The 112,720-nt window shown below is 46.5% G+C and overlaps 2 protein-coding genes across 2 annotated transcripts; one reads left to right on the top strand and one right to left on the bottom strand.

The window, feature by feature from the left end:
- Window positions 1-49,711: 49,711 nt before the first annotated feature.
- RIMS4 (regulating synaptic membrane exocytosis 4) lies at window positions 49,712-106,498 on the top strand. The gene is made up of 6 exons (XM_036902186.2): window positions 49,712-50,026; window positions 84,877-85,015; window positions 98,014-98,126; window positions 98,409-98,510; window positions 99,094-99,233; window positions 101,747-106,498. Exons 1-6 carry the CDS (start codon window positions 49,930-49,932, stop codon window positions 101,963-101,965), a joined length of 810 nt encoding a protein of 269 aa, XP_036758081.1. The 5' UTR covers window positions 49,712-49,929; the 3' UTR covers window positions 101,966-106,498.
- Window positions 106,499-106,500: 2 nt separating this feature from the next.
- KCNK15 (potassium two pore domain channel subfamily K member 15) lies at window positions 106,501-112,164 on the bottom strand. The gene is made up of 2 exons (XM_036902187.2): window positions 111,773-112,164; window positions 106,501-107,854 (listed from the first exon to the last, which is right to left on the bottom strand). Exons 1-2 carry the CDS (start codon window positions 112,053-112,055, stop codon window positions 107,163-107,165), a joined length of 975 nt encoding a protein of 324 aa, XP_036758082.2. The 5' UTR covers window positions 112,056-112,164; the 3' UTR covers window positions 106,501-107,162.
- Window positions 112,165-112,720: the final 556 nt, after the last annotated feature.

Raw genomic sequence — 112,720 nt, 5'->3', positions numbered from 1 at the left:
TCAACATTTTTAAGGACAGAGATTTCTGTGTGAACAGAAATCTGCATCTCTGCCTTGTCTGGCAACACTCTGTGCAATTCTGTGCAGCAACAATTGGCTTACGCCAAGGAGCAGCTGCCCACTCCAGATCAGGCATGGACTTCTCAAAGTGCCAGGGTCCCCTCCTGTTCTGAATCTGCTTTCCTCATTTATGTTATCTGTCATATCGGCGTTTGGGGGGGTGACCCCTGTACCACCTTTTAACTTGAGCAACATTGAAAAAGAGTGTTGTATAATGTAAACAGCATGGACTTACATTAAAATCACAGGATTTGAATGTTGGAAAAGTTTCGCAGTGCAAAAACTTCCCCATGGGGATCCATCTTTGGCAAACCAAAATTCAGTAACCTAGAGACTTCTCAGGTTGAAAATAAACCTTAATGTGATATGACTGTGCCTTATGCCCCCATCCAGAAAATACCCTAGTGGGTCATAGGGCTCATGATAATTACAACACAAATTACATCATTTGCATTTAGGGGACAGAAGTGTTCTTTGCCAGCCATCCCTGGGAGCCTGCCTAAGTGTTGCATGGATTAGCTGCTTTCACCATCTCTGCATTTTAGGCCAGGGGTCATCAAATGACAGCTATTAACTGACAGAGACTTTAAATGTTTACCACTGAACTGACAAGAGACATTAAAATACAAAGTGGCAGATACAGCCATAGGAACATACATGCCCAGGATTTTATGGGAGCCTAGGAGAAGGGCCTTATACCATCTTGGGGGTGTGTTGGGAGAGCAGAAAAGACTTCTTAAAAGAGGTGATCCTTGAACCTTAGATTCCATATGATTTTTTTTTTAATTAATAGACTTGATCTTTTAGAGCAGCTTTAGGTTTACAGAAAAATTAACCAAATAGTACAGAGAGTTCCCGTACACCCAATCTCCCCACCCACGTTTCCCCTATTACTAATATCTTACATTAGTGTGGTACATTAGTACAATTAATGAACCAATATTGATGACATTATTATTAGCTAAAATCCAAAATTTACTTTAAGGTTCATTCATCCATAATTGACATTAGGGTTCAAAATTCATTGTACAGTTTGATATAGAGTTTGACAAATGCATAATATAAGATATCTCCCATTACAGTATCAACAGCAGCTCCACTGTCCTGAAAATCTGTATTTCAACTATTCAACCCACATCCCTTCTCTCCCCAACACTTGACAATCACTTCTCTTTTACACTCTCTTTAGTATTGCCTTTTCCAGATATCATACAGTTGGAGTCATAGAGCACACAGCCTTTACTGACTGGATATTTTCATTAAGCTATACAACTTAAGGTTCCTCCATGTCTTTTTATGGCTTGACAGTGCATTTCTCTTTATCACTGAATAATATTCCATTGCATTAAAGTGCCACAGTTTGTCCATTCACCTACGGATTGACTCAAATCCTCCAAAAAGAATGAATGTGACCTTATTTGGAAAAGAATCTGCAGATGTAAACAAGTTAAGATGAGGCCATTAGTGTAGGCCCTAATGTAATAAGATGGATAGCCTTATAAAAAGAGGAGCAGACCATGTGAAGGCAAAGGCAAGGACTGGAGTGATGCAGCTACAAACCAAGGAATGCCAAGGATCTGTAACCACCGCCAGACACTAGGAAGAGGCAAGAAAGGATTCTACCCAGACTCCAAGGAACATGGCCCTGCTGACACCTTCTGGCCTCCAGAACTGAGATAATAAATTTGGTTGTTTTAAGCCATCCAGTTTGTGTTTACTTTGTTAGAGCAGCACTAGGAAACTGATAAGTGCACTGAAGGACATCTTGATTCAGCTTTTGACAATTATGAATAAAGCTGCTGGAAACATCCATGTACAGATTCTTGTGTAGACATAAGTTTTCAGCTCATTTTGGGTAAATACCTTAGGAGCATGATTGCTGGACTGTATTTTAAGACTGTTTAGCTTTATAAAAAAATGCCAAACTGTCTTTCAAAGTGGCTTACGATTTTGCATTTCTATGAGCAACCGAAGAGAGTTCCTGGTGCTCCTCCATATTTGTGCCAGCATTTGATATTGTCAGGTTTTCTTTTGTTTTTTATTTCAACCATTCTTACATAGATATGTAATGTAGGACCCTGGTCTGTCTCTTCAAAGGTTTCTTTTTGCTCCTAATAGTCTGAAATTTCATGATTAATGGCCTTGGGTTACCTAGTGGGATTCCTTCCTCCCTTCTCTTCCTTTCTCCCTCCCTCCTTTCTTCCTCTCTTTTACTTTTTATTATGGCAGTTTTCAAACAAACCTAAAAGTAGAAAGAATAGTGCAGCAAACTCCTCAAACCCATCACCCAGCTCTGTTTTCCTATTCTACCTATCCTTCACATGTTTTTTAGCAGCAGTATTTTATAGCAAATCCCAGACATTATATCACTGTAGTTGTGAACACCTTAGTATGTAGCTCTAACAGATAGGAATTAAAAAAAAATAACATAACCACACTTTCTTGATCACACTTAAGGGAATTAACACTTCCCAAAGGTGACTTGTTTAACATTGGTTTATTTAAATCAGAATCCAGGCAAGGTCTACACATTGCATTTAGTTACTAAGTCTCTTAAATCTCCTTTAATCTGTAGCAATTACTCCTACTCCTTTTTTTAACTTGTTGAAGAAACTGCGTAAATTATCCTATAGAGTTTCACATAGTCTGAATTTGGCTGATTGGATCCTTATGATGTTTCTTAAATGTGACACCATCCCTTGACTATCCTGAACACTGATAGTTACACCTAGAAGCTTGATTAGATTCCAGTTCAATTTTTGGCAAGAATATTTTATAGGTGGGACTGTGTATTTCCTATCGCATCCTATCAGGAGGCACATAATATCCAATTGTTTCTCAATGATCTCTTTCAACCTGAAAACCCATTTCTTTCAGTTCTGGGATATTTTTGTGAATTATTTCTTTGAAGACTTCCTTCTTCTCTCTCCCTATTTCTATGTGTTCACTTTCTGTAACTCCAATTATTCAGATATGTGAGCTTCTGGAATGATTTTCTGATTTTATTGTTTTTTTTTTCCCCCTCTCTTATCTGTCATAGTGTTGTGTTTGGGTCTACTTTCTGAATATTATCTTCTAAACTGGATTTAGCCAGAGTTAGAGGATAGAAGCAGAATCCACTCTAGGTATTTTAAGGAGAAAGGGATTTAATAGAGGACCTTATACATATTACATAATATAGGTGATTGCAACCTCATTGGAAGAGCTGGGGTTACCAAAGACAGAGACAACTTTTGCTTCAAAGTCACGACAGCTGTGATTGAGAGGTGAGGGTCACTACTGCTACTCTGACTGCTGCCACCGTAACTTCCTGATCACATGAATCCGGGACTGGGCACTGGATCAAGGTGCCTGGCCACTGACATTTGGCTCAAAAGTAAAGTTCAAAGACAAGATGACTGCTTGGCTTGAACAAGAAATTGAAATTACAGGGTAGTCTATGACATGTCAACTCATAGGAAGTCTTCGATATCCATCCAACCACTTTTAGGTTTTCATTTTAATGTAACAAAGGCTGAAATCCTGACTCAGATCTACAGGTGTAATCAGAAACAGAGTTTCCGTAACTCTAACTTTGCCAGATAAGAGTAGGCTGTGTCAAGGAGACCAAAATTCTCCAAACCTGATGAACTGAATTTTGGTCGTATAATCACCTTTGTGCTCATATAAATGAGGTAACTGGAAAGGTAGGCATCATTAATGCTGAAAAAAAAGATTATGAGTCTATATTTCAATTATATGATACCAGAAATAAGTTTCACAGTGTATTTATGTAAGGTTTGCAGATTTCTACCTGCAGAGAGAGAAGCATGATGTTGTGCTCCAGGACTTCCTCTAGCCTTAGAAAGTTCACAGAGCTGTCCGCCTCCAGTCTCTTTCTTCAGAATGCCAGCTGGGCATAAAGAACCATTAATTTATTGGGTGTTTGTGTATCTTAAGAATGATATTTTTTAGCATTTAATTTTAAGTAAGAACACCTGCTGTATTCATTATACATTCAATAATGTATTTTTATTACACGGTGATGCATGAACATATTTTCATTGTAAGAAAATCAAATGTCAAAGATTAAAACTAAAGTTGCCTGTGATCACCATTCCCCAATGCCATTTCTTCTCCCCAGAAAGTAACCCAGAATCAGTTACGTAGCAGTGTGCATTAGCTGTCGTGGGTGAGGTGATGCTGCAGTAACAGCCATCCTCAAAATCTTGGTGCCTTACAACAGCAAAGGTTTATTTTTTGATCCTTATATGTTTATTGTGGGTGTGAATCAGCTGCATTTCTGAACACAGGTCGAAGAAGCAGCTGCGGTATACTAATCTCATGGCAGAAGGAAAAGAAAGAATGGTAGAATCTCTTAAAGCTTCTGCTTGAAAGTCTCATCCCTTGCACTCACATTTCCCTCATCAAAGCAAATCTTGTGGCCGAGCCTGACTTCAGCGGTGTAGGGAGATACAATGCTTCCCTAGGGAGGGACAGTGAACATTTCCCCATGCTTTATTTATAGAGTACATAAAACTGTAGAAATAGTACCGTTTTTATATAATTTGTTTGTGTCACTTTTACATTATTTATTGTGTAATATCTAATACACTGAACCTTACTTTCTTCATGAAAAAAATGACTTAGAAGTCTTTCTGTGTTATACATGCAGATCATCTTTTGTAAGCAGCTGTATCGTATGCGGTAACGTGGATGTGCTATAGTTCGTTTAGCTATTTCCTTATTTGAAGACATTTAAATTGTTTCTAATTTTTTATTATTGCAAACAAGGGTGTAGCAAACATCCTTGTACTTGCCCCTTGGGCATAAGTACAAGTGTTTCTATGGGGTGGGTACACAGAAGGGGAATTGCTAATGAATAGCTCTCCAAAGGGACTGTGCCAATTTTCTCTCTGTGTTCTCATGTGACACACTCATTAGGAGAATTTCAAAGGGAGTTTAATAAAAGTACTGTTGACAACAGTGCCATACCCCAGAGCTGGTAGCAGTGGGACTATTCCTACCCCTAGGCCTGAAGGAGCAAGGGGCGAGAGCAGGTGGTAGAACAGGGAAGATGAGAGTCATGTGGAAAGTGGTGGTGAAGCCAGCCCCATCTGGCCTCATAGGGAAGGAGCCCGGGGAATAAATGCCTCAAGTCACTCTTTTCTCTCTGGTCTCCTCCTGAGCTGACCTCAACCAGGTACCGAGGGCCAGGGAGTCTGTTGGTGTAGTCCAGGCAGGCCCGCCTCCTGGGACACAGAGGAAGTGGAGAGGATAAAGATCCAAGCTGGAGGAGCAAATAGAAGATATCCACCCTACTCTCCCACCCACAGTATGGGAGATGACTCAACTGTTTACCAATATCATAAGTGAAAATGGTACTTAAAAGTAAATTTTTTATTTGCATTGCCCTAATTATTAGCAAGGACTTCTACTGATAAAGCAGGGACACAGATTGTCTGCTCTTCCCCTGGGCTTGGTGATGGGAAGATGTAAAGCCATATACTGCTTCAGCCCATGTGCAATCATATCGAGGACCAGTGGAGAGGAAGAGCCAAAAAATCAATTTGGTGGCATCTTTTGAGATGCCTGGATCAAGCCTTACCTGAGGCTACCCATGATTATTTGGTAACATGAGCCAATGAATTCCCTTTTATTGTCAGCGGGATGTGTGTGTGTGTGTGTGTGTGTGTGTGTGTGTGTGTGTGTGTATGTGTGTATTGGTCATTCGTAACTGATAGACCTCCAACTGGTCTGGGATTTGAACCTCATTCTTTATATTCTACTATGATTTGTATGTTTTGCACCTAAAAATTTAGGGCTGTAAGAGACCTTAGATATCATTCTATTCCAACTCTTATTTTTATTTATTCAAAAGTTTGAATGAATGAAAACATACAAAAACATAAGAGAGTAATATAAAAAAATCTCTTGTCATCTTCTAATTTTAAATAGTAAAGAAATAGAACATTGTAAGTAAAGTTGAAATCACTTTCATATCCCTCCCCAGTTCATTCCCCCATGGAGAAGCACCATCATGAATTGGTTATATATCTTTCCCTACAATATTTTAGTATTTTTACCACACACATATATATCCATGAGCAATACATAGAATTGCTTTCTGGGTTTAAAATTTTTTATATGAATGCCATGTTGTATGTATCATTGTGTGCTTCAATATTTTCTTTCAGCATTGAGTTTTCAAGACCAAAACATTTTCATACCCACAGATAGACATTAATGTCAACCTTTTTGTGAATCACAGATTTCTAGCACTGTTTCCTGATGCTTTGGAGACCCTGGGTTTCTTGTTGCTCTGTAGAAGAAACAGAGACATTTATTAGGGGACATTTATTGGCCTTTGCCTCATATGCTGAGAAAAATGCCTGGCCCAATTTTTTCCATGTTTAAGCAAAGGAGTTACTTCCTATATGGAGATTAAAATCTAAAGATGGTTCTTAAGGAAAAATCATATAAAGTCAAAATTATTCTTGACACATCCATGTTTTTTATCTTCTCCAACTCTGTAAATGTGCATCAGTCAGCTATTGCTGCATAATAAGCCATCCCAAAACTCAGTGGTATAAAACAACAATCATTTATTTTCATGTATATTTCTGCAGATTGGCTGATCTAGGCTGAGCTAAGCAGGGCTTGGCTGGGCTTGGCTCCACTCTGTAGGCAGGGTTAAGAGCTGTTCTATGTGTCTCTCATCTTCCTTACATTAATAAGCTAGCAGTTTCTGGGATAGCAGAAGCACAAAGAGGGCAAGGTGAACCATGCAAGCATATGGCAAGCTTTTGCTTCTGTCAAAACTTCTAACATCCCATTGGGAAAAGCAAGTCTCATGGCCAAGCCTAATGTCTGTGGGTGAGAGAGTATATATTGCTCTCCCTGAGGGTAAAGAAGTCTCACAACCAAGCTCAACATCCCAGAACATTAAAAATTCCCTCCTTCTATGGAGGTGGTGAGGGGGATAGAATGAAATGTTTTTAAACAATTTAATTTACCACAAAATGATTTTTAAAACCAGTTGCTCAGTAATAGTTTATTTGTGGCCCTCAATTCTTCCTTTTCTTATCTGAGGATATCAAGGAATCCATCACCAACCACTTGGTGACACTGTGTGTACTGTTTTTTCCCACTGTTAGTTGTGAGCATTTTTCAAATATGTATTTTGATATGCTAACTGCCCTTAAAGAGAACCATGCGACAGTTTAGTTATCTTAAGAAGTTCCAGCCCTGCTCCCCTTAATCTCCCTGGTGAGGGGCACAAATGGCCCAGGGGGCCAGTCTTGGCTAGGGTGCGGAAGAGGATGGTAACAGTCCCACCCTGGAATAAATAGGGGACAGAGAGGCTGTGAGTTCTTGGGGGCCAAGCCCTGGAGCATCCCTCCTCCACACTTGGGGAGGGAATTTCTTATTTCCTTCAAGAACAACAAGAACATTGGTGCTAAGGCAGAGGAGGAGGCCAGGAGCTCTGAGGTATCTTTACCCAAGTCTCTTGACTATCCAGCTAGTTGGACATTGCATCTTATTTCTTTCTTAATGGCTTGGAACCTATTAAATAATCTATATATTTCTCTATGAACTGGTCAAAATTCATTGGTTATTGCAACTAGGTTTCCTGAGTCACAGGTTCATTGAGTGGATGGTGGGCAGAACCAATCTCATTCTTCAAATTCTGCCTCCCAGTATTACACTGGCATTGCTTATGTACTGGCCATGACCTTTATTTGAGCAGCAATGCAGATGGCATAGGTCACAAGCTCTGTAGTGGATACTGTGGCATGCCACCCAGGTGCTCTACACCCGGATCAAAGCACTTATTCGCCCATCGTCTGGCATCATTGGCTGCTGACAGCTGCCAACTGAGTTCCACTTAAGGACTTGCCCTTGGCTGAAGAGAGCAAGTTAGCCAAGTTCTGCACCCAGTCACTGAATGAAGTAGGAGGCCTAAGGTCCAGCCTACTCACATGCCACCTCCATACTTCGCCCTGGCCTCATCTGAGGCTTCCGTTGAGGCGGAATTGCAGTTTGACGTTTCCCTCCCAGCGGTGATCCTGAGAGCACTCTGCACTAACCTTCCTGCATGCACAAATCCATGTTGGAGTCTGATCCATGGGCAACCCAACCCTCAACAGACACTGAAGTCATATGGAGCTGGGTTGAGTCTCATCCCAAACACCCACTAGCTATGTGCCCTTAGACATTATAAATCTAGTGTAAACCTACACAAGCCTCAGATTTTTAATCTCTAAAGATACAATAATAGTATCTTCCTCTTTTAGTTTCAGTGAAGATGAAGATAAATAATGAGTGTATAACACTTAGCACCATATCTGGCACATGTTAGATTTTGCTGGAATGTATTGTCCCCTTTTCATTCAGCTACTTGTCATTATTTCCAGAAACCAGTGTCCTCATGCCCCACTAAAGCAAAAACCAGACCTGTGTGCTACCTTATTTCCAGCAGATGGCGCCTGTGGATAAGGCTGCACCTCTGTCCTGCTCAGTCACAATTTTCGCTATTGACAGATAACCTTCAGTTTAACATGCATCATCTCATTTGATGTTCCATCAACCATTTTCCAAGTGCTGGCTATTCTATCACGTATTCTTTCACTCCATCCTCAACAAATGCTTACTGAGCATTTACTCCAGCTAAAGAGCAGTTTTAAATCTGTTCTACGTGATGGTGACTAAGAAACAAAACCAAAGAAAATAAATAGAATTCCAAGCCCCTTCCTGAAAGCTGGATTTTGAGATGAAAAGACAAGTTTTAGCCACTGGTCCTGGGCTGGTGCCATGTTCCTGAAGGAGGCCACTTTAGTAAAGCAGAAGAAGTTTAATTTGACTAAACGGAGTCAGGGAGGAAACAATTCCTCTGCAAGAGCAGCTTCCCCAGGGACTGGCTGCAGTCCTTCCCAAGGGCTGTTGATTTAGGGGCAAGGCAATTGGTCCCTGGACTGGTTAAAATTTCCAATTAGGAAAAACAAGAAACAAATCCATAAGGGAAGTGCTGAAGGGTTTGGAGGGAGGGATGTTAGTTGGCCTGGATTCAGGAGCTCCAGACAGAAGTCACTTTGCAGGTCCTCAGCTTTGCAGACAGGCTGGCAGGCATTCATGGAAGCCACTAACCCAGGGCCCCCTATTTCTACGCTGGGGACAGAGGGTGCCCACCTCAATCTTCTCACAGCTACTCCAGAACTATGTGGGAATGAGCTTGTCTGAAGGTTTTGGGGTACCAAGAAGGGCTCCCTTCATGGGTGAAATTCCTCTCAACAATCAGTCTCTGGTGCCCCAAATGTTGCCATTAGTGTGGCATTGTTCCTTAAATTGAATATTGGTGGGAGCTAAGAGCAGGATTTCTACAGAGGTGTGTGTGTGTGTGTGTGTGTGTGTGTGTGTGTGTGTGTGTGTGTGTGTGATGTATTGACTTGGAGAAAAGTCTGCACATATACACATCAGTTGTTGACCTGGGTTGTCTTGAGCCAGAGGTAAGGGGTGAATTAGAGCACTTAAGGGAAGATGGGAAAGGAGAGAGAAAAGAGGGTAAGAAAAAAAATCATATTAAAAAAGGATGTCCATGTTTAAAAGGATGATAATGATGATGATGATAATGATGATGATTTTACATCACAACCAATATGACTTTATTCCAGGAATTTAAAGTTGGTTTAACATTAGAAAATGAGTTCACATAATTTACCCCTGCAACAGATGAAGGAGAAATTTCCTACAAAGCATTTGATAATATTCAACAGAAGTTTGTGATTCTTAAAAAATCTTAAGAAATTAGGACTAGACAGAGCTCTATTTTCACTGGAGGAATTTGTGTAAGTTTGAGATTATTTGGGCCTTCGATGTTTGGTGACACCCCTGTAAAACTAACTGGGCTTGGTGGAATTTTTGTTGGTAGGTTTTAATTACTGATTCATTTGCCACCATGATTACAGGATTATTCTTTTTCTTTTCTCTTTAATTTTATAAATTTTTCTGGAAACCTTTTATTTTTAAAGAAACTAGGAGTAGAGGGGAACTTCCTTAATATGATAAATATTTTCTACAAAGAATATGAGCCAGCCATCGTATTTAATGGGAAAATATTGAAAGCATTTTCATTGAGATCAAGAAAGAAACAAAAATTCCTGATATGTCCATTTCTATTTGTCATTGTATTTGAGAACTTAACCAGTGAAAAAAATAAAAGGTTTGAAAGGAAGAAATTGGCCAATCTCCTTATATATGAGGAAAATAACAAAAAATCTACAAATAAACTATGAAAATTAAAAGTAAATTTATCAATGTCATCATATACAAGGTCAGTACACAAAAACAAGTGGTCCTTCTATTCTCCATAAAAAATTAACAAATTTTGTTTAACAATAACAAAATAGTACCATTTACTTGGTAAATCAAAACCTAAATATCTAGGAATAAAGCTAGAGACATATGCATAAAATCTGTAAACTGGAAAACTTAAAACATCACTGCGAGAAATGAAAGAAGATCTAAGTAGATATTCCACATTCTTGGGTCAGAAGACTTCATGTTCTAAAGATGCTGATTCTCTCCAAACTGGCGCATAGATTCAGTGCAATCTTTTTCTTTCTTTGAAAAGGTAAAGGATATTTATGATTTGTTTTCATTTATATAAAAGGTACCTTCTGGCGCCCATGCACATAAAGACAGATGCAAGAAAGATGCCTACTAAAACGTTATCGTTGTCATCATACGGTGGTGAGAGTTCAGGAATTTTACTTTCTTCCTTATAACTTTATATATTAAAACTTTTTAATAGAGAGCACTTAAATCAGGAAAATGGGAAAAAGACAAAACCAAGAAAACGATTGCAAGCCAAGTGGGAAAAGCAATGATAAGCCTGGGCCACTAGTGTCAGGATTCCAATTCCAGTTCCTCCATTCTCTAGCTGTGTGACCCAGAGCAAATCACTTAACTTCTTCGAGCCTCAGTTTCTTTCTCTTGGAAAGCAGGGATGTAGTGGGCAGCTCATTTTGGCCTGCTTGGCATCCTTTCCCCAGATTTCATTTTGGGGAATCACCCCACCCAACGGCCACCTCAATCAAATTTGAGTGAAGCCAACTCTGGGGACGGGGTTGGACCTATAACCTAGACCTAGCCAGTCAGTTTGTTTCACTGCCCTCTATAACCACAGTAATTGAGTAAATGCCCATAACTCCAGAGGGACCAATAAGAGTCAGGTCTGAAGACTTGTTGGAAACATTGGGGAGAGAGAAGCTCTTTCTTCTGCTAGGGTTCTGCAATGGTGGGAAGGTTAGCCTGAAGTTGCTGATGGCCATCTTTCCTCTATTAAGAGAGAGCATTACTAAAAAAATGGAGTCAACACACAGGAGAGAAGAATTGGGAGAAAAAGATGGAGGAACCCATGATTTCACTTAAGGCCCTAGATCTAACTGTACCTGAAGTTGAAAGATACTTCTAGAAGTAACATAGCATACTGGTTCAAAGTGTAAACTCTAGTTGGGAGACTGCTTGGTTCAAATTGGGCTTTGCCACTATAATCAGTAAAGAGAAGATAACTGACTGAGTTGGGCATAAAGGAATTTGTTGAAAGCCTGCACTGCAGATCATAGAACATTGACAGGGCTGGGGAACCAAGCTCAGAGGCTGAGCAGCCAAGAATGGCATCCACATTCACCTCAACACAGCAGGGTTGGCCTGGGGCGGACCCTGCTGACCCTGTGACTCTGGACACAGGCGCTGCTCCAAACCACACTGCCTCGTGGTCCCAGGAACTTAACCTCACTGCCACCAGCACATCCGCCAGAGAACATTCTTCATGATAGTTCATAAATCACAGCCCATGGCAAATGCTCCTGATTGGCAGAGACTATGCCACATGTCCGTGTCCTAGGTTCAAAGAAAACTGGGAAGCCAGTATTTGGCATTTCTGTCTCCTTGGTGGGAACTGAACTCCAGGTTCCATGAAGTCTAATAAGGTAGGCAATTCCCTTTAAGCACAGGAATGGGGTTCAGATGCTGGGAGAGGAGAAAAGAATGACTTATTAGCTGGATAACTGTAGTACAATTGTTGAAATTTCACTACCCAAGGTTCCCCATTGTAAAATGAAAATCATTTTGGTGCCTTTCTCAAGGTCTTGTTTAGAAAACTGAAGGAATCAATACATGTAAAATTCTTGGAACTGTGTTGGTCACATAATGTTTAATGAATGCTAGTTCTGATCATTCAGTTTGTGAATCTTTGGTTGAAGCTATTTTGAGAGTTGGTTGTTTAGTTTTTGTTTTTCCACTTGCAGCCGACGGTCCTGACTAATATGAGAACTAATGACATCTCACAGTGTTGTTGAAAAGCTTGGATGAGGAAATATATGCAAAATTTTCCATGGGAAGCTCTCAATAAATAATTAACTACTTATTACTACTAATAATATGGCCACTACTGATCAGTGGTTCTTTATGACCTTCTCTAATGTAATTGCTAAGAACAAGATCTTATAAGAGGTAACCTGCAATGGTAATCTAGAGAGAGGTTTTTGATTATTTGGGGGTTACAAGAGTATCCAGGACTCCACAGATAAAAGGAACACCAATTCAGGGACACGGGCAACCAGATGAACTCAGTAAAATATTTGTAAATGGATGACTAAAGGGATGAAAGAATGCAGAAAGAGCTTCTCTTCTAATAGCAAGAGCTACATTCATGATTCGAATCCATATTTACAGGGGAACTACTCTGAGCCAGGCACTGTGCTTGCTGTAAGAGCCACAGAGATGAACAAATCATGTCTGTTTTCAAGGAGCGCCCAGCCTAGTGCAAGGTTGGAAAGCCCAGGTACCTACAGGGTCTAGTCTGGTGATATAAATGAAGGAAGGGGCCAGGGGTGAGGAAGGAACATGGATAAAATAAGTCTTTTATGTATAATGACTTTCTTCTTCAATCCACTGTAAGAAAAAAGATTGTAAGAGTTATGACAAATGACTCTGATAGGAGACTTTCATGCCAACATGACAGGGACTTTGGAGAAATAGAGAAATCGTGCTCTATCCTAAAGCAGACTGCTGCCTTGAGGGTGGAGAAGTACACTCATGTTGATGGATATCTAGTTTGTCAAGAGAAACCAGAAATCTGGATTTTTATGTGAAACCTCTTGATTTTTAATTTTTGGCAGTGAATGTCAAAAAATTTTAAAACACCACATGGGCCCAAACACTGCAGGCCAAATGAAGCGTCGTTCTTTCTGGATGGCAGATCTGAGCCTGAGGGTCCAGTGTATGATCTCCAGTCCAGTGGGAGAGAGAGACAGGCATATGGACAATTTCGACACTACTTGTTAAGTGCAAAGATAGAAAGACATGATTTGCTGCGTGCACAGAATAACAGGGGCAGGATCTTTGAGGAGGAGATGGCACCTGATCTGAGTCCTAGAGGAATACTCAGCGGGCCAAGAAACTGGGGTCAGGCAGTCCCATCAGAGGGAATGGTACAGGGAATTCCGCGGTCAGGACCCCAGCAGATGGGCAAAGCTCAGGTGTCAGATGGGGGTGTGGGGCACAGGGGGACAAGGCTAGGGATGTGGGCAAGGCCAGATGGAGAGAGGCCTTGCAAGCATCACCTGTCTGCTCAACAATTTGTTAAGTTTCCCTCATTGTAATTTCTGTTGTTTTTGATGGCGAAAACCAGAGATTGCTTCTGTACCCAAAAAGCAACCATGTCTGCAACATTTATTACTTCTGGGCTGGGGCATTTCTTGTTATAGAAAGAAGCCCTTTCAGCAATTAAAGTTGGCAATGCTCCTTGTCTCCTTTCCCTGTTCTGGCTCACTCTCACTCTCACCCCTAGAGTATTAAAGAAAATAAATATTTTTGACCCTTGTCAGAACACCCTGGACTTGCCGGCACACAAAGAAACAATTTGCCTGTGAGGGTATGTTTCAATTCCTCCATGTCTGGAGCCAAATGCAGTTATGATTCAGAAACCCCAGGGTGGCCAGCAGGGGCCTGGGCTGGAAGCCAGGAGCCCATTGTAGGCCTGGGCCTGTGGGATGACTGCCATGTGGCTGCGATTAAGACCAAGCTGTAGCATAAGAAGGAAGGCTGATGGTCTCTCAAAACCTTCTCCATCAGGACTCAGAGCCCAGTCTGGACCTGACGTCAGTGATGGTGCCACCATCTAGCCAGCACGTGCTATGTGCCAGGCACTCTGCCACCCTCTTGCCATACTTGAGTTCATGTGAGCACCATAAAAGCTTTGCCCCATTGTATAGAAAAGGAAGCTGAAGTCCAGGCAAGTTAAGTGACGGCAGCTCACCCAATGTGGCAAAGCTTGTATGTCTGACCTCAAAGGCTGTTATTTGGGATGAAATGTAGTTCCTTGTGGTGGTGAGTTCTATGTGTCAATTTGGCTGGGCTAAGGGATGCCCAGAGAGCAGGTTAAACTTAATTTCTGGGAGTGCCTGTAAGGGTGTCTCTGGAAGAGATTAGCATTTGAATCAGTAGAGAAGTAAAGAAGGTACCTTCACCAACGTGGGTGGGCATCATACCATCCATTGAGGGCTTGCATAGAACACAAAGGTGGAGGAGGATGAATCTGCTCCCTGACTGAACTAGGACATCCATCTTCTCCTGCCCTGGGGCAACAGAGATCCGGGTTCTCAGGTCTTTAGATTCATACCAAGACTTACACCCCATTGACTCCTTGGTTTCTCATGCATTCAGATTGGGACTGAATTACACCACAGGCTTTCCTGGTTCTCCAGTTTATAGATAGTAGATTGTATGTGAACAAATTCCTATAATCAATCAATCAATCTCCCTCTGTAAAAACAGACACACACATACATCTGTATATCCACATCCACACCTACATCCACATCCACATCTGAATCCACATCCACATCCACATCCACATCCACATCCATATCCACATCCGCATCCACATCCACATCCACACCTACATCCACATCCACACCTACACCCACATCCACATCCACATCCACATCCACACCTACATCCACATCCACATCCACATCCATATCCACATCTGCATCCACACCTACATCCACATCCACACCTACATCCACATCCACATCTGCATCCACATCTATATCTGTCCACATTTATCTCCCCTTGGTTTTGTTTATCTGGAGAGTCTAACACATTCCTTTAAGTGATAACATATTAAACAGCTCAGGAGAGTGTACCATGAAAAACAAACTCCCACCCCCATTTCCCAACTCCCTTGAGGCAACATCTTTAAACCATTTTGAGTTTCTGGTGATTATCTCCCTAAATATAAATAATAGCTAGATGATATTTATTGTCTGTAAAGTTTACTATACTCCCTGCTTTTCTCCCATCTCCAGTGGTTTGATAATTACATACTTTTCTGTAGCTCTCATTTATCCCCATAAATTAAATAAACATAACCTCTATTTTCTGTTTCCATCACAGGGACAATATCTTTTGACACCTCACTTTCTAAGATGAAGCTACAAGCAGTAATTTTTTTTCTCTTCCCCTTTCCTCCCTGCTTTTAACAGCCTCACCTTTATTTTTAAATTGTTGCTTTATTTAATAAGGTAGAGATTTCAAAAATCCCCCTCTGTCCAGTGCTCCTCTCCTTTTGGACACAAGGAGGATTAGGTTTCCTCACCCCTGTTAGTTGCCTGTAACCATGAGACTCATTCTGACCAATGGGCTATGGGAGGGGGTGACCTTTATTACTTCTGGGCTGGGGCATTTAATGGCTGGTGAGAGCTCCTCTGCCCATACACACACTTACATGTTCTCCAACATTCCATAGGGAAGAGCCTCTGGCAGCATGGATCCTGGGAGAGCAAAGCCATTATATAGCCAACATGTGGTGTGAGGGAGACACAAGTTGTTGTCTTAGGTCTCTGAGAGTGTGGGGGTCATTTGTTACTACAGCATAACCAAGCATATCCTAACTAACACAGTTAACATTTCGTGTTCTGCAACTACAACCAAAACTTTAATGTTTTGTCCATACTTTAAATGAATAGATTATAAACAAGACAAACTTTCTGTGTCCTAACAAGCCTGAAAATATCTATATTTGCCCTCATACCTGATTATGCTTGGCTGGGAATAGAATTCTAGGTGAAAAATCTCTTCCAGAACTTTCAAGATACTGTTGGCATCCGGCTTTTGACTTCTGATGAGAAATCTGATACTGGTTTGAGTCTATTTTCCTCATAGATGAATATTTTTTAAGTTCATGGAACACCTTTAGAACCTTTACAATGTATCATGTCTGACACGGTCTTTTAATTTTTTTCCCTCATTTTTTTCTCCCTCTGTCTTTTCCATGTCTGTCTTTTTGTTCAGTGTTGAGAGGACTTTGTTCAACTTTAATTTTCAGCATTTATTAAGGTCTTCACTTTAGCAATAATATATGTTTGAGAAATTTTAATGCATATTTATGTAAGTATAACAAACATAAAAAAGACTTGAATCGTAAGTGTACAGTTTGGTGAGTTATCACAAAGTAAATACACCCAGATAATGACATCAAGTCAAGGAATAGATCATGACCAGCAAGTATTTGGCCCCCGTGTTCCCTCCCAGTCACTACCCATCCCTTCTCCCCAAAGGTTGCCCATTCTTCTGTTCTAACACTATTCATCAGTTCATCCTGATTTTGAGACTACATAAATGGAATCATCAAAGCAAGTCATTTATCCTCTTGAGACCCCAATTTCCTCAGCTATAAATTGGGAGTAAAAATATAACAGAAGGAACGTGGTAGATTATAGGAACTTAGTACCTGTTTGTTAAGTCTGTATAGCTCATTGTACCTCAAATCACTCTCACCTGTTTATGTAACCTCTGGTGGGCTTATGGCATAAAAACAGGTAATGTGATCAAGCAACCAGAGAACCTATAGTCATAGGGTCTAATGTGGGGCAGACTGGAAGTTGGAAAGCCTCTAAGTAGGAGAGGAACATCTTCGGACATCGTATTTGACAATGAATGAGAATTCTTGTTGTTCCACATCCTCAACAGCATTAGATGATTCCAGTGTTCCAGAGTTCTGCTGTTCTAATAATTGTGCAGTGGTATCTAATTGCATTTAATTTGCAATTCTCTGGAGTCTTATAATGTGGAACATATTTTCAGATGCTTATTTGCCATCCATTTATCTTCTTTTGTGAGGTGTCTGTTATAAATCTTTGACACATTGTTCAATTTGATTGTTTTCTTTAATCAAATGGTTTGTTTTCTTCTTGTTGAGTTTTAAGAGTTCTTTGTATATTTTGGGTAATAGTCCTTATCAGATAATAGTCCTTTATTTTATACTTTCCTCCCAGTCTGTAGTGTGTCTTCTCATTCTCTTAGTACTGTCTTTTGCCGAGCAGGAGTTTTTGATTTTAATGAAGTCCAGTTTATCAATTATTTCATTCACTGGTGTTATATCTAAAAAGTCATCACCATACCCAAGGTTTTCTTCTGTTATCTTCTAGGAGTTTGGGGCATGCATAGTGTTAGTCTAACCTGTGGCTTTTGCCTCATCCAGTCGGTTCACAACAATGCCCTTGGCATATTTTCCTCTTACAGTCAAGGCAATGTTAACATTCTATAACCTTCTCTTTCTTATATTGCTGTGAAGGCAATTTCAGCCCAGCATTTAAAACCTCCAAGTACTTATGTCCACCAGATTACTTCCTCTCTCTTTACAAGTCTTCTTATCAAATTCAATTGAGACTTACACTTCTGTGACCAAGATTTGTTTGAGTCTACACAGGCTTAGAAGCTGATGTCTTCTCTCAGAGGTGCAGTTAAATTTACCAAGCTCACGGGGCTGATGTGGAAAATCGGAATATCAGTGTATTCACTGATAACAAGAAGTAAAATGTTAAGCAGACTGGAATATTCTCATCAGCATGAACAGCACATTCTTTCCTGAAGGCAGATATAAGTGAAAAGCCAAATTACACAAAGAAAGTGGCTTGGTGAGCATTTGATCCTTCACAATGGACTAAGAGCCTATTACATGTCAAGCATGGCGCTGGACTCTAGGTGGAGTGAATAAAAGAGATGGGGCTCTGTGCTCACAGATCCTAAGGTACAGAGAAAAGCCAGGCCTTGTACAGATAATGAGACTTTTAGGTAACAATGTAGTGCACAGCTTAGCCTCTGCTTCCTCTCTGAAGCTAGTAAAATAATGGTACAGGGATTTTTTTTAAAAAAGGCGATGCAGTAAGACAGAGGTTAGCAAGCTATGGTCCATGGGCCAAATCTAGCCTGCTGTCTGTTTACATACAGACTATAAGCTAAGGATAGTTTAACATTCTCAATGATTGGACAAATATCAAAAGAAGAATAATCTTTTATGACACATGAAAATGATACAAAATTCAGATTTCAGTGTTCATAGAGTTTTGTTGGAACAATGACCTGTGTTCCAATGCTTGCTCCATGTATTGTATACGGCTGCTTTTATGCTACAGTGTCATAGTGAGTAGATGCAAGGGAGACCATATGGTACGTAAAGCCAAAGCGGTTTACTACCTGGCCTTTTCCAGGAAGAGATTTGCCGATCCCTGCTTTAGAGCAGCACTGTTCAATGGAGCTTTCTGCAACGACAGAAATGTCATGCACTGTCCAATACAGTAGCTGGCCAGTAGCTCCACGTGGCTATAGAGCACTTGAAATATGGCTACTGCAACTAAGAACCTGACAGTTTATTTTATTTTATTTTAAATTTAAATTGCCATGTGTGGTAGAGGCTGCTGTAGAGTGTAAGAGGAGGGTATCTAGATTGGGAAATACCATGCATGGTGCAAGATGGGGCATCATTCTGAAAGCAGAGGGATTAAGTGAAAGTTTACATATGGAAGGTAGAGATGCCCCACCTAACCTCCTCCTCTCGGGCTTCTCTTCCAACCTAGATTCCAGGACGCTCTCCTAAAAGGAAGCACAAAGAGCCTTCTCTGGAGAATTCCACCAGCTCAAGAGGAAAGGCCCAAAGGTACACTGGGGGCACCGTAATGGACAGCCACACCAAAGCTCATGGTTAATCAGGCCTCCTCGCATGCATGCAGCTCGCACAGACTTTAGTCTAGGCTCCACCCTTCCATACAAGCACACAGCCAAGGATCATCACACATCCAAGGACAGATGAAAATGAGAATGAGAATGAGACCAAACAAACAGAGAAACAGACTTAAGCAACGATCTATGGGAATACATATTGTATTAAATTTGGAGATCAATGAAGTTGGATGAGAAAAATGCTCTTTATTTTCACTAAGTTCAACTTATAAGCAGCCTTCCCTTCACTCATGAACGTAAGTGACAAATTATGGTATATGGTAGTATTAGCAGCCCCTGTGACTTCATCATCAGTAGAAACCAGATATTTTCCTATCACAATGGTGTTGTTGAAGTTATCTCAGAAAATCATGTATGCTCATCATGACTTTGAAATTATGGTAGTTATTAGGCATGCTGCTAAATCTCCTAATATAGGAACACATATGTTACTATATGACAGATTTGTTTTTTAAATATTTTGATAACTGCATTTCGACTAAATGATTTCCTTTGTGATCCAATGTATGGGAGTTTCTTCATTTAAAATATTTTGCTGAGACGAGTCCATATGCTTCACCACACTGTAAAGGGTCCATGGCACGAGAAGGGTTAAGAATGCCTGTGGTAATGTTCTCTGTAGAAAACATTGTAAGTGGATACAGAATGGCGATAATACTCATCAAGCACTGTGTGCCAGATTTTAAACCTCATAATTCTGAGAGAAGGTATTATTATTATTTTGATGGCTTTTATCAGCATTTTGAAATGCTATTTTGTCATTTCAATGGGATATTGGGAAGGAGGAGAGATGAATTAGATGGGCTTCATCAGGCTTCTTGACCCAAAAGTTCAGCTTTCTTTTGTAAAAGTAGTACATGCACATCATAAATAAGTAAGAGAAGTATAATGCAGATAGCAAAAATCACTCCCAATCTTACTGCTTGTTTGATAAACATTGTTCTAGACAGCACTGTGTGCCTATATACATAAATATACATATACATCCACACACACTTGTGTAAAGATATATACAAAATTTTTAACAAAAACAGGATCAAACCACATGTTTATGTTTAAAATTCTTTTATGACATAATACATTATGTTTATCTTCATAGCAATAATAAAAATTGAGGCAGATAGTTATTTTCACCATACAGGTAAGGAAACTGGGACTTGGATAATTAAAGTCTTGCCTGTGATCACACGTGGTGAGAGAGGAAGAAATCTCTTGGTCATCCCAGAACTACTAACTCTTCAAGGGCCTCCTCATTGGGAGGGGGCAGAGCCTGGAGTTCAGCTGGACGGAGAAGCCTTCAACCTCTCAGCTGCATTTGCCTGACAGCTTGTAACTTTATGTAACTGGAAATCATAGCAACCCATGTGCCAAGTCCCAACAGAGCTCTGCCGCTGAAAAATGCCAATTGAACGGTCACACTTAGAGGCAGGAATTTGGCACATCCTGGGCTCCTTTCTTTATTTCCATTCTAATTCCTTCGGGAAGCAAATGGGAGCACTGTGCCAGTTCCTCTCATTAACTCCAAATGCAGTTCACCACTAGGTGCCTCCACGGGCTCCACGTGCTACAGCAGGCAGATGGAGAGCCGTTCTCGCAGAGGTTGACTCTCTTCATCCTGTCTGGCTCCCAGGGCCTGGAGGAAGATGAGAGAAGGTGGAATTCCCGAGTTCAGTCCCAGGATTTATTTAATCTGCAGGATCCCAAAACTCATCAGAATGACCCGAGGGGCGTGTTGAAAGCAGGGATGCCAAGGTTTCGCACACAGAGTAGTGGATGTTGACTTTGGTTACACATTAGGATCACCACGGAAGCCTCTGAAAAACAAAATGGCAGGATAGGCGTATTATGGACTGAATGTTCATGTCCTTCCAAATTCTTGTGTTGAAACCTTACCTGCCCCCCATGTGATGATGTTAGGAGGCGGGACTTTGGGAGGGAATTAGAATTAGATGAGGTCATGAGAGCGGAGTCAGTGCCCTTGTAAGAGTCAGAAGGGCTCGCTTCCTCTCCCAGCTCTCTGCCCAGTGAGGGTACAATGAGAGGGTGGTGGTCTGCAACCCGGAAGAGGACTCTCATCAGAACCTGACCATGAAGTCCACCCTGATCTCGGACTTCAGTCACCAGAACTGTGGGAAAAAAATTACTGTGGTTTATAAGCCCCCCTGCCTATGGTGTTTCTGTTACAGCAGCCTACGCTGCCACCAAGACTAGGTGCGCCATGCTCCCGCCAGCAGAAACGTTGACAAAATAAGCAGAAACTATCAGAACCAGCTTTGTCAGAATTCCATAAACCATCAAGGTTTCAGCAACCAGTGAGTGCTACATCAATAAAAAAGCAACTGTAAAAGCGGTGCAAGCAGGGAGTACAGTCTAAGGTAGAGTTGTGAACAGCCTGGTGAAGCACTGAAGGACAGAGAGCCACAGCCCAGAGCCAATCTGCAAATACTAAGTGTGCTTTGTTTTTAGTTCCTGGTACTCAGGGGCACTTCTCTCTAAGCACTAGTTGAACATGTACTAAAGGAATAGAGACTTCAGTGACTATGTATGATGAAGAGTACAGTCTTTGTAAGATTGGGAAATCACAAAACAAATGTTGACTGCAGCATTCCACAGTCAAGATCAGCGAACCCCAGGGAAGGGGGAGAATCCAATTTCTAGCTACTACCTTATTGTATTCAAATGTTCAAGTCTCAGGGGGAAAAAAATCACAAGGCATACAAAGAAACAGGAAAGTATGTCAAAATAAATTGACAGCAACTATCCCTGAGGAAGACTCAGTATTGGACTAACAAGCCAAAGACTTTAAATCAACTTTATTAAGTATGCTCCATGAACTGAAGGAAACCATAGATAAAGAATTGAAAGAAATTGGAAAAACAATGTATGAACAAAATTGTAATATCAATAGTCCATCAAAAAAGAGTAAAATGATAAAAGGAAACAAAATAGAAATTCTGGGGGCTAAAAACTATAACTAGAATGATAAATTGGTTGTCCATGCCTCACCCCAGTCTAATTATCTCAAAATCTCTGGGGCTTAGGGTTCAGTATTTTCCAAAGTTGTCAAGTTTGAGAACTCCTGTCCTGGAGATTCTGTTTTGGAGGTCCAGGGCTGTGGATCTCAACCATGGAGGTACATTAGCATCACTCAAAGAGCTTTAAAAATACTAATGGCTAGACTTCCCCCAAGATCAACTGATGGGAATCTCTGAGGGGAAGCTCTGGGTTTTTGACATTTTGAGCAAGCTTCCCTTACAGTTTTGATGACCAGGTAAATCTAGACACCATGGAGAACCCCATGTTCAACCTTCATGTCTGTGAAAGCCTTTTGTTCAACTGAAACACATCAAGGGCCCTAATATCTAAAACATAAGTTAATAACATTTACTTATTTTAGAGTCCACTGATGAGGCTATTGGGATTGGAATCATTCATTCATTCATTCATGCATTTACAGTAATAAAAATATTAATTGAGGGCCCTGCTATGAGTCAGGGAATAGAGCAAAGCACAAAACAGACCCAGCCCCTGTTCTCATGAAGCACTCATTCTAGCACAGAAGCCATATATAAATAAAACACCATATAAGTATGTCAAGCAATAAGATAATGAAACTGAGACAGGAGGATGGAGTGGGGATGAAAGATACTATTTCAGATAGATTGGTCAGGATGTCCCTGAATAGTTGACATTGGAGAAGTGGCCAGAAAGAAAGGAGGGAATGAACTTGGTGACATCTAGGGAAGAGCCGTTGTTTGAACAAACATATCTGAAATCTTGGTTTAAGGGTGATAGTCACTACCTCTCGTCAGCCACTTTCTTTCATCTGGGTGCATCTCTCAGCTGAGTCTGACTAGCCTGGCTCCTCCACTGCCCACTAGCTGTGAGAATGCTGGGCAAGACACATCATATGTAAGAGCTCTAATGTCTTCATCTGTAAACTACACACGGTAATCCTAATAATACCTGCCTCACTGTAGGGTTGCTGAGAAAGGAAAACGGGATGATAGGTAAGCACAGTGCGACGGTTCCACCGTGGGAGAGCCTGGCTCTGCCATTTTCTAGCCATATAACCTTGGGCAAATTTCTTAGCCTCTCTGGGCCTCTGGCCTGTATGGGAAGCACAATAATGGTCCCCCAAAAATGTCCACATCTTAATCCTGAACCTGTGACTATGCGAAATTACATGGCAAAAGGGTATTAATTAAGGTTGCTCAGCCGACTTTAAGATAAGAAGAGTATTCTGCATTTTCCAGATGAGCCCGATATAATCACAAGGGCCCTTAAAGGTGGAAGAGGAGAGGCAGAGGGATGTGACCCCAGAAGAATGATCGGAGGGATATGATGTGAGGAGGACGTGGCTCATTGTTGCTGGCATCGTAGATGAAGGGGGCCATAACCCAAGGAATTTCTAGAAGCTGGAAAAATCAAGGAAATAGGTTTTCCCCTAGAATTCTGGAAAGGAATGTAGCCCTGTTGACACCTTGATTTGAATTCGATGAGGCCTGTGTAGGACTTCTGATAAATTTTTATTTTTATTTTTATTGTATAGTAAATGAATATTGTTTAAGTGTTTGGTAATTGGTTATAGCAGCAATAGGAAACTAATGTAGCTTATCGTCTGAAAATGGACAAAATAATAGTAGCTACCTCATAGTTTTATAGAGAATTCTATGCATTCTCAGTAATGCCAGGTACATAATAAATTTTTGTGGTAGATAGAATAATAGGCCACCAATGGTATCCACATTCTGATCCCCAGAACTTGTGAATGTTATCTTTTTTTTTTTTGTTTCAAACATATTTATTATTATTTTTTTACAGATTGGTAGGTTCACTAAATTGTGAATGTTATCTTACTTGGCAAAGGGGATGTTGCAGATGTGAGCAAATTAAGGATCTTGAGATGGGGAGATTGTCCTGGATTATCTAGGTGGGTTCAACATAGTCACAGGGTCTTTGTAAGTGAAAGAGGGTGGTAGGAGAGTTAGAGTCGGAAAAGGAGGTATTGATTATGAAAACAGAGATGGGGGGAGGGATAGCAGGAGAGATGGGGGACAAGGGAAAATACGGAGGAAGGGAGAAGGGGAAAACAGGAGTGGGGCAGAAGGAACCCAAGGTCACGGAGTTGGTATGTGACCGATCCGGATTGAAAACCAGGACTGTTTGGCTCTTTCTGATAAGCCCCTCTACCTTTCACATGTTTCAGAGGTCAATGCCATCTTTAAAGGGTGTATTTACACCATTCCTGGTTTTCTCTGTAGATCACAGTGAGGAGGATGCAGGGGCTGTGAGCAGCCCTAAGGCCACCCTCCAGCCCTCTCTAACTTTCCACATTAGGGCTTTGGAAACTAGTCCATCTCTTGTGTTTCTGAGAACCCGTGACTCAGCAGCTTCCCTTACAATGATCCATGCCCCACCTCACCTTTTATGATGGACACTACTAGTTGCTTAACCAGTATCCATTCCCCACTTTTTACTCAGTAACAGAATCCCAATTTTGTTTGGATAAAATGTGACCAGTTAAAAATATTTCCCTGCACTCTCTTGCAGCTAGGGGTGGTCCAGTTCTGACCAATGAGATGTAAGTGGAGATTTGGATGGAGTTTCCTGGGAATCTATGATCATCTTCATACAAAGGGATGGGGAAACTCAGCAGGCACATGACTTTTCCTCATTGCCTTTGCTTTCATTCCTACCTGGAGTGCAGGTGAGATTTCTGGAAGTGGAGCAGCCATCTTGTCACTATGAGGGTGAGAGCCGCCTACTCAGGATAGCAGAGCATGAAGAAAGAAGGATGCCCAATCCTTAATGCTTTCTCTGTAATCAGTCTTCTGTACCAGCCTGGACTGCCTACCTTCAGACTTCTTGTTACATGAAAAAATAAAACTTTATTTGGTCATATTTCTGTGACATGCAACTCTACATAATCCTAACTGACAAATTATCCAAGAAAAGTTTTCCCTTTTCCTGTGGCCCTGACACGTGGCCTTAATAAGCACCTGTGGTGACTCAGAAATAGAGCTGGGGGAAGAGAGATTGGTCATGGCTGTGATTCTGAACTTGCTGAGCCATCACCTGTTCCGTCCATGCTCTGGAGAAGAGCACTGATAATTACACTCCCCTTGGTCAGCCAGAGCTAGGAGGCTGTGTCTGTGTGTTGTCAGGGGAGCTCAAATATAGCTCACAAGTCCTCCACAGCTTTTGCTGAGTATGTAGCATCTGTACGTCTGCAGCTCCAGTGAAGAATAGGGAAGCTGCTCTGGGGAGATTAGGGTCTGAAGAAGGTTCTAGAAACTGGGGATGTGGCGAGGCTTGGCTCCAGGAAACAAAACCTTCCCTCTTACTGCCTGCAAAGTGGGTATTATACCTCCTAGTTAGCAGGTGACAAAACTTGCTTGGGATCCAACATGGGGCTCACAGGGTGGTGTGACGATGTGCTGGTCCAGTTATTTGGTTGCATGCAACAGAAGTGGACTCCACTTAACTAACAAAATAATGATAATAATTTGGGGGGCAAATATGAGATGGTTCATAAGATTTCAAGCAAGGCTGAAAAACTAACAAACACAAAGGAAACTATAGTTTCAGGAGGTCTGGGAAATAGAAATCAGCACTGGGGTGACATAGCATGGGTCATGAGCCCACTCCACAGTTAGAGGAGGGCCGGATGCCTGGACTAACAGTTCTTCTGGGTGGTATTAAAAAGATTGGTTCTCCTGAATCAACCCGAGGGTTCAAGTGCCAGAAGAATGGCAAGAGGATGTTAGGTGGTAAAAATAAAAAAAATAAAAAACAATTCCCCTGTAGATAGTATAAAATTGGTCAAGGGCATGGTTTTGGAAGCTGGCTGACCTCAGTTAACATCTTAGTTCTGCCCTTTACTATCTGTCTTTGGCCAAGTCGATTAACCTCTTTAAACCTCAATTTCCTCATCTGTGTGTGATGAGAATGAGATATGTGTAAACCCACTAGAATATAAGCTCTCAAGGGCAGAGATTTTTGTCCCCTCCCCCCTTCATTATATCCCCAGCACCTGGACTAGTGCATGGCTCATGGCTGATACTCATGCATATTTATTGAAGGAGTGAATCAACTTTACATTTGTCCCAGAATACCTCTTTGATGAGGAGCTGTTTTGTTGAAAATATAATGTGACAGGCACTTGGAGTGTGAGCACCCCTCCTGCCTCACTGCTTTCCTCTGGGGAGGCAGAAGGAAGGGGAGATTCAGGCAGACACGGAGTTACATAACAGGAGGTACACGGGTGCACCCTACACACTCTTCCCTGACACACTCCCCACAGCACTCTGACTTGCCCCCTCACATCATGTCACTCTGTCCTTATCCTCACAAGCAAGGCTCTGTAGCTGAGAACAACAACCCCATGCTGAGTGCAGGACGGATCCATTCTAGCAAATCTCCGGGACTTCCTGGCATAACGTTGGCGTGTTAAACTCTGCTCATAGGTTTGACGTGTTAAGAAGTGTGAAATCACCACGCCCCTACATTTCACAGAGAACCATGACATATAGAGGCAAATGGAATAAATTACAACCCTGGGGAATGTATGCATTGTTCAAAAAAAAGAAAACAACACACGCGGCAGGATACCACTGGTGAAATAAATGTATTTCGACTCTCTCAGTCATGTTTCCATCCATCAGTCTAGATAAGGTGAAATTCTAAGTTGTTTTGTTCCCCAAGGCCATTGTAGAAAGACAAAGCATAAACAGAAGAGGCAAACTTTGAAGAAGCAGGTCCCTCCAATAACCAGCACTTGCGCTGCATTCACCATCACCCTCAGGAGCACCACCATCACCAAGGCCCCCATCACCAGCGCCACAGCTCACCACTATTGGTAATTTCACTTCCCTCCACCGCTGTACCGCCACTATTACGGCCATCACCACACCACCCATTATCCTCACCACCACCACCACCACCAGCCCCACCCAGTCTAACAACCAACTACCTCCTGTACTGCTGCTTGCATCTCCATCTCCATCATCTTCACCATAAAGATTATCAGGAGCTGTGTTCTCACTACATCATAAGTGACACTGGGACCCCCACCTGGATGGCCTTGGCCAGGCTGGTGCCCTCATCTCCCCACTGCTGTGAGAGGTGTTTGCTCACAGGTCAGAGCTACTCCCCTCTGAGAATTCTGCTCAGCCAACGGAACTTCCTTGCCAGGAACTGCCTGGGAAGTTGTTCCCCTGAAGGCAACCTGCACCCAGTGCCTGACTAACTGGGATGTTCAAATCCCCTGTCCCGTTGGATGACTCCGTGGTAGTGTCCATGCCCCAGAGCCCTCTGTGGGATCAGGCTGAGGCTAGACTTCAGCTGAACCCATGTTTGTTGCCTCACTTTCTCCCCTGTCCTATGCTGCTACCGTCATCCCCTACCAGGTGTCACCTGAGAAGCCGCTCCATAAATCACCCATACAAGAATCCCATTCCAGACTTTGCTTCAAGAGAGTCCAACCCATGACAACCCCCCCCTTAACTGCAGTCTCAGTAGACATGGTTTGGAATGCTTTCTGTGCCCACAGCCCCTTCTTGGGGAGGTTCTACTGGCACGGGCAGTGGTGGGCCAGAGCTGGCCAGCCCTGTTCTGTGAGAGCCAACTACACCCATTCTCCCAACTCTGTGTTCAATGACAGCATGCTGATAGCTTAAAATCAGCCATGGTGGGAGTATTTACACCATGGAAATTGGAAAAACATTTTAGTTGTTGTTTGTTTTGGAGAGCTGATTGTTAATATATTGACTGGCATATACCCTGGGCACAGGCCAACCACATAATTCCATACCTCTGTCGGAATTCCAACCCTAGGTTATAATTTAAGGAGCTAAGATAGACTCCTAGCCCTGGGAAACCTTATGCACAGGCTACCAGTGGCATATGAATTATATCGCCTGGTGAGAAAAAATGTTTTAGTCCAGCAGATGGGAAATCAATAAGTTGTGGTCCGTTGGCCAGGAGTGTTGAATAATAGTAATCATCATAGCTACCATTTATTGAACACTAAGCTAAATTTGTGTTATACTAAGCACTTTTCATGCCTTATCTTGTGTAATTCTTACAATAATCCTCACAGGATTATTATCACCCCCTTTTATCAGATTGAACAAGGTCAAGGAGGTCAAATCCTTGCCAAGGCCACAAAACTTACTGGTGGAGGAACTGGGATTCGATTCCTGGTCTTTCTGACTCCAGAGGCTGTGTTCATAACCACACATGAAGCAGATCTGTGGGTCCAGAGAGGCAAAACCCACAGACATGGTGATGTTATAAGGGAGTAGAGACTACAGAAGTAGAATATATTCATTGGGATACTTTGGTTTCAAGTTGCAAAAACTAACCTTGAACTAGCTTCCATAAAATAGGCCTGTTTACTAGCTTTAGTCTATCCTTAGGCAGGGCAAAACTGGTGCTGGCCTTAGGCTGACTGGAAGGAGAGTCCGGGCTCCAAAACCAAGCAATTCATTCTTTCTCTTCCTTTTTCCCTCTTCCCCTCTTCATCTCTTTGTTTCTCTTTCCATCTGGCTGGATTCATCCTAGGAGAAGGCTGTCCTAGCTACCCCCAGGCCTTTTCTTATTGAAGAGCATCTTATTTGTCCAAGACATCTAGAGGGCAGCGGGATCCTGAACCTGGGATTCATACCAGGTGACTCTCTGATTAATGAGGAGATAGGGGGACTAGGAGGAAGGTGAAAAATCTTATGGACGGGGATAGTCGCTGAAGATCATTACTTTTGTCTATGATTGGAATTCCTGTATTCACTCACAGCTCTTCCTGGGCAGCAGGTGATATGAAGTGGAGGAGACACAGTGGTTTGATGTCACAGAGACCTAGATTCAAACAGTGGCTTTCCTGTGCCTACCCAATACCTTGCCTGAGGGATATTTGATGGCTAACTAGAAGTGTGACTTTGGGCAAGTTGCTTCGCTTCTCTGAGTGAATTTCCCCATCTACATCACAGAGATGGTCATCTTGCTTCCCTAGCAAAGTTGTGAGGATTGAATGAAGGGGGCGAAGCATCTTGGACATGGAGAGTGCTCAGTCAGTATTAGTCCCCATGCCCACTTGCTTTTCCAGCAGAATCAGCTCTCCTCTGTCATGCCATTTCCAACTAGGCTAGGGGTGGCCTATACTTTTACCCAAGGCCATACGGTAAAGGGACAGATATTATATTATAAATAGCTGGATGAGGCCCTTATTCTTGGCCCTACCAGCAGTTACATAAATCCCAAAGTCATCTCCATCTTTCCCTGCCATCCTGGCTGGCCTCCAGACCAATTAAACATTGATGTTATAGTTATACTTATCTCCTCTTTTCTCTTCCAGCCAAAACTTGTACATCAATTTGCTCTTTCAAATAAAATATTTAACCCCCACTTTGGTGGAGTTCTTTGGTATATGAAGCACTTCCAGATTCAGTATTTTCACCTACTCATTATAGGAATTAAAGCAATATGGAAAAGTACAAAGGAGAAAGTAAAAAAGTCAAGTGATCAAGGTCAACATCACTGATGATAAATCATGTTGATATCACGTGGCCCTGATATGATGTGATGAGAAGAGCATATCACATTTGTGGTCTTCTTCCCCCAAACCTATAACCTCTATCTAATCACAAGAAAACATGAGACAAGCCTAAAGTGAGGATATTCTGCAAAATACCTGTCCACTACTCTTTGAAAGAGTCAAGGCTATGAAAGACTAGGGAGGACTGAGAAACTGTCATAGACCAGAGGAGACTGAGGAGATGTGACATCTAAATGCAATGTGGTATCCTGGTTTGGAAGCTGGAACAGGAAAGGGACATCAGTGGTGAAATTGGAAAATCCAAATGAAGTCTGTGGTCTAGTTAATAGCATCATCCTAATTATTGAGTTAATTTCTTAATTTTGATGATGTACCATGCTTATGTAAATTCATATTATGTGAATTTGGTAGATGTACTATGCTTAACAGAAGTTGGGGAAGGATAAATAGGCAGGTATTGGCTGTACTATCTTTGTAACCCTCCTATAAATCCACAATCATTTTAAAATGATATGTTTAAAAACAAAAACAAACAAGCCTGAATTTCTCATAATTCAAATATTTCAATGCATGTATACAGACAATGAATAATCCTCCTCTTAAATTTTGAACAATATTTCACTTGCTTTACTTGCATTTAACAGATTAAAAAAAAAATGAGAACAGAGATGAAAGAATTTTTGAACTTTAGGTAGCTCTTTTCCACCAAAAGATCCCTCTGGAAAGCATCAAGAGGTTGCAGCTGTCATTGTTTTTAACTATGTATTTCAGTTTTAGATGGCGACTACCTGCAATGAAACGTTGGCACTGTTACACTTTTTCTCATCTCTTCTCCTCCAACTTCCTGTTTTGTATTAGTTATATTATTTTTATATTGTTGGTTGAGTCAGTTAAAGATTGTTTTTAGTCATGAGTTATATAAAACCTAAGCAGATAGTAGCTTAAGTAAACAGTGAAGAGTTAGGCAGCTGCTGTCTCTGGGTTAATGCCTCAGGATGTCAGGATTGGGGGTCTTTGCAATTCTCCTGGGATTTTCCTCATGATTGAAAAACAGCTGCTACAGCTCTAGCTATCATGTTCTTGCTCCACTAAGAAAAAAATTAGAAAATTGACTCTATCACAAATTCAGTCTATATCTCATTGGCTATAACTGTGTTATATGCCACTGCTAGCTGCCACAGATGCTAGGAAATGGATTATTTTTACTAGGCACATTTGATGGCTCCAATAAAATTGGTATTTCTTAGGAAGTGAGGAAAAACTGCTAATTCTCACAGTTATTTTTTCCTGTTTTATATTTAAGCATATTTAATATTTACAAGAATTCTCATCTCCCAAACTTCTTTATACCTACATTCTTTATTTTGATCCACCTCTCGGTTGGCAAGATTTCACTGTTAGAGGTGAACTGATGCCAGGATCTCAGGAAGCACCCACACAAACCTGCCTTGCACCCCCCTCTACCTTCTCCACTGCCCTGGGATCAGACTCTGAATGGGAAGAAAGAGTCAAGTTCACCCAAACCTGGCTCCCTGATTCAGGTAGAAGCTGTCCTTTTAAAAACAGAGGAGTTAGAGATGGCTCACTGCGGCCCTCTCCAGGAAAGGCGGCTGATTGACAGGCTTGTGCTCCCTGGAGGCCTGATGTCATCACCAGTGAGCAAGAAGGCACCTGACTGGCAGCAGAGTTGCTGCTGTGACTGGGATAGTTCCACGCAGCAAGATTTTAATGTTGGAGGAATTTGAGCTAAGGGCACTGTGTTGGTCCATCCCAGGCTCTTCAGGGCCTCTTGCTCAGCTTTACCTATCAAGCGGGGCTGGGCATTGGGCTTCTCTCCCCTATTCTCTCTATCCTTGGAACTATGGCATCCTGCTTGCAAGACCAAGTTTTTTGGGAGAGCACAGGACTGGAAACCCTTGAACAGCTCTGTCTACCCCCAGAGTTCCAGGTCTGGACTACAGCCAACTCACCTCCCCTACTCCCCTCTTATAATGAACTTGGCATTATTTTTTTCTAATAATAAAGGTAATTCAGCTTGTTGTGAAAATGAAAGAAAATGCAGAATAGTATAAAAAAATAAAATGAAAATTATACTTAGCAACAGTCACTGCTAACATTTTTCTGTTCTTTTCCTCCCGGATTTTCCAATGCATTTACCCATTTTTTTACTTCTTAGTGAGGTATGACTTATATAAACTTGTATAAAGCACACAAATTTTAACCATACAATTGGATCTATTTTTATGTATTAATACAGCAATATGACCACATGATTAAGATCTAGAACATTCCCAGCACCTTACCACTCTTCCCAATTGACAACCCCCTCCACTAATCTTGATCATCATAGTCTAGTCTTTTCCTATTTTTGAATTTCATAAAAATGGCATATATGAATTTTTAAAATTAAAAGGGATATAACTGTTTTGTGTCATATTTTTCCATTTAGTATATCATGAATATTTCCCCATGTCATAATTTTTTCAAAACTTACTTTTAATGACTATGTAGTTTAGAATATGATTTTACATGATTTAATTATCCTTTAATTCTTCCACAATCATTTATGAATTTTTGCTATTTAAAAAATTTTTGCTGTTTATACACAGTTTTTTACACAGCTTTCCAGAGGATAGTATAGCAAAGTGATTCAGAGCATGGTCTGGAGTTAAAGAGATCGGGGTTTGAGCCCCAGCCTGTGACTTACCAGTCGCTTGAACTTGTGCAACTTACAACACCTCTTTGAGCCTCACTTTTCCCACCTGAAAATGCACACGATAGTAACTCAGCTCATCGTACGTGGCTGCAGGGCTAAATGAGTTAAGTGCAAAGTGCTTAGCATATTGCCTGGCACAGAGAGAGCACTCTGTAAATGGTAGGCTGCTATTATTCATCTTTGTGTTCACTTCTAATTTTTTCCTCAGGAAAAAATTCCTAGAAGTAGAATTGCTGGATCAAAATGAGTGTGTGTCTTAGGAGTTTTTCATACAGTCTGCCAAACTGCCCTCCAGATAGGCTGTGCCAATTCACAGGACTGCCAGCTGCCCGGGAGAGTGCCCTTCCCCACGCTTTCTCAGCAGTGAGTATCATCATAAGAGAAAGAAAGAACAAGGAGAAGGAAAAAGAACAAAGAAACTTTGCCAATCAGATGGGGGAAAAAAAATCCCTTATGGTTTTGCTTTCTTATGAGGTTGAACTTTTTTTTTTCCCATTTGTTTTTCTTATTTGGAAATTACCTGGTCAGGTCTTTTGCCATTTTTTCTGTTGGGGCATGTGCGGGTGTTTCAGTAACCAGACCACTACCCAATTCAAGAAGTCCTGTTCTGCTCTGCAGGGGCTACATTTCCTATAAGAGGGCTTTGGCCTTGGTTCCGGTTCCCAAACTCCCACCTTGGTGGCCCACCTGATTTCCTGGTTCTTCTAGGTTTGGGCTTCTGCTTCTTTCTCCCCAGAATCCCTTGCTGTCTGACTGTCCCTTTTCCCCATGCTTTGCCAGCCTGAGGTGTGAAGGTACCCAGGGCAACTAATAATTTTTTAGTGTGTGGAAGGTAAGGCATGGCATTGTGATGGTGTCAATTCACACATTCGAGCTCACATTTGACAGAGAGGAATTGGATAAACTGATTATCAGATTTGCATAGAACAATTAATTTCCATGAGCAGTTAAAACAAGTAGTCTCAAAAATAAAAGCAAAGGTGGCAATCCCACCCTACCGATATTGACATATTATAAAGCCTAATTTCTCAAAGTAAGCTATTAATACAAGAACTAGAGGCCAATGGAGCAAAAGAGAAGAATCTAGACACGGATATTTGGTATGTGACAGAGGCAAACATGAGTCAGCAGGGACAGGATGGGTTATTTTAATGGTGGTGGGGAAAGTGGCTTCACTGTATGAACAAAATTAATTTATATCCCATCTCACACCATATAAAGACACAATTCAGATAGATAGCTTAAGAAGCTACAAAAAAAAAATGGAGGGCAAATCTTTATAATGCTGAATTAGGAAAGTATTTCTTAAATAATATATTTATTCAAAAAGTCCAAATCATAAAAAAAAAAGTGGCTGATGTTCAGTGAATGACATCGCAGAGTTCACAAACAATTAACAGATTGGGAACAGGTATTTACAGCACATTTGCAGCAATCAGTAAAGAGTAAAATCTTAATCATGTAAGAAACTCAGTAGTAAATCAGCATGAAAACAATATTGCAACCCATACAGAAATAGAAATAGATAAGAAACTCACTCGCTGAGGACCTCAAGTAGTAAGTAAACAGATGAAGAGAAATTCAATTAATTAGTATCAAAGAAACAAACATTAAAACAACAATGACATATTGCTCTGCATTCATCAGACTGGCAAAAAAAAAAAGATACTGTTAAGTACTGGCTAGAATGTAGGGGAATGAGACCCCAGTGCTTTGTAAATTAGTGTAGCCACTCTGGAGAGTAATTTCAAAGTATTTAGTGAAAATGAATATATTTTAATGCATTATTTTTCAAGTTGTGGTCATGGCCCCTTAATAGGTTATTAAATCAGTCTAGTAAGTTGTGATCAACATTAAAAAAGGAAGCTGAATTAAACTGAGGAAAACACTTCAGAATTCCTTTCTTATAATAAGTATTACTTCATGTAACTTTTGTTTTACTTGTGTGCATGGAGGGGGCCTTACCAGATTATGATGTGAAATGTATTTCTTATCATGGATCACAGCCAAAACAGTTTGAAAGACATTGCTTATACCCTACCACCCAGCAACCTCATTTCTGCATAGAAACTCTAGCAGAGATAAAGAGGTAGGTACGAAGATATTCATCACAGCATTGTTTATGATAGGAAAATGATGGCAACCGGTTACAGCAGTCTGAAAATGAATTTTTAAAATGAAGACAAAAGTTAAATAGTAGTTAAAACAAATAAATAAGAGTTACATAGATGAACACAGATCTCAAAAACAGTATTGATTGAACAAAAAAGGGCAATAATAAAATATACAGCACAATAGCGTTTGTAGGAGGTTTTAAAATGCTCTCCCAAAGCAGAATTACATATTGCTTGTGGATACACATTGATATAAATAAAGACTTTGAGGGTGGATTGTCTAAGTTTATGCATTTGACACATCAGAGTCAGTGTCTGGGGGTGGTGGGGAGTAGGAGCGGAAAAATCACGGCATCCTGATGGCAAACAACGGAAAGTATCACAAAGAGAACAGCCAGTTTCAGAGAATGGAGAGTAATGTCATATGCACCTAGAGAGTGATGAGTGGTCCAATATTGTTAGGGGAAATTTGTCATTACTTATTAAAAGCCTTGGAAACATGCATACTTTGACTCCAAGGTTCCACTTCTAGTGATGTCATCATAGATGATGGATGTGCTCACTGATTTAACTGCAAGAATATTTCTTTAAACTTTAACATGGGAGCAAAAAGCAGTAGGGATTGGTTAAATTATATGGAATGTTTTTCAGTAATTAGAAAGGAACACTGAGGTATATTTATTGCTGTGGGAAAATGTTTATGATGCTAAATGGAAAAAAGCAAAGCACAGGCCGTGAAACTACTTATAGTCTGAGACCATTAAACATGCACGTCTATGATATACGGTCAAAGAAAAAAATAAAGGAAGTAAACATAGCAGGTTCAAAAGTGGCTATCTCTGGGCAGTATAATTAAGATGATTTTCAATTTTTCCTTTATGCTTATTTTTTCCCTAAATTTCCTAAAATGTGAAAAACTTATTTTTGTAAAAAAATTCCTTTATTTTGACTTGGAAATTAAGCAAGCTATCCAGATGACTTGTTAAGTGGAAGGAACTAGGCCAAGAAGAGAGAACCAGGCATAAAACTATCAGGATGGGACATAGGAGACAGGCAAGAAGGTCAAAAGCAGGGAGGGTGAGAAGAAAGGTCAAGGATGAGATGGGACAGGGTCCCTTTAGAGTCAGATATGAGAGCCTCAAGTCTAAAGGGTGTATAAAGGAGCCGTCCAAATGGTCAGGGCCTGGATAAGCAGAAAAAATATCTTAGTTATGCATTGTTGAGTATCATATCACCACAAACTTGGTGGCTTACACACACACATACGATTATTATCTCACAGTTTCTGTGCATTTAGAGTCTAGGCATGGCTCAGCTGGGTCCTCTGGCTCAGAGATTCTCATGAAGCTCAGTCAAGATGTCAGGCTAGACTGGGGTCTCATCTGAAGGCTTGACGAGGGAAGAATTGCTGCCAAGCTCATGTTTGTTGGCAACGTTCAGTTCTTCTGGGCTTTTGGACTGAAGTCTTAGTTCTTAGCTGGCTGTTGGCCACAGGTTGCCCTTTGGCCTCCCCATTGTAGCCACCTGATCCATAAAGAATGCAAGCGGAGAAAGCAAGAGAGACAGTGCGTGTCAGCAACATGGAAGTCATCATCTGTTATCTAACCACGGAAGTGACGTCCCATCAGTTTGGCCATATTTTACTGGTTAGAAGCAGGTCGTGGGTCACAGTCACACTCACAAGTATTGGTGGGTGCCCTGTGGTTAGACATGGATCCCGGAAGCAAGGGTAATCTTAGAGTCAGCCCACCGCCAAGGGCGACACCAATACTCTGGACACCCCCAGTCCTCAGGGCTTTTGCACTTACTGTTCCTTCTGCCCGGAACACTCTTTTTCCAGTTGTCTGAATGAGTCACCCCTTCGGGTCTTTCCTCCAATGTCACCTTCTCATGATGCCTTCCTTGGCCATCTGCACATTATAAATCCCACCTCAGACACTACCAATTCTCCTTCTCTACTTCACATGTGTTTTACAACAGCACTTACTGCCATGTACACATTACAGATTTTTTTTTTAACTTATTTGTCTGCTTTACTGTTTCTTCCCACTAGAATATCAGCCTCATAAGAACAGACATTTTTGTCTGTTTGAGCATTGTTTTCTGCACATGCCAGGACCTACAACAGTGCTGGTACAAAGGAAGTGCTCAGTAAATATTTACTATCCAAGGTTCTCAGTGATGTGTGAGTCAGCCTGGTTAGGAGGTGCAGGGCTGGGGAGATGGCTACCATTACCTTACTCCTCTCCTTCGGTGCAGGCCCTGCACCCTCATTCCTCTCCTCTATGTACCCCTTTCTTCCGTGAATCAGAAACACCTGTCCTTAAAAATCTGCATTTAGAGTTGGCTTGTAGAAGCTCTGAATAAGTGTGGGGTTTCTTGGTATTAAGGAACAAAACAAAGAAGGGGTTTTATTGAAAGTATGACGGGGAATGTCAAAGCATCATTGGCAGGAAATATAGTCAGGTGAGTGTATCTATTGGAATATTTCTTGTGATAAAAAACAAAAACAAAAAGCCCAAAGCAAAATGTATTAAACAATAACGCAGCGTATATGCTCAATTACATTAAGCCACTAAGTAGGGCAACTCCGAGATTGTTTAATTCAATTCAGTGGTTCTATGATGTCGTAATTAAGGATCTGGGTTCTTTCTTTTACCGGCTCTGCCATCCGGTGTTTCAGCCATGTCCTAATTTACCTTCTTTCCTACTTGCTATGAGTATATGTCCAGCAATGGAAAAGGAATGTTCATTTTTCAGTATGTTTATTTCTAGATGTTCATTTTTCAAGAGCAAGAGCTGTTTGTCCAAGTAGCTGTTTGCCCCCCAAATTTCACTTGTGTCCCATTGGTCAGAATTGAGTCATATGCATAAACCCAACACTGGCCAGAGGAATGTGAGGCTTTGTAGTGGAGGGTGAATTGCCCAAATAAAAGCAGAAGAAGGGGCAGGAAGATGGGTTTGGGTAGATATCTCCCCACGTGTGTTTCAGATGCCGTCCAGAAGAAATGGGACTGGGAACCGAAATAACCGGCACCAGCGGGGCCCCTGCCATCCCCAGAGCATGATGTCTCTTGCTCTCTACAGAGTTCTTTTTCACTCTCTGGCTTTTCTGGGCAGTCTGGCATTTTCTACCCCTCATGGCCCATGGCCCAGTCAAGGCTCCTTTAGCACCAACTTAATTTCTCCTCCCAGTTCAAGTACAAGTACTTGATGTATTAACATATTAGCAAGTACTAATGTATTAACCAGGGCAGGTTAATTGCTGTGACAAGAAATTCTGAAATATCAGTGACTTCAGACAATAAAATTTTATTTTTTGCTTATACCACAGTCTTATTTGTGTGTGTGTGTGTGTGTGTGTGTGTACATGTGTGCTTGGCTCCATGTAGTCTTTCAGTCACCCAGTGTACTTTTTTGTTGGCTTGTCCCTCCTCTGAGCTGGGAACCCTCTCCATTTAGCTGGGAGGTGGGGAAGGCTTCAGGATTTTATGGGACAGGTTTGGAAGTAGCAGGTGTCATTTCCTTCTACATCCCATTGCTCAGCTCTCCGTCATATGGGCCCTTTGTAATTGCAAGAGAGGCTGAGAAGTACTATAAGACCCTGTGAACTCTGAGAAGACTGCCTCAATTCATTCTGCTTTATAAAGATAGCAACTAAAGGAAAGAGAGAAAAAAGAACTAGTCTTGGGGAGGTCAAGGTCTGGGCAATGATAGGCTTTTTAATTGTGCTGTGACATCTTATGCACTTGTGGAGGATATAATATTTCAGAAGGGCAATTTTAGTAAGTATCAGTATATAACATGCACATACCTCTTGATTTTACTTTGCCACGTCTGGAAGAAATTCTAAGGAGTTAATAGGCCAACTGTGCAATAAGATACATACATGGATGTTCTTCACAGAGTTGTTGATAGTATTCTAAATTAGATACAACCTAACTGCCCTCAACAACGGGATGATTAAACATATAGGGATGTAGAGACAGCCCCAAGTTGGACACTATGTATATTTATTGATACTTGAATATGCCCATGTGATAGTGAATAATGGATAAAAGGTGACAAAACCTGATCCTGTTTATTTAAAAGTGAATGAATTTTTGTGCATGATGAGAGATTTGGAAAAAAGTTCATCAAAATGTTAGTCATCTAATTCCATAAACACATTCACATAGTCCCCTGACTGACAGCAAAGATGCCACAATGGGGACAAGATAGTTTTTTCAATAAATGGTATAAGATCATTAGATATTTATGTGGAAAAAAGTAGACCTTGACTCTTTACCTTGCATCATACAATGAAACAATTTATGATGCAACGTAGATATAAATGCGAAAACCAAAACCCACAGAGAGATATCAGTACGCATCCACCAGAGTGACTGAAATTTAAAGAAAGACTAACAATACAAAATGTTGCGAAGGATGTGGAGCAACTAAACCTCTAAAATATTGCTGATGAGAGTGCAAATTAGTATGACTACTTTGGAAATGGTTTAGAAGTACCCATTAGATATAAACATACAAGCACATCATAAACTCAGTAATTTGACTTGTAGGTATATATTCCAAAAGAGGTAAGTGCGTAATTATTTACCAGAAAATTTCATAGTAGTCATTCATATAGTAGTCACATATAATAGTCATTAACTGGCAATGACCCAAATATCCACCAAATCATAGAATGGATAAATAAAATTGTGGGTATAGTCACATACTGGAGCACTATAAAGCAATAAGAGAATGAATTAGAATTATGTGCAACAATATGGATAAATCTACATAAATAATGATGAGAAAAAGAAATTAGGAACAAAATGAAATGATATATGATTCCATTAACATGAGCGTCAAGAACATGGGAAACATGTCTTGAACAGAGGAGGAGGGAACATGTTCCAACTCATGGCATGAAGCCAATTATTACTCTGATCCCAAGTGAATGGACTCTCACTCCTGCTCTGCTTGGGGTACTCATTTAATCAGGAATGACTCCTGCAAGAATGAAGGGAAATCATGGATAGGAAGGCAGTTTGGAAACTGCCCCTTCTGTAAAGATGGGGCAACTGAGACCCAAAGGAACATGAATGCCATGGTTAAAGCGAGGTACATGGCACAGTGAGGAGACAGTCTATTCTCCTAGTGTCAGGTTGGGATGGATATGTGCGGGTGGCAGTGGAGAGGTGGAGGACTATCTAGTTACATCTCAGTGAGGAAAATTGTACATGGAGATAAAATCAGCGCTTACCCATGTAGCATAATTTATTTGGCACCAAAAGTTTTATTTATGCAGCCCTTCCCTGAATCTTAAGGGCTTGTCATAGTATCTTGAGGGAAGAGATCATTCTTGGAAAATATAGTGCAAATGAGGCCCAGATGAATTCCAATAGGCTCCTGTCCAAAATCTTTTCTGTCCATCAGCCTTTCCTGACTGTCTCATGGGTGATTTGGACAGAGGCCACACATCAACCCATAATTTCACACGAATTAGGTAGTATTAGGTTTTATGCGGACTGATCCCTATCTGGTGCAGGAGAGCTGGGGGGTGCACAGCGGAAGGCAGGGGAGAAATCCTTAAGTCAGGCTACTTCTGAGGGGGACAGGTCAAAGTGAAACTGGTGGTGGAGAAGAAGCAGCAGCAAAAGAAGAAAGCTTATGATTGCTATCATTTATTGGGCCACGACTATTTGCCAACTGCTCTATGAGGTATATTGTCATTTTCCCTGTTTTACAGATGAGCAAACTAAAGTTCAGAGAGGTAAAGTGACTTGCCCAATATTACACAGCTACTGACTTTTAGAGCTGTTTCAAACTCATGACTATCCAAGCCAAGGAAGTAGGTTACAGAAGTGGGATAGCATCCCAGACCAAATTAGACTTGATAAGATGTAGAGCTGTGAGGTCTTTAGAGATCATCCTATCTCACTCTCCTTTTTATGTATGAAGCCAGAGCAAGACAATGGGTTTCCCAGGGTCAAACCACAAACTTGTGGTGAAGTAAATCTTAATCCTGTGCTAGACTTCTAGACCCTAGTCCTCTCCTTCTTTTGATTTGGGTGCCATTAAAGGGCAGGTTCAGTCAGAGTTGCCTGGGGGTGGAGGAGGGAAGTGAGAAAAGGTTCTGGGTCCCAGAAAGAAGAGTCCACCTTCTACACCCAGCCAGGGCCTTCCTTTGCTCAGGAGAGGAGGCGATGACTTGGGAAATGGCAGGTGGTTATTTGGGCAGCTCGGCCTAGTTCCCATTCCCAGGAGACTGGGCAGTGAAGCCGGCTCCCACCTAATCCATGAGAGTCACAGGTAACAGGACTTAGTGTGTAACCCTGGCCCAGGTAATGCACTTATACTTTGGTTATTCACTAATTGTTGATAACTGACCCCTTTTTAGGTGAAAACTTTACTTACATTATTTTATTCAAAATAATACATGCTCTTGGTGAAATGAATTCACATCATAGAGAAGGACATAAGACATCAACTCTCACCTGATAGTGTTTTCTTACTTTGCAGAGAACATCAATGTTAATAGCTTCCTGTATGTCACCTCTGAGTTTCTATGTCAATTCAGATATATATTTGAATATGTGTATTATGTGTGTATGCACAGATGGGATAATACTATACCTACTGTTCAGACTTTGCTTTTTTATTTAATTATATATGTAAAATATTAGTGCATATGGAAATTTATACGGTTCTTTAAAATGACTGTAGAATTCTCCTGTATGGATTTACCCATAGCTTAATCAGTGTTTTTTGTTTTGATGTTATTTGCTATTTTGTCTGATACTGTTTTCAATTTCTTGCTATTAAAACAATGCTACAATAAACATTCTTATAAATATTATATATATGCATATGTTCAAGTATATCTGTAGAACAAATTCATAGAAGTGAAATTGCTGAGTTAATAGGTGAATTGCTAAATTAATTTGCTTGTGGATTTGAAAATTCAATAGATACTAACAAATTAATCTCCAAAGAGTTTCCATCAATCTATGTATCCTCCCAGCAACAATGTGTGACTGTGTCCAATTCCCTGCTCCCTCTCCCACACAGTGGGAGACACCATCAAGCAGTTTCTTCTCTGTCAAACTGATGGGTGGAAAATGATGGCTCACTTTTGTTTTAATTGACATTCCTTAATTCAGAGAAATGTTAAACAACATTTTCCTATTTGTATGTCATTTGTATTTCTTTTTCAGTTAACTGTCTGTTCATGTCCTTTCTCCATTTCCTATGGGAGCAATGGCCTTTTCATATTGTTTTGTAAGAGCTTTTTATATATTAAGAAAATTCATCTTTTTTATTAGCCTTTAAAAAACTTACTGTAGTTTATAATGTTTTATTATCTGACAGGGATCATTATCTCTTATTATTTGCCCCTATTTCTCCCACTGCACATTTTCCTGACAATTTTTTTTGTCCTTATGAACTGCAAAAATCAGCTTGTCTAGTTCCAAACATTTTTTTTCCAATTTTTTTCCCATTATTTCTAAAACTCTTGTACATCACTTATCCCATTTAGCCTTGAAGCCACTGAATGGAGTCTGTGGGCTTTTTTTTCCAAATGAGGAAACTGAGACCTGAGGATGTGGCTTAGCATTGTCATAAGTAGGTTTCTTACGGTCAGAATCTGCCCCTACCTTGAGGCTTCTGCCTTCTCCTCGTCATTGTCATTGTTCATCTCCAGTGAGTGTGTGTGTGTACGTGTGATTATGTGTATTGGTCAAGGATGACCCAAGAGGAGTGGCGATCCTTGATGCAGGGGCTGCCACAGCTGAAGCCTTGCTTTGGTGCAGCACAAACCAGGTCTGCAATAAAGCCTGATTCCATTCCCTCTGTCTTCCTGTCTCCAACTATCTCTCCTCCTCTCTGCCTCTTTTATTCTTTGTCTCTTTGTTATTGTGTCCCAGTCTCTTTTCTAGTCTCTGTCTACCCGTTTCCTTCTTTGTCTCTTGTCCAGCATGGTGATTTTTTGGGGACAGAAATCAGTTCTTTTTTTTACAACTGTGAGGCCCATTAGCACATAGTAAGTGTAGATGCTCTTCGTGGAGAAGTGAAGTGGTCTGTTCCTGACCCCTTTGCTTCCGGTTCCCTCACTCACTTGCTCCCCACCATGAGAGCACATCAGGGGCTTCCCTAGAGGGAGACCAGGGACTGGAAGTGGTAGTAAAGAAGCGGCAGGAAACAGTGGACTGAGCCCTGAAGTGACAACAGGTCCTGGTTTTACCCCAGATCTGCTTACCCTCCAGATAACCCAGGACTGCCTTTCCAAGGCTTTGGGATGTCCCCTGCTCTGTTACATAACTGTGCAGAGCTCTTTACAGTTTTTAAAGTGCAGGTGTATGCAGAATATCATAAGGGAAGTGGGGCAAGGGTGTTTGTTCTGTCCATTCTGTGGGTTCAGAGAGGGCGTGGGCTTTATCCAAGGTCATATGAGAAGATGGCAGCAGAGGTACTTAATGCTTCTGCAACACGTAGGGCTTCACCAGCTTCTAGCTCAGGGGTGGCCCTTAGTAAAGTACTGATGAGAATTTGCTGAAATATACAGGTCAGCACAATGATGATGACAATAGTTAATATAGTAAGTATTTACTATGTGATATGCATTGTGTTAAATGTGTTACATGCAATATTTCACTTTATTTCTCCATTCCCCACTCCCAGTCATATCAGGGAGATACCTGTATCACCCCCATTTTATAGATGAGAAAAATGAGACACAGAGAAATTTAATAATTTGCCTAGGAGACATAACTACATAGCTAGTAAATGTCAGTGCATTTGAGATGAATGGGTGTGTGGATGGATGGATGGATAGATAAACAGAAGAATAAATTAATGGTTAGGATTGTTAGGTAGTTGTTTAGGGGGTTTTAAGTTAATAAAATATCTTCATATCTCTATCCCATCAACTCAGTCATGTATTAGTCATTTAAAGGCAAAGATTAATCCAGGAAAATACAAGTCCCCTTTCAAGCTTCCAGTCTACATGGACAAGTTCATACACAGTGGTCTTCCTGTCTCCAACTATCTCTTCTCCTGTATTCACACAACAGTCGAGGATAAATTCACATTGACCAGGATGCACACACACAAGGACTAGAACAGAAATCTTACACTGGTACACAAATATAAGCAACACAGTTACACACACACACACACACACACACACACACACATGCACACACAAAGATGCTCATGACTCAGAGGTAAGGCAGATACAGAGAAGGACATAGAGGACACCAACACAAACCCACTCAAGCAAAGGCAGACCCACAGAAAGATTGGGACACAGGAGTCAGGTGAACAGATAATGGGTCAGTGCTCTTTTCGGTCTATTTCTGTCTGTCTCTCTCACACACACCCCAGTATATACAAAGACTGTGATGCATGCTGCATTTAAAACCAGACTGGACTCACTTAACATAAGAACACACACCTTGCAAGAACAAGTTTAGAGCCAAGGTCATTCACAGACAAGGGCACAGAGGCACAGAAATACCCACCTAGTTCGGAGACATACACACACAAAAGAGATGTTTTACACACACACGCACACACACACTTCATGTCGATCTCAGCAGGCAGAATACGACAGGCTCAGTCTTTCTCTCTCTGACAAAGCAGCAAGCAGGGCTCTGTTGGTTTTAGCTACGTTCCAGCCATTTCTCAGTCTGTAGAAAGGCACTCACTAGCCTCTTGCTGAATATGCAAACTTCAGGGGCCACTTTCCCAGTGTTTCATCTTAGAGGAGAGATGCTGAAGAAGATGGGTCCATCCACATGTGTTTGCTCTTGATGCTCTGACGCTTGGCTGTTCTCTGTCCCTGCTTTTCCTTCCTGCCTTCACCGATCCAGTCTCTTTTCATCCTGCTCAAGTTCTTCCTGAAGCCGCTCAGGCTCAGCCGGTCCTGCCCTCTCCTCAGCCTTCCCCCCAAGGCCCACAGCGTTCCATCAGGCCTTGGACACAGGTGCCCCAACCTCCTCCCCTCATTTTTTCACGGGGCTTTCCTTCCCAGCCTCCTTTGCCTCTCCCATTTGAAAACCAATCAGTGCCTTTGGGTTTCAAATCAGGACTTAACCTGAAGAGAAGGAAGGCAAACCTCTGAATTCACTCCATCCTCCTAGAGCAGCCCCAGGGATTACTTATAATGCTAATGTGAGGGCAGTGACTTTATTTACTGCAATAAACATCTTCAGAGTCAAGAACAGAGCCAAGCACCCAGTAGGTGCCACTTTCAGTTTAAATGTCACTTCCCTTCCTTGATTCCCTCAGGCTGGATCCCCTTCCCGCACACATGCAGAAGCACACACAGTCACACACATGCACTATGAACTACATAGATATATATCTTTTATGATGCTTAACACAATTGTACTTTAAATTATTATAATGAAGTGATTATATAATGTTGTTATTAAATAATTATTGGTGTAATTATTTCTTTAACATTACCACACTATAAACTCCATAGACCAGGTCTGTTTTACTTATCTCTGTGTTCTTAGAGCTGGGTACAATGGGTGGCACATTGAGAACACTCAACACTTTTATTCACTTAATGTACCTATTAAGTACCTACTATATGCCAGACACTGTACATACATCTAATCTTCACCATGACTTTGCAAAGTAAGTGTTAATTATACTCAGTTTTTGATGAGAATCCTGAGAGGACTTGAGCAAGGTCACACTGCTAAAATAAGGACATTTAAACTGAAGGCAGGCAATACTTCTTGAACTCCAATACACCCCGTGGTCTTGCCCTTGGCATTCTCCATGACCCTGGGCTTTAAAGCCCAAACTGAGAAGTCTGCCTGATGGCCCACCCTTCCCCCTTCTGTACTCACCACTTCCCCAGTCCACCATCTCAAGCATCTCCTAACATCAAACCAGTTCTTAGAACACATTATTCATACTCAGGTGCAAGTAGTGGACAATCTAGATTTCCCATGGGGAAATGACATACTTACAAGAGATCAAAAGTTTGAGCTTACAGCCCCAAACCTTAGTAGTGGAATTTTAGGCATGAGCTAATCACGAAAGGACAAATCAGGAGTCTGCTGCCTATATTGCTGGCCAGAGGCCAAGTCTGCTTCTGCTGGTTGCCTCTCCTTCTCTGCACCGCCAGCTTCCAGGCTTTAACCCAGGGACCCCCTGCCACTCTTGCCAGGGTATCAGACAACCTGGAGTGCGGTAGGAAGAGCACTGGCCCAGGTCAGGAGGCTTCTGTCCTGGCGACAGCTCTGCCCCGGTGTGAGGTACAGCTTTAGGCCATCCCTTGTACTTTCTGGGCCTTGGTTTCCCTTTCTCCCAGGTAAGAGGGTTGGATAATCTTTCAGATTTCTTCCAGTTCTGGCATTGCCTCTGACAGATGGGGCCATCCCGCCCTTAGTAGTAGGAGCTCACACTTGCCAAGCACTTACTGCGTTAGGGCACTGTTGTAAGAGCTCCACATTTGTTATTCGCTGTGAAGCATTGTCCCCATTTTCCAATTGAAGAAACAGGCCTACAAGAGGTTAATTCACTTGCTCAAGGTCATATTCCAGTGTGGCATAAAATATTTTCTCCAAACTTAGTGGTGTCAAACAACAACCACTTATTCTGTGTGTCAGACATTTGGGAAGGGCTGAGCCGAGCAGCTCTTGCTTGAGTGTCTCTCATGCATTTGCCATCGGATGTCAGCTGGGACCACATCAAAGTTGGACACCCAAGATCACTCATTCGCAAGCCTAGGAGTTGATGCTGGCTGTGGCTGATTGCTCAGCTGGGCTTCCTGGTGTCTCCTACACAGCTGTTTCGGTGTGGTCAGGGTTCTTATGCAGAGCTGGCTTCCCCTAGAGTGTGGGACCTCAGTGAGCCAGGAAGAAGCTCCAGGAAACTTTCTAATCTAGCTTCAGAAGTTATGCACATCACTTGTTCTGCATTCTGCTGGTTACAAGCCAGTTAGCAAGGTTGACCCAAATTTAAGGAGCGAGGACATAGGTCCTATTTCTCAAGGGGAAGACAAAGAATGTGTACATATGTTTTAAAATCAGCGCAGTGACTCCAGACCATAAGTGGTGTGGGTAAAATTGCAATATTTCCAGAATCCTCACCTGGACTTAGTCCATCTCCATATCCCTGACTTCCCCATTGTCCTGGCCCCTCCTCTAAGGCCTCTGAGGTGCTGCTCTCCCTCTGGCTTGTCTTCCCTCTGCCCTGGTCTTAGAAGGCCAGGCAGAGTAGTGGACAGGGCACTCACTTTGGAGCTAGGCTGCTCAGGTTCCAATCCTATTCCCCACTCACTGTGACCTTGAGAAAGTCACTTCCTCTCTGTAAGTCTCAGTTCTTCATTGATAAAGAGAGGGAGGAGGTATTCTTTCAATCAACAAGTATTTACTGAGTACCTGAGAGACAATAAGCAAATAAGCAAGAAAAAATACATATAACATTTATATATGATATGGACAATATATCAGAAAGTAATAAAGACTATTGAGAAAAATAAAGCAGGAAGATGTGGCATCAGGGGGCAGGGGTGGAGAGGGAAGATCTTACTGAGAAGACGATGTTTGAACAGGGACCTGTGAGAGTGAGCCACACAGCTCTCTGGAGGGAAAAGTGTTTCAGCCCAAGGGAACAGAAAGTTCAGGGCAGTGGGTCTGGGGCTGAGAGGTTTGGTAAGAGGCAGGACAGAGAGGTAGCAGAGCCAAAGGAGTCAGAACCTTGCAGGACTTGGACTGTCACCTCTGAGGGAGATGGGAGCCAGAGGAGAGTTTGGGGCAGAGGAGTGGCAGCCTCTGGCATAAGTTTTCACAAGATCTCTGGGTGAAGTTGAGTTGTAGGGGCCAAGGGCAGGGGCATGGAAACTAGAGAGGAAATTGCTGCGAGACTCCTGGTAACAGATGACAGGGAGCTTGGCATGGTGGGATCGGTGGAGGTGGGAGACTTTGGATACATTTTTGGGACATAGGATTGATAGGACTTGCTGATGAATTAAATGTGGTGGGAGAAAGAAAGAGAGGAGTCTAAGATGACTCCAAGATTTATGGCCTAAACAGTGGAAAAAATGGAGCTGCCAATTACCACGATGTGACCAAGAGCAGGGGCTTTTCACCACCACACCAGGTTGTTTTCAAGGTCTAGGCCTGGTACCTGGGAAGGGAGAGGGATCAGGAGCACCTACCTGTGCCAGTCACTGTGCTAGCTGTTTTACATATTGTGGTAGGCAGAATGGCAAGAATGACCCCAAAGGTCCTCCCCCTGGTAAAAGCCCCTCCTGTTTGAGTGTGGGTGGAAGCTGTGGCAATGAGGAGACCCCCCTACTACGATTATATCCTTTATACCACAAAGGGAGATTATCCGGGTGGACTTAATCCAATTGCAGAGCACTTTAAAAGCAGAGTTTCCTCAGGCTAGTACGCAGAAGGGGAATTAGATGCAGAGGACAAGAAGCGTTTGGCATCCACATGCCGCCCTTGAGGACAGAGGAGACCATGAGCAAAGAAGGACCAGACAGCTGTCTCCGGGAGCTGAGAGCAAATCCTGGCTGATGGCCATCAAGGAAACAGGGGCCACAGTCCTCGAGCCACAGGAAACCAAATACCGCCAACAACCTGAAGGAGTCTGGAAGCAGAATCTTCTACAGAGCCTCCAGGTAAGAGTCCAGTCTGGCTGATATCTTGTAAAGTCCTAAGCAAAGAACCCTCTAGCCAGCTCAGACTTCTAACCTACAGAATTTTAAACCAATAAATGGGTGTTGTGTTTAAGCCTCTTAGTTAATTATGCAGCAACAGCAAACTAACGCACATTATCTGACTTGATTCTCACAACCATCCAAAACATAGGGTCCCATCTTCATGGTAGAGATGAGGGAACAGGTATGTGAGGTAAAGGGCTTTGCCTTACGCCACCACAGAAGGACAGTGCCCCAGTTGGGACTCAAACTCTGGGATCTTGCCATCTCACCAGGCTACTTCGTAAGGAGGGTGTGGGAGCAGCTGGCCGAGGTTAGATGTCTAAGGATTGACTGGATGGGGACTTCAGGTGTCCTGTGTTAGGGAATGGAGTTCAGGTTTCTGATTGTGATTGGGTTCATGGGTGGGGTGGGGGTGCGTCGAGTGTCTGAGTCTGTGTGTGTGTAGTCTGAGGACTGTGGGCCCCTGGAGGTGTATATGTGAGAGTGTGAGACTGGCAGAGTGTGTCTTATTGGGCCTGTGTGTGAGTCTGAGGGGTCTGTGCATAGGGTACCCGTCACTGGGAGTGCCTGAGTTTGTATGCCTGTGTCTTGGTGTGAGTATCTGTGCCCACTGAAGTGTGTTTGAGTGTATCTCTGGGTCTGTGTGTGAGTCTGACAGTGTTTGCCCATCTTTGTGAGTATGTGTTGATCAGTGCTGTGGGCGGGGGTCAATGACAGAGGGGCCCTAAGTGTCTCTGTGTGCAGGTCTGAGAGTGTGTCATCTGCGTGTGTGTTGAGTGTGTGTGTCTGTGACTAGCGTGGGTGCATGAGTGTGCATGCTGGTCTGAACTTCTCCATGGGTTTGTGTGGGTCTTCCTGTGTGGCCAGTGGTGTCTGTGCTTGTCAGTCGAGTGTGTCTGCTGGCCTCAGGATGAGTCTGTGTGTGGTTGTGGGTATGTCTACCTGCGGGGCCCATGGCTGTCTGGGGTCTGTCTGAGGGTGTCTGTGGGTGAACCTCTCCGGGTGCGTTGTGACCCTGGAGGTGTCTGCGGTCTATCTTGCCTTTATGCGGGTGCCTGTTGGAGCCTCTCTGTGGGTCCCTGCGGGAATCCGAGGGTCTCTGTGTGGCAGGCTGAGTGCTGAGGGGCGTGCGCTCTCACCGTGCCCCTTCTGAGCGGGTCTGGGTTCCTGGCGGAGGCCTGTCTCGGTCTGTGACTGGGCGCCCGCCCCCGAGTCTGAGGCTGAGGACGGAGGCTGGGGCGGAGAGGGGGCAAGGCCCTGGGCCAGGGCGCGGAGAGTCGGTCGCCGGCTCCTCCCCGGGGCGCGCACGCCTGCCGGGCGCGGGGCGCCGAGGAGGGACCCCGCGCCCCGCCCGCGTCCTCCCGGCTCCCAGGCCCCGGCGCGCGGCGCCTCCTCCCCCGGGCGGCGCCGATTGGCTGCGGCGGCGGCTCCGAGCCCGCCCTGCGCGGCCGGCGGGGGGCGCCGCCGGCCAGAGCGCGCCGCGCCGCCGCCACTGCCGCCGCCAGCACCTCCGCCGCCGGGAGCATCGCGCGTCGCCAGCTCCCGGCCCGCCCGCCCGCCTTCCGCACGCCGGCCCCGCCGCGCCCGCCAGCCCCGCCGCGGAGCCCCGGCCTGGCTCCGGGCCGCCGCCACCACGCCGCGCGCCGTACTCCGCGTCAAGAATGGGGCGGCCAAGCTGCCCAAGCCGCCCGCCGCCGCCGCCGCGGCCGAGGCGCCCGGCGCCGGCGCGGGCATGGAGCGCTCGCAGAGCCGCCTCAGCCTGTCCGCTTCCTTCGAGGCGCTCGCCATCTACTTCCCGTGCATGAACTCCTTCGACGACGAGGACGCAGGTAAGCGCGCGGCCCGCACCCGGTCCCGGGGGCTGTCCCGAGAGCCAGAGCCCGAGGACCCCTCCCCGGGCCGGCGCGCTCCTAGAGGTGGCCGCTCTCCTTCCCATCACCAGGCCGCTCGGGGATATGCCCCGGGGTCTCCAGGACGTGGTGTCTTCTGGCCTTCCGCCACCCGCCACCCGCCAGGGACCCATAGGTCATCTGCATTCACCCCTTTCCCGCAGGTGGGCCCTTTGGGTCGCCAGGACCTAGCTCTCCTTACTCACCTGCGCCTACCGCAAATCCTCGGTTTGGTCCCCAGATCCGACCTCCTACCCTCTCTGAGTCTCCTGTACTTGCCCCCTCTCAAACCCGGGGCTTTGGCTGCCTCACCCTGGGGGCGCCGACCCGCCCCCCGCCATTGGAGGTGGCGCGCAGGCCCTACCGCTCCATCTTTGTCTTGGCTGCATCAAGAGGCTTCCTGCCCAAGACCCCCGCCCAGCGCCCAGGCTTTGGGCTTCCCCATAGGTCTCTCGACCCAGTCCTTCGGAGGTGAGGGCATCAGTCTCCTGATTCTTATCAGATTGGGGCGGACTGCCAGGGGACCAGCCTGTGATGGCCTTTCCTCCCTGCTTATCTCAGAGGGAGGTGTAGGGCGGTGCCAACTCCACACCTGCATGCCCTCAGGAGCGTGCCCGGATCTCGGTGCTCCTGTCCCTGGAGTAACCCTCCTAGGTGGGCTGAACGTGGCCACCATTCAGCAACCCAAAATTCCCGCTCCCAGGCCGGCTGGCAACTTCAGCTGGAGTCCAAGGGGCAGAGAAATGTAGGGAACCTGCTCTTTGGGGCTCTGGGACCAGGCAGAGGGAACATGAGGGCTCCAGATCTCGTTCTGTGGTGGGGAAGAGAATAATATATCAAAAGGTGGGGTGGCTGGAGGGCATGGGTGAGAGTTCCCCAAAAGGGCACCAGACTAGAAGTCAGAATCCAGTTCCAGTCTCGTTCCTGCACTTACTAGCTGTGACCTTGGGCTAGTTGTGCGACCCTTAGCCTCTATATCTTCATCTGTAAAATGGGATGACAGTGCCTCAGGCACAAAGCTGGAGTGAAAAGTGTTTTGTAAGCTGAAAATCTGACAGTGTTTGAATTCAGTGAGGGGACAAAAGGGAGAAGGGTGGATGTGATGGGGAGGAGCAGAATGGTTGCATGGACACTTTTGAGAACCTGATGAGAATGTGCACTCTCTCCCAAAGATACATGTATGCACCATCCACAAAATATTCTCAGTTTTAGGAAGTTCGTGGGTCCTATTTATGACTCCCAGCCTTGTGGGGACCCTTGTCTGGTCAACCAGTTGTCCGATAAGCGATGGGATGGAGTGGTGGGTGAAAGGTACTCATGTCTTCTTGCTGGTGCAGGAGGCACGTGGGGAAATGTGGAGAAGGTTCTCCGGAAGAATTTGTTGGCCAAGAGAATGAATGGGGATATGTAAGGCAGACCCCCTGATAGACCTGTCTTTGCTGCTGGAGATGAGGGTGGGGTAAAGATGGTTACTACAGAGCCATTTTACAGAATCACTGTTTTACAGAAAAAATAACTGAGGCACAGAGGCTTAAATTCCACTTGATGTTGCTGAGGGAGGTTGTATTATTCTGGACAGGACAAGGAGGAGGAATGGAGGGGCTCTAACACAGTGACCTCCATTGGAGCAAAATCAGAGAGAGGAAATTAGGCTAGCAAGGGGGCTGGGGGGAGGAGCCCACCAGCCTAGGTGAGCTGGCTCCCCTAGCCCTCCCTTGATGCTCGGAGACTCTCCTGAAGTTCAACAGCACTTGGGTCTCAAGAACCAGGCTGGGTAGGAGCACGGGTTTGTAGCAGCATCAGTGGCAGGGAGAGTTATATTGTTCTCCAGATTCACCCTCCATGTCATGGGTCAGATTCCTTGGTCATTAGTGCTGGTTTCTGGCGACTTGCTCTGAGAGATAACTTCATTATAGATTTTTTAAAGGCCTACCTGATGTTTTTTCCAGGAGGTGTCTTCAAATTATTAAGCTTTTCCCTTGGAAGAGATCTAGAAATCATCTTGTCCAACCCCTTTTTGCCCCCAGGTGGATGTGTGTGTGTGTGTGTGTGTGTGTGTGTGTGTGTGTGTGGTGTGGTGTGGTGTGTGTGTGTGTATGTGTGTGTGTGTGTGTGTGGTGTGTGGTGTAACCCAAGGTCACCCAGCAAGGCAGGCACAGAGCCAAAACTAAAATCAGGTTTCTGGTTCCCTTTCCAATAAACCACTAGCCCTCTCTCTGAAAGTGAATTTTTTAAAAAGCCAAATCTCACTGGGTAGAAAATGGTTCCCAGGTGAGGAAGCCCCAGGGAGAAGCTGACAGCCAGGAGTCTGATTTGGGCATCTTGTAGCTGACTGTCTGCTCATCTTAAGGGATGCTTTGAGTTTGGGAAGGGGAGGGAGAAAGTCAAGTTTCATTTCCGGAAGACTAATGAGTGTCTGATGAAAATCGGAAGTAGGGAATGTTGTCTCGGTGCTCTTGTTCTTCTTAAAGCCATTCATTTTCTCCTAAGAAAAACAAGCCTTTTGGATTTATTCTTATTGAACAGCATTGTGTTGAACTAATTTCTAAAAGCAGTTTGAATAATCTCTCGGATACTGGACGAAGACTGCTTCGGTCGGAAGGCTGTCAGAACTGGCTTTGCTCCACCTTCCTCTCCTCTGCTCCCTACCTTGGCCCATTAAATGCACGGCTGGCCCTGGTGGCTCAGAATTGTGTCCCTGACGGGCTTCTGGCTTATCTAGGTGCTTCCTCTTTGGAGCTGCTTCTGACTTCTGTCAAATGCATCTTTTCTGTCAACCAGATTGAGCCAGAGCCATCTTCAGGGCTTACACGCCACCCTTCAGCTGGTTTCCTAAGAAACCGTGTGAGGAGACTATTTCATTAGCCTTAACTGGGCCAGAGCACTTTCCTGCCTCGGGCTTGGGAGCCTTGGGCATTTTGTGTGCAATGGCAGCCACTGCTACCTCCCACCCCTTTCCAGCCACCCTGGGGCTCAGGATGCTCGTCATCCTAGATTCCTAGAATTCCAGAAGGAGCATCTTCCCTCATGTACTCTGAACTCATTTCTTAAGTTGCTTTTGCTGCCTTTTCATAAAGATGCTGAGGCTTTAGAGAGGGCATGGACTTGAGGGCATTTTTGTGACTGTGTTCTCATGGCTCAACCTTGATAGCACTGGGTGTGTAACTGGGGAGGAGTTAGACACAGGTGGAAGAAAATGACAGCATGGACTGCTAGGGTCATAGGGTCAACATTTTTAAATGATTGCCATTTTGCAAGGCATCCTCCTAGGCATTTAAAATACATTATGTTAATTCTGTCCTCATAGCAACCCTGTAAAATTAACATTTAATGTCCCCATTTTCTGAAGAGAAAACTGAGGCACAGAGACATGACTCATTCTAGGTCACTCAGCCAGGAAGTGAGGGAATCAGGATTTGAAATTTAAGCAGTCTGACCCAAGCACCTGTACTTTTGGTTATTACACTGTTTGCACTTCACAAAGGGCTTAGAACACTAAGTACCTGGCACCAGGTATGCTCTGTTATCCCTGTTAGCTATTTATCTTGTTACCAAGTGAGACTTGTTTTTGAGTATGACTGTAGAAAAAATTATCTGTGGGTTTGGGAGGGGGAAGCCCGAGTCTCAAAATGTTAGCTTTTATAATTTTTATAAGTGAATTTTATTGTATTGTTATAACTGTTAACACAGAGTTGGACTCTCCTTCTTAGATATGGTTTAAAGATGGGGATTTGGGGGACTTGACATGCATGTGGAACAAGAGGGTGGGGAGCAGTCCAGCTCCCTGTTTTCCCTATTCTTTCTTAAGAGTTAATATTCCTTAACATCCACAGTCCCAGCCCTGCCACTCTGCCTGGGGCACTGCTGGGAAGCAGGGGTGTCCCCAGTTTCTAGCAAATGCCAAAGGGGGTTGCTACATCAGGGTCTGGAATTAAGGATGGTGTCCCTGAGTGCCTGGCTTCAGCATCTAGTTCTCCCCCTCCCGGGAGAAGGGCGGAGAAGCTGGAACAGCCAGCTCCCATTTGCCCATAGGATGCTTCGATCCAGCGCAGGGAGGAAGTTGCCATGGCAACAGGGGCCGGCTACCGGTCCTCCTAGCGGTTTGGACCACATCTCTGGGCTGGAAAGCCCTTCATGGCACCACCCTGTTCCACCCAGGCCATATCAGTGGGCAAGGTGACATGGTGGATGGGTCCCACAAACCAGGACCAAAGCCCTCTCCCCTTGTTTTTGGACAGAGTGGGAATGGAGGAGCTTTTCTGAGTTACTTCTCCTGGGTTGTGAAGTGCAGATGCTTATATCCTGCCAGACAGTTCGCAGCAGGGGGAATCAGAGTTCCAGTGCCCACACCTACCCCAGGTACCTGGAATGACCGCACTGGAATTCGTCCTCCTTCCCCCCAGTTTACTCCATATGGAAGAGTTTTCTTTCTAGACCAAATGCTAACTTTTGTCCTTGAAATTTGACCTAAGCTTTTTCTGGGAAATGAAATGTCCTGTTGTCCCATGCCTTTCCCCTGAGATGGTGGGAAAGGAATAAGTACCTCAGCCCTAGAGTGGGGCTGGGGCTAGGTGGACCAGGGGAATGGTTAGGTGAAGGCCTTAAAATATTCTTTGGTATCAGGGCCACTTGGGCACATGAGGTTAAGGTTTTTGAAGCCTCCATTCGCACCCTCATTGCTAGGGCGGGTCCCTTCCTGCCTCCCCTGTCCCCTCCTCCAGTTTACCACGAAGTGCTGTAATCTCCATTATGTGTTGGAAGTTGGGCAGAACTCTTCTAGATTTGGATAACCGAGGCATGCTAAAGAATTGAACCAATTATTCCCATAATTCAAGATGCAGGATGAGATGAGAGTGTCAACCCAGACTACTTTATCTTAATCAAATGATCCTGAAAGAAGTATCTCAGAAAAACAGCTATGTGGGAATCTTCCCCTTCCCCTCATTGCACAGATCACTGGCCTAGGGATCTGCTCGGATGCTTTCCTTAAATTCTGTCAGGCACCCTCTCTGCCCTGTCCCTAAGCTGTCAGACTCATGGCTCTGACTTCCACGCATTTGCAGCTTCCAGAGGCCCACCTGGTTCTGTTTAGCAGGAAGAGGGAAGGAGGGTCCATCTGCTTGTTTCCGGTTAAGGATGAGGCTCTGCCTGCCTCCCCACCCACCTTGTCCCTGCGGGGGAGCCTGCTCCCACTGACGGCTGAGTGAGGGCAGGGGGAGGTGTGGGGGAAAGCCAACATAGGAGGGCTCCTCCATGTCTGTGGACCTTCCCTCCTGTCCCAGGGCTTTCCCTTCACTTTGCCTCTAAGGTCTTTTCATTATGGCCTTAACAACCCTCTCTTTAGTGTTTCTTTCAAGAATCGTTGGAAAGGTGCCAGTTTTGGAGAATGTTTAAAAGTGTGCATACACCACCCCCACTGTAATCTGTACCCGGCATGACCCCTTCCAGGGCTGCTGGCCAATCCTACTGTCTTACTGTTGGAACTCCAGGTATACCTCCCCAACCCCCATCACCTGGAGTGACCAAACTGGAATTCTCTCCCTCCCCCTCTCAGTTTACTCCACCCGGCTTGGATTTGACTCCACTGGCTCTGGGGCCTCAGGCAAGTCCTTTAATTTTCCCAGGTTTCAGTTTCCTCACCTGGGCATCTGAGCATTTCAGAGTTGTAAAAATAAAATGATTGAACGGTTTGCTCAGCTATGCTCAGAGCTTTCTGTGATCTCACTGAATCCTATAGCAACCAGAAAGGCAGCTCTTGTTGTAGATGTACCCATTTTGCAGATGAGGAAAAGCCCAGCAGCTTGGAGAGTTTAATGACTTTCTTGGTTGCACAGTGGTAAGGCAAATCCAGGTGTGTTTGACTCCAGAGGTCACCCTCTGCCTCTTTGGCAGGAAATGAGATTCCAGGTGGGAAAGGGCTGTGTGTACCCTCCCCCCAACCACCACACCAGGGCTATGCTTGTGCTGTCAGAACAGCAAATGACAAAGGCCAGAGTGTGGGGGTCTGTACAGATTCAGGTGGATCCCTCCAGGGCCTGCCTGCCGGAATGCCTTCCTGCCCATCAGTTCCTAGGTGATCTCCATCACCCAGCTGCCTGGCCTCCTTGAAGAATCCAGTTGTCTGCCCTGGCCCTTGGGGCTGAGCCATCACCTGCCTCTTCAGACCAATGTAGGCCAATGCTGGATTATATTTAACGCTGTGCTATTTCCACTTGACAGCTCCAGAGCGTCCCCCCTCCCCTTTTCTCCTTCCTCCCCCCAACCCTTCTGATTCACTCGGAAACTGACGAGGCTGATGTCAGCGCCTTATTCTTAGCCCCCGTAATTGTAACTGCTTTTAGCAGTGCACTTCATTAACAGTTTCTGCAATGGGGGAGTGAGATGACTGTGTGGCTGGGCAGGGACACAGGTGGGGGTGGGGAGGGGCCAGCTGCCTCTTCTGGATGGACCAGCCGGGTGGGTTCCAGGCCTGGCTTTCGAAGAGTTGCAGACTTCCAAGCAGTCTTAGAAGGATCCTTGGAGACTATATAGTCCATTTTCTTCATGGGCAAGGAGGGAAACTGAGGCTTACAGAGGCAGAATGGCTTGCCAAGATCATATGATAAGGATCCAGGGCTCTGACCTCTGAGCCCAGGTTTTCTTATGTGGTATTTATTCATTCAGCTAATATTTAATTAGCAGCTCAGTGTCAAACAGCATTCTGGGTTCTGGAGATTTATCATAAAACAGGGTACCCACTGTGACCCCCTTCCAGGGCTACTGGCCAATCCCAGTTTCTGTTCTCATGGAATTATGTTCTGGTGTGGGGGAGACAGACAATAAACAGTTAAGCAATTAAAAAATAAGTGATTTCAGTTTGTGTTAAGTGGAATGAAAATTAAACAGGTTGATGGAATAGCAGATAACATTAAGTAATATAGTCAGGAAAGGTTCACTGAGAAGGTGACATCCGAGTTGAGGCCCAGATGACTAAGAGCCAGCAATGGGAGTATGAGCACGTAGAGTGAGCCAGGCAGAGGGAACAGCTGGTTCAAAGGCCCTGAGGTCTGTGTGAGTTTGGGTGTTTGGTGAACAGAAAGCAGACCAGCATGGTTAGAGAGAGTGGGTGAGGGGATGGGGTCAGAGAAGGAAGCCAGAGGCAGGTCACTCAGTCTTGTATTAGGTGGGGAAACGGAGGTCCAGAGTGGGAAGAGAAAAGGCCTCCAGCTGGGAAAATTCAGAGAAAGGCCGAGAACTCACTCCTGCATTCCTGTCTCTTTCGTTCCTCAGACACACATGGCTGTGCCTTTAAACGCATCCGTGGCCCTTTCACATTGTAGCTGGAAGGTACTGTGGGATCTGCACAGGGCTCTTTCTGCCCATGCTCCCCTCCTTGAGCCTCACCTGACTGAGCTTTGTAGCTTTTCAGGATGACATAGCTGTGAAAGACACTGGGGAGCTTCCATGGTGGGACAAAAAGAATGTTGCTTGGGACTCCGACAAACCTGAATTTTCATCCTGCCTCTGCCACCTCTAAGTTGTGTGACATTGGGCAAGTGGCTTCACTTCCTCAGGGCTCCATTTCCTCATCCATACAATGAGAGCATAATAATAGTAAGTTCATTCAAGGGCTGTTGTGAGGGACAAATGACATGATGCACAGAACGCACCTCGCTCAGAGCTGGGGCCTGTGTAGTTAAGGGTTCCTTGGTTATGAGGACCAATGGGATTGCATGTTTAATGCTGGGCACATAGTAGATGCTCAGTTAGTGGTGGCTGCTACGTTGTTGTGGGTATTCCTGTTGGTTTGAATGGGTCAGAGTCGCCTACGGGGCTTGTTAAGAGATAGATTGCTGGGCCCAGCCCAGAGTTTCTCTTGGGTCTGGAGTGGGACCCGAAAGCTCATTTCTAAGAAGTTCCCACATAATGCTGATACTGATGCTATTCCGGGGACCCTACCTCGAAAACCCCTGGGTTAGAGAAACAAGCTAGAGGGAAATAAAGGGTTCTTCTCACCTTGGGATGTCTCCCGACTACCTGTGTCTTAGGTGCTGGGGCACTGACTACCAAATCCAGTACCTGGGTCGAGTCTTCAGGTGCTCTCAGATCAAATGAGCCTCAGCTGCTGCCTGCTTGGTACCAGGTTGAATGTGTAGAACCCCATAAATCCTTTTGGAAGTCATCTGTATAAATGATGAATGAGTCAAGATGAGTGACACACTGGGCCATGATATCCTTCTGTGGGATATTGGACTCAGACAGCCCTGGGGATTCTGAGGGGTTTGGGTCTGGCACCTTTTCCAGAGGGGGCAGGATGCAGCCCCTTCCCTGCACTGGGGAAAGGGCAGGGCTGTGTTAAAACCAGGAGGTTCATTTGAGGACAGGCCTCTGCGGGGAAGAAATAAATCAAAGGAATCATCAACAAAAAGGGGCAAAATGCTGGGAAATGCTACTGAGGTAGTTTACTGAGTCAGTTTATTTAGATGCTTCTAAGAAGGGTTGCTGGTAATTTTCTAGAAAAGGGTGAGATTTAGCTCAGATGGGAGGCATGGGGACAAACATTATGATGTGATCAGTTTTCCATACAGTCTCAAAAAACTCAGAAGACAAAAGCATTTACAAATAGTTTCCAGTGGAACTTGTCCTAAATGAGAAATGCTCTCTGAGAGGGGTGCTTGGGGTAGCAAAAGAGCATGGACTTTGCAGGCCCACGAACCTGGGTTTGAGAATCTGCCATGGTACTAGCTGTATCCCTTGATTATGACGTGTAACTGTTCTGGGCCTGAGCCTTGTCCTGTGCAAAATAGAGTGAATAACATCTATCTTGTTAAGAATTAGAGGTAAGGTACGTACTACCCATAGTAGGCATCCAGGGGATGGAAGCTATGGCATTTCCTGCTGTTGTCAACTTCCTGGGTGCCGGGAAGGGTGGAGTAGTGGGAGCACCCTGCCTGGGTTGGGACTCCTGGTTCTGATCTGGATAGTTGGTGTTTACTATGTGCCCAGTGGACCTCCAGAGGCTACATGAGGAGTCCAGAGAAGACATCTCCGTTCAGCCACCGACTCTCAGCCCCTCCATTTGCCAATTCCCCCTGTCTTGGGCCACAGAATCGCATCTGCAGAGTGCTGGTCTAATGGGCTTGGCTTGGATACAACCGGAGTCTCCCAGAAAACAGAGGATACTTGTCTGTGCCCCCATCTCCTTTGGGTTCCTCCCCGACCCTGCTATAGCCACTCTCTAGCCATTTTCATCCCCAGAGTGTCCCCTTCTGCCAGAGTTTCTCTCTAGCTGATCCTTGGCTGATTGGTCTTTGGATAATTTTAATAAGAACAAGTATTACGCAGATTAACTAATATATACAGATGGTACAACATTTTACAAGTACAAAAAATATCCAGTGAAAAGTGCCCCAGCACCTCTGCCCTCTGCCCTGCCTCGTACAAACACTGTTCCAGCCCTCACAGCCCTTTGTCTGCTGTTACTGATGATAACATGTTACATGGTGAAAAGGCCAAACACTAAAGGACACCCAAGAAAACATCGGTCCCCCCACACCGCAGCTGCCCAGTCCCACTCCCACAAACCACCATTATGGTCTTTAAGCTACCAGTTTTTTCTGTATTTTCCAATTATCAAATTCTCATTAAGCACTTACGATGGTGCACATCCTTGTGCCAGGCACTGTGAGGATTCAAGAGTGGCCAGATTATTCCAGGCAGCGTAGTGTGGTATTGGTCACAATGTGAATTCGGCAGCCAGGTGGCCTGGCTTTGAATCCTGGCTTTGCCATTTATTGGCTCTGTGACCTTGATCAAGTTACTCAAGTTCTCTGAGCTTCAGTTTCTTCAACTGTAAATTGGGCTAATAACAGCCTCTCTTTGCCTTGAAGGTGTCAGGAGGATTAAATGAATAAATATTTATGAAGTGCTTTGCAGAGAGCCTGCACACACTAAAAGCGTGTCGAGGGTGTTAACCATTACCGTCTCAGAGCCTTCAAGCTGGAAGTATCTCCGAGGTCATCTGCTCATCTTCAGTTGAGGCCCAGAGATGGATCGCATGGTTTGGCCCAAGCCTCACAGCAGTTCTGTGGCAAAGCCAGGAATTGAACTGATATTTCTGGATTCCAGGATGGGGCTTTTCTTCTTCCCCCTGGTGCGCCAAGGGGACCACACTGGACTCTACTGACAACTGAGGCTTCCAGTCTATACCCTGTGTTTTCTAGCACTCGGTGTCCCTGGAAATGCCACCTGGAGTTGCTGGGGTAGTGGCTGTGAGGATATGTCACTAATTGGGGCCGGTAATGGCAATTAATTAGTTCATCAGCAACTTTCTTGAGAAACATCTTTCATCTTCCTAGGCCCAGCACCAAGGCTGGACCCGCTCCCTCTGGGGCCTGCTCTAGCCTAGGCCCAGCCACCCCTGTGCCATCCGACCCCACGAGGCTGCCACTTCTGCCCAACTTCTGCTGGGTTGCTGGGTTGGGAGGGGGAGCCCCAAACTGGGAAGCCTGGTCCTATGGGAATCGGGGGTGTGCCAGTGAGGGAGTTACATACCATGTGTGGTGTTCTTAGACTCCTCCCAGTGGTCTTCAAGTTGAAAAGAATACAGAAGATGGGAAAGGCCCTCCATCCTGTTCCCCTGTAAGCCTGAGACATGCAGTGACATGCTGTCAAGTGCTCTCAGGTGAGACCAGTGAGAGGGATGCAGCCAAGCCTGATCTATGGGAAGCTCTGGAGAGTAGACAGCATCACAGAGCCCCTCAACCTTCTGTACTACCATATTGGCCACTTACTGGCCATCAGCAGCCCCTTAGGTGGGGACATACAACTTCTGGGGCAGGCAGCTCCCATCCGCTAAGAGCAGTTCTCCGAAGAAGAGGCACCTGGGAGCCAGAGCCCACAGATACACCCCGTCTGTAGTCCCATGAGGTGTGCCAAGGTCACACAGCCAGTGAGGAATAGGACAGGGCTTCAAACCCAGGCCAGCCTCCAACACCAGTGGTCTTTCCAACATTCTATACTACCTTTAATTTTTTTCATGGACATATGTGTCTATTCCCTGCTTCCTCGTGGGCTTCTTTCCAAGTACCTTTTTGAAAGGTATCTATCTTGATTTCTTTCTCATTGCACCTTGCAAACATAGATCCCTTTGGGTCTGACAGAACATTTCTGTCTCTTTGATCTCACCTGATCCTTATGGAAAATTGTTCCTGTTTCTGGAGAGCTTGGCAGAGGCCCCAACAGGCTACCTGAGGTGAAAGATTAAGGAATAGTTTATTTGTCATAGAAAAAGCCCTGGATTTGTCCTAAGAATACCTGGATTGGAGACCCCATTTCTGCCAATTTGCCAAGCAGAGTGACCCTAGGCAAGTCATTTTTCTCTTTGAGCCTTGATTTCCTCTTTGGATGAACAACTCCATGGCTGTAAGGTGACCCAGCAGGTGTTGTCATGTTGCCTAGGCCTTGGCAAGTCTTTGATTGGGGCGGGTGGGGAGGCCAAAACTAGAGCTGACCTCTGCAGTGTGTGTGCAGGGAACGATCTCAGACTAGGGCCTGTCTGTACAATGGGCACAGTGACTTGCCCTGCTGTCCTAGTTTGCCTTCCCCCCTGAACAAGAATTTGAGTATAAGGATTAGGTTGAACCACACAAAACTGCCATTTTTAGCATCAAAACAGTCATGGCTCATACGGTTCACAAGGTGATCAATAAAACTCCAGGAGGGGAGTGAGAAAGTGAGTCAGGGAATGAAGCCAGGAAACAGTGTGTCAGCATCCAGGTGACCCCCAACCGGGGGCCACTGGAGTTGAGTCTTGCTGTAGTCTGTAGAACGGAACTCGGCAAACTTCTGTAAAGGACCAGACTGTGGATATTTTAGTCTTTGTGGGCATCAAGGTCACTGTCACAAGTGCTCAGTTACGCGGGTGAAACAGGAAAGCAGCCACAGACCTTATATAAATGGATGGTTGAGGCTGTGTTCTAATAAAGCTTTATTGACAGAAGTAGGAGGCAGTGAGCTAGATTTAGCTCATGGGTAGTAGTTTGCAGACCCCTGGAGTAGAACTTGCGCCTCAGTTATCCCACCCAGGAGTGAAGCAGCTGGGATGTTTATACCCCAGCTCCAGGCATTGGTTGAGGCCTGTAGGGGTGGAGCTGGGGAGTTGTTTCCCGCGCTCTCAGCCTGCCACTGGCAGTAGCCCTCAGGCCAAGATGTACCAGTGCTGGCAGCAGCAGGTCAGGTCCGTGGTCCCTGAAATGGTCAGGGTGAGAGCTGTGGGGCTGGAGGCCGACAGTATCGCTCAGGCCTCCTCAGGGGCGTGGCTGTGTCTGGAGAGCATACTAGGGGGAAGGTGGCCTAATGAGCAGGAACACCGGTTTGGGGTGGGGCCAGGCTATTTCCCTTTGTTTTGAGCCCCTTGCCAGCCATTTGTTACTTCCGGGCAAAAACTGGCTCCCCTGTTCTTGGCAGTCTTCTTTGTGTCTTCTACCTCCAGGCCTGTGCCTCAGCGACTCCTTCCTCTGGGACATCCTCCCGGACCCCCCGAGCCCCAGGGCCGCCTCCTCCAGGAGGCTCGTCCCTCTCCTCTCTGGTGGAGTTGGTTGTTCCTCCTGCATGTTTACGTGGCACTTCCCTCTTCCGTCTCCAGCATTTGCAAAGTCTGGCTTCTGTCACTTTCCCGCTGCATCTCACCCAGGGGCCCTGATCTGGGAAAGGTGGACCCAAACGCCAGACACCGCCTTTCCATCCTCCCTCCCACCTCCACCCCTCCCCTTCTTCCTCGGTGTTGCTGTTGGCCAGTCTCTGTCCTAGGGGCTGGTGACCCAAGACAAACTCAGTCTTTGACTATGGGTGGTTGTTGCTTTCTAGTTGTGCTTTTTTTTTTGTATTTTCCCTACAATGGATGTGTCATGGTGAAAACTGAGGGCTTCAGAATCTGAAAACCACACTCCCACTGGCAGTTGTGTGGCCATAAGCATGTTATCTAATCACTCAGTGCTTCTGTTTGTCTCTGTAAAGTGGAGATGATGGTTAGCACACAGTGCCCTTCGTGTTCTAATGTTTCACCTCCACCAATTCATTCGCATCTCACAACTACTTTTAACACTATCCCTGTTTTATAGATGAGGATACAGGCATGGAGAGATGAAGTACATTGTCCAAGATCACACAGCTAATAAAAGAGGCAGAGGCAGATTCAAATGCAGCTGACTCTATAGTCTTGAGCTTAACCGCTTGGCTATACCACCTACCTCACAGGTAGGGATGAGAACGAATGGTAGGGTACCTGTCAAGCCCTTAACAACGTGCCTGGCATACAGAGTTCAATAAATATTAAATCTTTATTAGCAGCTGTGCAAAGGCCCTGTGGTAGAAAAGGCACATGGTGTTTTGAAAGCCCAGAGAAAGGAGCCTATGGTTGTTGAAGTAGTAGAATCAGATCATACTTGGTCCTTAAAGTCAAGAATTTTGGACTTGAGCTTAAAGGACAGTTGCACCCCTGATGAATTTTTGGTAGGGAAGTGACAGACTCAGATTTGGGGTTTGCAAAGATGTTTTTAGCTGTGGGTGGAAAGAATTGAGCCAAGAGGTGCAGGGATGATTCCCTTTGGTTATACAACTTTCCCCAAGTGAGTCCAACCATTCAAGGGCTGAATCCTCAGACCATGGCGGTGATGATCTGGTGTCTGAGCTGGCTGTGCGGGCCGGAGCACAAGACCCAAAAAAGTCAGGAGTGTGTCACCAGGCTGGGTGGTGATGCTATGAGGCTGGGAAGTGCTGGTTTGAAGGCAGGAACAAATTACTGTCCTGGAGACAAGGCTGGGCCAATTCCTGCCGTGTTACATTATTAAATTTGTAATCTTCATTCTAATACTTTCCAGCAGTGAATAAGAACCAAATTTAAAATGCTGGCTTTATATTTCTGGAATGAAGCTCTTTGTCAAGAACTCTTGAAGCCCATAATTTCTCTCCAGAAGTGAATGTCTGTGTCTTAAAAAAAAAAAAAGAAAAGAAAATGAAAAAATTAAGGGAAACCACTCTTTAGTTAAAGGTTGAGTTTGAAGGGTTGTTTGCAACTCCACCCCTGGCCAGGAATTGTGAGTAGGGTCTGTGTATGTCCAGGCCCAGAAAGGGCTCAAACTAGGATTGGGCCTACATGCCCAGGGCTGCCCGGGAAACTGAACCCTAAATCTTGGCCTTGCTAGGGAAGAAAGTGAGAGAAACCTCATGCCCACCTCAACCCTACGTGGTTGGCAGATCTCTTCATTTGTGAAAGGGTTTGGTAAAAATTGGGCCACAATGTCCAAAAAAGTCAACCCATGTCAGGCTCTACTACACTTTCTCAGCCTGTTTGGGGAGTGGTAGACCTGGCTGCTGGTAGAACTGTGGGCTGCGTTGTTACTGCCTCTGCACTGGCAAGAAGGGTCCTGATTGGGGGTCACCAGCCTTACTGGGCTACCCTCCAGGCCTCCTCACTAGGTGAGGAATCTATGGGGTACCATAGATCCTGTGCCCACTTGGACCCCTCTTTCTAGGCCATGTCCTGGGTATGCAAGACCCTGGAACTCCCTGTCCAAACAGCTCTGAGTCAACTTCTGGGCTCTGCCCAGACCCCTTCCCTACGTCCACCTTCCTGAGGGTGGACTCTCTTCATCACTGATGCCTTGACATGTGGCCTCAAAGTGCCTGTTGGTGGACATGAGGACAGAACACAGAAGTGCAGAGTGGGCCCCTAGATATGTGGGGGGTGGGGGTAGAGAGAAGGGGCAGGCTGCAGCTGAGAGCTGGTCCCTCCATATTCAGCCATGGAACTCTGAGGATGCTAAATTTCAACCTGTTCTGGCCTTCAAGGTCATTACGAAGGCATATGTGTCAGAGTGTAAGGATAGAACATATTTTATTTAATAGCCTGATTTATAACTTTTAAATATTTAGAATAAGTATGAGGGCCTCCATTTCACTCTTGTCTTGAGCCCCACAATACTGGGGGAGGGGGTTACATCATTTTCTGACCGAGAGTGAGAGCAGCTCAGGAATGGCCCTTCCCTCCTGGTCCCACATGGGGGCTGTGGTGCTTGCACGTGGCTTGTACGGTCCCTTGTACAAATTAGATAAGGGTGCTTCCCACCTCCCCCCAGGAGATTGAATAAAATAGTGGTATACCTCCCATAGGAGGATGAATCAGAAAAAGGCTCCTCCTTCTTCAGTGCCAGCAGGGTGTGCCACTTGGCAAGTGAAAACAGGTATTTCTCCCAGTGCCCACCTGCATTTGCTGCCTTTGTGCAGGTAGCAACCTGTCTACTAGTTCACAGGGCCCTGTGGACCCAAACCAAAGAGGAGGCAGGGGCAAGACCAGAAGGGAAAGTGCTGGATGCTCTGGGATCCTGAGATAATCATTATAGTCATTTTAAAGTTTTAATAATCATCCTCATTCGTGATAGCAAATGTTTATTTTGTGTTTCATACGTGCCAGGAACTCTGAGCACTCTTCCCGGATTATCCTCTTGAAACATCAGAATAGAAGGGCTACAATTGTCAGGCCCATTGTACAGATGTGGAGACTGAGTCTCAGAGAGCATAGGCTCGTCTTTGGCCCAGGGTCATTTAGTAGTTAGGTCAAATGCAGTCCTGCTTGGCACATGAGTCTATTAGCCTAACCACTGCTCTGCCCTGCCCTTTGTCATTTTTCAAAGCAGTCTTTATGTAGTCAACATATTTACTGATCCCTGCTCCAGTGGGCTGGGTACTGAAGGTAGGTGTGGAATAGGTCGGGGGCCTCCCTCAGCCAACGAGGCAGGACCAGCAGAGCAGATAGCTGAGTGACCCCATTGCTCCTGTGGCTAGAGCTGTGTCATTGTCTTTGGGCCTCTTGGGTCCCTGCTGAGAAGAGTGGGATTTACCTTTCACTCCCCCAACCCACCATCCTTTTCACAGCTGGAAAAGTGAGACTGAGAGGGAAGGAAAGGGGTTGTTGGTGCATCTTCAGCCAGGCTGGGGTAGGAACCCAGGGCTCTGAGCCCTTCCACGCTAGGGTCTAGTCCCTTCACTGGGCTCCTGCTCAACTTCGAGTCACTGTTTATCATTTTAATTTTTTAAAACAGTATTGTGCTTTCACAAGTTACAAATGCTTGTACAGTTACACTAGCTGGCGTTTCCTGAGCACGTACCGTGTTCTAGCCGCCACGCTGGGATACTGTCGTGTAACCTTCACAGTCCTCAGAGTGAGCTTCTGAGGAAGGTCCTGTTGCTCTTCTGTTTCACAGATGAGGAAATTAAGCAACTCCCCTAAGGCCACACACCTAGCAAAGGGCAGAGATGGTTTCCTTCAGTCTGACATACCCCACATATGCCATGTGTACCCATAGTGGAAATTTTGGGAAAATGCCGAGAAAGCACACAAAAAGAAAAAAAAAAAAAAGACTCCAATTCTATAATCTAAAAGCAGACTGTTTAACCATTGGTTCTTTTTCTCTCCAGTTTTGTGTATATGTGCGTGTGTGTGTGTGTGTGTGTGTGTGTGTGTGTGTGTGTGTGTACCCACGTGGGGAAGAATGTGTTTAAACCAAGGCAGGGTCATGTTGTAATACTATTTTGTAAACTGAAGCCACTATTTAAAAATCACCTTTAAAGGACCTTCACAGGCTGGTCTCCACAGGGACATGCTGGTATCCAGGACCAGGTCTAGAACTGCATATGATCCATCTATAAGGCCACAGACTTGCCAGGGCAGGCCCGGGACACACAAGGCAACCCACCCTAATGGCCACGGCGCGTTTTTGTTCCTGCTTTCTGCTCCTGTTCTTGTAAAAAAATATAAATAAATAACATTTAAAACTGACAGACCTACCCAGGATTTTATTCCATGCCTGGCCCTGCATTTAAATGCAAGAAGCAGAAGGCTTGTGAGCTATAAATAGGCCAGGCCGCTTCTGAACAGTGGCAGGGAGAATTTGTAAGTTCTGTTTCCTCCCAACCTGGTGACCTGGATTACTTCCTCCCTGCAGAGGTTGCTTTTCTCACTGCCTCCTCTGCCCATCCTCTGCCTATCTCTCCATCAGCAGAGCAAGTCCCTCTCTGCAAATGCCCACCAATACAGGGCCAGGCCCTGGGTGCTGGGCACACAGACTTGCTGAGCCATCAGCCCTGTCACAGCCTAGGATGGCAGAGGTAGATATAGACCCAGATGCCCACAGATGAAAATCTTGCCATTATGGAAGCCCAAAGAGGGGTCCCTAGCTCTGGGTGTCAGGAAAGCTTGCTGGAAGATGGGTTGCTGGAGCTGAAAAAGGGAAGGGGGAGACAGGGAACCCAGAGAGGAGGTGGCCTAGGAGGAGGAGTCTGTGGGGCCGTGGGTATAATGCTTGACACAGAACAAGGTTTCATTATTGCTAAGTGATCACTTGCTTCTTGGGGGCATGTCGTGGGTTCCTTTGGTGAAGCTCCCAGTGCTTCTAGAACCTAACAATCTTGGGTAGGAGGGTGCTCAGCATTGCACTAGTCCAGTGATTCTCAACCTGCTCTGCACATGCTTTTCCATCTGGAACCAGGATCCTTAGCTCCAACCCAGACCACTTAATTAAAACTCTACGATGGAACCTGGAAGTCTCCTGCTTCACAAGTTCCCCAGGTGATTTTGATGTTTGACCATATTTGGCATCACAGTGCTGAGCCGGGCTCCCATCTGGGGACCATGCTTTGGTCCCCAGTCCAGTCTCCCCTGGAGGACAGTGAAGGGAGCTCATAACCTCTCAGGGCATTGGCACCTCTCACCTTCCATTGGCAGAAGCTCAACTGCAATTAGTTGTTCTTCCCTTGTGCCCAGAGACACCTTCACCATTAATCCTAAAAGTGATAATACTGAAAATCAAGTTTGCACAGTCCTTTGCTGTCTACAAAATACTTATTTAATGTGAGAGACAAAATCTACATAGATTTTAAATTCTGATAGGCCTGCATTTAGATACTCTCCCCTTTTTTTGTCCTACCCTATTGGCTGTGTCCTGAAACATGAGTTAATCTCTCTCTGCCTCAAGTGGCCTCATCTCTTAAATGGGGATAATAATAGTACATCGCCAGTCACTGGAAGGACTGAGTAATGTGTAATGTGGGCTGAGTGTTGTAGTAAGGCACTCATTTCATAGAATTTATTATTATCACTACTATGTAAAACATTTACATGGAAGAGTCAACATTCAAGAGTTTTTATTGAGTGCTTGATGTGTGCCTAGCCCTGATGTGGGTCATGCGGTTCATTGTGAAAAAGTTCTCACCAAATGGTAGTTGCTATTGTCTATTTCATTAGTAATATTTGAGCCTTACAGAGTGGCTGGGTTAAGTGGTAAAATCACCCACCTTTTACTGCTTGGACGATGAAGCTCAGAGTGTTAGGGGGTTTCTAAAGCCCACTCAGGTGATGACAGACGAGGAGGGAATTTAACCTGTGTCTTCTGCTAATAGTCTTTTCTCCCACCTTCAGTGGGCTTTGCATCAATCCCTGTGGAAAGGGTGGAGGGAACATTATGTAGAGGGTTAATGGACTCCCCCCTTAGCCCCTGTGCTAGCAATTTAGGAAAAGCAAGCTGTGTCTGTGTCCCAAAGTCTATCCTTCCTCTCCCACCACATCATCTCAACCCTCATCTCATTCCATTCCCCCTTGGTCATTCTGCTGCAGCCACTTGGCCTCCTTGCTTGGCAAACCTAAATCCGCCTCAGTGTCTGTGTTTTCTGTATTGGGAGCATGTTCTGCACCCCTTCCCTCCATATCCATCCTTTACCTCTTTACCCACATATCATAGTGGGGTGTCCCTGACCTCTTCTTAAAGCTGAAAACCCCATCCCCATTTTAACGCCTGCTAATACCCTCCATCCATATCGTCACACATTTGTGTTGTTTGATGTTTGCTTGCCTCTCCTAGGTGGGAGCTTCGGGAGGGTGGTTTGTTTTCCTTTATTTTGTTTGCTACTATAGCTCCAGTGCCTAGCAGTACCTGACATATAAGAAGGTACTAAAAAAATGCTTGAGAGTGAGTGAATGAGTAGGTGGATACATTCTCAGGCTATTCAGCCTGAGATAGTCTCCTGTAGTGTCCTCAAACTGCAGAAAATGTCTCCTACGTAATACTCTCAACCACCAAACATTCCCTGAGCTCTCTTCTGTGCCCAGCTGGGTCTTAGGTTCTAGGGAGAGAAAGATGAAGAGCACTAGCTCTTGAGGTTCGGATCTCACAGGCATGGGGCAGGGCGTGATCACAGTGCAGTTCTCTTCAAAGCGCTTCCCATGGTTGTGACTATGGAATTGTGCGAGGCCACTGTGGTCTGTCTTCCACTCTGGACTGGAAGGACCATCATCTGTCTTGTTCAGTGCTGTGTCCTGAGCAGTTGTACGAGGCCTGGCTCATAGAGTGGGCTGGATGCGTGAATGAACAGATGTAGTGGGATAAGGACTGGCAGAGGGTCTGTGGTTGTACCAGGGAGGGGCAGAGCCATGGAAGAATTCACATGGGAGGTGAGGGACCTTCTCCTGTCCTTGGCAGCCTGCTTTAACTCTCACTTGGCCGACGATGGAGCCATGGGAGGGTGGTGGCTTCCCCTCCCTCAGGAGACTGGGTGGCCCACCACAGCCCTTCTGTATTTCAGCTCTGAGCCTCTGTCCTTGGAATTAAAAATAGCCAAGGATGGGAGCACAAGGACATACTGTCCTTCTCTGCCATGAGCAGGGATTCTGTTACCTTGTCTCAGAGGGGGCTGCAGGGCGGCAGGTTTGAGAGGCCAGCAGCTTAAAAATTATCCCTTCCTGCCCCCTTGAGGACAAGCCTAGACTTCTCTTTCCCCAGCCTGGGATGACTGTAAATGAGCTGTGGACTGTCACAGCTGGAAGGGCTCTCAACAGTAGGCTGCTGTCTGCAGGAAGTGCATTGCCTCCAGACTTGGGACCTTGGCAGATATCACCCATCAGTTAAGGCTTCCTTTTCTGGGACCATGACAGGCATCACCAGTCAATCACAGCACCCTTTTCTGCCAGGTCCAGACACAGTCTAAGAATTCTTAACATGGGTTATTTTAGCTACTAGAGTTGGTAAAAAAGAGAAAACCTATTTATCATCATAATCTAGTCCAGTCCTCTCATTGTGGGAAAACGGAAGCTCAGACAGAGGTAGAAACTTATATGATGTAACACAGGAAGGAAGTCCACAGTGAAACTAGGACCAGACCCATCCTAACTCCACTGGAACTTTTTCTTCTATCTCCTGTTTCATCCTCTTTTCCATGAGAACTAAGGTTTGTCTGTCCAAAAGGGAGGTTTTTAACCCATGGACTGCAAGCCTCAAAACTTAGGCAATATATTGTATGTATTTGCTGTCTGGTATTTTTCCAAGGAGAGAGAGACTAGCTTTTATCACCTTCTCAGGAGGCTTCTTGCACAACCAAGAAAGGCAAAGAAATCAGAAAAGAGAGTGAATGCGAAGGGCTAAAATAGTCTTGCTCCTGGGAGTGTGGGCCACAACTGCAGCATCGGCCTCACTTAGGAGTTGTTAGAAAAGCAGAATCTCAGTCCTGTCTAGGAGCCACTGAATCTGAATCTGCATTTTAACCAGATCCCTGGGTGATTCCTTTGCATATTAAGTTTGAGAAGCACAGGGCTGGGATTTGGAAGCATAGTTTGGTTTCCTGAACCTGCATGGAGTACCTGCTGAGTCCCTGGCACCTTTCCAAGTATACCAGAGGGACATGGTCCCTGTCCTCATTTGAGGGAGTGGAAAGAAACCAAGGCTCCTTTGCCAAGATGGGGCCCAGCTGTTCTGCAGCTGTGCTAAGGCCAAATCAAGGGAGGTGTTTAAACTGTTTGAACATAGACGGTTCTTGTTCAAACTGTCTTGTTCTCTCCAAGGAGTATGAGACCCCAGCATGTATTTGTCAGCTGTGCAGGGAGGAAAACCTTAGTGGGGACTGGGTTAGCTGCCCTCCTGTAGAAGGGTGTGGAGAGACACTGGATTTTAAGTAGTCCTGGATTTGGGTGAGCGAAGTGGGAGCAACAGGAAGAATGCTGCTTGAGGCCAGTGTTACCACCAGCTTTTGGTGCCAAGAACAGCACATCTAAGGTGGGTTTGCTGCAGTGAGTGCTGGTGCCAGACGGTTCCGGCTGGTTCTTCCAACTGGTCTCAACCGAACGGTTAATTCTCCTGGGTCCAGTAGGCTCTGAAGGAAGCTGACCACGTGTAGACTGAGAAAGGTGGCACTGGGGAGCCTGAGGCACGGTCAGAAGGCTTGCCTGGGTCGGGCTGGGGTGAGGAATGCCTCCCCTGTGCCCACTGCCTGTTTTCATTTGTGTGCCTTTGTGGGGATACGAGTGCACATGTGCTTTGAAGGATGTATTCCTGGGATCCAAAAACCGCCCACCCCTGGCCTTGTCTGGCCTTTGCAACAGGCTTCACTTGCTGGCCTCCTGCTCAGCTGGAGCCCTCGGCCGCTCCTGGCAGAGGCAAGCCCTGACCTGACGAAGCCCTACCACCTCCACACCAGGGGCCCCTTGACCCTCTGGCGGGATCAGTGTAGAATAAAGGTTAAGAGCAGGGCCTGGGAGATGACATAAATATGTATTTTATATGTACATTTTATAGAGAGAAAATTTTGCACCATATAGTCCACCTATTTGAAGCGTGCAGTTCACACTTATGCAGTCATCATAGTAGAATCCACCATCAATTTCATCACCATGAAAGAAATCCAATACCCACTAGTAATCACTCTCCAATCCCTGTACTCCCCAGCCCCTGGAAACCACTAGCTCCTTTCAATCTCTATGGATTTGCCTATTCTGGGCATTTCATATAAAACAGTCATAGAAGTAGTCATAGAATATGTGGTGTTCTGTGACTGGCCTCTATCATTTTTGCATGTTTTCAAGGTTTCATCTATGTTATAACATTTATCAGTACCCCATTCCTTTTTATGGCTGAATAATATTCCAATAAATGGATATACTGCTTTTTATCTACTCATCAGTTGATAGACATTGGGGTTGTTTTCACCCTTTGACTCTTTTGAATACTGCTGCTGTGAACATTTGTGTTGAACTCTTTGTGTGCATGGGGCAGATCTGTTTGCATTCTGCCCCTCTATCACTGACTTGCTATGGTACATTGGGTAAGCTGCTTCTGTTTCAGAGCTTCCATTTTCTGAGAGTGTCTGGGAATTGGGGACACTATTATCTATCTCAGTATTGTTGATAATAGTGGCTATAATTTACTAAGTGCCTTTATCTTGTCACGATAGTCACTGTACATCTGTTATGTCACTGAGCTCAGCCCCACAAGGGACATGAGAGGAATTATTTCACAACTAATGTGGATCTCTGCTAAGATGGGCTAACATGCTGTCTTGTTATAACATCATTTGGTAGCTTGATGAGTTCTCTTTCCAACATGTGTGCAGAAGAGAGAACTCTCTATTTCTTTGGCCTTTTCACATTATTGGGGGCATATTTCATGTCTTTCCTTTTGCACATTTAAAAACATTTTGAAATTACCCAGAAAAAAGTTCAGTGGCTAGAAAAGCTATGTTTCCATCATTCCTATTTTCCCTGTGCTGTCAGACCAGCATGTCCCAGAAGAATTCATGGGATAGAGTCACAGCTAACTCATAAGAGATGTTTAATACAAGCAAGACAAACCTTTGTTCTGTAAGCCCTTGAGATTTGGGGGTCATTTGTTACTGCAGCATAACCTAGCAAGATCTGACCAATACATTTAATCCTTACACAATGTGAGATGGATTTTATTATTATTTCTATTTTATAAGGGAACTGATGTTGAGAGAGGTTTAGTAACTTTATTTAATTTACTCAGAAGGTGGTAGAGGGACATTTTAAGCCCCAAACCAGTTACTCTGGCTCCAGAGCCTGTGCTCTTAAGAAGATGGAAGGACATGAGCTGTGTTGGGTTAATGATGAGTAATCCAGTGTGGATGGAACACTTGGTGTGTACATGACCTCAGACTGGTAGTATAGGTTTGGAGCAGATCTTGGAAGCCTTGAACACTTTGCAGCTTGTGAAGCTTCTTAGTGCCATATGGGACCATAGACTCTACCTTTTGCACACAACCCAACTTCTCCCAGAGTTTTCTCAGCTTGTCCCAAGTACTGGTGGGAATGGCTTCCTGGGGGAAGATTGCCATTGTGGGAATTGTAAATTGTCTTCCTTCCAACAACTGCTGAAATGCCTGTTCTCCAGGAGGTCTACCTGCGCTGGCAGCAATAGAGTGAATGACTCTTTGCAGACCAACCTGCTATGTGTAAGACCTCTTCTCCCAAGTGCATTTACTCTGCATTCAGAACAATCTGTCCTCAGTTTACATTTTGGTTCCACATTTGTGCCTTCTCCCTGCATGTTTTCCGCTTGTCAATGTAGCTTTCAGTTGTAAACTCTCAGAAGGTAATGCTTGCATCTACAATAAAATCTTACTATGATTTTATTTGTAACCAAGTATAATTCAGCATTGAAATAATTCTTTTAACCCAGACCCTGTATCTGCTTCTAAGGCTGTATTAATTACTCCTCAGTTCCCATAATATTCTGTGTATGTATCTCTGCCCTTGAACTACACAATGTTGTAATTATAATGCCTTGTATTATAATTGCCCATTCATTTGTCTGTCTCCCGGTAGACTGGGAGTTTCAGCATGGTCTGGGTTTAATTCATCTGTCTTATGAGTCTCCTGCACAGGCTCTGGCACCAAATAGGCACTTACAGTTTGTTGAATGAATGATAATTACTTATTTGTTTCATCTCCCCTCCTCATCCAGTAACTGTAAGCTCTTTAAGGACAAGGACCACATCTTATTCTAATCCCTAAGGCCACAAAAAGCATGGGATAAGAAATGAGCTCAGTAAATGTATATTTCATTGGACAAGTGAGAATACATTTCCTTCCAGGGGTAGAACCCTTTAGAGCCACAAAGTGCATTCATATACATTACCCAGTAGATCATCTCAAAATCTTTGGACTATCCCTGCCTAGAGTTCCCAAATTCTTATCATGAGCCCTTGTCTCCTTTGCTCCCACCCATTTCATCTCTGCACCTTCATGATCTTCCCTTCTTCCCCCTTCAGATCCTCTTGTCAACAGGTCTGAGGAATTCACATATAGTCTGCACCCTCACCCCAGTGTAAAGCAGCCTAAAGAGCAAATTACGCTCTGGTCTGCAGGGAACCAAGATCGTGCTCCCACTTAACAGCACTGTCATCTTGGCAGGTTCATTAACCTCCCTCCGTCAGCTTTCTTCTGAAAGTGGAGACAATAGTGGTTGTGAGGATTCAATGATGTAATGTATGTTGAGCGCCTCTCATAAGCTCTGGGAGCTAAGTAAGTGGGAATTCTTGTCTTGATGTGGAAGGTGGAATTTGAGACATCAGTAAGCCTGTGGGAAGGAATTGTGTTTTAAAAACAAATGTGGGGTGGAGTTGCCTTGTTTTTCTGAGATCTCCCCTCCTGTGAGCTGCCACCTCTGCCCCAGGAGAGCCCAGCCCTCAGCCCCTGGTCAGCACCACGGACAGTTCCTAGTGCACCAGGCTGTTAGATTACTGTACTTTGTAGTGTCTAAGAGGCCTTCAGTTTCAAGTCACAACTTCATTTTATGTACCACCAGGAGAGATACAACATATCAGAATTGAACTCTCACTCACCATCAGTTATCATTCACATCTTAATTTCAGAGATGTTGAAAATGTGTGTCCTAGAATCAATGAAGTAGTGACAAATTGTAAGAAATGGTATCAGTGAGTCATTGACCACTGACCCTTGAAGAGATTAATTATAATAGCCAGCATTTATTGAATGCCTACTGTGTTGCAGGCCTTTTTCAGTCCTTCCTCTCCTCTCCTGTCCTGGGCATTGTCTGCCCTCTCTACGTTCACTTAACAAATACTACGAATATAAATGTGAGCCACATAGTTAATCGACAGTTTTCCCACCATCCTTCTTGCCAAAGTATTCCAATCCTGAGCCTCATTTCTTTCGAACATTGCTTTCTGCCGAAGGATGATCTAATGTGTTAACCCTTCCAGTGTATATCACCCTTAACCCACTTAAAAAGCATTTCAAGTGCATATCCTATGGCCCAGCAGTTTCACTACTAGGTATGTGCTCAGAACGAATGTGTACAAATGGTCACCAAAATATACATACGAGAATGTCTTTGGCACAGCTCTTTGTAATATTCCCCAAATGGGAAACTACCCAAATGTTCATCAGCAATAAAATTATGATATATTCACATAATGTAAGACAATAAAACTATGAGAATGAATAAACTGCAATGAAACAATGTGGATGAACCTCACAAACATAACGTTGAGTTATAGAAGTCACACACTAGAGAATACATAGTAGATGATTCTACGTATATAAAAGTACAAAATAGGCAAAACCAATTGGTGCTATTAGAGGTCAGGATAATGCTACTCTTGGAGGAGAAATAACTACTACTCATGAGGGGCTTCTAGGGCATAGGTAATGTTCTGCTTCCTGATCTGGGTGCTCATTTGTAAATGAGTGCACTTTATAATATACATCAAGCTGTATTCTTACAATTGTACATTGTATAATTGTATACTTTTTTGTATGTATGTTATATCTCAACAAACAGTTGTTATTAAAAGCACTTTTCTTCAGAAGACAGTAGAAAGCTGAGAATTTCATATGCAGGATGATGGTACAATTTCTCCAGGTTGGTCACTCAGAATATTTGGAATTTTCGGTGAATGGAATGTAGAGCACACTGGGAAAAAGGGAGGAAAGCAAGGCTGGAACTGTAGATTGGGACCAGGTCAGAAAGGCAATGTGTGTTAAGGCCTTTGGAATTTATTCTGCAAGCAGTGGGGTGCTATTGAAAGTTTTTAATCAAAGAGGTGACATATTCAGGATTGAGTTTTAGGAAGCTCATGCAGGCCATAGAGTGGAAGAAAACTGATAGAAGAGGATGCTCTGGTGCTGGGGACACGAGTTAGAGTGGAGGCTGACCACCTGACCAAGCATTCAGGCTCCTGGGGATTTTTTAAAACTATGGATTCATGGGCCCCACCCTAGACCTACTGAGTCAGAATCTCCAGGAGACGGAACCAAGGAATCTGTGCTTTAACTAAGTTCCCAGCATATTCCAAACTGTCAGACTGGCACTGGCCTCCAAGCAGGTGTTTGGGAGCTTCTGAGTCAGTTGGCTATTGCGGTAGTCCAGGACAGAGAAGGTGAGGGGGTTAGCTGAGGCTGTGACCCTGGGGACGCAGAGCAGGCTTTGATTCCCCAAAAGAAGGCATGGAGACACAGTTCACTTAATTAAATAACAATTATACATCACTTACTAAATAGCACATACTTTGTGCCAGGCCCTGTTCTAAGTACTTCTTTTAAAAAACAAATATTAAATAATTTAATCATTATAAAAATCCTAGGAGATATATACTCTTACTCTCCCCAGCTTCTTTGAAGGGGAAAAACTGAGAGAGGTTAAGTAACCTGCCCAAGATCACACACCTAATAAAGTGACTGGGGCCAGCTTTATAACCCAGGGCATTAGACTCCATTGTTCAAGCTTTTAACCACTAGGCTTTGCTGGCTGCTGAAGATATTCCAGAAATACTGATGAGTGGTTGTTTGCTTTGAAAAGGAGCTGAGACGTTGGCAGTTAGGAGACCTGAATTCTAATGCCAACATGGTCATTGACTCATGTCCTTCTTCAGATCTCTGGTGCCCTGCTACTACATAAGGAAGGCATTAGTCTGGATTAGTCCCTAAGTTCCCTCCAAATGGCATCTTCTCTGATTTTAAGGGAAGGCAGATTTTTTTTTGTTAAAATATCATTGATATACAATCTTGTGACGGTTTCACATGAACATTGTGGTTTCAACATTCACCCATATCATCAAGTCCTCACCACCATCCCCCCGTTGCAGTCACTGTCTGTCAGCGTAGTAAGATGCCATAGAGTCATTACTTATCTCGATGCTGTACTGGGGAAGGCAGATTCTGACAGCTCTAGAGAGAAGAGGAGAAGGCAAAAGGCCTTCAGTCAGGGTTTGTGTTTCTTTGGCCTGTCCTTGGAGACACAGGCAGAGGCAGCGTGAGGGCTATGGAAGCCTAAGTGCCTGCATGTCAGTTCAGCTCTTGATTTTCAGATGAGTTTTAAGACTTAGGCAGTGAAGGCACATGAAGCTGAAGTCACTGGGAATACCTAAGCCTGGGAGAGGTTGACCAGGGAGGAAGAAGAGCAGCCTCCAGGGTATTTATTTCAGAGGGACAAGAAGGGCAGTGGCTGTGGGCAGGAGAAGTAGTGAGCCCCAGGGACCATGGTGCTTCTCTCATCCTGGTTTAAAACAACCCACTGACCTAGGGTTTTTGTTTCCAGGAAACTATACAGGTTTTGATGTGGAACTGGAGGGGGCCATTCTCAGAGACAAGATTACACTCTGGTCAGTGGCATGGTTAAGGATTTTAGAGCCTGGGGACCTGGAGCAAGTAATACAGCCTCTCTCTGCTTTGGGCTTCTCACCTGGAAAAAAAGGTGTAGAAACGCATCTCTGATAAAATGTCAAAGTGGTTAATGGTTGGGTTTTCTCCCTTTATCTCCCGCCATCACATTCCTGGGATCTCTAGTGGTTAATTAAGAGTTTTCACACAGAGCTGGATTTAAAACCTAGCTCTGTCTTTTCTGGTGTAACCTTGGAGAATTCACTGAATTCTGAGGTTCCTTTTTGTAAAATTAGGAACAATATGTGACTCTCAGAGTTATGGTTAAATTTTATATATATAAATTAGTGCCTACTACAGGGTAGTGCTAAAAATAATGGCACCTATTCTAGTAATTCATCATTATGATCATTTTATTGCAGTGTTCCCTATGAACACTTGCTTTTAGGAGAAGGTACGTTAAACACATTGGTATTCAGGTGTAAACAACTGAGTGAGACTTACTTTCTTTAGTGGATACTTTGCATTTTTCCTGAGGACAAATCCTAAAAATAAAGCCAGTTCAATTAAACACTGTTAGTGCAGATGGGCAGTGCTGAGTGCTGTCCTAGGTGCTGAAGGGAAGTAAATGAGGAATGAGCTTACGCTGTAGATACAGATATCAACTAGGTTGATTGAAGACTGTTTCAAGGTGCACTGGAATAGGTACCCCAACAGAGGTGAAAATGAAATGCCCTGGGTATCAAGGAGTCTGATCAGGGTAGTCTTTGTGGAAGAGATGGCATTTGAATTCTGGTGGTAGATCGAGCTTAGTGAGTTTAGTGCTTCATTAAAAACATGATTTATTGAAGTCAGAAAGACCTGGTTTGAATTCCAGCTCTGCCATTAGTAACTTTGTGTATTCTTGGGAAACCTGCTTAACCTTCTTGATCCTCATTTTTTCCCTTGTAAAATGGGGTAGTAACTATTTCACTCACAGTTTGAAAATTAAATGAGACAATGCCTATGCAAAACACGTGGCATGGCATCTGGCACAATGGTAATAATATTAATAATAGATATCTTTATTGAGTGCTTAATGTACGCCACCACCCACCTAGGGTGTCCTGAGGATTAAATGTTACTATATTATTACATTAACCTTATTGTTATAGTTAATCCTCACAACAGCCCTGAGAGTTTGGTTAGTACCTGACAAATTATAGGTGTTATTTAAAGCTTAACTCTGGAGGGTGGTTGGAATTTTGATAGGAAAGGTCAGGATATGAGGAAAGTTAAGGAGAGAAAGCTAGGATGAAGGAATTATTGAGAATATACACAAAGCAAGAGGTGCCTGGCTGGGCTGGGGTGTGGAGACTGTGAGGGAGACCAGTAGCAGATGGGGTAGGAATCAGATAATGCAGAGTCTTGGATGCCTGGGTGCGAAGGTAGAATCTAATTTGGCAGGCAATGGGAAACCATCCTAAGGTTTTATTGGATCATGGCATGATTGAAGCTCTGATTTATTTGTAAATTTGTATTTTATCTTCATTTACATTACAGAATTAATATATTTAACCATAAAATTTTCAGAAGACACAAGCAGACAAAAGAGAAATAAAATTTACACATTGTGCTGGCTGGAGTATAAATTGCTACAACTGCTTTGGAAAATCACTTGGCAGTGTCTGCTAAATCTGAACAAAAGCCTGCCCTATGACCCAGCAGTTCCACTCCTAGATATATTTCTAAGAAACATGGGTGCAAATGTTCACCAAAGGCTGTGCACTAAAGTAATCATAGCAGCATTATTCCTAATAGCTCTAAACTAGAAAAAAATCAAATGCCCATCAACAGTACAATGGATAAATAGATTGTGGTATATTCATACAGTGGGATACTATCTAGCAGTGATAATAAGCAACCTGCAGCTACACACAATATGGATGGGTTTTACGCAATCAACATGTTGAGTAGAAGAAGCCAGCTGCTTGCTTTCCTCTCAGAAAGGTCATGCTCTCATGCTCTGTTTATAAAGTTCAAAAACAAGCAAAATGAATATCTGGAGTTAGAGGTCGGGAGAGTGGCCACCTGTGTGGAGTGAGGTAAAGACTGGAAGACTGGACCAGTGGACTTTGGGGACCCTGGCACTGCTCTTTTTCTTCATCTGGTGCTGGTTGCAGAGGTGTGTTTACTTTGTGAAATGTCATCTAGTTACATACTTAAGGTTTGTGCCCTTTTTTGTATATATCTTGTACTTAGATTGAAAAGTTACAAAAAATGATCTTCATATACCTTCTGTAACAATCTTTCTTCTATAGTTATTCCCCATGAACAGTTTGGTTCCTATCTTCCCAATGTTTCTGTGCCTATTCAATAAACATAAAGATAAAGCAATACACATATATAAGCTATCTATAGCTTTGCAAAAATTACATATTTTACATACTGTCCTGCAACATGCTTTTTTATCTTAACAGTATGTTGGTACAATCTTTCCATGTCATTGTATATGTAGACCTAGATGATTACTTTTTAGCAGTTGCATGGTATTTTATTGTGGGGATGTGTCATTTAGTAAACCAGTGCCCTGTTGATGGACAGATAATTCCAGCACTTCATTGATGATGATTCTGTGGGGAACCTCTCTGTGTACTTTTGTGACTATTTGGGCAGAATGAATTAGTAGGAGTGAAATATCATGGTCTGAATGGTAATTTAAGATAGATAGTCTGTTAAAGGCTTGTTGGGTGGCTGGGTGGAAGCAGTGAGACCAGTAAGGAGGCTATTAAAATGGTTTAGACTTGAGGCAATGAGGTGGTTGGCTACAAAAATGGTTAAGAAGGGGAGATATAAGAGATATTACAGGCAAAGACTTTCTAAGACCTGGCATCTGATGAGAGAGCAGAAAAAGAGAAGTCCTAAGTGGGGGGTTTCTGAGTCTGGGTGGCTGGGAAGACTGGGAACATAGATCAGGAGTTGTTGGGGGAAATGGGATGAGGGATGGGTTTAGTTTTGGTCCGGTTGCATTCAAGGAGCCTGCTAATCATCCAGGAGTGATGCCAGAATGCAGCTGTAAGTATTGCTCTGGACAGAGTTAAGGCTCCATATTGGGGCATAGGATTCATTTGCATAGGGTGGTTCTGAGGTTGGGGAAAGAATGAAATCAGCAGTGGGGAGGATCTAGAGAAAGAGTGGACCCAGTAACTAAGGGGTGTATGGGGAAGGAGACAATGGTCAGAGGGACAGGCGGAGATCCACAAAATTCACTATCAAGGAGGCCAAAGATGGAAGGATCTGAAGTGATGACTGCTTCAAAGGGTAAAGTGATCAGTAGCCTATATTAGGCCCCCTCCTTCTGCACCCCACTGGGGGCTAGCATTATGTCTTGTACTTGCTTTTCAAAGCACTTAACACACTTGTGATCAATCAGTGTGATCATCTGTTTGATGTGGGCTCCATGGAGGCAGGGACCACACCAATTCTGGTCTCCCTTCCATCCCCAGCGTCAGACGTGGTGTTTGGCGCACGATGGTGTTGGCACCCTAAGTTTGTTGCCGCCTCCTGCAGGATTCCAGCTGACTACACGCCTGCCTCTCACCTCCATGCACATAACTCTGCACAAGTTGGGAGAAGAGGACCTTAAGACCCTTTGGGAGAAAATTCAGCCTGCACAGTTTGAATTTTGGGACCAGAAAGTATGAGTTGGGTGATCAAAAATGGGTCACCCAAACTCCATTTATTTGTACATCACTGGAACCCAAAGTTTACAGGACTCCACCTCCAAGCCTCCCCATGAGCGTTACATGAACCAGGACGACAGATCCCCTTGTTTGTTCCCCTTCCATCTTTGGATAGTATGCCCCCTCCATGCCTGTATCCACTATGAAGCTGCTCTTTTTATCACATTTCATGGAGGGGATGGTGTTTTTGTTGTGATTCTGGAACCCAGCTGTGCAGGGATTTGTGAACTTTGACTCCCTTAGGGTGCCAGCCAGGGCAGGTGTCTTCGGTCAGGTTTCCCCAAAGCAAACCCTGAGATGAGATTTGTGTGCAGGTGACACATGAAGGAAGTGCCCCCTGAGACTTCAGATCCCACAGAGGGTGGCTTCAGATCCCACAGAGGGTGGCTTCAGCCCCTCCCATGGGTTCGCTGAGCCTGTGTTACGCCTCAGAGTTGCTTGATCCTGGCTTCATTCTCCTGCTCCACGTAGGCTTTGACCATGGGAGTGGGAGTCGTAAATTCTTAGGCATTTCTACCTCTGCCCACGTGAAGGCAAGGTGGGCTCAGTAGCCCAAGGAAAGACCTAAAAAAAGGAGGCAGGTGGTGGCTTTCAGAGGCCAGTGTGGAAGTGCTGCAGGAGGCCTTCCAGAGCACGTGACTACTGGTTGACCTGAGGGCTGGGCAGTTGGAACCTCCTCAACTCCTCTCCTTCCCTTGGAATGTATACTCTGCCCGTTGTTCCCACAGTGGGAGGAGCCCTTTCCAAGGCCCTGGCCTTTAGAGAGTGAGGTGCTCTTGAGACCATCTGCACATAGATGTGACTGAAGCCCATTAAGGCTTCTGTCTACACTGCTGAGATTCTGGCAGGTGGGTGCAGAGATCTATTCACTTTGCAGCCACCCAGGACAAGCCTCATGTATTAAGTTCCCTTGCTTATCAGATCTGCCACCTACCAATCTGGAATGGTCTTCCTTTCTTTGGTCTCTCCCTGCCCTCTGTGTATGAGGGTCTGTGAACCAACAGAAGGGGCCTAACAAAGGTGGTAAGAAGGGAGAAACGTGGAGCATCAACACTGTCCTCTAGAGCATGTCAAGCCAGAGTCTATTTTTGAGCCCTGCTGGACCAGAAGCAGGGGCTGAAATTCTCTGTCTCACATTGATGTGTGGAGATCAGACTTGGAAGCATGTTTAACATCTTCATGAGGGCTTCCCACCAAATGAGAAGGCGCTCAGTAAATGCTTGTTGACTGAATGAAAGGGCCATGCCTCAGGAGTTGGGGGCCGAGATAAGCCCTTGAGCGTGGTCACATGCAGTCGGTGGAGACGGGTGTAGTTAGCCGTGTGAACGGGCGGAGTGGAAGTCACGCTGCAGGAGACGAGAGTGCATGGCTGGTGCTGTGGTGGAGAGGCCGTTCTCTAAAGAAGTTTGTTGGTTGGAGGAGGTGGTGAAGATTTGAGCAGGCTCGTAGGAGGAGTGGAAAGAGCCAGAGGATGGAGAGGTGGCAATTCAAGGCCCAGAGCCAACAGCTTGTAGGAGGAGTTCCCGCTGAGGTGGGAGGAGGTGGGATGGGGAGAACAGATGGTGGGCCAGACTCGACCAGGAGAAGGGTGACCCCTTCCTCCCAGAGAGGGGGCAGAGCTGAGGGGCAGGTCAAAAGGTCTGAGAATGGTGACATTTGCAAATGAGAAAAGAGCAAATGAAAAAAAAAACATCTTTTCAGCCAAGTGAGAGAAAGGTCATCTGTTGGGATGGATGGGGTGATGGAGTCAGGATTGGGAACCCATTGGGACACTTTGGGGTTGTGGCTGAGTCAGCAAGAGATGGCTGGTGGAAGGGTCAGAGGCTGAGGTCAGATGGTGGACCTTGCTGATGTGGCTGGATGCAGTCATGGTACCCAGACTGGGGACTCATGGGGTGGGAAGGTGGCATGTCAGGGAAACACAAGACAGTTCTGGCATGAGCAAATCTGGGGAATGTTGGGATGTGTTCCTCTGCAGTGGTGTGGCTACTATAGTTTAGCACCTACTATGTGCCAGGCCTACTATGTGTGGTAAATGCTCTGTCATTTAACCCTCTCAACGGCTCCATAGGTGGCCACTGCCTGACTGGCCTGAGGCCCCACAGCCAGGGGTTGCCAAGCTGGGACTCTGTGCCAGGGATGTCTGATCACCAACAGGCTCATCTGTGTGGGGAGGCCCAGCCCGGGTGCTGGATGTGCAGTGCTTTGGGGCTGTAGGATGCCACGCAGATGTGAAGCACACTACCGCACACCGCCTCCTCCAGCGGGGAGGGACTGAGGTGTTTGTCATGCTTTGGTCCTCCGTCTCCGGGAGAAATGTGTCAGACCTTGGTGGGTGGGGATGAGCTGGGCAGGGCTCCAGAACACGGCTCAGTGGGGAGGTGACAATCCCAGGCAGGTGTGTGCAACCTGCCCGCAGAGGGCCAGGTGGCGGGTCTGTATTCCCACCAGAGGGTAGTATCTCTCCCTGGATGTATGACTGCATGTGTGTGTGTGTGTGTAGGGATGTCTCTCTGTGCCGGTGAGTCTGTGTTTCTAAGCGTGCACGTGTGCATTTCTGAGTCTTTCCCTTTGCCCATGTACCTGTTATACACAGAGAAACATAGAAATGGGTGGTGGTGAGGTACAGATACAAATTGGGGAAGGAACAAATGGTGGAATGAAAGGAAACAGACTCGGGACTCACATACTCCCCCATGTGTTCAGAAACACCTAGGGTGACACACGCAGAAATGCAATGTCCGTGTCTCTCTGTGCTTGCTTGGGTGGGTTGACACATGTTTCTTATGGATATGCGCTTGGGCATGTGACAGTAAACACATACCTGTTTAACTTAAGAAACACAGAATGATAGGTACATGGAGACCCATGAAAGCACACGATAGGGACATGCAGACATACATACCTGGACAAACTGTCTTTGCATGTATATTCCTGGGTATGTGTTACTATGTGCTTTTCTGAGTATGTAGGAATCTGTGTATCTGAATACGGATATCTGTAGGAGACAGACATGGTGGCACACACTCAGAAACACACACACAGCACCCATGTATGGCAATGCCTGGAGACAATTTTTATTTCCACGACTGGATTGGAGATACTACTAGCATCTAATGGGTAGAGGCCAGGGATGCTGTTAGACCTTCTACAAGGCACAGGATGCCTCAACAACAAAGCAGTATCCCACCCAAATTACCAGTTGCGTTGAGATAGAGAAACCTTGGTCTGAGTCCATGCAGTGCTCTTGACAGACAGTATGACACATTGTCAGTACTCAATAAATAGTAGCTGAAGAGGGGGACGAGAAGTGATTTGGAGAAGGTTGAATTGAATTCCTTTGAATTCAGGGGAGAAATGAATTCATGGGGGAGAAAAGTACATGTAAATGAGCCCATCATTTAACAGGATTCATGTGATACTGTCTGTTGGGTGGGCACAAGGGGCAGGGCTGCCCTCAGGAGGGTAGGTGCAGGTGAGGCGGGTGGCAGGAGGAGGTTGATGGATGGGGCGTGGGGCCAACTCTGGGCAGCCACCAGTCACTGTGACACTAACCAGATGGTTTGCCTGTCTGTCCCCTCCCACCCTGTGTCTCTCTTTCCACCTCTCTTGGCCTCTTTGGCCGGAAGGGGACAGCCGGAGGCTGAAGGGGGCCATCCAGAGGAGCACGGAGACGGGCCTGGCAGTGGAGATGCCTAGCCGGACGCTGCGCCAGGCCAGCCACGAGTCCATCGAGGACAGCATGAACAGCTATGGCTCCGAGGGCAAGTGAGTGTGGGGCCCTCCTGGCTGTCAGTCTTCCCTGGTGGGCAGGAGGGACTGAGCCCTGGGTCAGCCTCACGTTGGTGGGGCATTGGCTCAGGGCTCCTGGGTGGTCCACGTCTTCAGAAGGGAGGGAGTAGAGCATAGACTCTGGGGATCAAGTGATAGATTTGAATCCTGGCTCCACCACACACCACCTGTTTGATCTTGGGCAGGTCATTTCCCTGTGCCTCAGTTTCCTCATCTATAAAATGGGGCTAATAGTGCCAACCTCACAGGGGTGTCATGAGGAGTAAATGGATTGATATTTATAAAGAGTGTAGAACAGGGGTTGGCATATAAGTCCTGTGTGTCAGCGTTGGCAAATAAGAAAGAGTGAGTGGGGTTTTATTATGGTTACTGTTTCCTCCTCTCTTTCTTAGTTTCTTAAATCCCAGTGGGTTTTTAAAAATATGTACTACTGCCTGATAAGGAGTTCCACATAGATCAAGTCATAAAACATTAGGTTCGACCAGCTCCTTGCCAGTGTTTGTCTTGCCTGATGGTATATCAGAATCACTGGGAACTTTCTACAAATACAGGTTGCAGGCCCATATCCTGACTCAGAGTCTTGGGGAGTGGAGCCCAGGAACTCCATTTTTAAAAGGCTTCCTGGGAGAAGACCAACCTGGACTGGGGGTTCTCATCATGGAGCAATTACAGATGCCTTTGAGAATTTGGGGAAAGCTTGGGTCTGCTTTCCCCTGATAAATACATGCACACATGCTCTCCTTCTCACATGCACAGCCTTACAAACATGTTTTCCTCATTATTTTAGGGGTTTCTAGATTTCCTTAAAACCCATTCATGGATTTTAAGGCAAATAAAACTTTAATCCAGAGTGGCTTCCTTATCATACAGATGACCAGGGCACTCAGAGAGGTTGAGGAGCTTGCCCTGGATCACACAGCGTATCAGTAGGTCTGGAATCAGGGAGACCTGAGTCCCAGCCAGGGCATGTTCCATGGCACCTCATGGCTTCCTTCTCTCAGCTGTCTTCAGCCGGGGCTGGGGTGTCAGGATCCTCGTCACACACACGAGGAGACTGGTGCTTGGAAAAGTTAAGGCTGAGCTGTTCAGTTCAGTAGATACTAGGCACAGGGCTATTTAAATGTAAATTAATTAAAATTAAATATTCTCTTCCTCCATCACAGTAGTCATATTTCAAGTGCTCAGTAGCAGCTCATGTCCAGTGACAACTGTATTAGATGGTGCAGAAATAGAATATTTCCATTATTGCAGGAAGAAGTTCCACTGGACAGCGCTGGCTAAGTGGCCTGTCCAGGACAGGCACCAGCCAAGCCACTGAGGGGCAGGGCTGGGACTCTGCCGCCACCTCCCTGCCCATTGCTGGCCTGGTCTGGCAGCTGGGGGCTTCTGCTGGCTGAAAGCCTTCCCACCCCCAGGCCCCCTAAGTGGGGCATCTCCGGGCTCTATGAATGGCCTTGCCTTGGCAGAAGCTGCTGCTCCACCCACCTCCTAGGGAGCCTTTCCGGAGGGCGAGAAGAGGAGGAGGACAGGCGGAAGGGAGAGGGGGAGGAGGAGGATGAAAGGAACAAACATCTTCTTTAACCTGAGGAACTCGGCCGGCAGCAACACTTGGAGGAAGATATTCTAGGCATCTGGGTGGCAGTGGGTTGCTGCTGAGTTTCAGGGGTGCGGGAGGTTTGGGTCCCAGTCCTGGCTCTGCCACTGACCCCCCTGGATGGCCTTGGCCATGTCTCTTGGCTCCTTAAGCTTCAGGAGGCTGGTGAGAATCTCATCTGCCTCCTGGGCAGTTCGGAGAACCAGGTCAGGGGAGGGCAGAGAGGTGCAGTGCGCAGCAGCAGGGGGTCCCGACCCGTATTCCCATTCTACAGAGAGCAGATGAGGGCGCGGTGAGGCCTCCCATTGTGTCCAGTGGGAGCAGCGTGGGGGAGTGTGGTGAGGAAGAAGTGAGGTCGTGCCTGCACACGGCAGGTGCTTGGGAGATGGCTCTCCCTGTCAGTGGCTGTAATGTTCTTTAAGGGCCCGAAGAGTCTGATCACAACGCAGAGAGGTTCTAAGCCGGCACCTCAGAGTCACACAAACCTGGTTTGTGCTTCATTTCTGCTGCTTAGTAGCTATGTGACTTTGGGGAAGTTACTTTACATCTCTGAGCACAATTTCTTCATATCCAGAAAGGAGACAATGATAGTACTGACCACTAATAGAGTTGTGGTGAGGATTAAATGAGGTAATATATGTATAAGCACTTAGAACACACTGCACACAGCAAGCACTATTATTATCACTATGATCATGTTGTTGGTTGTTGATTTGGCCACTTTATTTGTGTGTTTTGCTCTTTGCCACCGGTTGCATCCTAATGGCACAGTGAGCCACCCCAAATGAAATCATGTCTTTAAAGTCCTTAGCACAGAGCCAGCATGGGATCAATGTTGGCTGTGATGATTTATGATTATTAGAAGTTTGGAGGGAGGGTGCCTTGGGCCCACCTGAGGAAGGATCCTGTGAGTTAGAGGGTGCTCAGTCCAGCAGAGAAGAGAGTTGTGCCCTCCTGAAAGGGTCTGAGTCTTGATGGAGCCCAGCCAGGTCCTGCCACTCCCCCAACAACTGGACGAGCAAGGGGCGTGGAAAGGACAGGTGAGGACATTGAGCTGAGGTCAGCCTCTTCCTGGGTCTGGAGGTATTTTGGGCCCTGGTGGGACCCAAGATGCCAAGCTTCTGAAACAGGAGGGGGTGTGACTGTCCTCCCTTGGGCTCCTGCCAGCCCAGCTGAGGCTTGCAGGGAGCCAGCGCACTTGCACAGCCCCCGCGAGCCTGCGGGCCGTGGTGCTGCTGGGTCTGCCTGCCTGTGCACTGGATCACCGAGCATGTGTGTTCCTGTGGGTGGGTACAGGGCATTTCATTTCAGCAAATGGCATCAAGCGGCTACATGTTCCAAACAACTGGCTGAGCACCTCGGAGGCTGCCTTCACTTGACCAAGCAGCTGGCATTTAGGGGGGAGCTGCAAAGCACTTTGTAAATGTTGCTCCCTAACCAGGCCGCAGAGCTTGGAAAGGGGTGCATATGGGTTGGGCCATTCTTTCAGGGCAGATCCTTGGGCTTCAGGTCACCCAAGACCAGCTAACAATGAGCTCAGCTCTCACTGTTCAAAGCATTCAACTCCATTGGCATCCCTTGGGGCTTGTTAGAAATGCAGCATCTCAGGCTCCACCCCAAGCCTGCTGAATCAGAATCTGTATTTTAACAAGATCCCCAGGTGGTTTATGTACATGTTAAAGTTGAGAAGGCCTGGCTTAATGGAATAATATTCTAGAGGTAGCACTTGCAGAGCACTTGCTCTGTGCAGGCACTGTGCTAAGTCCTTTTACATATATTGACTCATTTAATTCTTACAACAACCTGATGACTCTGGGACTACTATTATCCCTATTTTACAGAAGAGTAAACAAAGCCAAGAGAGGTTAATTAACTTGCCCAAGGTCACACAGCTGGTAATTGGCTTCAAATGCTGGGATTCAAATCCAGTCGTTTGGGGTCTGCCCTTAACTATTATACTTGGCTCTTGCCCTCATTTCATGGCTGCATCTGTCAAGATTTCTGGAGGTAGATGCTTCACGGGTGGTTTGCTGGCTTCATGAGTCCCTCCATGTTTTCCCTCCATAGGCCTTGGAGGGAACCAATCATGGGTTTATCCTCTGGGGATGGGAAAGGGCTTTCTTTCCCTGAGCCCCTTTCTGCCTGATTGAAAAATCAGGATTTTGTAGGCTAAGGATGGAAGGGAACAGCTGTGGGCTTGGCAACCAGCCAAGTCCCCCACGTCCCCAGAGCAGTCCCCTCTCCCCAAGACAAAGGGCAGGGATTCAAGTCCCCTGAGAAAGGACCACAAGAATAGTACCTCCCTGGACCCCTCTGAATCCTGAGATACTCCCTGGCGGCTGCCTGCCTTAGTTTGGGTTCCGCAGCGCCAGACCCAAGACATGGATTTAAGTGCAAGTAGCTCACTTGGGGGATGATTCCAGAAAACCACGGTGGAGGAGCATGTGAGTGAGACAGGGCAGGGGGGGCGTCCGATAATGTGTGCCCTAAGAAGCCAGCCACCACTGTGGGTAACTGCAGCTTAATCCTGATGGGGACTCTGGGAGCCAGTGTGGGACATGTGCCTGAGTGTCCTGGGAGGCAAGGGAGCTCAAGTATTCATGCTCCAACTCTTACCAGTTACTGGTTGACGGCTTCTCCCAGTTAACTCTCCTGCTCTTACTGCAGCATAGTGGACTCAGGAGGCCAGAGAAACTCCTCAGGGGCCAGAGAAGTGTAGGCAAAGGAACAAGGTGCTGGCAGTTGGAAGTCAGCAAGCACTGAGGTAGTGACGGTCAAGGGACATGGGGGCAGGGGCCAGCAGAGCCTCTGCCCTGCGGTGCTGTGCACTATCTCCCAGCTCCCCAAACCAGAAACCTCAGCTTTCAGATGGCTCCCCCCTCTCTCACACCCACATCCAATCCATAACTGGGCTCTACCGTTTCACGCCCGTCTTTGACTCCATCCATTTCTCTCTGTCCCCACCCCCTGGTGAGGTTCTTCGTCACTCCTGCATGGGTCCCTGCAAGTCTCCTCTTTGGTCTAAACCCCATGGTCTGTCACTCAGCACTTATTTCCTCTGACCTGTGCCAGCCTTTCTGTCCCCAACCATGTGCCCCCTGCTCCAGCACCCTGAACCCCTTCCACTCCTCTGTCTCACTTCCAGGCCTTTGCCTACGTTGCTCCCTCTATGCAGCCTGCCCTTTCCTACCCGTACTCTGTCTCCATCCTCTGACTCATTCCTCCTCCAGATCTCAGCTAAGAACTGGCAAGTAAGCTTTATCTCTTATGCCAACTCCAGTTAATTGATAGTGGCTCCATGGGGTGCTGTGCTGAGGAGGATTCTGGAGCCTGGTCCAGGCTTGGCAGGAGTGTTGAGGTTGATTAGCAATGTCTGCCCTGGGCGTGGGCAGGAGCAGTGAACGGCTCAGTCTGCCGTTCTTACGGTTACATCAGCAGCTCTCACAGCCTGTTCTTACTCAACTGCAGCACCCTCCACTCTGGTGTAATTGTCACGTGTGTGTCTGTCCCACTAGACACTGAATTCAGTGCCGGCCCAGCATGGGGCCTGGCCTACAGGTGATGCTGTGCAGATTTGGATGGGTAATGGGTAGCTACGAGGAGCAGAAGCATGCACACATTCCATCCCTACCCGTTCCACCCCCTTGTCCTTCATCACATGGAATGGGGCCTCAGCATCCTCTCTGTAAACGGGAAGCTCTCAACCTGGCTGCCAGTGCCCCTCCTGCTCCTCCCCTCTGTCCTTCATTGTCCTGAGGTGTCTGGGGCACCAGCATCCTGCTCCCTGGGTGTTTGGATCATTGTATCCACAGCTGTGCAAAGCAGAGTGTGAGCTAAAGGCAGGGCCGCTGCGCCCGGGCTCAGGGGCACGTTCCTGCCAAGGCTGTTTTCCTAATCGCCAGAGGCCCAGGAGGCTGGGTGGGTGACCAGAACCCCTTTACTCTCCCTCATTTCTGCTGTTTAGCAGAGTCATCCTACCTGAAGGACAAACCAAGACTGTGTATGGCCATGGGCTGGGAGGCAGGGGGCTTTGTTTTGTTCGGTCTTAGAAGCATTAGTATTTGTTGAGCATTTGTGCCAGATTCTAAGAAGTTTATTTCATTTAATACTTACAATAGCCCTGAGGGGATCCCATCATTGTGTATTCCTACTTACCGAAAAGGGAGCCCAGCTCTGATTGGTGAAGAAGGTTTCTCCACAACTAGAGAGTAAGGGAGTCAGTACTCAAGTCCAGGGCTGCCTGACCCCTGGGCTGCAAGGCCTGGCGCTCTGCCCCGGGTAAGGTCCCCTCAGGGCACAGGGAGACAGAACAGCAGAGTGGCCAAGAAGGTGAACTCTGGATTCACATCCCAAGTTTGCCACCTACTAGGGGAGTGATCTTCACTGGGTTCCTTAACTCTCTGTGCCTTGGTTTCTCCTTCTGTAAAGTGAGTATTAAAAATAAGCACCTTGTTTATGTCATAGAGTTGTTACATGAGGATAAAATGAGTCCCTATTGATAATCTAGTACTATTAGTGCTTGGTTTCTTGACAAGTTTTTGATAAATAAAAAAATAAATCCTTGGCTTCGTGCCTGTGGTGGGAGGCAGGTTTGGAGATATCTTGAATGCTTGAAAAGCCAGAAGCGGGACTGTGTGATGCTGTATATCCTGGCATACAGTCAATTCTGCTACAATGCCATTTTGAAAATGTGAATTTGTTCCAAGACGAGTGAAGTATTAGGGAAGAATTTGAGCACAACAAGATTTCGCTTTTGCACAGGAGAAACACAGGTGAATGCAGAAAGCTGCACCCCATAGGAATACATAAAACGCACACACCTCGAACATCTCCCTGCTCCCAGAGCTCCTGCTTTCTGGTATGCAAGCTCTCTGACCCATTTCAGACAATCCTGAATCACCACTCCACAGTAACCTGTGGGCTGCAGTCTTTCTGACACTCATTTCCACAAATTTCAGGCCATCTCCAAGGTAAAGCACCATCTTTGGTGCAGTATTTATGCATCTCTTGACCATTTAATGTGGTCTGGTACCGAAAATGCCATGAAAACACCTCAGAGAGGGAGAAGAGGCTGTCCCAGGCTGGGCAGCAGGGACCAGCAGGGCATGGTGTCGCAAGCCTTTATTCATTCAGCAAATGCTATGTGCTTGTCCCTGTGCTGAGCACCTTGCCTGCCTTATCTTGCTGACCTCCTCCAGTAGCTCAGTAAGGTGATTACAGTTTATTCCCATTTTAAATATAAGAAAACAACAGCTCAGAGAGGTTACAAAACCAACACCAGTTTGCACAGCACTGGAATCCAAGTAGTAGCATGTATGTGGTACTTAATCATTCAGCAAGCTCGTTCCATCTCTTTGTGAATGGATCCTACGAGCAAAGATTTTCGAAACACTGAAACCTGGTATAGTACAGCACAGGCACCTACAATAGAATGGCTGCACCCCGTCCATGAGGTGGCTATGGTCTTATTTGTGGATAAGACTCAAGTGCAAAGACACAAGCAGTTGCCACTGACCACACAGTGAGCCACTGACCCCCTGAGGCATGGGGCCAGCTCTGACTTTGTTTCCTCTGCCTTCATCCTACTGCAGGGAAGAGGTGGCATGGAGTCTCCAACATGGTTGTTCCTCTCGCCAGCAGGGACCTGCCACCACTTTAACCTTCCTTCCTCCAGCCCCACGGAGGATGCGATAACCCATTCAGGGTTTCTGGGGCGTCTGCCTGGTTCCTTGGCAGCCGACGAGGCACCCTGGGATGGGAAATCAGGCAGCCGCCCAGATATTATAAACAATTACGGCTAATTACCAGGCCTGCCAGTTCCCCATTGTCTGCTCACAATCCCACCAGGAACTGAGGAGCAGACAATGACAATGTTGGAGGAAACTTTCAATTCAGGCTGCAGAAGGCCTCGCTCTGCCTGAGAGACTGGCCCCCCTACAGGGCCCTGGAACCCAGAAGGCGCTGCCATTTCTCAGGCTTTTGGACCTCAGACCACCCCTCTTACAAAATGGACCCTGGACTCCTGAAATGACCAGGAGAATGGGGTAGAAGAGAGATGGGTGTGGAGGAAAGGCCATTCACCAGCCATGAGAGAGTCGAGGTCTTAGCCGTGGTGCTGTTAATTAAGGGTCTTTGGGTTTGCAAGAATAATGGGTACACATTTCTATCCCCAGATATTCAGGTTGTTTTTCCCATCCTTTCTGTATGACACTGTTGCATAATTGTTGAGATAATAGGTTCAGAAGCCCAACTGCACGACTTGTGTTCAAATACTGCTCTGCCTGTCTTGGTTTGGCCCTGGTACACAGGGAAAATGGGATCGTCTCTGGGGCACGGAGGGGCGCACAGAGCCTTAGAGACTTGCAGGTTGACCTGACAAGATGCCAGGCTGCCATTCTGCAAAGCACTGTGACTTTTTCTCTACTCCACCCATAGGAGGGCACAAGTCCCCTCTGCTCTTAGATTTCCCAAGCCTCTCTGGGGTTTCCTGGCATCTGTCAGCACCAGCACTGCCAGCCCAGCCTCGCCCAGGGACCCAGAGCTCCCAGAGGATGCTCTGACATCTCAGCGGCTTCCCTGTCCACCCGACTTCCTCTGCTCTCCTGGCAGGAAGTGGGAGGGCATTTGTTTGTTTATTTGGGGGCTGGGCAGCTTGGTTTTGCACTTACCCTTCTAAGTCTATTTCTTCTTAGATTTGAAACTGAGAAACCGGAAGTCTGACTGTCTTGTTCTCTGCATCCTCCTGGGTCATCCCTCCTCTGAGGTTACTGCCCGGTTGGGGAAAGGGTAGCGGAAGTTGGGGGAGGGTAGTAGGAAATCATAACAATGAAAAGCACTCAGGCTAAAATGTCAAGTTATCATCCAGTCATCCACCAACTCTGCTGATAACAAGTAAAAACAGAATGCACCGGTATGACCTTGGGTGTGCTCACGTGGCTGAGGGAAGAGCCCAGCAGCCGGAGCTGGGTCACTAGCAGTTCTGGGCTCTTTTTGAGAGCAGGCTGTTCTCTTGACTCCATTCGCATGACTTTTAGTCTCTGGAATTCTCTTTTTTATTTGCCAGATGGAGTGTTTGTGTGACTGAGCCTGGGTCAGGTTGTCTACCCCTGGATCCATCAGCCCGTTCAGGGGACAGAGTCACTGTGTTTGTGTAAGGAAAGCCGGTGGCAGTAACCATCCTCTTTAATCAATGACTTAATAAAAATGTTTATTTCTTACTGATGCACTTCAGTACAGGACTTTCTGGTCATTGGGCTCCTTTTCTCTTGTGGCTTCACCATCCCTAGGGCCTCTGCTGGTGACTCTGATGGGGAAGAGAGAAAACTGTTGTTTTTAATTGTGGCAAAATAACACATAATAGCAAACTTACCATTGTGACCTTTTTTTTTTTTTTTTTCAGGAGAGCAAGGTACAGGCTTTTATTTAGAGATAAAGTGAAAGGACAGAGCTCCCGGCTCACGCCAGGAGGGGACAAGAGAGTCCCACCATTGTGACCATTTTTAAGTGTATGGTCTGTGGCACTAAGTTCATTCACCTTGTTGTGCTACCATCACCACCATCCATCTCCAGAGCTCTTTGCATCTTGTTAAAGTGAAACTGCACCCATTAAACTATTAACCCTATCCTCCCCACTTCCCAGCCTCTGGCAACCACCGTTCTACTTCTGTCTCTGTGAATTTAACTCCTCTGGGTACCTCACATAAGTGGAATCATATAGCATTTATCTTTTTGTGACTGGCTTATTTCAGTTAGCGTAATAACTTCAAGATTCATCCATGTTGTAAACATGTGTCAGAATTTCTTTCCTTGTTAAGGCTGAATAACATTGCGCTGTGTGTATATACCACACCTTGCTTATCCATTCGTTCATTGACAGACACTTGGATTGTGTCCACCTTTTAGCTATTTGCAAATAATGCCTCTATGAACATAAACATGGGTGTACAAATATCTCTCAGAAACCCTGCTTTCAATTTTTTTTTTTGGCATATATCCAGAAGTGGAATAGCTGCATCATATGGTAATCTAATTTTAATTTTTTGAGGAATTGCTGTACTGTTTTACATAGTTGCTGTGCCATTTTACATTCCCACCCACAGTACACAAGGATTCCAACTTCTCCATATCTCTGCCAACACTTGTTATTTTGTTTTCTTTATTTTGTTTTGTTTTCAGTAGTGGCCATTTTAATGGGTGTGAGACAGTGTAGTGTAAGGCCTGACAGTTGCAATTTTTTTCTTTTTGTATAGCAAGTACCTGACTTAAGCTTTGATTGTCAAGGCATTCATTTCAAAGAGGTATCCACTTCAAAGACCTATGTTGAATAAACATATTGCCAATCTTGGGACCAGATAAAGAGCCAGCTCTCTCTCTGCTGTGAGGCCCTTGGTTTTAAAGATCCCAGTTGATTTGATAACTGAACTTTTGGGCTGAGGTCTTGAAACCCTACACTCCCACCTTTGACCCCAATAATAACATTCCCCAGCCCATGTGTGCGCTCTCTCTTCCCCTGATCTTGCTGCGTGGCCCCCGGTGTGTTGTGTAATTTCCAGGTCTTGTAAATAATAAATCATTTTCTCAAAGCTTCCCAACGTTGTTGCTGAAAGGCATCTTGCAATCGCGAGAACTACAAGGGTCAATGTAGTCCTAACATTGGTTTGGAAAAGGGAGATGTCTGTGGGAAGCTCACTGGGGCCCAGGTGAGTGCCCCCGAGCATTTCTTGTTGATAGCATTACTATCCATAGGCTGAGACCAGGCAGAGACCTGTGCCAAGCAGATGGCATGTGGAGGCTTTTATAGGATAGGCCAGGAAGTGGCCCACATCACTTCAGCTCACAGGCCACACTTAGTTACAAGGCTGGGAAATGGATTGAGCTGTGTACCAGAAAGAAATGACGAACACAGCATTTACCATGCACATGCTCACACACACACACCCAGCTCCCAGGAGCCCACTTCATGCATTGGGCCAGTCTTGGGCAAGGGGAGGTTATTGTGTGCCAAGGCAGACAGCTAAAAGGTGTCTTCCACAAGCAGAGCTAGGTTCAAGTCCTCCCTCTCCCACCCTCTCACTGTGTGACCCTGGGCATGTGGCTTTCCCTTGCTGAACTTTGGAGTCCATGCATGATAACTGAATAAAATTAGGCCTGCTTTGATAGAGCCCCTGCAGGAGTCACACCAGAATATTTGGTCCATGTGGAGAGAACTTTGTGTGGTTCACTGCTGTAGCCCAGAGCCTGGAAGGGTGCTGATACATAGTAGGCCCTTGATACTGAGGTACCCCACCCAGGGTGGATGGGTAGGTGACTAGTTGTGTTAAATTGTTTTCTTAAGTTGTTTATTTAGGGGCAACACATTTATCCAGCAAAATGCTGAGTTCTTTGTGTGCATGCTCTTCTCTTCTCTTTTCCTCAACTTGCTTGGAATTGTATACATAAAGGTGCAAGATACTATAGAGAAACTTGAATTGGGAGTAGGCTGGGACAGCAGCCATCATATGGACCATCATCAGGAAGGCAGATGTCTTTTTCACTCTGGGCCTCAGTCTTCCAGTTTGTGAAAGGGGTGCTGGATTAGAGAACATCCTCCTGTAACTCTTTGTTGAGCAAGTGGGTGAATCCTTTGCCAGCTGTGAGATTTTATGAATTAACAATTAGGTGTAATGCCAGAAACATATGGTGCAAGTGCCTGGGAGCAGGTCTAGATTGAGAAGAGCTGGAGGGAGAAAGGGAACTTTTATTGAATTGTTCTCACTGAAGATCTTGGGAAAAGGTCGGGTAGCAGAGTAGTTTGGATGCATAGGGAAGCACCTGTGCAGGCTGGAAGGTTTCTCCCTTGGGACCTCCTCCTCCTCCTTCAAGCTGAGATCTCAGGTTTCCCAAGGGAGCTTTGTGGCAGGGGTTGCTCTGAGGGTGGGCATTGCCCTCCCTGCCCAAGGCAGGTTCCTTTCCCTTCTCAAAGACCCTCTCAGCTGTTGCTGTGAAACCTGGCACACAGTAGGTGCCTATTGAAAGTTAGATGTTATTCTTAGAACCCTCCCAGGTGGGAAGTCCCCTGGGATTGGCATTCAAACTATTGTATTAAGTACTAACTGCCATGAGCTCAGTGGCTTTAGGCCAGGCTGAACCTGGGCTTCCTCATCTGAATAATGGTGGTAAAGGTAAAAAAACCCAACCTCTTGTGGTTGTAGTGAGGATCAGATAAGAACATGGGTTGCATGTGCTTTTGCTTCTGAAGATAATAGTATACATTGGCCATGGTACTCATTTTAAACATAATAGACTTAGGGAATATTACTATTCCTATTTCAGAGATGAGAGAGAAAAGCTAACTGAAATTGGCTTAATCAAAATAATAGTAATTTGTAATAATAATTGTTGTTGCTGACTTACACAACCAAAATAAGATGAAGTACCTTGCTTCAGGAAGAGCTAGATCCAGGAACTCTCAGTGCCACCTGTGTGGTGACTTCCTTCATGGACACTGCAGGGTAGCAAGATAGCTGCCAGGGGCTCTAGCCTTCAGTCTCAGGTCCAGGTTTGGTGTGAAAAGAGAGCTGTTTCTTCCCCACAGCTTAAACAAAGCTTCCTGGTCAGATTCTTGTGGGCTGAACTGGGCCACATGCCCACATCTGAGCCAGTCACCGGCCCAGGGAAGGAATACCCTGATGGGCTAAGCTGAGCTCCCACCTAAACGCTGGAGTCAGGTCTGCCCCTTTCCCCAGGAATCAGTACCTTGGAGAGGGGGCTCCTCAAAGGAGATGTGAGATCTTGTTCCCAAAGGAAGGGGAAGTGGAGATGGGGCAGCTCTGCAGTAGCAACAAATGTAGGCCTCCAAGGCTGAGCTGTGGGTCCTGCGCATCTCAAATTCTTGGGTACAAATGAGTCCTCCAGGGCTCATGTTAAAAGGCAGACTCTGATTCAGCAGCTGGAGGTGGACTGGGGCACAATTCTCTTTCTAATTAGCTCCTGGGCAAAGCCGCTGTGTCTCTGGACCACACTTTGAGCACTGTGGCACTAAATCACAAGAGCCAGACACCAATAAGCATCATTTCCCATAATTCTTAAAACCATCCCAAGAGACAGGTGTCGTACCCATTTCATGGAGGTGGAACCTAAAGCTCAGTGCAGAGAGATAGGGGGATGGTACAGGGCACAAAAGCTAAACCCTAGAATTGTGGAGTCAGAGCTGAGATTTTCAGGCCATGAAGATAGAAAGAAGGAAAGAGAAATGGGACACAGGTCTGCCTAAGGCTGGGTGATGGGTAGATGTGGGCAGAATCAGCGTGGAGTGAGGGATGTTCTGGAGCTGACCACCTGAGACACCAGAGTCCTCAGTCAGCCCCTGGGAACGCTTTTGTCTTATCTTCTCTTCTTACAGCCTTAACTATGGAGGAGTTTGCCTGGCATCGGATGCACAATTCAGTGACTTCCTGGGCAGCATGGGGCCAGCGCAATTTGTAGGCCGCCAGACCCTGGCCACCACACCGATGGGTGAGTGCCCCAAGATCTGTGCTAAGTGGGGGGTTCCCAACAGAAGCCCCGTGTCTCTCCAGCCTTCCCCTCACCTTGGTCACATCTGCCGAGTGCCCAGCCCAGAGCCCAATCCACACCTGCCCCCTCAGCAGAGCCTGGCACTTAGCCTGGAGTTGGTTTTGGTCTCCTTTGGGCTGGGAGCAGCGGAAGGGGATGTCATCCTTAGGCAGAGAGAGGAGCCAAGTCCTTGACGGAGCTTCTAAGCCACTTCCCATTCTCATTGCGTGGCGCCTCCTGCAGGGGATGTGGAGATTGGCTTGCAGGAGCGGAATGGTCAGCTCGAAGTGGACATCATCCAGGCTCGGGGACTGACGGCCAAGCCAGGCTCCAAGACACTGCCAGGTGTGGGGCTGTCGGGATGGAGGTCAGGGAGGGGTCCTGAGGGGTACCTGGATCTAGAAGAGAGAAAATTGGGCCCAACTGTAGGGGATCCCTGTGTCCCACCTCGAGTGATTCATGGACTTGGTGGTTTAGGTTTTGCTCTGGGGACCCAGTTGAGACTGTTGACTGACCTTAAGGCGTCCCCCACTGGATAGCACTCCTGGAGGACAGGGTCCATCTTTCTTGTTTATGGTTATAGCCCCCTGCCTGGTAGGGTGCTTGGCACACAGTGGGTGCTCAGCAAACATTTGTTGAATAAATGGGTCAGTGATGAATATATAAGCCAGGGAAGGAGCTTGAGAGAGGAAACAGGTGAGTATAGAGTGAGCAAAGGAAAGGGAGGGACAGAGAGGACCACTCAGGGGCTAGAGTAGGCCCACCCAACCCTGGCTGTACCCCACCACCCCACTTGGCCCTGTTGTCTCCTCCTAGACCCCATGGGGCCTGCCAATCCCTGCAGTGGGTAGGAAGCCTCCCTCTGCTGTGCCCTTTGCCTACCATTTGAGGACCAGATTAGAACTCACTTGCTGGCCCCTGTCCCCAGCGGCCTACATCAAGGCCTACCTGCTGGAGAATGGCGTTTGCATTGCCAAGAAGAAGACCAAAATCGCTCGCAAGTCGCTGGACCCACTATATAACCAGGTGCTGCTGTTTCCTGAGAGTCCCCAGGGCAAAGTCCTGCAGGTGAGAGGCACTGGGTGTGTGTGTGCAGTGCCAGAGTGGGAGGGAGGCTCACCTGGGGGTTGGGGAGGTCTCTGGGGGGCCTCACCCGGAGGAAGTAGAGCACTGTGGTTGATCTGAGCTCCACAACTTGCTGTGCGACTTTGAATGAGTTCCCTTTTGAGCCTTAGCTTCTTCATCTGTAAGATGGGGATACTAATGGTATCTACTGATAACATTAACGGGATAGCGAAATGTGTGCTTGGTGTAAGAAAATTATTTGCAAGTTTGGCCTCTAATAAGTGCTCTTCTATGAATGGCTGCTAGCATCATCATCATCGTCATTACTATTAACAACCTCTGGAGGCCAGCAGCTGGGCCTGGAGTATACTGATAATAGACTGAGAAGCTGTTAGGAAGCATGAGGTGTTTGGCTTCCTGACCACTAGGATTCTTAGGGTGACTCAAACCTGGAGTTAGAGATGCTGCCCACCGTGGGTGTAGGCAGGGCCCAGGCTGGATGCCTGCAGGAATTATACACCTGCTCTCAGAGCTGCCACTTGGACACCTCCAGCTTGTACCTCAATTTCTTGCTCCTAATCAGGGCAGGCAAAGCAAATGAGGGCAGGGCCAAGGTGTTAACAAGTTGCCAAGACAGTGGAACTTTTGCCAAGTGTCTAGGGCAGTTTTTCAACCTACTGGTTAAGGCCCATTGGTGAGTCATTTAATCAGTTTAGCAGGTCTCAACAAGGTTTGTTTACTTTAGTTTTTTTTTTTAATGGAATGAAATAGGAAAGAAAATGTTTCTCTCTCCTTAGTAAGGTAAGTCTTATTGGTGAGGTGCTTGCTTACGATGTTGTGAATCCGATGTGTGCCTAGGGTGATAATAAAAATGTCCCTGTTAAAAGAGTTTTGGAAAACCCATCTAGGCTAGAGGCATTCAAATATAATTTAAAACAACCAGGAGAGTGTCTGGGGCCCCATCTGGTCCACTGGATGAAGTTTACTCATTCTGGCCTGAGCATCTTTGGAGAAATCCCAGTGTACGTCCTTGTCTGGGATGTGGAAGGGGTGGGAAAATGGAAATCTGAGCTGGGGTCCGTGAAACTGAGCTTTCTGAGCATTGTCAGAGCAGGACCAGCCCCGTGAGTGCAGGACCAGCACCGCGAGTGAGATCTGGAATGCCAGCTTATTCGTTTGCTAGGGCTGCCAGAACCAAGCACCACAGACTGTGGGGCTTAAACAGCATTTATTTTTTACTGTTTTGGTAGCTGAAAGTCCAAGACCTGGTGCTGCAGGGTTGGTTTCTTTTGAGGCACCTCTCCTGGGGGGCCAGGTGGCCACCTTCTTGCTGTGTCCTCACGTGGCCTGTTTTCTGCACTCGTGCCTTCCTGGTGTCTGTCTGTCCTAATCTCTTACAACAACACTAGTCATATTGGATTAGGGTCCACACGAATAGCCTCCTTTTAATTTAATCACCTCTAAAGTCTCCGTCTCCATTACAGTCACAGCCTGGGAGTTAGGACTTCAACATAATTTGGGGGGAACAGCTCATAACACCAGCAAAAACGAATCCATCCATGCACCAGAAGTGGGCTTCTGATTAGCTGCCAAAGAATTGAAGATGTCTTATTTGAATAACCTTGGGCAGATGATCAACCTATCTGAGCCTTAGTTTCAACAGCTGTGAAGTCAGACCATTTCCATAGGGCTGCTGGGAAGATTGAACCTAAGGCTTTTTTAGTTTTAGAACTGTTCCTGATGCACCGTAAACAAGACTGTACTGGCTCATGTTGCTTTCTCCTTAATGTATGTGCGTGGAGAGCATATTACAGTGCACAGCGAGCTCACACCATTGTCATCTTTGGTCTTTGCCTGAGATAAGCTGAGGGTGGATAATGCCACTTACTCCGAGACTCCTTGAGGGTAAATGACTTGCCCAGAACCACCCAGCCAGGACTGGGATTTGAACTTCCATGTGTCTGACCCCAGTGGCTGTGTGTTAAGCCAACAGGCTCTGCTGAATGACTGAGCCAGCCCACCTTCATGGGGGGACAAAGTGAGAACCTGAAGTACAGAAGAGCAAACGAGGGTCCTGTAGCCACAGAGACCACCCAGCCAGCTGCTGCAGGAGAGGGTGTTAACCAAGAAAGGGGAAGGTATTGCAAAAAAGAGTCTGTTGGGAAAAGGCAAGAAGTTTAGCATGTACCAACCTCTTTCTAAAACTTTGTTTCATGTTGGGGGTTTCTGAGGATCTGGAAGCAGAGGCCCCAGGATGGGAAACAGGCAGGAGACTCACAGCGTAGGGTCACCCATAAGGCTTGGGTTCATGCAACACATGGAGGATGGAATGGAGAGGGCAAGACTGGAGGCGGGAAGGCGATGGCAGCCCGGAGCCAGGAAAGTACCATCAGACGTGAGCAGTTTAAGGTGGTAGACTCAGAGATGAGCTGGGTGTGGGGGAGACCCCAGGGTCTGGTTCTGGGCCTGTGAGTGGCATTGGCAGGATCTGAACCACTGTGTCTCTCGCCCTGCAGGTGATTGTATGGGGGAACTACGGGCGGATGGAGCGGAAGCAGTTCATGGGCGTGGCCCGCGTGCTGCTGGAGGAGCTGGACTTGACCACCCTGGCCGTGGGCTGGTACAAGCTCTTCCCCACCTCCTCCATGGTGGACCCAGCCACAGGCCCCCTGCTCCGGCAGCCATCCCAGTTGTCTCTCGAGAGCACCGTGGGGCCCTGTGGGGAGCGATCTTAGTGCTGGGGAAGGGGAGGGGTTCCCCAAGATGGCCTGGAGACCGCCCAGCCCCGACCTGGGACCCCAGGCCCAGGGGCACATTGAACAGAGGAGGACGGGGTTCTCCCCGACAGTGGGGAAGCAGAACGGGGAGACCTGCCCCCCAGGGCCCCTCCTCACCCCCCTTTGCCTCCTGTCCCCGCCCAAGACCCTCCCTCTCCCAGTGGGATTGGCTGCACTTTTGACTTGGCCCCACCTTTACCGGTGGATGTGGCTGCAATCTGGAGAAAGGAAAGACTGAGGTGGCAGAGCCGACCATCCTCCTGCCCAGACACTGTCCGACTGTTCCCCCTTTCGGCCTCCTCGGGAGCTCGCTGCCCGGAGCCAAGCCCAGAACCCAGCGGCCATCTCCATGGTGCCAACTACCAGCAAGTGTCTTTCCTGCGGCACTGGGTTCAGGCAGCTACTCCTGCCCCAGAGCCTATGGGGCAGCTTTGCAAGGATCCGGAGCCGGCTCCGGGGGCCAGAGCCTCCCTCTGAAGAGGAGCTCAGCCTCCCTCTGCCTGCCCGTGGAAGGAGCTTTGCCGCAGCCCGTCTGAGTCCATCTGTCCGTCCCCTCCTGCCTGCCCCTCTTCTGGTGGCTCTAGGAATTGGGGTCCAGCAGGGAACAAAGGAAACAAAGAGGCTCATGGGGCCTGGCACAGACCCCTAGGGCGCCTTGCTCCACGGGGGTGCAACAAGCTGGTTTGGAAACTGTTGGTGGACTGGAAAGAACTCTGTCATCTGTGTTTTGGTGGAAGAGCTTCTGGACCCTGATTTTCAAGGTCCCCAAGACCAGAGAGCTCACCATCTCCAAATTTGGGGGATGCTGGATTGGAGAGGGAATCTGAGGACAGCTGGGATTGGGACTGGTGATGCCAAGGCGAGGGTTTCCCAAATAGGAGAATCCCCCCTGGTTGGATGAGGTCAAAGGCCATCTGTCTACGCCTCTGCCTCCAGGCTAGGGGTATTGGGGAGGCAACAGTGCTCCCCTATTTTAGTCTTTTTAAACAAACCATCCTGTACTGAGGGCAGAGCCCACTGCCCTGGCCTCAACTACCTTGGCTTAAGGACAGAAAGAGAGTGAGGAGGTATGAGTGTAAGGCTGGGGGATTCCTTCCCAAGCAAGCCTGGGTAGCTGCCTGCCTGGCCCTCCGTGGGGCCTGCGGAAGCCCTTTTGCATGCTGGGGAGGACGCAGGCTGGCCCCTCTTTACAGAAGCACATTGCTGCCACCTCCCCTGGGAGGCACCCAGCAGCCCACCACCCCTCAGTACCCAGTCCCTGCTGTGTAGGGCGTAGTCCAGGTTAGCTGGGTAGAGTTAGCTTTCCAAACCCTGGGGCCTCCTCTTAGCTCTCCCCCAGCCCTTACAGAGTCCCGGGATGGGGCTGGAGAGGAGACCCAGTATTTACCAGGAGATGGCTGTCTCCTCGCTGGTCTGGGCCTGGGTCCAGAGCCCGGTTCATGGGAGGCCAGCCCCCCTCCTCCCCCTCCTCCCCCACCTCCAGTGGGTTGTAGCTGGAGCTGCCCCTTATACTCAGACATTCTGATTTATTATCCTTGGTACTGATTTTACTTAGGAAGCACTCCTGAGGATTGTGGGCCTGGTGGAAGGGGCCTGGGCGCCATCAGAGGAGGTCATTTTCCACTGCAGATGCCCGGCTCTGCTCAGGCCCACCTTGTCCCATCCCACTCTAGGCTAGTGACCAGGCGATTCCAGCTCCGGAATTCCTCCCCTCCTCCCAGCCTGCTTAAGCCCTGGGGATCCTTTCAAGTTCTGGAGGAGTTATATCGCCTCCATGGAGCTGCTTATACTGCAATGGGCAGGGGAGATGGAGATGCCCCTTTGGCCCGGGAGTCTTCAGGGCCTCCTGGGGTCGTGGTGGGTGGGACCACAAAGCTGAGCCACAGGCAGTGGGGCTCGATGGCCTCGCCTTTAAGGCGCAAAGTCATTCCCCTCCCATTTGTTTTTTTTTTTTTAACCAGTGTGATTTCTCTGCTGTTCATTTATTACTCACCATTGGGGATATTTTGAGCCAGGAGAGCGCCTTCTCTCTCCAGCCATCACTGCTCTGGTTGTTCAGGGGTAGCTGTTCAAAGACTGGACTGAGCCTGGCTGTCCCAGCCAGAGGGAGTCTGCCCTCTGGTGTCTGCACAGCCTTTATGACGAAAGAGAGCGCTCCAAAGCAATAACACCCGGGGGTGGCCGCCGAGGGCCGCCCCTCAGTGACTTTCTTGTCTGTTCTGTGAAATCTCAGCTCACCTCCTGGAGGGGTGGGCTGGCGTGGGGCTGGAGCCCTGTTTCTTTGTATCATCGTTTTGAGCACGTGGCCGCCCTTCTGAGGGGCTCTGACCTTAGGTGCGGGAACCACATCTGTCCTCACTAAGGGATGGGGGTTTGAGGAGGGGGTGGCTTCTCATTATTAGCATTGGGGATTCACTCCAAACCCAGCCTGTCCGCACTGCTGGGCTTATTAAACTCCACCATTTGGAGAGGAGAAGAGAGGTGGAGTTGGGGGGACTTGGGTGGGGCTGGGATCTCTAGCGAATTATTCTTTTTTCAATCTCTGGGCCAGAGGTCACATGCAGAGGTACCATGGGTGGGAGTCATCTTCACTTTCCTTCTCCAGAACCCGCTTTTCATACCATAGGGAAAGAGCCTTTGGGCCCACTAGTGAAGTCCATTGTACAGATGAGGAGACCGAGGCCTAGCATGGGAAGAGCTGCCTCTAAGTCACCAGTGAGTTCAGTGGCACCCCCAGCCTGGGCCTCCTCCCACCCGAGGCTGAGCTGGAGTGTGGCAGAATGAGGGGTGCCACCATTACTCTCACTTCCTCCTCCCTTATCTCCATGGAGCCTCCCAGTGGCCTTGAAAAGATGGGCAGGACAAATTGTAGCGCATCCGAGAGGTAAGGAAACTGACACCCAGAATCAGGAAATGACTTTCCCAGAACACCTCAGCAAGTGAGCCATGGGGACAGAATGGGGCCCCACTGGGGTTCCCTCCACGGGACAGGAACCACTGCTCCAGGGCATGTCCACCATCAGTATTTGTGGCCTGTAAGCCTTGAGTCACCCAGTCCTGTGTGGTTCCATCTCCGTGGGCCACTAACTTTTTTGGGCCTGGGTTTGGGGAGAGGGTTGCCATAAAGATTTAGCTCTCCAGGGGCTCTGGCCCAGCTGATGGAGGGTGCCCAGGATTTGGCCTAGGCCTCGATGTCTGGGTGGGGCCAGGACCCCTCCAGGACCAACTCGAGGGAGGTAAGGAGCCCTGGTTCCTGCCTGGGGCTGTGTCGGAGGGAGTAGGAGGCGGTACACCTCATCTTAAGGAAAGCCTCACTGAACCTTCAGATGTAATAATAGCTGATCTTCCTGTAGTGCTTTTCCACAACTTTTTGATTTCAAAGTGCTAAAGTGCTTTTGCCTGGAATGTACCCTCCCAAGAGTCTCTGGGCTGTAGGTGGGGGCCTGTATTATTGGTCCCACTTTAATGAGGAGGAGGCACCTGCTAAGGTCCCCCTGTGAGTTAGTGGCTGTGCCTGGACTAGAACTCAGTTCTCCAACAGTTCAGAGCTCTTTGTTCTACCCGAGCAGGTGAAGCAGATAGTTTAGAAGGTGGTTGGGCACTTTACACGCTGATTCACCATCCGGTTCCTTAAACCCAGAGCTCCTGGGCGACTTCAGTGTTCGGGAACAGCTTTGAGCCCGCTCCTTTGGAGCACAGCTGTTGCGTCAGGCAAGGCCACCTGCGTTTATTTATTGAGCAGCAGCGCTGTGCCCCTCCGTTCCCCTGTAATGACTCCCCTGGGCCGTTGTCTGTGTAGCAGCACCTCACAGTGGTTGGTGAGCTCATCTGACAAGCCCTGTGACGGAGGCTGACTGCCCATTTTACTCACAGCTTCAGTGAGGGCAAAGTGAAGACACGAACCCAGGGCAGCATACCTGGAGCCCTTCCACTCTGCGCCTGCCTCCTGACGGGCTGCCAGGAAGGCAGGACTCTGGGTCCTCAGACTGGGGTCTTCTCTCCACCCACCACCTTTCCCTCTTCCCTATCCGGGAGCAGGAGCCTTTTGGGCCTTTGGGGAGGGAGGGTTTCCGAGAGCCCTGGGTTGGAGTGGGTCACGTTGCATTGTGTTCATGACCATGTAGCTCATGTTGAAAATTAAAAGTTTTTGGCTTTTCTAATCTGGCTTTCTATGCTTTGTGTTGAAACAGTTCTACCTGGGAAGCGAAGGGCAGTTTTAAGGAACTGAGTGCTAGGGGATGCCAGCATGGCCTCTGCTATGAGCTTTGTTAATGCTCCCCTTTTAGGGTGGGGGCTCATTCCAGGAACCTTTCCAGAGATGCGGAGGAGGGGAAAGGATCCTGGGTGAACCCAGTCATTTTATAGATGTGCAAACAGGCCCAGGTAAGGGATGATGGGGTTCCCCAAGGTGATGGTGATCGGCTGGTGACAGGCAGAACTCGGATCTCACAGCTCCCAGAAGAGGGCTCATCGTGCAGCACCTGACTGCACCTAGGACATGGGTGTCAGCCAAGGTCCCCTCATCCCGAAGTGGGGTTGGCCGAGGACAAACAGCATCAGATTGGGGTGGGGGGTCAAGGGAGGATGTGCTTCATTCAGGCATGAGCCAGTTCCACTCTACACGCTGGGCAAGAGAATGGTCATTTAAGTAGTGCATAGATTTGCCCACTGGTCCACATTGGATGGTGGATGCCCCTCTTCAGACTGTCTGACCCCATGCTCCTCACAGTGTGAGCAGCTGCCACACTGGTAGGATTCCAGTATTGAAAATTGTACATGTCCACTACCACATGGAAAACCGGCCTCTTCACACAACAGAAAAGTAGCCTCCTGTTTCTGCTCCGGAAGGCCAGCTGGTGACATGGGCCTGGGGAGAGCCTCTGCTGGGGGGCTGATGTGGCCACACTGTGCTCAGAGTTTGGACCACGAAGGGATTCGCACCTACAGTGTGACCTGAGGGTCGTGCTTGTGCTTATGATGCGGCTTTAGTATATTTTTGGAAAGGAGGGAGGAGCTAGCCGCGCCAGGGAAGGAGAAACTACCCGTGGTAGAAGGCCGCTTGAGGTCACGGCCGTTCACCCCTCTCCGAGCTCCGCGGAGGGTGCGCCACGAGGTGGCCCCAGACCCTCCGTTTCCAGGGGCGACCCCGGCGGGGTCAGATGGATTTGCGCCGGGCTCGGGGCCGGCCTGCCCTGCCGCCGCCCACAGCCCCAGGGCTCGAGGGGGGCGAGAAGCCCAGATTGTCTCGGGCCCAGGACTCGAGCTGGTGGACGCGGAAGGAGACGGAGGTGGAGCCTCCGGAAGGGGCGCGGCTGCGGCTCTCGGGCGCCCCCGGGCGGAGCTGGCTGGCACGGCGGGCAGAGCGCTCGGGCGCGCCGGTGCTGGCCGCCAGGAAGCGCAGGACCACCAGGTTGAGGAAGGCGCCGATGACCGTGAGTCCCAGGAGGATGTAGAGGAAGCTGAAGGCCACGTAGGGCGGCTTCCTCTGCAGCGCCTCGTCGCTCTGCAGCGCCACGAAGTCGCCGAAGCCGATGGTGGTGAGGGTGATAAAGCAGTAGTAGTACGCGTGGAAGAAGGTCCAGCCCTCGAAGTGCGCGAAGGCGGCGGCTCCAAGGGCCAGGGTGGCCGCGCACACCAGCAGCCCGGCCACCACCATGTTCTCGGTGGACACACGCGGCCGCCGCAGGCCCAGGCAGCGCTTGGCCGCCAGCAGGAGGCGCCGCACCAGCGCGTTCAGCCGCTCGCCCAGGCTCTGGAAAGTGACCAGCGTCAGAGGGATGCCCAGGAGCGCATAGAACATGCAGAAGACCTTGCCCGAGTCCGTGCCCGGCGCGGCGTGGCCGTAGCCTGCGGGGAGAGCGGAGGGGAGGGTTGGTGAGTGCCCAGCGCCATCTATCACTCGCCCGAAGCCTTCCTGCCTGGCCACCCTCCGCATTGTACAATGCTAGTTCCAACTAGGTCACCCCCCCGCCCCCCCGGCTCTGAAACCCTGCATCGCTATCCATAATTGCCCCAAATTGTAAACAACCTAAATGTCCCTCAACGGGAGAACGGATAAACAACCTGTATACATCCATACAGTAGGGTTCTTTTCCAGCAATAGGAAGGAAATGAACTGCCGGTACCTGCGGCTACGAAGCTGAAGGATGGTCCTCGAATTCTGCCCAGTGAAAGAAGCCAAGCTCAAAAGGCTGCATACTGCATGGCTCCATTTAAATGACATTATGGAAACATTGTGGCGAAACTCTGGGGACACAGAGCAGCTCTGTGGTTGCCAGGAGATAGCTACAAAGGGCCAGAACAGAAATTTGGGGGGTGATGGAAATGTTCTATTCCTTGATAGTGGCTGCGGTTATACGACAGGTCTTCATTTGTCAAGATTTGCAGAAGTGTACACTGAAAAATGGTGAATTTTACTGTATGTAAATTAGGTCTTGGTTTTGAAAAATAAAACAAAGTCTTCCATGGCTCCGCAGTGACCTCAGGGTGAAGTTCCAGTTCTCATGTAGTGTCCCAACTACTTCGAGATTTGAATCACCCTCACCTGTCCAGCTAAACCCCACGTTGTTTCCCATTTCTCATGGCTTTATCCTCCCTGAATTGCCTTTTCCCCCTGCCTCGGTCCACTTCTCTTTTCCTAAATCTTGCTCCAAGCCAGCCCTCACTAACCACCTCTTCAGTCTGGTGTAACGATTATGCACTGGGATCCCTCCATTGTTGCATGGGACTTAAAATGACTGGGCTTGCTTGAGTCCTGGAATACTGTGCCATTGCCGGGGAACGAGCAGAGAGGTGTCTGTTCCTAGAGAGAGGAGCACAGCTTTCATGGTATTCTCAAGGAGGCCCACAACTCAGGAAAAGTCAGGTGGACTTTCCCCAACAGAATGTGCCTCCTCTAGCAAATTGGCCCCATCTGCAAAATTGTAAATACACAAACCCTTGGACCTCTGCAGTTCCACAGTTAGAAAGTTAGTCCTCTAAAATACACACGTGTGCAAAGTGATGTACGCACATGGGTCATCACTGAAGCATCATTGCTCATAGCAAAAATTAGAAACCTAAGTGTCACTCAATAGAGACCTGGTTAAATAAATCAGGGTGCCATCCAAACGATAGAAAACTACATAGCAGTGGTTTCAACCAGGGGTGATTTTGTCCCTGAGGGGACATTTAGCAATGTCTGGAGACATTCTTGATGGTCACAACTGTGTGCTTTGTGCTACTGCCATCTAGTGGGTGGAGGCAAGAAATGCTGCTAACCACCTGGCAGTGCACAGCATGGCCCCACACCATAGACTTACCCAGTCCAAAATGTCTAGCGCTCAGGTTGAAAAACCCAGCTATACAGCCATGGAAAAGAGATGACACATGCTTTAAGGACTGATATAAAAACATCGCCAAAACATATTATGTGAAAAAGCAAGAGATGAAACAGTGTGTATAATAGCATAATGTCTATATACTGTGTGTGTATCTATTTTAAAGGAATACATAGGCAGAGCATAAATCCAGAAGGATACACAAGAAACTGGTAACTGTATTTGATCCAGGGAAAGGAATTTATGGGTTGAGGGCAGGGTGAGAGGGCGACTTCCTTTTCAGTCTATACCCTTTTGTACCCTGTGAAGTATGCACTGGGTGCATATATAATATCTTCAAAATATCAATATGATACATGTTTTTAAAGACCTGCAGCTCCACTTCCACATTTCCATTACATGGTCCCAGGAGTTTGTCTCTGTTATTGGGGTGGTCACTAACTCTGTGATGTGGGGGTCACAGTCACTAGACTGTTAGCTCCTGAGGCCAGAGACCATGTCAACTACTCTCTTCTCTAGTCACCAGGGCCCAGCACAAAGCCTGATATAGACTAAGAGCTCAATGAAAGTTAATAATCAATAAACATGCCCAATTTCAGGGGGTGCTGAGTGTGAAACAGAGGAGCCTCTTTATGAATAAGAGGCCAGGCAATGCTGTTTCCAGCTGTTTGGAGCTATGTCAGATTTTCACGGTGAAGTGAATACTGATAATAACTAAACATGCTAGGTATTCTACATCTATTATTTTACTTAATTCTCTCAATGACTGTATGAGATGATATTATTATTCCCATTTACAGATAAGGCACCAGGCTCAGAGGGAGGAAGCTGCCCAAAGGTTTTAACCATGAGCTATTAACCATGATCTTCTATTGCTTCTCTGTGCATCTCTTCTATCCAGGCAGATCTCAAGCTCCTGGGTTCTGGGGTCTGGCTGTGCAAGGCTGGCTCTTGCTGCCCGAATCACGCAGCACGTGCGGGCGCCCCCAGATGGCCAGGAAAGGCAAAACTGCTGTTTCAGCTCAAAACTGCTGTTCCCTGGGCTCCCAGATGCACATCAGAGGGAATAGCCAGGAGAGGAGACCAAACCCACCTAGCTGTGAGACCTCCAGATAAAGTGGGGGAGGAGAGAAGAGATGGATGGGGTCCCACACCACTGGGCATGGCAACAGGGAGTGTCTTAGGCTGAGCCCAGATAGGAAGTGGGGTGCCCACGTTGACAGGAGGGGGCAGTCTGAATGGGAACTGGGCCCACAGTTGGCAGGTATAAAAATTGCTATTAATTAATAGTGCTATTTAGTCTCAGGCACTGTGCCAAGCATTTTACACACTTGGCCTCATTTAAGCCTGGCAACCACCCAGTGAAGTAGCAACAATTGCATTTTGCAGCTGAGGAAACTAGGGCTCAGAGAGGTAAGATCAACTGCCCAGGAAAGCAGGGGACAATATAGACAAGAACAGAACTCTGGTCTATGTAAGTGCAGAACTCAGGCTTTAAACCCACAGCTCATGCTCGCTTGCAAGTGTGTTGTGGAAACACTTTCTCTACAAGCATGAACTTCCACGGTGGAGGTCCCAGCCCACGTGCCTGGACATCCACAGCTGGGATGTGGGAAGTGGCGAACTCCCCAGCTTGGAGCCCTGCAGAGCCTGCTTCTCTACTTTCCAGCTTCCCCAGGCTTAGGCGGCTTCCCCAGGGTTAGGCTCTACAGGTACCAGCCAGATGGTAGCCACGGCAACCGCCAGCGTTCAAGACGCTGCAGAGAAACTGCTCTGGAGCCCGGAGGGTAAGGTCCAAAGCTTGTGGTCATCAGTCATTCCTTCAACAAATATTGAGTGCCTACTATACACTAGGCACTGCCCATACTGCAGTGCCTAAAATGGACTAAGGTCCCTGTTCTCATGGAGTAACAGAATAATAATTATAATACAACAATCTTATTTTTAGTGTTTTCTAAGTGCAAGGCACTATGCTAAAACTTTCTGCATATATTATCTCCTTGATAATAATTATCTCAACGCAGCCCTGAGATAGAGCCTATTAGCATCCTATTTTACAAAGGAGAAAACTCAGGCTGAGAGAGATTAAGCCACTTGTCTGAGGTCACAAACCTAGCGGGATGCAGCCAGGCAAGGAAACAATTCCAGCCATTTGGACTTCCTGCCCCACAGCCCCACTGCATCTGGTCTCTCGGCCCCTGGAGGTGTCCTGAGCACTCCCGTGCGCCAGCCTTCGGGCCAACTTGAACTACTGACTCCTCCCAACCCCGCCTGTGTGGTACCGCAGCCGCGTTCGGCAGAGGGAGGCAAGATCACGAGTCAGTGATCAGAAATGACTCGTCCAAAGTCACCCCGCCTGGCAGGGGCAGGGGAGGGATTCACACCCAGGGGCGCCGCAGATGGCTGGACACGGAGCCGCGCCGAGAGAGGCGCCGGGGCCGCTCACCGATGGTGGTGATGACGGTGATGGCGAAGTAGAAGGAGCCCGCGAACTTCCACTGGCGGCCGGCGCGGTGCGGCTCGGCCTGCAGCGCCAGGCGCTCCAGCTCGCGGAAGTCCTCGGCCGAGAAGCCGTACTTCCTCCGGAGCTCGCTCCGCTTCTGGGCCAGCAGTCGCTGGCGGCCTCTCTCCGCCTCGGACTCGAGCGCGTCGAAGACCGCGGCGCCCACCAGCAGGTAGGACAGGATGCACAGGGCGAGCGCGGCCGTGCGCACGCTCTGCTTCCTCATGGCGGCGCCCCCGCCCAGCGCCCGGGCCCGGGTTCCGGTCCCCAGCCCTGGGCGCGTCCAGGCGCCCCGACGGCCGCGCTCCGCCGCTCCCACGCCGGGACCCACGGGGGCAGGAGGGGGGCCACCCAGGGGCGGGGCGTCAGCGGGGAGGCGAGGAGGCCACAGAGAGCTCCCCAGCTGCAGCTGCCCTGCCCTCCCACACAGCTGCCTTTGTTTACCCTCCGGCGCCCCAAGCTGAAGTGTCTGCAAACAGTGAGTGAGGTCTAGAGCAAAGGTCCCAAAGCCCGGGGTTGCAGAAGTCCTGCTCCACCACGGCCTTGTCCTGTGACCTTGGGCAAGTCATTTCTTTTCTTCTTTCAGCCAGTCAGTCATCCAAGAAATATTGCCCAAGCACCTGCAGGTGCAAGCAAGTGTCCTGGTGTACTAGGGCTGATATCCTAGAAAGGAGGGTGGGCTTAAAGTCAGACAAAAAGATCATTTAAGACAAGAAGGGGAACAGTTTCTGGGGGCTGGTGGGCACCACCCGCTAAGTGGTGGGGAGGGCCTGTTGGGGAGTGACAGAGCCAGCGCCCAGGCAGAGGCTGTGCAGGTGCAAGACTGTAAACAGAGAAGCCGGGAGGCCGGAGCCTAGGACAGTGGGTGCCGAGGGGCTGCGGGAGGGGAAC

Source organism: Manis pentadactyla, chromosome 5, assembly GCF_030020395.1.
Source record: "Manis pentadactyla isolate mManPen7 chromosome 5, mManPen7.hap1, whole genome shotgun sequence".
Lineage (NCBI taxonomy): Eukaryota > Metazoa > Chordata > Mammalia > Pholidota > Manidae > Manis > Manis pentadactyla.
Note: the sequence above shows the minus strand (reverse complement) of the source record. Positions and strands in the feature narration are given on the sequence as shown.

Bases quoted from the DNA above. Each gene is read 5' to 3' on its own strand.
- RIMS4 (XM_036902186.2), top strand. From the start codon at position 49,930: ATGGAGCGCTCGCAGAGCCGCCTCAGCCTGTCCGCTTCCTTCGAGGCG. The intron at 98,127-98,408 runs GTGAGTGCCCCA...CGCCTCCTGCAG, and splicing joins CCTGGCCACCACACCGATGG to GGGATGTGGAGATTGGCTTG. The intron at 98,511-99,093 runs GTGTGGGGCTGT...CCCTGTCCCCAG, and splicing joins AGGCTCCAAGACACTGCCAG to CGGCCTACATCAAGGCCTAC.
- KCNK15 (XM_036902187.2), bottom strand. From the start codon at position 112,055: ATGAGGAAGCAGAGCGTGCGCACGGCCGCGCTCGCCCTGTGCATCCTG. The intron at 107,855-111,772 runs GTGAGCGGCCCC...CTCTCCCCGCAG, and splicing joins CACCGTCATCACCACCATCG to GCTACGGCCACGCCGCGCCG.